The 129,996-nt window shown below is 41.1% G+C and overlaps 1 protein-coding gene across 1 annotated transcript; it reads right to left on the bottom strand.

Annotated features, from left to right (window-relative positions):
• Nucleotides 1–8,591: 8,591 nt before the first annotated feature.
• On the bottom strand, nucleotides 8,592–79,589 carry tmeff2a (transmembrane protein with EGF-like and two follistatin-like domains 2a). The gene is made up of 10 exons (XM_018755809.2): nucleotides 78,631–79,589; nucleotides 60,824–60,933; nucleotides 44,496–44,625; nucleotides 37,424–37,450; nucleotides 21,142–21,238; nucleotides 15,107–15,255; nucleotides 14,168–14,227; nucleotides 10,794–10,944; nucleotides 9,894–10,052; nucleotides 8,592–8,910 (listed from the first exon to the last, which is right to left on the bottom strand). The coding sequence occupies exons 1-10, from the start codon at nucleotides 78,806–78,808 to the stop codon at nucleotides 8,814–8,816; spliced, it is 1,158 nt and encodes a 385-aa protein (XP_018611325.1). The 5' UTR covers nucleotides 78,809–79,589; the 3' UTR covers nucleotides 8,592–8,813.
• Between the last annotated feature and the right edge of the window lie 50,407 nt (nucleotides 79,590–129,996).

Here is a 129,996-nt window from a genome sequence, read left to right as displayed (position 1 = left end):
AATACATATAAATACCAAAGAACACTCTGCAATTTTGTTTTCACTGGCAGTTGTCAGTCTATGTTAGAAAAATGGAGAAGATTGAAATAAACTTTGAAACAAAACTATAGGCAACATGAAATAAAACTGAAAGCAGAGTATAAACTCAAGGTGGGATGAGCTGTGATTTATGGTATTCTGGTACAAATAAGTGGGGCGCAGCGGCGCGGTGGCCGGGTCCTGCTCTCTGGCAGGTCTGTGGTTTGAGTCCTGCTTGGGGTGCCTTGTGACGGACTAGTGTCCCATCCTGGTTGTGTCCCCTCCCCATCCAGCCTTGCACCCTATATTGCTGGGTTAGGCTCCGGCTTGCCGCGACCCCGACTGGGACAAGCGGCCTCAGCCTGTGTGGTACAAATGACTATGCATCCATCCATTAATCTTCATTACCTGGTCAGGTGATCTGGAGCCTATCCTGGATCACCTGGATCACCTATAACGGGCATACGCAGAGGGGGGTGCATCCTGGATGAGAAGTGAGTCCATAGCAGGGTAGACACACATGTAGTCATTTACTCATTCACACACTTTTATGGGTGCCCAAACAGCTCAGGCACAGTGCCAACCAAAAAAATAACTACTGTGAAGAAAATTACAGGAAAATATATAACCTTCTCCTTGGAAAAAAAAAAATAAAAAATAAAAATCTAGAAAAAAACAAATTACTTGTAAATACCAGAAAACAGCACTTTGAAATGGTATGGATTCTGACTGCCAGCTCACCGTGTTTACAAGTCCTGACACACCTGAGCTTTAATGCTTATGTCTGTGCCCAGCTGCAAGTCATCAGCACTGATTACTCACATCTCTGCTGGACACCAATCAGCATAAGCCTCTGACATGGTGATCATTATAGGGGTGACTGAACCATGCTGGAATGACTGTACATCTACCCACACAATCTCAGCCATAGGCACTAAGCAACAGGCATCGGGGTTAAGATGTGATTTCAGCAAAACACATTGAAGGTATAAAGGCAGAAATATTGGACTTTCCTTGCATTCACTTTTTAACCTTTGAAAAGTATAGGAAATCTTGAGGAAGGACATATTCACTTCAGTACCAAGGTCTTAACATTGCCCAGGAGATCTTGTGTATAAAAAAAGAGAAACAGGAAGACCTCAGGCAGCATCCTGCCCAGACTGAAATGCTCTGCAGCTGGGTGCCAAAATCCAACCATACAAGCAAGTGTAAAACTGACACTTTTTGTTAAGAAACCATAGTAACAATGATCTGTACACTATTGCCCCAGCCTAGGCATTTCTGTGCCCCTAGCCATCTCATGACATTGACTAGTTGGCATCAACTTGTACCACATGCTATTTGACATGTGACAGATGATCATACATACAACCAAAGCTGTACCACCTGTTCGCAATAAGTACATTTATCCATTAAGCAGATGCTTTTCTCCAAAGCAATGTACAATGTTGTTGTAATGTAGCAGTTAGCTGACATCTTTATCCAAGGTGACTTACAATGTTCAATACACTGCACTAAACTCCCTACAGTCATTCTTCTGTTCTTACACACACACACATTGACTGAAACCGCTTGTTCCGAGCGAGGTCGCTGCAAGCTGGAGCCTAACCCGGCAACACAGGGCGGAGGGCTGGAGGGGGAGGGGACACACCCAGGACAGGACACCAGTCCATCGCAAAGCACCCCAAGGAGGATTCAAACCCCAGACCCACTAGAGAGCAGGCACAGGCCAAACCCGCTGCACCACCGCGCTCCCCTTGTCCTTACAGCAGATCAATGTAACACGCTATAGGCATTGTAGTCACAAGTTCACCTGAAACACATGTATTTGTACTGTGAGCAAAAGCCAGTGCACCTGGAGGAAACCAATGCCAACATGGGAAGAACATGCAAACTCTACACAGACTGAGCGAGGATCCAACCTACATCAGTGCTGTCTGCAAGGTTAGTGTAGTGTTTGACACACCACTTGGTTTACTAATACACTATTCCATCCTATGAGGTCGCAGGTACAACATACTGTAGCTCATTATCAGTTTACCTTACCTTGTTTACCTTAGTGCTTTTTGGAACAGGATTATGGGTGCGTGGCAAAGAGTATACAAAGTATGAGATATTTGTTATTTTATTACATAGTTTGGACTGATACAGCTGGGGTTAAAATAGATATGTCAGTGGTAATAAGCTTTGAAACCAGAATATTTATGGACAAGCTGTATGCACTGGCTGATACACTTCCTCCTCAGAACCTGGGGGAGCAAAACCCCAGGAGCACACAAGCCAAACCCTGAAGTAAATGTCAAGGTTACCCATCCCTGTTTCTTTGTTTGTTCATGGTCTGAACCAAGGTCACATTTCTGTTCAAATTATCCTGTACATTTGTTGGACGGTCCTGATTTAAACATGAACGAATAGTTTAATTAAGTATGAATAGTTTATTAATCAATTTATTCATTTTGCTATAATATGCATTAAACTGAAAAACCCTAACTCAAATCAATATTTAGTGTGATCACTCTTTGCCTTTAAAGCAAAATCAATTCTCTTAGGTACACTTGGATGCAGTTTAAGGTACTTTGCTGATAGGTTGTTCCAAACACCTTGGAGAACTTGCCACAGTTCTTCTGCAGACCCCAGCTGTCTCACTTGCTTTTGTCTCTACATGTAATCCCTAACTGACTTGAGGAACAGGGCTCTGTGGGGCCATACCAGCTGTTGCAGGATTCCTTGTTCTTCTTCTTGCTGAAGATAATTCTTTATGACTTTGGCCATATGTTTGGGGTCATTTTCATGCTGCAGAATAAATTTGGGGTCAATCAGATGCCTTCTGATGGTATTGCATGATGGATCAGAATCTGTCTGTACATCTCAGCAGTGGGGGTGTCATTAATCCTGACTAAATCACCAACTCAGTTTGCAGAAATGCAGCCTGTAGGGAACTCCATCTTCATTGCTGTCTGCAGACACTCATCTAGACACCATGACTTCTGTTAGAGCCAACAATATCAAAATTTAGCTCATCAGTCTAGAGCACCTGCTGCCATTTTTCTCCACCTCGGCCCTACGTTTTGAGATGCGTCACTTGACTTTGTTTCCAACTCGGGGACTCGCTATTTGCTCACAGCTGAAGACCACTGCTGACAAGACTTCTTCGGACTGTACAGGGTCGTACCAGAGTCCCAGTGTTTTCTGCCTGAGTTGATAGTGGTGCGGGACATCTTCAAGTTTCAAAGGGAATGAAACACGATGCACCTCTCACCTGCTGCACTCAGTTTCTGCGGCCAACCATTGAATTTCTGCTCCTCATACTTGCCTATTTGTTCGTGGTTCTGCAGAAGAGCTTGGGCAGCACATCTGGAAACACCTGCCCGCAACAAAATTTCTACTTGTGAGGGACCCTCCTGATGCAGGGTGACCACTTTTTGTCTTCTTGCTATGCTCAGTTTTCCCTTGGTGTACGATTTGAAGGTTAAACTGCCACATCTTCTGTAACTTCACTTTTTAGTAGGGTCATACCTCACCTGTCTTTACTACCTGTACACAGCTGTTTCTGTTTCAGCTAATCTGTTCGGTTTAATCTACACATTGTGTCATTGATCATAGCACCTGTTATTATATTTGTGTGAAACATGAGTTGGGCTATATGCCTTGAAGACATCAAGTTTTTTATCTGGAAAGTAGTCTATTACTATTTCACTTTCTTTCTTAAATAGTATATATTAATGGCATACAAAAATCTTACTGTAATATTTGCCTTTTTGTAAAAGGAATGTTTGGAAATCTTTCCTATTGACACACTAATTAATGCAGAAGATGTAAAGTGACCTTCGAAGACAAATACTTTTGTGAAACATCTAAAGTGCCTATAGACTTTTGCACAGTACTGTATACATTAATATATGCACATGATCAATGCATTCGGAAAGTTTTTGGACCCTTCATTTTTTATGTTACAGACTTATGCTAAAATCGTTTTAATTCTGGAACTGAAATATCACATTGACAAAAGTATTCAGACTCTTTGCTTTGACCGTTGAAATTTAGCTCAGGTACATCCCATTTCTAATGATCATCTTTGAGATGTTTGTACACCTTATTTGGAGTCCATCTGTGGTAAATTCAATCGATTGGGCATGATTTCAAAAGGCACACCCCTGTCTATAATAGGTCCCACAGTTGACAAAGTGTATCAGAGCCAAAGCCAAGCCGTGAGGTCAAAGGAATTGCCTGCAGAGCTTAGAGACAGGATTGTGTCTTCATTTATTTTTTAGTAATTTATACATTTTACATTCATAGATGTTTGGAACAAAGTCAGGTGGCAGATGACACATTCCGCCATTAAATTAACATCAGAATAGTAAATTCAAATGAAACAAAGTTCACACGCAACTTAAAATAACTAGAAACATTTCAATTAATTAGGTTACACACAATCTCCAGACACCATTAGCCAGTTTGAACCTATGCTTAAATGTGTTACCTGCTGCATCACAATGCCAGCCATGGAAAACACACTGAGTATTCAACTTACGAACACAACTGGGACTATAAGTCTATCCATAACTTTGCTTCTAACTCCAAAGTCAATTTTACTACCAAGCTGCAGTCAATAAAATCTGAATAATATGTATGTACCTACATGTATGAATGGGTAAGGTTCTGAAAAAAAACCAACACAAAAACAGAACAAAGCTATAATAAAAAATACTCAGTAACACTGACATATATCAGTTATCAATTATTGCTTATCCAGTGCTGGGCCACAGTGGTCTGTAGTATCCCAGAAACAGTGCGCATGACAAGGTACACTCTGTACATAACACCGCTGTATTTCAATGTAACAGTTTTGTTTTATTATTTTTTTACTAACTTCAAACCACATTATAATGAAAGTTTTAAAATTATCAAAAATAAAAATTACTCTGATTTCAAATTCGTATACCAATCATTGGTATATCGAAACCCAATTTTCCATTATTTCTTACGGAAAAATAAAAATATGTTCCTACACTTGTTCGCCCCACCATGAAATTTTTGCTTTTCATTTCTAAACACAACTAGACTGTTATAAGAGATAAATATAAAAGGCAAGGCATGAAATAAAAGTACTGTATCGTGAATGATATCTAATAAAACATAATGACAACAGCATTCATTAAAATCATAAATATGAAACTTCAGTGACAACAGTAGATTATGTAAAGGTTTTGAAGAGTTTCATCCTGGGAAGTCAAATTTTTGTCTTTGATGGCCTTTGTCAGTCACTAAACACATGCCAGAATTCTGAAAGAAAGGAGAAAAAAGACACATTACTGAAATTAATAAAAAAGACTTACAGTCCGTGATTGGTGTCACAGAATTAAAACTCTTGCTTCAAGCAGAAGATCGATACAAAAAGGTCAATCAGTTCATTACCAAAAAGCAGAGGATCAATAGAAAAAGGTCAATCAGTTCATAACCAAAAATAAAATGTCACACTACTAAACTGACATACCTCTATTATAAACAATAATAATGATAATAATAATACAATATTACAAATGACGTCATCTTATTTGTTTTTTTTGAGCATAAATTTAGATTCTGCCTGAGGCACATGTCATTGTGAGGTCTATAACACAAACGTGTACATTGAGAGAGGAGATTAATTTTCTTAGAACTTTCAAGATTTGTATACAGAAGAGTTGTATATTGAGGGATTCCTGTACTTTGTAAGACTTTTCATCTTCACATTTTTATTACAAATTTTATCTTTAAAAATGTGAATTATAATCCAAAAGAAAATTTTTTTACAGAAACAAATATTGGGAAAGAAATTAGAGATTCATAAAAGACTGGCAAAAATAAACAATTTTATGTTAAAGAAGTTGCTGAGAGTTGTGAAATCAAACTGAGTCGTCAAGATTTTCTTTTCGCTATGGTAAGATTTTGTATATAAATACCTACAGTAGCCTTAAGGCACTTCCTCATATAAGGCTTCTAAGATAAATAGTGTGAAAACAGCCAAATTCCTAAGGGGTTAAGGTTAAACCGTAAGTAGTAGGTGACTCATTGCTTTAAAGTTTTTCAGTAACGTTAATAAGATTATTAATAACAGTAGAGTTTCACAAACATTCTTTTTTTGAAAATGTTTGAAAAAAATCTGAAAACACTCTTAAAGGGTGGTGGGATTACTCTGGATATGTGTGTGTGTGTGTGTGTGTGTGTGTGTGTGTGTGTGTGTGTGTGTGTGTGTGCGTGTCTGTGAAACAAATTTGTCAAACTTGAGAAAAAAAAAGGCTTCAAACTTCCATGATTAAGTCAAAGAAAAAACTAAATTTACTCAAATGACTGTTCAAGAACTATTCTGACTGTTCTGGGTCAAACCCAGATGAATGTCTTTTCATTTATTTCCTTTACTGAGCTTCCAACCCTCTTTAAATGCACCCATCACATCCCTCAAAGCTTCTTTTTCGTTTTAAGATCCTTGTTCATTTTCATTTTTCATTTAAGGAAGTGCAGGTTTTCATCCACATTGGTAGCCTCAGCACTTTGCACAGGTTCTTTGCAGTTTCACTCATACAAGAATCCAGATTTAGAAGCAAGTAAATCTCTAACCCAAACCATAATCCTAACTGTAATTTCTATTTGAAATGTGCATAACAAACTATCAATTCTAACAGGAAACACCTTATGAGAACAGAAATTTCAATGCAAAATACATGCCTTGGTAAGGCTGAGCACCAGACAAGACAAGCTGTCCCCATCCTCCATGCACGGCATGGTTTTCTGTGCATCTCCATTGTCTCAGAGCTGTGTGTCTACACAAAAGCATTTCTCTGAAATGTTGCAATGGTTCTTTATAGTATAAAATCATACCATCATTTTTTATAATAATGAGACCTAAAGCAAAAAAGATTTAAAATGTCAAAAGAAATAACGAAAGCAATATCATTGCGAGTACTTTGCACGATTGGATTTTTAACAATTATTTAATAATTATAAAACCTTTTTTTACATAATTTTCCTTGACATACTTTCTATAACAGCTTTAGTAATCAGAAAATAATTCTTTAAAATATCAAGTAAACATTAAATTTCTATAATATAATTTGAAGGGGGCATAGTGGTGCAGGGAGTAAAACTAGGGAAGATGGGTTTAATCTGTAGTCTTCTATCCTGAAATAAAGTTGCAGTCAACGAAAATATGAGCCATGTCATCTTTTGCCAATGAACCAGTACAGTTTTCACATACATAAATAATAATAAAAAATACGTATTAAACCAGTACAGTTATCTCATATATGTACACAGATTATATGTATATCATTTGCTTTTATTTCTGCAGAACTGGAATTCTGACCTGAAACTGCAAGCACCGAAACTTCCTAAGACAACAACTATCCAGACAATAATAGCTTCATAAACGACACCCTTGTATTTACCTAAATACTGTTTTGTATATGTCCTATTTTGCATTATATAATGCAAGTATGGACCAAAAAAGGGTGTTTTAAAGCAACATAATGCATAGAAAGGATGTTTTGAATAGAAGGCCAGAAATCATGCAGACCTATTCAGCATTTTATCTTTTTGCTGGAGGCATATTATATTCTGTTCTGAGTCAAAGGCAGGAGTAGCAGGAGGAGAAGAGGTACCTTCTCATTGTTTTAGATACACATATTGTATTGTAAATGATATATGTTTGAAACTCTGTCCTCCGATTGATTGTAATCACTTTTTCATTTTGGGGGCTCCAAATATTGAAACTGAGTATTTTAAGGAGGCCACATGGTCTATCACTTACTTTGTTCAAATCACGTCAGCTAATTTGTGTGCTGGTACAATATTTTCTTCCAGAACACCCTCCATAATCATTAAACATCACAATATTCAGATAAACATACTTTTTTTTTTGCTTTTGGTAACTTTGAATTTGCAGTATAATTATTCCTCTGTGAATCTATGGACAAATCCAGAAGGACGAAATGTTTTCTAGCAAGACATTATCTTAAATAAGGTGCGAGGAATCCGCAAAACATCATATACCCGGGCATCATATAGTGAGGTCTATCTGTAGGCTGATCTTGTACAAAGTACAGTAGTGTGTATACTTGAGCTAAGATTATTATCATGTGCTTTCCACCATGTACTTTTAAATGCATTAATTTTTTTGTAAAAATCATGACCTTGTAAGTCACCTTGGACAAATGAATCAGCTGAAGAACAGCTACAATAATTAAATGATACAATTCAATTAATTAGTGCTGAACTCAAACAACTATTCAAAATTTTGCTATGAAATTAATGCCTGAGAACAATAATGTACAATTTGTTGTAATCACGCACTAACTGAAATCACAGAACACATACCGAATATACCGAAAGCGAAGTCTCCTTTCCTTTAGCTATTCGAAGACAACGGAGGTCCTGCTACTGCTCTTTCCTCTATCTTTTCCACTCTAAAGTTCAGGAACTAAATACTGCAAGTTGAAATAAAGAATTGATAACAGGCATGTTCGGGAAGAAAAAACACAACTACGTTATTTTGTGATATAAATTATTTATTTACATTACAGAAAAAACCATCGAGACAATGTATAACTAATTGAAATATACTGTACGTATCCATACATAACCAAACGTAGCTGGAGTATCATTGTGTCTTCATTGGTGTTGTAAACCACAAACACAAGGCATCGTGTGGAGTCCCTGCTCCTCCCTCTGAACCCCCTGCGTGAATGAGTCCACAGTGTCCGGGCTTGGGATGGGGGAGGGTGCGGGTGGGATGGGGGTCTTCTGTCAGCCCAAGTCCCTCAGATGAGCCTGGTGGACGCGCGCATCGTGTTCTCTGATCCGTAGTGTGTGGAATTTTGCTTCTGCCGGGTTATTCTGCTGCCCCTGGGGCACTTTCTGTGGGTCAACAAGGACATGTTCATCCCTTCCTTCTAGTACACTCAACTATTAATGTGGCGCTAGCAAGTGCCCATGAATCAATATGAATATTTAGCCGTGACTGTCAGCGTTCAGCTGCTCCCATAAACATTTCTGTATACTATTGTAATGGGAGCAGTAAGAGGTACTAATAACCTCTTAATACAGCAAAAAGAATACTAATACAAGTTAACGTTGCTGTAATTTGTGTAATAGAGCACACACACAAAGGTTTATTACCATTCTAATCCCCAGCTCTCCTCCTGCGATAGACCAAACAATCTCTAAATGCATGCTTGTGATAAAGTGTGAGAGTGATTATACTTTTTGGTTTTTTATATAAGGTAGTGCAAGAACTGTAAGCAATATGTATTAAGTAAGATGTTGATATTGACAATAAGTGGAATGAGACCTTTTCAGGACACAAAACCTTGACAAATATTCTGGTGTCGCGCTGTAGCTCTGAGATAGGTACACATTTGAGCGAACATGTGAGATGGTTGCTCAGATTTACGGTTGTCATGGAAACCCACTTAAAATTTAAGGAAAGGGGAGGGCATTCTATCCTTCAGACATTTGTTTTACAGCGTGACAAAAAAGGATTAGAAAAGACTTTTCCAGGCTGTTGTATATGTGTATGCATTTGCAAGTGTCCTCGGGTGCTTATATGTGAGTGTTTAAAATGTATGATTATGTAAGTGAGAGTGCTTATGTATTTGTCTGTGCTTCTATAACCATATGTGTTTATGCATGATGTATTCAGGTATATGTCTTGGTGTATCTGTATAATTCTTCTGTGATTATGGACGATTGCGAATGTGTTGGGTATGTGTGTAGCGGTGCATGTGTCAACGTGAAAATTTCTGAGTGCCCGTATTTATGCAAATACATGCACCTTTATCTAAATTCCTATTAGCATGAATGCATGTGCACATATCTGCATATGCCTGTTTGAAACTCACCGTGTGATACAGAGCACCACTACACAGATGACAGCCACCTGCACAGCACCGATGATGGAGGCGATGAGGACATAGCGCAGCTTGCCTGAGCCAGGAACCACGTAGAGCACGTTGTACTCCTTGTTGTCACACTGGGGGCCACTGAAGCCTGAGTGGCAGCTGCACATGGGACCGGACAATCAGTCTCACGTCTGCTTGCACACTGGACATATTATTACAGTTCCTGGTAGTGAAGTCCATTACATGTACAATCTGTTGTAGTGTATACTGAAATGGTCCAGCACAGCCTTGTGCTCCACTGGTAATAATAATAATAATAATAATAATAATAATAATAATAACAACTGAGGCAGTAGGTAGTGTAGTAGTAGCTTCTGCCTTTGGACTTGAAGGACTCAGGTTTCAATCCCATCTCCTGCTGTAGATCCCTTGGTCGACATACTTATCCTCAAATGATGGAGAAAAATTACCGAACTGTACAAATTGGAAAATAATTGTAGGCAGTCTATTACTGTAAGATGTGTTAAATTCTTCCTCTTCTTCTTCTTCTTCTTCTTCTTCTTATTATTATTGTCATCATCATTATTATTATTATTATTATTATTATTAATAATAATTTTTACAATATATATATTTTTCTTTATATATGTGTGGAGTTTGCATAACAACAACAACAATAACAACAACAACAATAATAATAATAATAATAATAATAATAATAATAATAATAATAATAGGTGACAGCACCTGAGTGTTGCAGTGAGTCTGTTTTACAGGTGTCAGCTGTGTAACAAATGTGCATTACAAATGACTATGATGGGGTTAGGGTTAATGTTAGTGTACTGCACCTCTGCTTGCTGCTGTAATGTCCAATGGAGGCATTCTTGCTGCTCTACATACCTACAGGAGGGGGGCAGCAGGCGGTTCGAGTGCTCGCAGTCACCATGGACGCAGTAGTTCTTGTAGTGCTCTGGGCATGAGATGTAGATGCCAGGGGCCACCTCACCCTGCTTGTCCAGCCTCTCGTCACCCTTCCTCTCCGGTCTCTCATCTGTGGATCAGACAAGGCAGCATGTCACTGCAGGGGATATCCAACATGACATCCCCACAAAGGAGTTGATGAAAACAAGATACAGCAACACCATATCCAATAAGCCACACAAATATTAAGTTTGCACAGCTGTACTCCCTGAAATTATTTTTCTCATGCATTCATCTGAAGCAACTTATGGACAGCTCTTTTTCGGAGATTTAGGCGACACAGCTAATTCCAGTTAAAAAATGGGAGCAACTCCTCCCTGTTAGTACTGCACTGGCTCCAAAGAAGTCAACGAATCAGCACATGGAAATCTTAATGATAAGCTTCGATCCTGCAGCGCTGCGTGTTGTTTGTGTACCGGTCCACCATGGGAAGCCAGATAAACCCATTTGCACACTCACCTGCTCACTCGTTCACACTGCATGCACCAGCTTCAAGAGGGACAGGACATGGGAAAGTCATGATTACCTATTCCTCTTAACTAGTCATTTGTTAATCAGACACTTTTCCACAAGACAGCTTACTGTTTTAGATTTGTACACTAGGCTGCTTATACTAATTGATACTGTAATTTTTACTGTATCAATCAAGGTAAAAACAAGGGTACTACAGCAGGATGAAGAATTTGCATCTGGGTCCTTCAGGTGCAATGCGATAGCTCTAACCACTACACCATTCACATGGTTAACAACATGTACATTTACATTTACATTTATTCATTTAGCAGATGCTTTTGTCCAAAGCGACGTACATCTCAGCAAAAGTACAATTTATGCATTGCATTAAGAGGAAGAGACATAGCTGCAGACATGAAAGTCTCAGCTAAACCTAGTTTGTTACCTACCACTTGCTGCACTGAGGTTCATGTAACATAATCAAACTATTCTCAGTTTATTAATTCATTACTAATTCAATTAATTTAACCAATTCAAAGATTTGCAGTAGTTTGCTTACATTTAACACACTGTTCATTTACTCATATGCTCCCTCCCTGGCTTTCCCCAGTTTAGTCAATAGTCTTGCCCTGACAGCAGCGGGCTTGGCCGGGTCCTGCTCTCTGGTGGGTTTGGGGTGCTAGGATTGCTTGGGATGTCTTGTGATGGACTGGTGTCCTGTCCTGGGTGTGTTCCCTCCCCCTCCAGCCTTACGCCTTGTGTTGCCAGGTTAGGTTCCGGCTCGCCGTGACCCTGCTTGGGACCAGGGTATTCAGCCAGTGTGTGTGTGTGTGTGTCTTGCCCCAACTTACAAAGGTAATGTGTTCCTTAGGAACCCTTCCTAATATGAACCCTCAATTTGCATTAGCTTCAAGGGTAAATGTTACATACATATGATATTCAGTGTTTGTATATTAATTCAATGTTTAAGGCAAAAAACCAACGAGAACATTAGAGACAAAAGAAATGCATGAAAATATGAAAGCGATGTCAGTTTGATCCATGTTCAGTGTGTGTGGAGTTTCCATGTTCTCCTCTGTGTTCATGTAGGTTTCCTCCCACAGACATGTATTTCAGTTGAACTGGTGACTCTAAACTGCTGGTAGTGCGTGTTTGTGTATGAGTGCAGGCGGAGGGCAGTGAAAATGTGCTGCTCTGATTGACATCCCCACCCATTCCACCCTCCTGCTGCCCAGTAGTGTCCCACTACACACCCTTCAGTGCTGGCACCTCAGGGGTTCATAGTTGGTGTGTGGGGCCAGTACCTGGGGATGGGTTTGACCCTGGTGGAGGGCACCCAATTTGCTCCACAGTTAGAAACAACCCCTGGTCACGCTGGACAAATGACACGGCTCAGATTCTGACCGCGATCTGAGAACCGCCGCTCAGCCTACGCACGGTAGAGTGCCTTAGCCGTCTGATTCACACAGAATTCCCTCAACAAGCGTTATCCTGAGGCTGTCACAAAACGAAAACAAAAACAGCCACAGAGAGAGGGAACATTACATGCAATTATGTTGTTATGTTGCACATTACTATGTTTTCCAACAATGGGTGGAGTCTGCACTGAATCGAGCGATAAGGATATAACCGAAGTGTGTATGAATGGCTCAGCTGGCAGTCACTGTACCAACAGTGAGTGCATTATACGTTAAATAAGCCATCACATGGCTGCAGTAGCATGGCTGGGGATGCCAGAGGACCCAGGAATCTGGCTGCTTGTATTTATTACCCTGGTGAAGAGAAAAACAGTGTTTCAACATGTTCTGGGGCACAGCAGGAGTGCTACACTGACCACCATGCTGACCGCCTCTGCTGCGCGTGACCACAGGGTCATTAGGGTATCTTGCTAAAGTACGCAGCCTTGTGAAAGCTTCAGCGCCGCTCAGTTGTTTATGGATAACAGAGTGTAGGAAGAACATAGGTTCAGACATCCGAGCCCGAAGCTGGCTGTCACCACAGCTTCAGTTTGAAGTTCTGAGCGGCAACCGATTAATCTCCCTGTAGTATTGGTAACGCCATTACTTGGTTATCCTCCCTGTGGTGATTGCTTGCTACTTGTTACGCCCTAACTACGCCCCACGTTATGCTCCTCTGCCTCCGGTGGTCTCACAGCCAAGGTCTGAGAACAAAAGCTCAAAGGTTCTCAATTCTGACCCCAATGTGGTGGAATGACATCCCTCAGTCCCTTAGCACCACTCAATCCCTCTCAACACTCATCAAAGGTCTCAAAACACATCACATTCAGATTCACCGTCTAGTGATCTCTGATATACTTTACACACTGTTACATCTGTTAAAATTAAGAACAAAAAACACGCCCTATCAATCCTATAAAAACTACTTGTGTATATTCGCAGGCAAAACTGTAGTACTGGAAAAACTAATTGCACTTCGACAATCATGTCTGCATTCGTATGTCTATATATGTTGCTGAAATGTGCTTTGTTTCCTCTCATTCGTATATCATTTTGGAGGAACGCATCTGTTAAATGTACATATAAATGCAAATGTAGTGGTCAGTAGCACCAGGCCCAAGTTAATCTACCTGTAGTGGTCAGTGACACCAGTCCCAGTCAGCATCCTTAGTAACTGGGGCTGTAACTGCACTTAAGGCCCAGACTCTGGTCAGAAGACAGTTCAATACAGACTCTGGCCAATGGTTGAAAACAGGCCAGTAATGACTTAGAAAGCCTCAAAGACCATCATTTTATTGTCACTAGACTGTCTGCCATCCTGCCAACTGAGAAGGAGGTTAGCGAGGAGGACTGGGGGAGTTCCAGCTGTCCGCAGCCCCCTACCTGAGTAATCTGTCCTGGCTGAGTGCCCATCCCCAGGCTTGGCCCCCTCTGTCATGTCACCTGAGGGGGCAAAAAGAAGAGAGAAATGGTCAGTGAGCTAGAGCCGGAGTGGAAAAAAAGGTTTTGCCACAGGGATGTGACCCAGCTCTTGTCTCACAAGTGACTCCAGGTGCCTGTGGCCACTGGTATGAGTCGACCACGCAGAAAGCAGGAGCAGAATGTAGCTGCGTGTCCTCTGACATTTCGTGGGGGGATGTCAGATGAACCATGCACCAAACACCTTCCTCTAGTGCCCAGAGAGCAAGAGGACAGCCATGTGACTGCTGCTGCAGGAGAGTGGAAACTCACTGCGCCTTTGGTCTGCTGAAAAGGCCTCTCTGCTCCGCAACATTGTGTTGAACAAAGACACACTACATTTGCATGATTTTTGCGTTTTCCTTTTTTCGATGTCAAGTCATATTTGAGGCTCCATCCGCTTGTTTCGGCAAGCTACATACTGACCGGGCGTTAGGAGAGACGCCATATGGTTCTTCAGACAGGGCTGACCCTGAGGAGAACCTCAGTCACTTCCAAACAAGTCAATGCCTGGAATACACTGCTACTGATTTTGACAAACACCTTTCTCTTCAATAAATGGACGGTGCCTTACGCTACACCCTTAACTCTGAATTCACTGTCTGTTGCCGACTGGTGGGACCACAATGATTTAAGAGACTGAAGGCAGGATGAAAGAAATGAAAATCTGAGATGTCTTTCTCATTATCTCATGGTATAGACAGGTTTACATATGATCTGTATATGGATTGCCACACCTTAAACCTATAACACACACAGCCATTAGAAGGGCATGACGGACAGACTCACAGGCACAAAGACAGCAGGAGATGGGGCTATCCAGGGCCCAGGAGATGCTGTGGAAAGCTACATTTTGACACTCACCTTGGCAGTGGCCCAGGTACTTGACCTCGATTCTCTCCTGCTTCTGGCAGGATGCCTCCTTCACCTGGCAGGGGTTGTCGTAGGACTTGCCGTCTGAGGCGCACACGGGATTGAAGCTGATGTGGGAACAGTCAATGTTGCAGACACACCTGGTGCACAGACGAAGGAGATACAGCAGGTGGCATAGTGGTTAGAGCTGCTGATTTTGGACTTTAAAGGCATGTCTAACTCCCACCTTGTTTTAGTACCCTTGATCAAAGTACTTTCTCTGAACTGATATGGCAAAAATTACTTGGCTCTAGAAATGGGTAAATCTTTGTAAGTAGCTCAACATTGTAAAAGCATCAACTAAATGAATTAATATTAATGTTAAAGTGTGGTCATTTACTATGTTCTCACTCCGAGGAGTGTATACAGCCAATGTGGCAAAGACACTGATTGCAGAAATGATTGATGGCTGTAAAACCGCATTAACAAGCACTTGAGTGAAACACAGCAGCAAAGCACCTCCGCCAGTACTGCCTGTGCAGTGAAAGTGCAGTTACGGTAAAGAACTGCGTCTTAGTTTGGGGATCTGTTCCACCACTGGGGGATACGGAAGAAAATTCTCCACCTCTGGAAGAGCAACTCTGCAACACAGGCTCAACATGACTTATTGTCCAAACGCTTGGCCAGACGGCCTCCTAAACAGTTCAGTCTGAATGCCTGATCCACATGGAAGTCCTCAAACGGGGAACAGGGCCTTTTCCTTGGATGAGTGATGTTCATGTATTGCATAAGCACCTCTCCAGGCTGCAGTGCTGCCCGTGTTTGCTGCTTTATTACCACTGAAAGGGTACACATTTCCTGGGTGATAGATGTTTATGAATTGCGAGTGCAAGCGCCTGCTCCCAGACGCTATTCATTAGCAACTGTGCTCTGCCTTTGCTCATGGTGCACCAGGACATCACAGCCTTTCTGGGTTTTATTTAACCTCGCTCTAAGGTCTGGGCCTTCAGAAAAAACAATATGTGACCATATGATAGAGATGACATACCCTAATGGAAGGGGAAAATGGATGCACTTAAGAGATGTGTTTGTATATCTCACTGTGTGTCTATGCATTGAACACCATGGTTGAGTTACCATGGATAATTAAGAGGTGATTAGCACTACTCTGTTAATCCATATTCTAAATCATTGTGAATGACTGCTCACTTTTAACAGCAAATGCATAGTCTTCCCCAATCTTGCAAAGGACATTTGTTCCTGAAAAACCCTGTGTAATGACAATTTTTGAGGTAAAGAGGTAATTACCATTAGTTTCAATTGCAAAAATTCTATTCACTCCTGGGCCCCAAAACCGACAACCATTTATGATAAAAAAATCACCAAATCCCATTACAATGGACACAACTAGATCAAAAGTCAACATTTAAAGATTTTGATGACAGTAAATGGATAATACAATGTAACAAGGTAGTTTGCCTTCATTTATTACTTTGTAATACTGTATGGCTGTTTACCTGCACTCATTTAGCTCTTTCATACCTATTATGTACTATATACTTAAACACACACACACACACATTTTCAGAACCGCTTGTCCCTTACGGGGTCACGGGGAACCGGAGCCTACCCGGCAACACAGGGCGTAAGGCCGGAGGGGGAAGGGGACACACCCAGGACGGGACGCCAGTCCGTCACAAGGCACCCCAAGCGGGACTCGAACCCCAGACCCACCAGAGAGTAGGACTGCGGTCCAACCCACTGCGCCACCGCACCCCGAATTATACTTAAACACTCACAGTAAAAACATACATACTATTGCGGGAAAAGGGTTGTGAAGAAAAGATCTGTTTTATTTAACAAGCAACACATACAACATGTTACATTGTCATATATTTACTGAACAAACAATTTAAACAATCAAGGCTACTGGAAAAGACTATGTGCACCTGTAGGTCACATGGTCACAGTCCAGGCTGAATATCATATGCTCACCATCCACTACCATATGAATACCACAAGGTCACATGGAAAAAAAAAAAAAAAAAAAAAAAACTACAGTATGTGCACCTGTAGGATAATAACATCTCGGGTCAGCCATTCCAGTCAATGAGTCAGGTTTTCTAATCAAATCAGGTGTAAGTTTGACCTGCACCGTGGTATTCAAAACCCCACAATTCTGGTTACCTTGTTTTCACAACAGAACTCTGTTGAAGTAGAATATCGTCCAAACAAAAGAAACTTCAGAAGAAGAGTTGCTGAAGCTCATAAGACTGGAAAGGGTTGTAAAAGGATTTCTAAAGACATGGGACTCCATCATCCCACAGTGAAAAAGAGAAGTGTTCATGGAAAGTTACCATGAAGGAAACCACTGTTCTCAAGAAAAAAAGGAAAAAAGAAACTTGCCCATCTCATCTCAAATTTGATGAAGAGCACCTGGATATTTCATTGCACTACCGGAACTATGTTATGTGGACAGATGAGTCTGGTAGACTCTCTGGTAAAGGTGCACAACATTACATGATCTGAAACAGGCCATTCAAGCAAGACAGCCCAAAAATATACATGAACTGAAAGATTTTTATATAGACAAACAGGTCAAAATACTTCCAAACTGCTGTTCAAGTGTGATCAGCAGCTACAGAAAGCATTTGGTTGGAGTTTTTGTGAATAAACTACGTTCCAGTAATTATTAAATGTAAGGGTTAACATGGTTTTTCCATCTATGACCTTAAGTGTTTAAACCGTTTGTCATAATGTTGAACAATGTAAAATGTGTTGTTTGATAAATAAGCCTTTAATTATTTTGTCATGACTTGAGATGAAGATCAAATCAAATTTTGGGGGCAATTTGTGTTTTAAAAAAAAGATAATTCCAAAGGGTTCATCACCTTGTTTTTACAACTGTCCATATCATACTAAATGTTTAAGCATTAATTCAACCAATAAAGCAAAAAAAAAACATGATTACAGAGATTATAACAGCTGAAAATTGCAAACAAGTAGTAATGAAGACTGAGTGATTTGACTGGACTGGAGAACTTTATGCAGCACAAACCAAACTATAACTGCAAAGAGGGCTGCATGGTGAAATTCAAAGAAATGCTTTGTAAATAAATGAAGGGATATTAAATGAAAGAACTGGTTCCTTGAGTTCCTGTAAACAGAATGCTTATATCTGAGGGGTCGACTGCACTGTACATCAGCATCACCACAGAATTTAGGTGGTACTCAGAAACCTGCATCCTGCCCTTGTATTGCCCTTCCTCTTTGTGGTTGGTGTGGTGTGGTGAGAGCTGGGAGCCCCAGCACGGATGGTGCGAAGGTAAGTGGCATTTAAAGACGCTCCAGGCCCATTGTTACTGGCTCTGACTCCCTCCGCTGCTTTTATTACCGAATTGGTGGCTAAATTGAACTCTGATTGCTTCTTCTGACCTTTTAAACTCCAGTTAGCTGGTCTGGATTGATGCACTTCGGATAAAGACCTTAAATGGGTTACCTACTGTATGCTAGCTCGAACAAATGAAGACAGAGTACGGAAAACCTAGGTTTGACCATTAGTGACTTGTTTGTGTGCATTTTAAAAGCTTTTAAGACATGGTAAAAAAAAACAGATTCAAAAAAATGCTTATTTTGGATCAGAAAACCGCTGACTTTGGTATCGCAGGCCAAAAGAGAAAGCCATAAGCAATTCACCAGAAAGACATCTCTCCATCTTGCAAACTCTCTCTCTCTCTCTCTGACACACACACACTCACGTACACACAGAAACCTATACAGAAAAAAAGTGGGGGAGGCAGGCTTGAGAGAAAAGTGCTAAGCAGCATTTGGAAGAATGTTCTACCAGGCGGCTGTTCATTGGTCCACATAAAGGATTATGTGACTCAGGACCATGCATTTTTAATGAAGGCTCATAGTACTGCCTGGAATGGTGGTGCAACACGACACTGAAGTCAAGTCCTGCACTGTACATCACTGTATGGCTACCCTGCAGCAGTACCCTGTGCAACCACCCCATCAAACTACACTATACACCATCTGCAATAGTACACTGCTGTTGCAAAATTGACATGGGATGTACATTTCACTCTAGGACTGCACTGCAACGTTCACTTGCAAGTTTGCTCCGTATAACAGATTATCTGACATTCTGTTTGCCTTGATGCTCCTTGTTGTTCAGTTCTCAACTGGTTGTACCATTATTTGTCTATGCAAACTTGCAGATGTCCAACAGCATCTTCTGAATTCTCCCTAATCCAGCCACAAAGAGCTACACTGAATCCTGCACAGGGACAACCTGAGCTAATGTAGGTCAGATTGTATCCACTGCATAGTCGTACTGAAAGTTTCGGTGGGGCTGGGAATCTGTAGGGATGGATCAAAAGGTGTGACAGTGTTGCTTTGCATAAAAAACAACTAAAAAAAATAGCACATGGCATTGATTGCTGCCGTAGACATTGCTGAGCATCTCAAAGCAATCGTGAAAGGGATATTGATTGAGCCCTTGGCTTTCCAGCACCATCTGGCCTTTACACTGGGCTGTCTGCAGGGTCCACGAAGAGACAGGCAATCACGGCCCTGGAAAACTTCAACCCCCACGTCGAGCATGCCAAAAGCTTGAAGGCGTGGCGGCAGCTCAAACTGCGGGATACGTGAGGTTAAAAAGCTTGAAGCCAAAGCCCAAGCCCAAGCAATGACAGTTAGGGCTTTGGCACTGATTCCCTGCTCCTTGCATTGCGTTTGCATTGCTGGCAGCCCCCATACCGGTCTTCCTCAAAAGAAAGAGGAGAGAAGCTGTCACTGTGTTTCACAGCATCTCCTTGACTTTACATTTATTCATTTGAATGTATTGCATTTATGCCTCATAGCATCTTCCCAGTAGGAAAAGCCATCTGTAGCAGATGGAGCCCAAAGCTGAAGCTGTGTGTTCCTGTGTCTTACCTGTCAATAGATGACATTTTCACACTGTCAAAACCAGACAAGATGGCCAGTTTTCCTACCAGTTTTAAGCACATCACTGAGAGTTATAGAGAAACTGGAATATCCTGCAACCTTTGCAGTCTGAAACTGCCTGGTCCCAGTTTAGCAGCTACCACATTGAGGTCACAGGCCCAGCAACCTGTGACCTTAAAGTTGTCATCCTGGGGAAGTTGGAGACCTGGGGGCAGGACAGGGCTTCAGGGACAATACTCTAACGTTCCACAATAGCTCCACAATTTTTTTAAAGGAGAGATACAGAATGCTCTGTTTTAGTTGTGCAGGGAAACTGTTCCATCTAACCCATTTAGGTACAAGTTTAGCAGCAAACTAGGCTCTTCACCTTTGGACAGTTCTCCTTTCTTACTCCTTTGTTTGGGGGTTCTAGAATAACTGTGAGATTATCTACTATGTGCGCAACTTGGTGGATAATATCGCCCTGTTTCCAATACTTAGGGCTTTCCCTTTGGCCACTTGTTTGCACCATACACAGACATGACACTGCTGGGCTGAAATCACAACCCTGTCCTTCAACGACTCATTTCTCAAGGTCATACTTTTTCTGCTAGTTTTCTGCTACCCTCCCAGTGAATTACTGCAACAAAGGAGGTTTGGGGCTAGTCACTGGGTGATACGCCTGCTGTATTAGGCTTTAGTTCGGCTCAGCAATTTGAGTAGTAATCATTCACCTGGGGTCATGAGGCGTCTCTCCATCTGCTGGGCCTCCGTTAAATAAAGATGAAACGGCTATACCTGTCCGCCCACCGAGCGCTAGCTTTCTAGCGCCATCCATCATATCTTCAGATGCACTCAATCTCAACTCGCCAGATCTGGGCTCAGTTTTATTAAGGTTGCTATCTGAAGCAGCCCAATGTTTTAGGGTAATCAGAATTTAATAATAAAAAAAAAAAAAAAAAAAAACTGGGAAAACAAAGCAGAGAGCAAATATTGATTTCAGATATAGTGTCTCAGGTACAGTTCTGTAGTGGGGCGAGGGGAGATGCACCGAAACACAACGTTGAAAGTGATGTCTACATGAATTCCCTCTCTTCCAGCCGCCTGCTACTCACCACACGTCCTCTGCGTCCTCGTCGCACTCGGCTCCAAACTGGCAGATGTCACAGGTGGAAGTCTCCTTCTGACTGGTCTCTGCTGAGCCTTCGCTCCCTGCGGAGATGCACACAGGACAGGCGTGTTACTACTCGGGAAATCCACAGTGATGGGTCTAAATCGGTGAGCAGAGTCACACAGCTACTCTGTCACAGATGAACCCAGAAGTACAACATTTTATTATGTCCTTCTTTCAGAAGTTTTTGCTGATGTCAGGAACTCAAGAGCTGCTGTGTATAATAAGGGGTGGTAAAGGCTTCCCTTGACAGTTTAACTGCTCTAGACAAAACCGGACTGTACCTCCCTCAAACACACACGGGAAATAAGTATTGCCTATAACAGAAAGGAAAGGAGCCCCTTGTGTCACACACCTTCGAGAAAATGCAACATTGACATGTGCCACATGGATAATGACCCATGCAATCTATGACCACAAAGTTAATCCAGGCTGAATACCATACGCTCACCATCCCCTACCAGATGAATACCACAATTCATCAAAATCCAGAAATGCAGCACAGACATACTAATATGACTTCATATTCAATCCTTTTGTGTAGCTGTGGTACTTTATCCATACTGCTTTTTATAAACCTAAATCTCTCCTCATATCACTTCACTCAAGGACTCCAGGAATTTTTATATGACTTTGAAGGGTGGTGCTCTATGTAGATATAGAGACTTGCTGGAAAGTTTTATAGTTTGTGCACTCTGGTTATATCTGGTTATTGAATGTACAGTATTTGTGTTTTTCAGTGGTCTAAGATAATCTTGTCTATTTATTCAACATGAAGACTTCTAGGGTATTATTATTCTATGATTGTTTTTTTACAGTAATATCTTTGTGATTTGAGTTTTAGTTGTTTAGAGTCTTCATTTTTATAATCTCTGTCTCTCTGACCAAATGGTGGGAGAGGAGTTCTCTACAGAGAAGACTAAATTCCTTCTCTCTAACCATTGGGTTGATAAGGCTTCAAAGTCTGCATCTTGGCAATGTGAACACAGCCCTCAGGACTGCATCATCACTGTCGGGTGCAAAGCATCTCTCCGTTCGCCTAGTGATGATAAACGACTGCAGCAGGATAATTGTTATTGTCAGTCGGCTTACTGTTCAGTGAAGATCCTCATGTTTCTGTGTCAGTGGGTTAGCTGCTAATGGTGGGGACTAAAGATGCCGTGCGTAGCGAACACGGCTGTTTCCCCTCAGGTCCTCTGAGGCTTGACAGCATTAACATGCAGCCTGAGTATGCTTCTACAGAGCCATTCTCATAAAATGAATCGTTTGACCCCCACTGCTTCAACTCCCTTCTGTGTCTCATATGATGTCGAGGAGCACATCTTCTTCAAGGACTGGGAACACAGACAGCTCTTCGCAACCATTAAGTATCCACATCCCACTGCTTTTCTGGTCTGCCCCGGCCTTTTAGAAATATACCCTAACTGCTAGCCTTGAGCTGATCAAGAAAGTGTACGGCTTGTGGTCGCTGTGTCCTGATGGACGTGTGTGATTGGGAGTTTAAAGTCTCCAGGTGTCACTCTTCTTCACTCTCCAAAGTGACTTTTACAATGGTAAGCTTCTTACAGTTATTTACTCATTTATATAGCTGGGTTAGGTAGGTGGTGCAGTGAGTTGGACCAGGTCCTGCTCTGTAGCGCGTCGGGGGTTCGAGTCCCGCTTAGGGTGCCTTGCGACGGACTGGTGTCCTGTCCTGGGTGTGTCCCCTCCGGCCTTACGCCCTGAGTTGCCAGGTTAGGCTCCGGTTCCCTGTGACCCGTATGGGACAAGCGGTTCAGAAAATGTGTGTGTGTATGTATAGCTGGGTTAGTTTTACTGGACCAATTCAAAAAAAGTACCTTGCTCAAGGGCATGCACTCCAGCAGGAGGTGGGATTGAAACCTTGGTCCAAATGCAGTGGCTCTAACCATGTGCTGCCTGCTGCATGGACTAACAATGTGAGGCTGCCTATTTGATTTACCCATTTATACGGCCGGGTAATTTTTGTTGGTGCCTTGCTCAAGGGTACTACAGCAGGAGGTGAGAACTAAAGCTGGGTCCAAAGGTAGCAGTTCTAACCACAACACTACTCTGCTTTCCCTTTCTCTCTCAATCACTGAGCCTTATTCAAAATCACCACCAAGAAATGCAGTACCAGTATGTTTTTTTATTATTATTATTTTTTTTCCAAATACGTCTTAGAAGAAGGCTTTCATGGCTTTTTTTGAAGATGGCCAATTTAGCAAAAAGGCCAGAGCACTGAAAGGAGAGATAAAGAGACCACAGGGACAGATGTGTGTCCAGCACTGTCAGCTCATAGCTAGTAAACACAGCATCAGTCTTGATTTTGGCCTTACTGTTACTCTTTTCGATGACAAGGAGGAGGGACTCCCATAAGACTAACTTACAAAAGCTACACCCGTAACGCAAAAAACAGACCCGCAGCGGTATTAGGCTCCATTGCTGAGGTTGGTTGGCTGGCTGCCTATAATGAGACTACACGTTTATGACAAAACACCACAGCCACTGGCATCACTTGGTTAACGATGCTCATGGGAAGGCGTCAATGCCACAGCGACATGCGATGCCCATATATAGATGGCGCTGCCACATTATGAATCATGTATGAAGTAAGTGCCGAAACTGACGCACTGTGGGCAGGGTGACAAGTTGTGCCACTGTTCTCTAAGAGCCAGCAGACAAAATCAGCGACAACAAATGTTCTTACTCTGGTACCCGAACATCTCCTGGTATCAGGCTTTCTGCTTGATTTGAAGGCAATCGTTTCAACAGAGAAACCTGTAAGATATAATTAATGTTGGGTGATCCTGTATGAAGATATTTCCCTCTTTTTAAAAGCATGATTGGACTGCACTCCCCAGTCCTGGGCTGATCTAAGAGGAGCCACAAGCAGAGGCTGTGGCCACGGGGACTCTCATTACAAACTTGCAGACACAGTACATCTCTGAAAAGTATGCCCTACATGTGGGAAAAGGGCTTAACATTCGGGTCTTTTTAAACATTTTACTGTTTCAGGACCATATTTCATTTTAAAAAAGTTTGAGCTTTACACACTGGATTAATGCAAGGGTGGAGGACCTCTCCCCATTATTGCCCAGTGTTTAAGCTGGGCATGTCCATGCTGTGGAGGGACTGGACAAACTGTGGGTCATGTTACCCAATGCAGCCTGTAAAGTGCAAAAAACAAGTGTTTCACTGGAAGCACATTGGAAGAGGTGCGTATAGCTACTGTATGTGTGGTGGCTGTTCAGGTCTTCATGCCAGTAAATTGCTCACTAGACTGGCAGAAAAAAGATGAAATTTATAATTGAAATCTAAGCACTCCAAGCTGTGAAAATTACAAATCTCAATGTATATGTAACAAAGTGGGCTTAAATTTACATTTAATTCAGTTGGCAGAGGATATCAACTAAATAAAAGCAAGAATATTGTTCACCTATGCATGACAGACCTCAGGGGACCGGATATTGAAATGACCGAGCAGCGCAGCGCATCACACATTTATTTATTAATATATTTTCCAGAATTAATAACGAATAAAAATCAGCAGAGTGGAACACAAATTGTTTAAAAAATTCACTTGCTTCAATATATGAAATGATTTACTTGCATAGAACTTGGTGTGGTAAATAAAAAATGCAGATATGATAAGGGGAGGGCATGGTCGTGTGGTGGGTTCAGCTGCGTGGTTGGTCTGGGGTTCATGCCCTGTGATGGAGTGGCATCCCGTCCTGGTTGGGTCCCCTCCCTGCTTGGTCCTGTGCTGTGTCGTCGGTAAGACTCCAGCTCGCCACGACCCCGTTCAGGAGAAGCAGTTGCTGACAATGGATGGGCTTGGTAAGAAGTGTTGTAAACACTGCAGCATCTCCTAACTCGCCATGTCAGCTTTATTGTCCAATGTTGTCATATTATGATGTGCTTTGTTAGAATAAATAATTTTATTTACACAGAACAAGACTAATATGTCAAAACCATTGGAAAAATCCCATATATGATGCATTGGAATGACAGACCCACAATTACTTATTTGGTTCAAATGTTATTTTGGTGTGTGTCTTTTTATGGACCTAAGATTATCTGTGTGTCTTATTGTAAGCTAACAATTTTGCTTCAGTTTAGGTTTTCAAATCAAACTCTACATATACCAGCAGTTTCAGGATTACTTCGTAAAAACATTTTAACTGCCTGCAGTTTCTATTTTATATAATGCATTGTTTTTCCTAAAACGCTTTTAGTTATTAATACCTCTAGCGAAGTGATTAGAATCCTCTGATGGCTTGAGGATTACAGTTCAGACAAGGTCACAGCCAAGCCCCCCCCAGTACAGGGATGTGTAGTCCTGTCACGTCTCCACATTAAGACAAACAATGGGGCGGCTGTAATAACCCATTCCTCTGTGTGATCCCAGGACACCGTTTGGACACACTTTCCTTTATTACCAGAAAGAAAAATACAACATCAGCAGCCTCAATTCTCCTGAGTTTCCAAGACAATGTGTCTCAGACTCAAGGATGTCATCTTCTCTCCACTGACCTCTGCGGTATACAGATAATTACCTCGAGGTCAACGGGTGGCCTCTAAGCTAAGCGCCTGTGATGGATGTTTGGGACTGTCAATATATGGACCTACAACTTGGCTTCGATGCAGCTACAGGCAAACAGAGTTTCACACTTCTGTTTGATGAATGGATAATGACAGGGCAAACTCTGAGATGAGAGAAATCAATGTTCACAGCTTAGGGTGGCTGGGGGAAGGGGTTTGAGTGGCATGATCAATGCCAGAGATCTTGGCAGATCTCAGAGCTATGCCCGGGTTGATGCCGACCTAAAAGATATCTTATGCTAAACTGTTGTACTTTCCAGTAAAATGATCACCATTGCAAGATTGCTGAGATCCTTGGTTTGTCCTTACACAGCTGTGACCATTTTAATAACATTACTAAACCAGTTTCTTTCCATCACTTTCCCAGCATAATGCAATATTAGCTGAAAGGAGTTATGTTCACTCAAGTATTCAGAAGGCCAAAATCCCACTCTGTTTCTCTTGTTATGCCACTCTAATTTACACCCTAAAATTCTTTCACCAACATCTGGTTTTTTTGGACCTTCTTAGACAGAGCTGTATGATCACCTTTCTTCAATAGCGCAGCCTTTCACAACAAATGGTAACCCTCTCCCTACAAACCTAACTTGCTAGGAACAGACAAAACCATAAAACCACCCACTATCATTTAGGCGAGTTGGCCTCATTGATTCACAATGTTCTAGCAAATATAAAACTCAGGAACCACTGGATAGAAAACTCTAGCTTGGGCTATGGTCTACCTTCACATTTCTCCTCCTTTATTTCTCTCAAAACCATTTCCGTAAATGACGTTTAGGGATTATGCCATTTATGACTGTTCATACTTCCCTGTAGGGCACCAGATGTTTTCTATTGATGCTTACAGAATGATGTTATACAGTGTATATTAAAGGTTTATACTGTGTATATACAGATGGTATCTTTACACTACAAGTGAAAACTGCACCACCTGCACTGAAATAAATATAATTTAAAAGACGCAGCTCTTTAAACATTCAGAAAAATAAACCAATTTCTTTATTTTGTTAAAGTACAACTTTCCCACAAGTAATCAGCTTGACAAATATAAGCCAGTTTGCTCAGCAGGATAACTAGCCCGCTAAAACACCGCAGTAAACATTAATCTTTCCTTAACTCCCAGGCAATCGTTACAAGCTTTCTGGTACTGATTCCGACTGCTGTCAGACTTAGATCAGACTGGAGTTGCATCGCTGGGCAGACAGACCAGTAGGACCTGGATTTTCAAGGCTGTAGCTTCGAACCCCTGTACCGAGACTCAGCTTAATGAGGGCTCAGTGTGGGAAGCTGACTGAGGCTGAAGGTATGCAGGTGTCAGGATTTCTGCGGAGATACGGCAGACAGGCAAGAAAAAAGACTCTAGTCTGTAATCATAAATTGCTTTAAATGCATGGATCTGAACCTCATAATCTCTGAACCTTCTTTCACTGATTGCTGTGTAGTAAAGTTTAAGTTTATTTTGCTTCATTCTTAGGCAAAGCACCTAATAAAAACCAGCATGCAATGTTGCTCCTAGGATTTTATTAAAAACTTAAAAACAAGTATCTTGTTCTTTGATGGCACAGTCCTTCTCCATCCACACTTCTTTGAGCTGTCATTTGGCCCCGTTTGGTATGTTCTAAACCATTGGTGGTCAAAGTATGGATCTCAGGCATTGAGTAAAATGGTCCTCAAGCATACCAGCAATCATAACTGCACAAAGCGGTATTTAAACTGTTCACATATTAGTAGACTTAAAGGATTTTATAATTCAAACATGCCAAAAGTTTACTCATCTAAAACCCTCAGATACCAATTTACGTCATAGCTTGAGCATCGTATCGTCAATTCATCTTATTCATCATGGCTTCAAAGGCATTACAGTTTCTGCTTGTCTGATTTCTGCACATGATGTTTATAACATCACTGCTTAGCTAGGGACAAAATTATTCCATTGTTTTAATTTTTCATAAAAATCAGTATCCATTTGCTAACTAGCCAATGTTTCGAGAATCTGCTTGGTAATTTTTGTTTAATCAATTCCAGTCTACCAACATACATTAAAATAAATAAAATAAATATAAAAAACAAATAAACAAATAAAAAGAGGAACCAGTTAAATGTGAAACCTATGATGAGACTGAAGCTCTCCAACAGTCATTCAGATGCTGTCCAGTATTTCTTGAGATATCATCAAATGCAACTTTTTCATTAATCAAGGAACTTCACAAAATATGCCATTTGTATGTAAAATTATTTGTATTTTTCACATAAATTCATTAGTACAACAAACATGATCATTTTAACACAGAATTTACGCCAAGAAGTGGCTGTAGGACATAGGCGGTCCAACATTTCTTTGACTTAAGTAAAGTGGTCTTCGGTCTGAAACACTGAACTATTGCTCTGAACAACTTAACTACTTCCTCCTCCCTCTAGTACAATGCTGGATATGAGGATCTGCTGTTGGTTATGCTGCTGTTTCTCTCATTTTCTCTGTTCACTTCCAATTTGCACCTTGAGTTCCCAGATGTCTCTTAAGAGACCAGGTACTTTATGGTCCACCAGTATCAAGTAACCTGCTCAGATGGACTTGGTCAACTGTAGAAATTTACAGATAAGGCTGTTTAACTCTTCTCAGTAACAACTGAGCTCCTCATGTCAGCCAGAATGGACCAAGATTTCACCCACCAGATGATTCCAACTAAAAATAAAGGTTGTGAGAAGACCTTTTATTTGATTCTACCATGTTCCTGTCTTTTAAAAGCTTTATCCCATTAGCAGTAAGTAACCTAGTTACTTATCAGTATAGAGTGCTTGTATTTAGTTATCAACCTAGAAAGCAACAAACAAGTTCTGAATCAAGTCTCCATTTGCCTTGTCCTCGAGTGAAGACGGAGGATTCAGTCCAACAAAAATAACGAAATCCAATCAGGTCTTTCCGAGTCGTCTGCTAAAATGGCGAAGTAACTAACCTTAGATCGTGAAAGATTAAAAATTACTCCTGAAAAGTGCTGTTATCTGTCAGCCTACGCGAAGAGCATGTGTGAATGTGGTGAACTGGCACTTGTGCTGAAATAGCCATGCTACCACTCGTTTCAAGCTCACTTCTCACAGGGATTGCCTGCCGACGTCAGCCTTCAGGGTGGACAGCAGCAGAGAAAACAAGTCTGTTTCCCAGCCCTTGTGCCCCCCTTTGACCTGCATGTTTCAAACAAACAAGCTCAACAATCCTGCAATCATGTCAGAAAATCACACATTTAATGATCCATAGCTCCTGCTCCCCGTTCGCCTCTAACCCTTGCACCCCCCCAAACATGGTCACCACTCTAGTGCTAAAACCCCAGTCCCTATCTAAGTCAACCATCAAATTTCATAGGACTCTTGCACCACTTCAATTCCACCATAATCCTGCAATTAGACTGTGGTACTGATCCTTTCAGCCGCACTAATGCCATCGCTGTGTACATTACTCCTCCCTTCGCCCCCCCCTTCCGCACAGCCATTCTTCTTCACACAATGGATACGACAGAAAAAGTGCTTCCTTCAGGATGACCAGGAGGGCCTTTTTTCCTCACCTCAGACACAGAGCTTATCCCCCCCGAGATCAGCTATACTTCCTGCTCTTTTTAATTCCTTTCCAATCCGTCAGTGCTGTGCAAGATTTGCATTTCATCAACGCGCGCTCTGCAATATTAATAATCCACAGGAAGTTGACGTACACGGGGAGGACACAACAAATCGATCAAATCAAAATCATCATCTCCATTTTTATATCCTCTCTTTTCTTTCTGTGCTGCCCAGGAGGCTGTTCTCCCATAATGCCACCAGACACAGAGCACATGTCAAGTGATCAATCTTTAGATCCTGTATTCCCACTTAGGGACTGTCAGAGTATTATGAAGAAAACCGAAGACAGAATAGAAATGAAAAACAGAAACTCGTCTAATAAATGAGTTTCTTCCTAAATAAAAGACCAGTGTGTTATTTTTATTTTGTGTTGAAGATGTTTATGTAGGATGCTTTTGTATGCATTTTATTGGGTTTACACCTTGGGTGTTCCTTTAATATTTTAAACCCACAACAGCATACCCCAGCATACACTTATTTCACAAGTTAAGGGTGCTGTCTTGGCTACATCCAAAGTCCTCATCAGTCAGCCTGTGTGACCAAGTGCTCGTCAGACCAAAACAACACAAATGTGACCTCCCAAGACTTTGGCAGGGACAAGAGGGCTGGGCAAGTGAGCATTGCTAGAGACTAAAGTTGAATATTGTTTTTGCATCTTGAGATGGGCTGCTTTCCTCCCTTAAATCTGCTAAACAATCAAGCTTTTTCCTTTACATTCATTTATTTACAGATTATTAATTTCTAGTTATTTATTTAGCTGATGTATTTCCCCCCAACAGGGGGTGCGGTGGCGCAGTGGGTTGGACCGCAGTCCTGCTCTTCGGTGGGTCTGGGGTTCAAGTCCCGCTTGGGGTGCCTTGCGGCGGACTGGCGTCCCGTCCTGGGTGTGTCCCCTTCCCCCTCCGGCCTTACGCCCTGTGTTGCCGGGTAGGCTCCGGTTCCCCGTGACCCCGTAAGGGACAAGCGGTTCTGAAAATGTGTGTGTGTGTATTTCCCCAAAGCACCTTAAAGTGTTAAGGTCCTCAAAATTAATTGCCCAGTTACACAGCAGGGTCATTTTTAATGGAGCTATTCAAATACCTTGGCCAACTACTGCTATAGCAAGAGGTGGGATTCAAACCTGAATCTTTCAGATCCAAGCACAGCACCTCTAATGACTACTGTACATGCTATCCCTGTGTGTCTTTTGACTTCCTTTAGTTTATAGTTTGTTAGCTGAAAGTCCATTTATTTTCTTTTTTTCAATCCGAACTTTCCACGGGCCTTCTTCAAAACCACTCCCTAGATCAAAAGACCTGGTGTGCATCACTGTCATTGGTAAAACAGCTGGTAGTGTGGTAGTTAGAGCTACTGTCTTTGGACCCAATGGTTGCAGAGTTGATCCCCACCTCTGGTACCCTCGAGCAAGATACTTACCCTAAATTACTCTAGTAAAATTACCAAGCTGTATTTATGGGTAAATGATTGTAAGCAGGGGGGTGCGGTGGCGCAGTGGGTTGGACCGCAGTCCTCCTCTTCGGTGGGTCTGGGGTTCGAGTCCCGCTTGGGGTGCCTTGCGACGGACTGGCGTCCCGTCCTGGGTGTGTCCCCTCCCCCTCCGGCCTTACGCCCTGTGTTACCGGGTAGGCTCCGGTTCCCCGTGACCCCGTATGGGGCAAGCGGTTCTGAAAATGTGTGTGTGTGTGATTGTAAGCATGTAATAATTGTGACCTTAAAATTGTAAGTCGCTTTGGAGAAAAACATCAGCTAAATGAATAATTGTGAAACACTGCTCTACAGCCTCTTGTTCATCCAAGCTTCGAACTCCTATTTCTGGTGCTTTAGCTGTTGCTTACATTACAAGATTTGGCTCCATAATTATAGCATAATCGAACTTAAATTATTCATATGAAGCATTATATTTCTTCATAACTACTGTATTTAATGTATTAATTAGATAAAGATATTAAGCATGCTGCGTATATATCTTTAGATAAAGAACTGCTCATTGCTGTGATGCACCCACCCACACACACACACACACACACACACACACACACACACACACACACACACACACACAGAGAGAGAGAGAGAGAGAGAGAGAGAGAGAGAGAGAGAGAGAGAGAGAGAGAGAGAGAGAGAGAGAAACAGTTTCATTTCTGAGGTAGCATGCAATCCTCAAACACTCACTTCCTCATCCACAGACATTACCTGCCAGCCTGGGGGTATTATTGTTGTTGACGGCTCAATATATCCACTTTTTTAGACAGCACATCACTTAATGGTCTGACTGAGGAGATATCTTTAAGTTGTTGTTTTTTTGCATTCTAGTTTTTCATTATTTGCTTATTAGTTTTCTACTACTGCTACTATTACAGCTGTGTATATTCCATGTACTCTCCTTGTCTTCTTTTCTTTAATGGTTTATGTGAACCATTTAGTTATTACGATATTCAGCAGGAATTGTGAGACAAAATTTCTAAACAATAAGGCTTATAACAAGCTGTATTATCCACATGGTGAGATGGAACCCTTTCAGCTTGGTTGAGGATTGCATACCCATCAGCGATACCCGTGCCATGGGCATTGTGAACACCTAGAAGAACACAGGTACAAAGGCCCATCCAACCAGTATTGTGATCAGGCTACTGTGACTCTCTGACAAAGAACACAATAAAAAAGCCAAAGCAATTAATCACTTTTAAGGACTCCTGTCTGTGATTCCTCTCTTACCTGCCTACTGAAATGAAACACAGGAGATATGAATTTGGCGGGATCACAAGATCTATGAATAAACGCAAAATCTACTGTAAATTCGCTTACCCTGCATGTCTGACATGTTGATAAAAGGGAAGATCAACATATTTGACAGCTTGGTATGTGCTGCGGAGGGGGGGGTTGGCCCACTGTGTCATGGGTCTGGGGTTCGAGCCCTGCTTGGGGTGCCCTGCAGCGGACTGGCGTCCCATCCTGGGTGTCTCCCCTCCCCTCCAGCTCAGTGTTGCCGGGTTACTCTCCCATTCGCCGCAACCCCATTCAAGGAAAAATGGTTGTAGATGTTGTGTGTGTGCCCGTTACTGCTTTCCTTGCAACACTAAAGCCCTGACAATGGTTCACACTATGTTTTCTGTTTATCTCCAGGTTTCAAACTTTTTTAATGGACTTTACTGTCTTTTATTGTGTTTTTACTTGGTTAGGGGCCTAGCAAGCAACTTCAGTTGAGAGGACAGGCAGAAGCTTGCATCTATATTTCTTGCTGCTCTTTTTGTTCAGCTGAAGACATTTTGATTGGACTTGTTGAAGGGCATCATGGTTTTGGGTCTGAGGTGCTGGGAATGGTTAGGGAATGCCAATAGTTCAGTTTTTTATTTTTAACAAATTTGCTAAAATTTTGAAAATCCTGCTTTCACTTTGCCATTATGGGGTATTTGTTGTAGACTGATGAGAGAAATAAATGAATTTAAATGATTATAGCATAAGGCTGCAACACAAAAAAAAAAGTGAAAGAAGTGAAGGAATCTGAATACTTTCTAAATGGACTCTGTGTGTGTGTGTGTGTGTGTGTGTGTGTGTGTGTGTATGTGTGTGTCTGTATGAGTATAGTGAGTAACACTGCTGCCTCACAGTGCTTGGGTGGTGCAAGAGAATGTGGGTTTCATCCCACCTCAGTCTGTGTGGGGCCTTCGTGTCCCCATGTGTCTGTATGGGTTTCCTCCGGGTACTCTGGTTTCCTCTTACAGTTGAAAGATGTGCTGGTCGAGTGGATTCTTGACACTAAATTGCCTGTAGTATGTGAAACAGTGTGTGTGTGTGAGTGGCTGGCCTGTGAAGGACTGGCATCCCGTCCAGGGTAGACTCCCCTCAGCTACAGTTCATTGCGACCCTGCTCAGTACGAGCGGTTACTGAAATTGGATGGGTTGTATAAGAACAGAGGTATGACACATATCACACATCAAGTGAAACAGGGAGTAATGCACTTTGTTTTGGTAATACTGCCATCACAGAATCTGCCGAGAACCCATTTTAACATGTGGAGAAAACTCACGCTGGCTGCAGTCCAATATCTGTCTCACTGAATGATGCATTGGTAGCAAAGCACATTGCTTACTTGTCTTTCTAGAGTGGTTGCATTGTCCAGCTTCAGTTGGACCGCAGCCTGACACTCAGGGGAAGAATCTTCAATCCAGCAAATTCACCAAAAAAAAAAAAGGAAAGCTTACAGTGGCTGTTCAGCAAGCAACTTCAGTTGAGAAGACAGGCAGAAGCTTGCATCTATATTTCTTGCTGCTCTTTTTGTTCAGCTGAAGACATTTTGATTGGACTTGTTGAAGGCCATCATAAGCTAACCTACCCCTCCATTTGCGAGACCTATGGACTTGGTCCTTTCTTGGACACTGTTCGGCAAAGCAGCTCCTCCACATATACCACATGTAAGCCCCCCAGGCCACTCACTACTCTTCCTATCCCCTGTCTACCTGTTCCTTCCTCAGTTTTTACCAGCTCCTTACCACTACCTGGAAAATTGTCAATCAGATTCCTCCTATCTCTTCTTAGCCTCTATAATTTTGCAGGCTTCCAATTGCTGGTGATGATTATCTCTTGCAAGCAGCTTCCTGATGCTGTCTCAAACTGCATCTCTTGTCTTAGCCCACGTACCCACTGGCACAAAGTGCCCAGGAAGAACTGGCGTCCCAGTGCTTGGGGACAGGTTTGTGTAACTCAGAGCAGAACGCCACAACGAAGACCCAATACTTCCCTTTTTCTCCACTCCAGCACAGTGTCCTTCACCCCTGACTGCGTCCTCACCTCCCCAATGGCCAATCCACATGGCCTGTAACACTGCATTCATCTCTCTTACTATTCTTTTTCTCTGTCATCAGTGCTTTCATTTCTCTTCCTTATAACTTTCTCCCTCACTATACCTATTCTCAGTTGCTCTAATTTTTTTTGTTCACCCAATCATCTAATTCCAAGATCCACCCGGAGCTGTATCTATTTTAATCCTCTGAGAAATATTTGCCCTCCCCCAACCCCCATTCACATATAAAACATTATTGTACCTCGACTCCGCATCCCGCTTTCATTGTCACAGCTTTTTCTCCCTTGCGTTTCCTGTTCCTTTCCTTTTTTCCTCCTGATTCGCCCACACAACGGCGTTCTGATCCTTCTCTGCCTGCTGTTTAATCTTCCATCAACCCCTTTCTCTCCAAAGACTTGGAAGATGTGAAGAATACAGAACAGACAGGCCTATATGATCTCCACAAACACGGTGGTAAAAGATGAAATCCCCATTTCAACACATTGTGAGATCTCCTGTTAGCCTTAAGAATATTCATCATCAAAGTCATGAGATCACAGAATTTATTTCACATACATTAAATTTTTTATCTACAACAAAGGGGAACATCTGTACTAATCTATCCGTTCAAAATCATTTGTGGTAAGCCTCATTGTAATTTAAGCCTTTAGATCACTATAAAAAAGTTTAGAGACACTTTTAATTGATTAAAAAATCTGTGTGCGTCATTTATAATTTTTTCAGTTGCATAATTTTGCAAAACGAATGGCTCTGCTGACAATTCAGAAATCAAATTGCCAAATCTTTTAAGCAAACTGTACACAGCAGAAGGCAGCTTGTCCCAAAGTGGTAAACTTCTTGTGTTCATGTGCAGATGCTCATTGCTTATATTTTAAGCTCACAATCAGGCTAGAAAAACGCATATAAAGATCAGTACTGAGTGGGTAGAGCTTAGAAATAGCAAAAAAGGAGCAGAAGAACAGAACTCGGGGCAGAGATTTGGTTGTTATGCATTGTGAATGAGCTTCTCAAAGGGGAAAAGGGGGAAGGGTTCAAATGAAATGTGTCCCATTGTACCAGACTATGTAATAAATTGTGTCCCTATAAAGGGAAAGTGCCTTCAACAGTGTTATTAAACTGTCACTGTTGGTTAAAGTAATTTATATTATTTAAACAATTAAATACACAATAAATAATTGTGTCACTAGTTACATGCTCATAGTTTATTTATATAAGGACTCAAAGAACCCATGATCAAATGCTATCTCCTGCTGTAGCACCCTTGAGCAAAGTACTTACCTTGAAATTCTCCAGTGAAAATTACCCAGCTGTATAAATGGTTTCATAATTCCAAGTAGCTTAACATTGTAAATTGCTTTGAAGAAAATTGTAATTTAAATGAATTAATAATCGTATTGAGTTTGCTGTTTCAGTTGTGTCTTGTATTTACCTAGAGTGATAGCTGTGATTGGTTGAGATTGCCCATGTGATAAAAAGTACAAACTCCTGCAGTAGCTGTATTTTTCATGGAAGTAGTCTCCAACCAGTGCCTGTATTAAGAAGGAGGACCCTACTTGGACATTAGCAGAAAGTAAATAGACCATTGGTTTATTAAAACAAATTTCTTGCATCAAAATACTGTTTTGGGGGGTTTTGTAATTGCTTGATTCCTGGGGTTTTTAGAAAAATAAATCAGAACGGTTTATCATTTATGTGGTTTCTTCATTTATTTACCTTTCTGAGTGGCACTGAGTTTTGGTGTATTTCTCAACTAAAACTCAATTTTTGGAAATCAGGCTTTATTTTTCACGTGCTGCATTAACCGATTTGATAACGTGAATACAGTTTCTAGAAATGAGCTCTAGGAACTTGGAAGGTTTGAAAGCATCTTCACATTTATTTACAGAAATACTGCATGGTTTTTGTGTGATCTTTTGTGTTTTAAATCAGATTCATACTGCTTAAAAACTGCACTATGTGCCTTCATGTAAACTAGTTGAAGATGGAGATGGTGAAGAACAATGTTTTACTTTGTTTAGCGTGTTGATATGCTTTGGCAAAGTACTATTTGAAAGCATGGGTGTATGCTGATGTGCACCCTCAACGAGTTAAGTTTAACTTAGAGTACTGGTTCCTAATAGCATTATAATATATGTTCTAAAATGCAATCTGCTCTGTTTATCTGGAATATGAGACACAGCAGTTGAAGTCACTTTCAAACGCAACATGTGCCACACTTATTATTAAAAGCTTATGACTAAGAATGCTCCAGTTATATCTACAATCACAAATGTTTTAAAAACACAACTAGTCAGTATACTGTATAAGACTGTGCTTGCCAAGAGAGTATTGGAGAATACCTCAGCATCTTGAGACCTACTCGCTATCATTTCGTTATCGAATAAACCACACAAAGTCTGAAACCGCGTGTCTCAAGTGGGGTCACAGCAAGCCAGAGCCTAACCCGGCAATATAGGGTGCAAGGCTGGAGGGGGAGGGGACACAGCCAGGACAGGACGCCAGGCTGCCACAAGGCACCCCAACCAGGACTTGAACCCCAGGCTCACCCCATGGCAGGCCCTTGCTGAAGAAACCAATGGCTGGCAAATTAAAAACTGTATAAGCTAAATCTCAAATTGTTGGTTAATTTCTTGCACCATCCTTTGCCACAGTTTCCCAGGCACTGTTTCTAAAACTGTAAATTATCTAAATACAATCATTTTCAAATTTATTAAATGCTGGAGACGTATAAATTACTATTGCAGGCTATCTCTAAATGTTAATTTGGGCCACGAGGTGGTTCCACATTGATTCCTTTCTCATTAAAGATATCTTTAAACTATTTAAAGAAATCTGCAAGTGCCTATGTAATTTTGACAGTATATTTGAAAAAGTAGGATCATTTAAGTAACTGCAAGTCATTTGAAAGCTGCTATCTGCTCATGAAATAATTAATATCTCAAAACTGCTTCTTGAAAGATTTCCAAGTTTCTGTTATATCGAAAAATAGTTTTAAGATATTAAGTAGAGAGAGAATTGTCCATTCAGACAAAGAGAGGGGAAACTGCATTAATAGCATGAATAAGCACAGTTACACAGAACAGTATATCAGAAAGATTACTACAAATAATAGCATGAAATGAAAATAAGAAGTGTGACAAAACAGAAAGCAAAACAACAGATAAAGTATGGAAAACACACAATACTACAGATAAGTGCATAAATAAAACTTACCATCATCTCCCGAACCTGATCCTGCATCTGTACAAAGGAGGGAAACAAAGTCATCAGTATGAACCACGTTCAATGGTGTGAAAAAGATAATGCGCCCCATGCAAAGTTCTGTCTTGTTAAATATATTAAGAAATGCAGATGCTATTTTACAGGTGGTCACTTTAATCCACAGTTAGCATTTAATCCATCTATCCATGTATCTAATTTCATCAACCTGAGCAGGTTGCAGGGATCCAGAACCTATCCCGAAAGCACTGAATGAAAAGCTGAGGGGGTGCATCCTGGATAGGATGCTAATTCATTGCAGGGTGACCATGCACTGAGAGCATTTTAGAGACATCAATTCACCTAAACTGCATGTTTTTGGACTGTGGGAGGAAACTGGAGCACCCAGAGGAAACTCACAGGGAGAACATGCAAACTCCACATGGTGATCAAACGCACATTTTCTTGCACCACGCAGGTACCACATGTTTTAATGTATTAAAAATGAGAAAACCTTCCAGGGCGATGAACGCTTTGAAATGTTTCTACATCAGCGGAGAGTACCTACAAAGCAACAGATTAAACCTACACAAGTGTGACAATTAGAAGTGCTGGAGGCATGGCTTGCAGTTTAGAAACAACCACAAACAGTGTCTCCCATCATCCCTTTGCTAAAGCAAGGGGCAGAGTAGGTTCTGTTGGCTGAGAAGGCCCTTAACTATCCTGATAACACTTCTGCGAAACCAACAGAGGGAAGGCCAACCAGTGAGAGAAACCCTACCAAGAGCGTTAGCCTAGAAGTTGGGTTGTTAGCTTTAACAGCATACCTTCAGTTATTAGTGTAACTCAGTGTGTGTGTTCTGTGTGGTAGCTTGGGCCTGCATGTATGAGCCAAATCCTGTGTAGCAGCCCAGCTAGGACTGTTAACCTTACATTTGCATTTATTCACTTAGCACACACTTTCCTCCAAAGCCACTTACAATTACTAGCGCTGATTTAGCTAACACCTTTATCCAAGGTGACTTATGGTGTTAGATATGCTGCAGTATATTCACTACAGTCACTTATCCATCTATATAGTAGACCAATGTAGAACACACATGCACAATAAAGGCAATTTTTATTCATTAGTTCACATGAAACACATCTTCGGACTGTGGGGGGAAACACACACGGACACAAAGAGAACACACAAATTCCAGACAGGCTAAGCCAGGTTGGAACCCAGCACCAACTGCACAGCCCGGGAGGCGTGAGGCATTAGCACTACCTGCTGAGCCACTGTACTACCCAGTTTTATGTGTTTGCCAAGTGCTGCGTACCGGCCTAGCTGCGGGTGTTAATGTATTTCTGTTAGCCTGGATCTGAGTTATTAGCCTCCCCACGGTCTGCCCAGACCCCTGTGGGAGAGATAGTGTGTGTTGAGAGCATGGCTGGCCACAGTCCAAAGAATTACTCACTCATTGGAAAAGGCAAAGTCCTCCTTATATGTTTCGGAGTATTATGTTTTTGGCTAAATGTACTGCCATAATTTCCCGCATGGGATGTAAAATAGTGACCCCGTGGAAACGAGACCTTGAAACTACAGCAGCTTTAAAAGGCTCATCATATCACAAGATTTCTGTGATTTGTTAGGATGAGGGATTTCGTTCTGCAGCTTGAATATCTCAGATTAATAAAAAAAATCAATTTCTTTCTGTCGGGGTCCTTGTTGAAAATTTAATTCAGAAATGTCCTGGGCTGATTGCCTTTGCCTGAATCAACTGTGTTTCTGCCCTCATTGTTACAGGCCATCGGTTTCAGGGATCAGCTGCCCTACATTTAAACGGCCTTCTGTTGTTTATGGAATATGGCACATTTTCCAAAGCACACTTTTGTCTTTAAAACAACTTTCATTTTAATTGTTTTTAAACACGCACTACTGTGATTGCAGCCCGGCTGCCAAAATAACTGCGGGTTCTGTTGGATTTCTTCTAAAATTCAATAACATTTTATCCACATTTAACAGAAAAGTTAATATTTCCAAACAAATTTTATGGGAAACTCCAAAAGGCTTTGAGGTTTTATGATATTTTCTGTCATTTGCTTTTCTGACAGGAAATTGCATAGAAATAATGGTGAACATTTGTGAAATACAGCAGAACTATTATTAGTTGCTTAGTTGCCTTAAAAATATTTGAAACAGTTAGACATCTGAGTATTTTTACTGGAACAGTTCTGGGTAAGCATCTTGCTTAAGGGTAGTGCAGAGGTAACAGCAAGAAGGGCTCAAACCAGCAACCTTGAGGTTACAAATACACCTGCTACCCAGTATATTAGATTTATTTATTTATCTGATGCTTTAGAGCCAAAGCAACTTAAAAATATTAAGCTATTTACAGTGATTTACTCATTTATCCAGAAATGTAATTTTTAATGTATCAATTCAGGGTTCTCACTCAAGACTACTACAGGAGGAGGTATGACTGATACCCCTGACCTTCAGGTGGAAGGAAGCAGCTCTCACCAGTATGTCACCCATTGCCCCTTTTACAAAACCCATGCTGATGCCTTGTTGGAACATCACAGACCGCACTGTATTTTCACACACCATCCCCCATCCATCTTGCATCATTTCAAGAACACCACCAGAAGATTCATTCTCGAACCATGACACACACACAACAGCTCACACTTACGCAGTTAAAAAAAAAAAAAAAAAACATAATAGTGGCAGAGAGTTATGCCAGTACATACTCTCAAATATGTATTCTAACTTACATTAACTGACTTTTATTAGCTAACCAAGTAATTTCTCTAGAAAAATGTACCAGTGACCTGACACTTACAAGTCTATCCTTATAGCATTAAAAATACACTTGCACCCATTTGCAGTTCTAAACTGAAGCTTGACCAATGAGCACCTTATGGAGAGGTGGCACTGACTCAGCTCCGTGCACTAACCGCGCCGCTCCCAGCACTGACACTTACACACACTTTGTGTGGCACTGCCCTCTGATGAGCCACTTTGGGGACAGAGTCACTTGAACTCTGTCACAAACACTGAAATGCAGCACTTTTCCCATAGCTGTCTCCTGCGGCAATGCTGAGTCCTTTCAAACTCACCAAGTCAAACCACCCGTAAAAAATACAAAATACAAAATACATACTTCCCAGCCGAACAACAAAAACAGCACACCTATCAGACATGGACTTTGGCTCTGTATTATTCATAATATACACCAGGACACATACCTACCCACCGAGAAGCACTTGATAAATTTAGCTTTAATACAGAATTGCTTCCTTACTGTTATCTGCTGCAACATTGTTTGTCCCAACTGTCCAATATTTAACAGTACAAATTACAGATCATGTTTGGCTACGTCATTATTACTCATCGTGCTGTTGAATATTCAGTATGAACTGTACAGTTGCTATTCTGGTATTTTTCACCTTTTGCACATCTTCCCTGTGTCGCTCAATTGCTGGTTGTGCAGATGTTTCCATATCTTTGCCGCGCATCTTGTGTGCGATCTGTGGGTCTGTTGCGTGCTTCCTCTGTCACGGCAAGGTGTTAATGACTCCTGGAAAACACACCACCTGTGCACGCTGCTGACTGCCAGGGATCCATCCGCATGTGTGCAGGTGGGTATTGTGTGTTTCATGTAAAGACTGGGAAAGTCTCACTGAGGGGTGGATGGAGGGGTTGACCATAAAGCTTTATTTGACATAAATTTAATGCTGAGGGGGCATGAGGGAACACCCAGGGTACCACCTGCATCACCAAAACTCTTAACAGTGAGCACTGCTGTTTCTGTGCAAAGCTGACTTTACTCAAGGTATTAATAACAATAAACCCTATATATAAAACAACCAGGGGGTGCATTGGTTAGGGTTAGAGTCACCCAAAGGACTCAGCTTTGAATCCCACCTCCTGCAGTAGTACCTCTCGATCAAGGTATTTACCCTGTATTAATACAGCAGAAATTGCCCAGGGTGTAAATGGGTAAAGCAGTGTAAGCAGCTTTGGAGAAAAGCGTGAGCTAAATGAATAAATGCAAACATGTGATAAGATAAATAGCTCTGGATTAGGGCTATAACAATGTAGGAGGAGACAAAACAACCTAGTGACTGAAATTTAAAAAGCAAAATCTGATAGTTTTGCTATTCAAATGACTGCAATCTAAATATTTATTTTACTCGGAATACTGAGCTTGACAATAAAGCACGTGCCGGAAGGGACGACCAGGTGAGACTCAAAGAAGGCATGCGGTGTGACAGTGGCTGTCACTTTTGCCAGAACGACGACTCGTTCTAAAGTCACCGCGGAAGGCCCTGGGGCCTCCTGGGGACCAATAACTCCTGAATGGACCCCCTAAGCTGCAGCGACAGGCGATGAACTCATCTCAGCCACAGGACCACTGAATTACCGTGTTTACGTGCAACTGCACCACAATTCCAGGGTGTCGTACGGGCGTCAAACCCACCTGCGAGAACTTGATGTGTGACAACACTGAAAGAAGATCTGTGACAGTTTATCCTGTACCCGCTGTGTTTAATCCAAAACAAATCCTCCTGAAATGGATTTTAAATAGGCAACTTAATGCAGACCTTTTGCAACCTGACTAAATATTATTAAATATCCTTGTTTAGTATGACAGCCCTTAGACGTAGCTGAATGATACAACTTATACTATTACATGTATTTGTACTATATTCATAATTGCATTTACATTGTCCGAACTGCATGTCCCGTATGGGGTCGCAGGAAGCCGGAGCCCGGCAACGCAGGGCGTAAGGTTGGAGGGGACACACCCAGGACAGGACGCCAGTCCATCGCAAGGCACCCCAAGCGGGACTTGAACCCCAGACCCGCTGGAGAGCAGGACCTAGTCCAACCCACTGTGCCACCCTGCCCCCCTAATTGTACTTATTTATACTGTATATTTGTATTATTTGTACACTTTCACTCAGTGATAAAGTCCTTTTTTGCTGCTGCTCTAGGGCAGGTGCATTGCTCGTGGTGTCTCGTGACTTCTAAACGAACATTTTTTTGTTGCACTGGAAAATTTTCCCATTTGTCTGTTTAAGGGCCATGGCTGCATCGGACTGTTCTCCTTCTCCGAGATGGCTGATGCGCCTTAAAAACATCGCCTGCTTGTTGCAACCCCATTTAATTACCTCTCATAAATTATTTCTCAGTGCATACTCTCTTTACAGGATGCTCTCATGAATAAATAACTTTGCCTCTTGTAGCAAAAACTCATCTCTGTACGTAAACATTAGCATAACATATATGACTGTGTAGGCATTGTTAATCCATTCAGTACACACAACTGAGCCACATTTATCGCGGTGTCGCCGGCAGATTAAAGATGATTAAATGATCAAACAAATGCGTGTGATGCGCGGTAGTGCCAGAAAAGAGCAAACGCCTGCCGGAGACCCATTAGAAAACAGTGAGTTATCCTGCCTTTCCCGGGGTCTTGGGTGAGGTGAACTCTTTACTCTCCCATTAATGAAAAATCATCATCTCTGCCGTTATCTGGGCTGACAGCGCTCGTAATTTCCATCCCCGCAGTGTCAGCCGCATGAGAAATGGAAGGAGCGCTTGTGAGCTCAGGCCAAAATTCACACCCATCTGCCCGCAGTCCTGTTGGCCTAATCTCTGCAGGAAGCCCTGCAGCTTCCGCCACATCCTAACACTGGGCTATTTTACCATGCTAATGTTACACTGTGCTGTACCTGGTGGTGTGTTGTATACTGAGTAGTTTGCAATAAGTCAGTTGTAACACATCACTGTCATATTTTTATTAACTGTATTGATATTTTATTTTAAACCTTTTTTATCTTGTCTGGAAGACGACTTCACGGTGACCATCTATAACTGAAATACAACACTGGTGATAAATACACTAATGAGTTTTTTGTTATGCCTAATGTAATAAGAGGTCCAAAATTGTCTGTACATTCTCAGTTTTAGCCTTGATGCGATGGAACAAACTGTCCCTGTCACTCTGAACTGCTGAATCCCTTCCAACATTGAACAAGGGACTCGAACCCACCTCATTTGGACCCACTTCTCTCCTGATCGCCTGACAGCTCCATAAATTTACATCACACCATCTGTCACAATCACCTTTGTATTTCCTATGAATTTGCCGAAGAGTGTATGCTGAATGAATAAATGTGTGAAAGCATACAAAGGTTAATGAAAAAAATTAAACGGAACTTTACTTAGGCTGCCGGAAAATAGTCTGCACACCAATTAGAAGCCCTTAGTTCAGCAAGAGCAGATGGTTCGAGAGCAGCGGTTCTGAAAACGCAGCTTGGTCACAGAATGGATACGGAGACTGCTACGCCATTTTACTTGGGGAAGAATTTGTACGCAGTGTGTCCTGGAGGTTATTTGTCATGTACCGCTGTGCCGGGAAACAATGCCTGCGGAGAGGTGCGAATGTGCTGCGAGCCCATAAGCGATGGCTGTGAATGCCGAATGTCTCAGTTTGAATGACTGCCAGGTGCAGTGCTCGCATCCCCCTGTGTGGTTGTGCGACAGGGCTCTGCCAGGGGAGCGTGTTCTGCGGGGGGGAGAGCGCATGGCATTCTGCATGTGTGAAAATCACCATCAGTCAGTAAGACCTCAGCCTGTACTCCTCTCTGGCACCTGTCCAGACCACCGGGCCCGGCACCACATCTCCACCAGTTATATAAGCCTTCCCATAATGTTCATTTATAATTTCTTTGTATAGTAATTTATCATTTATAACATTAGTCAGTAAGGTTTTGTGTGACCACCGTTGTACCCAGGGTCCTGCACCACACATTCTACAACAAATGAAGTCTCAATTTCACTCCTCCCTCAGCTTTTACCTATAGAGGCGTTTGCTTACGGCATGTTTTCACCCTCAGAACGGGTCTAGAACCATGTGTGGTGTTCACACTAACATAATAATTTCCCTTGTGGGATCAATAAAGTATCTATCTATCTATCTATCTATATAACAAAGAGGCAGCTGTGTTTTTCAAGATTTTCCAGCTAAATGTACAGCCTACTAGTATGACGCCCTTGGTTGAAGATAGAGAACGGAAGAGTGAGACATACCGACGGGACAGGAGCCTTCCGACACCACGAGCACCTCCGTCTGCTGCTTGCAGGCGTCCTTACGCAGGTAGCACTCGTTCTGGTAGTTCTCATTGTTGGAGCCACATACGGGGACATAGTCATTGTTGCACTGCAGAGAGGAGAGAGACAAGGGGTCAGCCAGGGGGCTCTGAGAGCCTCTGTTGCAGTGGAGTAATGTGGACAGAGAAGCAACGGCATCTCTGGCACAGCAGCACCACAGTACGACACCACGGTCCTCGCAGCCTCAGGATCAGGACTCAGAAGGGCAGAGAGAAAGATGGTGTGACAGACATGAATCGAACCCGCACAGAACATAGCATGGACTGTCCCTTGGATTAACATACTAACTGTTATGCCTTGACTCCTCGAGTTATGAATATTTGAGTTACAAATTTTCAAACATACGAACATTCTTCAGTTTATTTATGGAACAAACTCACCCATTCAGACTAATTTCTCTCCTGATCTCGTAAGTGCTTGATAAATCTGTATGTGTATGTTACATGAATATTAATTAAAAAAACCCACATATTCAGCAACTCCTGTAAACTATACACATTCACATGCTGGAATGTGACAAGTTGACAGTACTCAATAATCATGTGCCTCCATCCAAATCTCTCCTTCTGTTGATGCAATGCAGACGAAAAGTGTGGATGCAGTTGCAGATGAAAGCTCTTTTGTGAAATTAAGTTTGCTGTTCCACTGTTTCTTTTATATTTTTAATAAAAGCCCAATAAGCCCACCCTGTAGGGCCTCACACGTGGTTTATTTTGCCTGCATTTACATTTATTCATTTATCTGCTAATTTTCTCCAAAGCAACTAACAATGTTTTACCCATTTATACAGCTGGGTAATTTTTGCTGTATCAGTTCAAGATACACAAATTGATAAAGGGAACTAGAATAGGAGGGGGGATTCAGACTTGCAACCTTCCAATCTGAAGGCAACAGCTTTAACTACTATGCCATCTGCATTTTCTCTATTTGTCTTTTCAAAAATTACAGGATGTTGCAGGACCAGGGTGCACCACACATCTATGTTAATTGGCTGTGCAACGCAGTAAAGCAACAGGAGTGCAAGAACAAATCAATCTATGAACAGAGTTGGGGTCCAATCACATTTTTAAATTGAGGACCCCGTGTAATGTGTGCATCCAGTGGTTCTGCTGTGCCACCAAAGGGTTTCCCAGTGTCAGTGCCACCGCACCAAGAGCCAAATGATCTATAAAGGTCCAAACGGCTACCCTCAACATCTTAAAGGAACAGTCAAAAAGAGCTACCTGCAGTCCCTTAAGATTCCTAGAGTTCCCTTTCTAAATACAGTTCCACAACCTCTAATCCGCAGTTCGGAAATCCAAAACGCTCTGAAAACCGAAAGTCTGGCCTCAAACCTGCAAAAACAAAACTTAATGACGGCAACGATGGCAGCACTGATGTTCTCTCATCCCAAAGCTCCTTAAGCAAACAGATGTCATCCGCTTTTATTGCAGGTATATGCACAGGGATTTAGCTCAGTGTGAACCTGTATGTTTGGTGTTTTACGTGAATGTTTTCTTTACAAATAAGAAGTACTGATTTACTTACTATTTTTACCCCACTATTACATTTATCAGTTTATTACCATATAAATAAGATGTAATGCTATTTATAGTCTTTATTTATCCAACTCAGTGTGAACATTCATACATTTCTTTGCAGAACTATTAATGTGTTTGATTACGGGGTGCTGCTCCAGACACTGCTAGGGATGTTATGTAATATCCAGTATATGCACCATATTAGCTTTCTAAAATCTGAAAAGCTGAATTCCAAAACACATTTGGCCCCCAGGGTTTTGGATGAGGGATTGAGGACCTGTATAGCAGCTCAAAGCAAACAGGTCAGCTCAGACTGACATGGCGAAAAGTACCTTTAGAGCATTTTTAATTTCTTATAATCTGGGAACACGAAGCAAGAAGTCAACATTGCTGCTCAGAAGCACATTTCTCAGTGCTGCCCCGAAGTCCATAACTGCTCTGAAGCTCATCCGCTACTGCTGTCTTGGGATCCTTTATTCTTTACCAGTTAGAAACTGGTCCACTCTGGGTGAACAAAGAAATAAAACGGCTCTTTTGCAGCCCTTGAGCTGTTGTTCATTACCATCTGAAAATGAAGTTCAGACCACGTTTGCATGAATTACAATAGGCTTTGCACACGACGCATCCCCAGCTCACCGGCTACTGGTACATCAAATGTCGCCCTCTTCATTTGGCTCTAACCCGAGACACAGTGCTGAGCTACTTGCGGAAAAAAATATATTCAGTGTCATCACACAAATATGAATGCAACTGTGTGCAGATATAAGTGCGTGTGTACTCTTCCCCCTGTCATCGAAGTCCTTCTTCACTGTCGTGTTGAAATGGAGCTCTGGTGCTGAAGCAATTCCCCCCTTAAAGCTGAAATACACTGCACTGTCACACCAAACTGTCTGTAGCCTGGACACTGATGGCAATTGTGCTGCAATACTGAGGGTTTGGAAACTGTGCGAAGAACGTTACATATACAATTAATACTTTGGATTTTTTTCTTGTATATTCCACAGACGAAACCATAAAGGAAAAAAGACCACGGGCCCTTCTACAAGCTGGAGTATATTTCTCTTTATTTTTCTGCACTGTTAAAAAGTGTCAACTCAGTTGCAAATTTTGTTTAATTTTAGAAAACATGTAAAAATGTAATTTTAAGAAACGTATTTTATCATTTTTATATTTCTGAACAAGCAATATGAGAGGGTGGCCTCACCTCGGTCAAGATGGATTATAGTATAACATTACAAACTAATCTAGTTAGAGCACCTAAGGCAAAATGAAATTATACGGTCATTCATTGTACGAGTTTTTTAAAAAAACCTACATTCCATTCTTCATTTAATATATATTTATTTATTTACCTGGGCCTCATCTTTGCTCTTAGATGGCCTGCTTCCAGAAACCAAGGTGATGAGTCCAGTTTTGCTGCAGCATCTTTAAATGCTTTATTAGAACAGTAGATGGATGGATGGATAGATAGATAGATAGATAGATAGATAGATAGATAGATAGATAGATAGATAGATAGGATGCTTTCACACTTGATGGTCCTCTCTTGAGTCTTTGTGTGCCTCCCCTTGTTCACTCAGGTAAAGGTGAGGGACAAGTGATGCAACACGGAGAAAGATTTCCTTTGCATCTCTAAGACACCTCCTACAGAAGGTGGGCTCCTTCTGTCCGGGAGAATTTAAATCTCCAGGGGTTGATTTCATGAGCTTTTCTGCTTGGTTTTTAAACCGCCTGAGTGCTGAAACGGAGTGTTGATGATACAGTCAGCTCTGCTACTGTGTGTGATAACTGGGTTTCTATGCCAATTCACGCAATAAAAATATAACAGTTTTGACATGGGGTTAGGGCAGAGCACATAAACTACAGTAACCACTAGCTACAGAACACTCACAGCACACACAAAATTAACTTAAAACACACTACCAAACCTGCCAAAAACATAAGGTATTGCAGGTAAATGATGGAGCACATGAAAATGATGAAAAAAATATGCAGTTTGTAACACGTTGTTTCTTTCACAGCACTTTAACTACTGTTCTAGTGCTAAAACTTTTCCTTTATGATCTCCAAGAGGCCTTTGGCCAGTACAACGCACCATCACAATTTCATCGCTTTGGCAAAGCAAACTTTAACACAATAGATTAGACATTACACACAAAATGCAAAAAAAGTAGGATGCCAAATAAGTACTGAAGCATGTGACTTAACATCCCGTCATGCCTCAGGCGCAGATGTGGAACATGTTGGTCATGTCAATCATAAATCACGCTTGCAAAAATCTGCGTTATGTAAACAGACTCAATTTATTCTTTTATTTTTTTTTTCCACTCTACTTATTCATACACACAAATTGCATAATTAAAATGGATGTTACAACAGAACTGACTGTCAACCCCCTCCATGTTTTTTTTTTTTTTAAACTTGTAATCGTTTTTGGCTAAGAGGCAAAACCTACATCCTGTGTGCTGTGGCTCCAATTACGGAGTGACACACAGATTAAACCCGTGCATCAAGCCCAAAAGAAGATTTGTGTTTTGTCTTCATTGTAGAGCGACAGTTGTGCAAACAACACATTTAGGTTATATGTTTATTTGAGTGAACTGCTGCTGTTTCCAAGGACGCAACATCATGCAGTTAGAAAATAAAACAAAACTCTGGTTCAGAAGTTTATGAGGAATTTGCTCATTTAACTGGCACTCTGAAGTATTTTACGATGATTCACCCATTTGTACAGTTGGGTAATTTTTTCCACTGGAGCAATTAAGGGTAAGCATCTTGGTGCAAAGCGCCATGGCAAGGGGTGCAATTCAAACCTGAAGCCTGACAGTGCGAAAGCAGCGGCCGTAAGCACTATACTACCCATTGCCCATAACACTGTGGGACTACATAACTTCTGTTCCCTTTTCGCTGGACCTTCACAGCCTTTTCTCATCACATCCAGTTGACTAGTTGTTCTTTTCTTAAGTTGCCCTTAAATTTGGCCGTTGCGCTAAATGTGGTACTGTATTACTGTATTATTTTTAAATCTAATATTGCTATCATGTGACTGCTTTGTTGTCAGGCAGCAAGGTGCCTTGGATAAACACAGCAGCCAGATAAAGAATAATCATAATAATAACAGGCCCCGTGTTCAAGTAGCTTGTTTCATTTTAGACAAGGCTGCAGTTCCCGCTCTGGCCTGCAGGGGTTACTCTAGATCTGAGATGAGCTGCCAGAACAGGACCGTTTGCAGCATGGAGGGCCTCCGCACAATGCAACAAAGGGAAGAAGAAAGGAATGTCATTAAACTGCTGGAGAGGAGGCCACCCACCATGCTCACTGAAGACCTCCAGAGGACGGACACCCGTGTGCGTGAAGGACACACTTGAAACTGCTAAAAAACAGACCAAGTGTTTCTTGAATCTTACATTTACATTTATTCATTTAGCAGATGCTTTTCTCCAAAGCAACTTCCAGTGAACTCTATGTAGTGTTACTAGCCCACACACCTTATTCACCGCAGTGACTTACACTGCTAGATACACTACTTACAATGGGTCACTCATCTATACATCAGTGGAACACACACACTCTCTGTCACTCACACACTAGGGGTGAACCTGAACAGCATGTCTTCTGTAGGAGGAAACCCACACAGACACAGGGAGAACATGCAAAGTCCACAAAGACTGAGCAGGGATCAAACCCCTGTCCTCTCACACTACCCAGATGCTGCAAGAGAGCAGTGCTACTCACTGTGTCATCCAATCTTACAATTAATACCGTATTATTCTCCACCACGTCAAACTCCAAGCCTAACCCATAACCCTAACCACATTCATTCTACAGAAACACACACTCTTTTCTTCGTATTCGCCCTTACAAGAATAGACTTGTCCAGCTGGAGCCTGCTGATGGACCTGAAGGTGTCCATGTCCTTGGAGAGGCCTTTGGAAGCCTGTCTGTTCACTTGGTGCCATACTCATCCTGGGGGAATAGAGCTGTAACCTGACAAAGCAGGTGTATGTGTGGCTGGGGGAGGGTGAAGCAAAGGCTACGGAGTGTGTTCTTGTTACTTGCTTAATTATAGGATCAAAAATAGCAGCACCCCCAACCCCCATCCCCGTCAACACGAATTCAGCAACAGACAGACAGACACAAATGCACATGGAAACCCACATGTACAAGTGCATGCATGAGGGCACGCACACACGCACTGAGGGTAAATCATTCTGATGTCTCCACTGACAGCTTACAATACACACAGTACAAAAAAAACAGCAGTGGGTTTGTTAGAACCAAGACACTAAATCATACAACTCAATTAAATGAAACTGTAATTAAAAAAAAAAAAAAACAAAACAATTTCTTGTTAACATCACTGGCAAAAACACACATACATTGTCTGAAACCAGTTGTCTCGAGTGGGGTTGCGGCGAACTGGAGCCTAACCCGGCAGGACAGGGTGGAGGCCTGGAGGGGAAGGGGAGACACCCAGGACAGGACGCCAGTCTGTCACAAGGCACCCCAAGCAGGACTCGAACCCCAGACCTGCCAGAGAGCGGGACCCGGCCAAGTCTGCGGCACCACCGTGCCCCCCTGGCAAGAACGGTGCCTGCAGATTATAACATTTAATTGCTTATCAGATGCCTTTGAACAACTTGTTAGATTTTTTTCCACCCATTGAAAGTCTGCTTATTTATTTAGTCACTGTTGCCTGTTCAGGGTAAGTGATTAAATGCGGAACTGCACAGTAACCTGAACCACCCATGTTTAAATTTTATACATCTGCATTTATTTATCTAACACTTTCCTGGATTGTGACTCATACTGTGTTAAACTGCTTACACTAATTTACAGCTGTATCATTTATACTGTTTCAGTTCAGGGTAAATACCTACAGCAGCAGTGGAATTTAAATTCACATCCTTAAAGTTGAAGGTAGTACCTCTAATCACGATGCCACCAACTGACCAGTACTTGACGCACGCCAGAAAGGCACAGCACCCCCTAGCTGTTCATTATGTACACGTCATATTCTAGAACAGCGTAAAAACACCGTGCTGCACCATTGCCATGAAAACAACTCCAAGACACTGATGTGTCATAAGCAGAGCCTACAATTTATTTGTGGCGCATCTGCGGAGGGTGTGTGTGGGTGTGGGGGAGGGTTTGCAGGACACTGAACGTAGCTTCACAGGCACCTTCACACCCTCACCAAGAAACATCACACACTGGCACCCACATGGGGTAGAACACACTCCTGCATTCTGACCCTTCACTGGGCAGCATGCAGAAAATGCACTGTTGTAAGCAAGTATCATAGTGATAAGGGCTACTGCCTTTAGCTGGGAAGGTTACAAGTTTGAATCCCACCTACAGTGGTTGTGCCCTTCTTATCCTACTTTGCTCCAGCAAAAATCACCCTGCTGCTTAAACAGGTATCGTTTTTAATAGCTGCACATTCTGAGTTACTTGGGAAAAATGCATCAGCTGAATAAATAAAGTAGGACAGTCCAAACCCAACACTTTTGAATTATGTTCCATAGCCAGAGACATAATTTCCTGCGGGGGAGGGGGGTGGTGTTTCAAATGTTAAGGCTTGTTCTTATGGGGACACGAGACAAATGAAGTTTTTATGTGTATGCAATATCTGTAGTCCCTGGATAAATGCGACTCAATGGCTGTCATATGACAGATTCCAGAGTGTGTGTGTGTGTGTGTGTGTGTGTGTGTGTGTTGGCGCTTTCCAACAGCAGTGCCTAGAAATGAAGAAAAGCGCATTATTGCTGGAGGCACAAACGGAGGATTATATCGTCCCATCCGACTCCACCCTTATCCGACGGCTTGCACACAGCCTCAATCGCCTCTATCCATCTCTTTATGGTGCCAGTCTCCTTCGCCAAGCTCCACCAGACAGCCCATCTCCACACTCCCCCTCCATACACCCACCCTGGCTTCCTGCACGTCCCATCCAGCGCGCCCAGACCCCGGGCAGCGTTCAGACTCACCGGGAACATTAAAGAGAGTGAAGGGGGAAGCAATAGATCTGCAGAGATTATCCCAGGCCTGTTTGATGATGCTGGGGCTGCAATAAAAAGCTTTTAATGGAGCTGCTCTCTGCAACTGTCTGTGATCTCTGGGTGTAACACCCCTTCCCCCATCGGTCACACTGAGGGCTCACCGACGCACTCACTCTCAGCATATACATGCAAACGTATTTACACGCAGAAAAAACACAAACTCAAATTCATGTGGATGATGAGACACACAGAAGTAAAGTCACACATACTTACACATGCTCACATACCCCTAGAGGTACTGAAACCAGGTGTGTGTGTTAGGGAAGCACGTCAACTGGCAGGTATGGCAACCATAAACTAGATTACAGGTATTGGTGTGTATGTTGGTGTGCCCCACCGAGCAAGCCACAAACTGACAAAATTCTAAATTATACAAATACTTAAGCGACACATAGTTCATATATAAATATATATATACTGTATATATAGAGGAGGAGTGCGGTGGTGCAGCGGGTTTGGCCGGGTCCTGTTCTCTGTATGTATGAGGTTCGAGTCCTGCTTGGGGTGCCTTGTGACAGTCTGGCATCCTGTCCTGGGTGTGTCCCCTCCCCTCCCCCCACCCCAGCCTTGCGCCCTCTGTTACCGGGTTATGCTCCGGTCCGCTGCTACCACATTCGGGACAAGCAATTTCAGACTCTGTGTGTGTGTGTGTGTGTGTGTGTGTGTGTGTGCATAACTCTATATTTCTGGACTTTAGCTCTGCATTTAACACTGTCATTCCTCGCAAACTGGTCAGCAAAGTGGACAATCCGGACCTAGGTTCTTCTGTGTTCATGGGTCATGGACTTCCTCACAAACCAACAACAGAAAGTCAGCTCTTCACACGCTTCACCCACAACTGCACCCCCCTCAACACGTCCAACTCCATAGTTCAATTCACAGATGACACGGCGATAGTGATAATTTCAGACAATGAGGAGGCGGCCTATAGGGTTGAAGTGGAACAGCTGGCTGAGTGGTGTAAGGACAAGAACCTGGTCCTTAACACCTTTAAGACAAAGTTCTGGACTTCAGGAGAACAAAGGAGATAGATCACCTCCCCCTCCACATACATGAAGAAGCAGTGGAAAGCGTGGAAAGTCGAAAATTCCTTGGAGTCTATGTGTCAAAGCAGCTGCGATGGACCTGCAACACCTCACACCTGGTCAAAAAGGCCCAACAAAGACTCTTCTTCCTCAGGAAACTGAAACAAGCCCAGCTCCCACAGAAACTCCTGCTAAATTTTTACAGGGCCGCCACTGAGAGCATCCTGACTAACTGCGCCGTTGTGTGGTATGACAGCTGTACAGCCGCCAAGTGAAAGGATCTGCATCGTGTGGTGAAGGCGGTCCAGCACATCATCGGGATGGAGCTCCCCAACTTGGACACCACCTACGCTAGCCAACTGAGGAAGAAGGCTGGCAGCATCATCAAGGACACCACACACCCCGGTCACTCCCTGTTTGAACCGCTGCCGTCTGGCAAACGGTTCAGGACAATAAAATCCCACACCAATAGACTGAGGAACAGCTTCTTTCCCAGAGTTGTGGCCTCCATAACACCCTCCCTGCCCAACCTGAGAACTGATTACAAAAGCCAACTGCCGCCTCCATTACTCCCCCACATCCATCCACGCCTCCCCCAAGGCCGCAAGGGACTGAGGACTTCAAAGTTTTAATCTAATTCTTATTTATTTATTTTAAGTGTTCTTTCTGCTGCTGTTGTTCTGAAGGGTGCAACACAAAATTCCATTCTATTGCAGACAATGACAATAAAGTATCTTATAATAACTCGAATTAAAATTTCCGTATAACGCCTTTTGCGTTTTTCAAGTTCTAAAATAAAAAAATCTGTATAATGAAAATTTTCTAAAGCATTTAAAAAAAAAAAGGGAAAGTTGGGCATTGCCTAAATGAGGTGGAAGAGCAGTAATGTACTGTAGTTAGCACTACAACTACCATGGTGTACCATCAGCTGTTTCCTGTTGGTTTCCTGTCTCGTGTTCACTTTGCTTACACATGTTTTGTGCAGTGGCAGTGCAAAAACGACTACCAAGACTCCTCCCTTTTCCATGCACCACAATTCGTAAGCAACCGTTCTTCTTTTCACTTGTGCGTACAGTGGCAGTTCATTACAGCAAACTGCCTTATTTTAAATGTCTTTTTAACATAAATTTCGTTACTGAATGTTTTTTTGCTGTATACTAGATATCAGGAAGCCACTGCTTCTGAAACGTACTACCTAGAATCATACCCATTAATGACCTTATCAAGTGTTTGACAATAATAAAATGTTCTATATCTTTCTGAAATTGGGTTGATAGCACAACGCAACAAAATTTTTCGAAGTTTTTAGTTACGTTGATTTTTGTATTGATTATGATTAAAGTTTACTGATTGCAAATACACCACTAGTTCTTTTAGCATCAGTTTTAGCCACAGAATCTTGCTTTAACTATTTTTGTTGAATTTTTCAAGAATTTACGACAATTTTTGCTGACATATCTAACGAACACTATACTGAAAGATTTTAAACATCATTTATAAAAAAAAAAAAAAAACATTCTGTATGTGTCAGAACACTCTACAACATTCTAGAAAGTAGTGGGAGGTTCTAGAAGGAACCAGAAAAATCTAGAAAGTACCAAAACACTCTAGAAAGCATCAGATCCTAAAAGATATTTGAATATTTGGTGCTTGGAACCCATTGTCAAAATTCATGTAAATTTGCAGATTTTGAGAATGTGGAATGTTTTCTTTAAAAACTGACATATACTGCATGACTCCAAAAGTATGCTTGATGTAACAAAACTGAATGGAAAGTGCAAAAAAAAAAAAAAAAAAAAAATTAATAATAAAATATCACATTACATTGTGTAGTTATATAAGTATTTTACAGTGTTTTAGTGATATCTGGGAAAATTAGGATTTTGAATAAGCTGGGAGCACATTATTATTCTTCCCAATCTAAACAGTAATGGATGAATGTAGTAAATTGAGGGACTGTTGGATATGCCCCAGTCAGGGAAGTATGTGCTCCAGGTTCATATTCCACTTTCCTGCAGTACTCTTGAGCAAGGTACCCACCCTGAACTGAAACAGTCAAAATTACTCAGTTACATGAATGGGTGAATCATTATAAATACCTTAATAATTGGGATTAGTAAAAAGTCAAGCTTACTCTGGCATGCTATATTCTCTCAAATACCCAGTACTTTTTTCCATGACAACTGAAAGCTTCTGCTGAACACATCCTTACTGCATAAGGGTTACTCATTCTTGATTCACCAAGGGATCAAAGATTTAATTGGAAAGCTGGTCTCCGTGGTGTTTATTGCCTTCTCGTTTTCCTAACGGGAATGCCAGCCACAACTCCCTCAAATTGCCTTTTCTATATTTGTTGTAAATGTGGCCTTATTTCATAATGTGCGCTTTGAGTTTTAATTGAAGTGACTCATTGGCGTGCAAAGCACTGGTTTGCAATGTCAGGCAGGAGCTGACAGCTGCCGTCAGAGATGGTATGGTGGCTGTGCCATCCTTCTTGGCTCTTGCATCAGTGTGAGGTTCAGGGAGATAAGGAGAGGCTTCGCAGTGGCTCAGCTCATTAAGTTTTCGCTCGAGGGACACGACGACTGCAAAGGAGCATCCTTTAGAAGGATGTATTTAATAGCGGCTTGGATGGAGTCTGCTGCCCCTCCAGATGGGCTCCTAGTCCTTCATCTTCCCTCCGCCAGGCACCCAGATGTCCAGAACAAGGATCAAGGGGGCAAAAGGATCAGTTTTAATGTGCCACCCCCAGCCAAACACACCTGTTCCAACTACCCTTCTTGCATCTGTACTACAGAAATCTCAGTGTGCTGAACTGCAGGTCCACCAATGACAGCTTCCTTACATCTAATGGAGAATAAAACAATAAAGAACCAGGTTCATGCATCTTGTTACAAAAACTCAATCACTGCTGCTGCAAAAACAAAATCATCAGTGTTGTTTCCATGATGATGTTGGCTGTTTTGTTAGTATCACTGAGTGATGATCTATAAAACTTGAGTTGTCAGTGGATTCTGTTATTAACTTAGAACCATGTGCTTTTCTGGGTCTTGCGTAATTTTTTAAATATGTACATGCATTTATACATAGTCATGCCTTACGTGGTCTCAAGGTGCCACATATTGTTAATGGGTCCAAAATTTTTTTTATCTAGCTGCAGAATTTTGTCCTGTGAGATAAACACAGTCTACATTTCAGAATTGTGGGAAGTGGTTGTACGAGAGAGACTGTGAGACGCACTGCATTGTGGGAACTGTGTACCCTCACTCTCAGTTTGTGTCTGAATCCTGTTTTGCACCACTGTGTTTACATTTTCTAATTATTATTATTATTTTTTTTTTTTAAAATGTGACACATAACCTTCAACTTTTTCAAGCCAGTCCATGTACACTATCACAGTAAGTTTTGTATTATGAAATCTTTTTTTTATTGTATATATAATGTTACTAACTGTTCATTCTTTACAATGCTAGGCATCATTTCAGCTAATTTTGGGGTGAACCTGGAATCAGCTTGGAACAAACCAGGAATTTCTTCCACTAAGAAATAATGAGACAACTAGATTTGTTATCTGGTTTTTCAGTATTGGGTCTGTTTTCAAGAACAAATTAGAACCACATAATGGAAAAAAGTGTTATATGTACACAACAGCCAATCTTACAACTAATCAAGTGTAGCACGTGTGAGTGTCTATTATACAAACACAACCCCCTCCCCCCCCCCACACACACACACACACACACACACACACACACACACACACACACACACAGGCTTAAACACACACAATGGAGAAAAACAAAAGGTTATTAAAATTCTGATTTCTCCACCACACTTCCATTTTACTTGTGCCTTTTTGTTGTTTCTGTCTACTCCCTGTCCTCTTTCTGTCATCTTTACAGCCCTTCTTCTACCTCTGCCATTAATGTGAATCTAGAGAGGAGCGGTAGCAGTGCCTCGTTAAACACCTTCAGCATTTTTGTGAAATCAATAGGATATGTCAAGCACAAAGACTGGCTGCTGCCTACGAGAGCTCTCGCAGCCTGGGGGCCCAGGACAACGCTCTGTGACACATATCACTCAAGTCAGCTACTGGACGCAGAAAAATCCTGCTTAAGCTCTGCTTGTTATGAACTATTGGCTGCATCTCTGAGAAGGTCCTAGGTCCTCGTGTTCCAAAAAAGCTGTGTTACAATATATTTTCTATACAGTATAATTTCTTTGCGTGAAAGAAAGAAAATTCTTTTGGGACAGTGGGCAGTGTCATGGTTAGAGCTGTAACCTTGCAGTCAGGTGAACCGGGTTTGATTCCCACCTCCTGCTGTAGTAGTCTTCATCAAAATGTAGTTACCCTCAATCAATACTGAAAAAATAACCTTCCCTGTGAAATGATAGATCATTTTGAAGTTTACTGTACAAACATCACACTGTATGCTGGTCTGAAGAAACGCTTCAGGTAAATGTTGTAAAGTGAGAACTCTGTTTTGACAATGTGATTACCTTCACTGCTGCACAGAATGGATATTAATGATCCTTTTTATGACAAAAGTACAGTTAGTACAGTGTTAACACAGTAGTATATGGATACAACTGGCACCAGTGAAAGTGTGAATTATCAAATATCCTGCACAGTGCTCACAACACATGGTACAAGAAAAAAAATCTGTATCGCTACACATGATGACCCGTTCTGCAGGAGCACAATGGTGTCTCACATGACTGCAGACTGGTACTGTGCTCTGAAAAATGCATCGTGCCCTTTCAAAAAATATTTTTGTTCAATACCTTTTAAATTTTCATAGAGTTTGCAAATAGCTCACTGGAGCCACACCCAACTGACCAAATTACAAGTTTAAAATAATATACAGCGAGCTGTGGCATAGTTAGTGGTTCAGTTGTTTCAGAAACACCCAAAAAAATAAGTAATACGACAATTACTGATTCAAAAAGCTGATGCTTTTCTCTAACACAACATACAATGTGAGGTTTATGATGTTAAGCTACTTAGTAATGTACCCATTTATACAGCATCAATTCAGGGTAAGGACCTTTACCAAGGCTACTACAGCAGGAATGGCGATTCAAACCTGGGTCCTTTGAATGAAAGACAGCAGCTGTACTACATGCCAGCTCAGTAAATACTTAATTCAAAAAGCATTTGTTAATAGCTGCTTACATGTGGAAAATGGATTATCAACATTGCTCTTTCTGTGTTCATGTACAAGACTACTACCTTGTGTCCTCCTCTATTACACACCCCATGACCACTTCCTCTGCTTATCTTCTCACACTTTGCACACCCGTCATCTTCGACACATCCCATTACCACATTTTTGGGCACTTCCACAAAAACAGTTCCTGCCATTAACCTCTTCCACATGACGAAGAGCCACGTCTCTGAGCTCATCTCCTGCCTTATTCATTTAAACTTAACGATCAAATTTCTATTCCTGTTTCTGAAATGTACAAATTCCTGCCTGAATTCGCAGAAGGCCCACGGAGCGTGACAGAGCAAGTCACGCTGCTGGATACGATTCTAACGGCTCCCTCCGAGAGCCCGTGACCAGGAAGTTCGATCAATAATGCCCTGGTGGATAAATAAGCCGCATAGGCTGAATGGTATCCATTCATAGCCGGGGATCAAACCCATTTCCTCTCCAAAGAGCTTCTGTGCATTATGTAGAAGGAGGATGCCAAAACGAAATAACTGGGTGCTGGCCGTAACTGGATCATACTTGATGAATTACTGCACTTAATGCGATAAAGGCAGTCTCTATCAGGCCCCAGGATGGGCTGCCTCGACATCAGACAAAATATTTCACACAAAATGCAAACTGTTGTAGCGCCTCCCATCAGTTTGAACGCCGTGAAAAATATTTATGGAGTCTAACAACCATAGCCTTCTCATTTGAATTTTCCGCTAGCTAATTGATGTAAAGACTGTTAAGATCTACTGATCTACCCATGTGGCACTAAAAAGCAACCTGTCCGGTACTTCGATTTACCTTAACTCAGAGGTGTCCGACATGTCGCCTGGGGTCTGAGTGCGGCCCGCAAGGACATTTATAACATTATTCATATTCACTATACATACCATACATTCTAGTGAATCGCATAATAACAGTTATAGAGAGAGACACCACAACTAAATAAAAGACAGCATAGTAAAAAACCTCAATGCAGACATTTAAGATTCAATATGCCACTTACTGTGATTTTAACATGTGCATCCCTTGATCCAGTTCACAAATGTGGCCTTTGAACAAGAAAAGTCACACACCCTTAACTGCCTTAACTGGAGACGCTGTTCTATTTGCAACAGGGCACTCACAATCATTTCAGTGTTCTGCTGTAATGAAAATATTAATGATATCAGAGTACATTTCATTTGGTATCCAAAAAAATCAACAGAAATGAACAAGTGTCCACTTATAAACTTTGTTTACCCGTAAGCGACTCCAAAGATTCAGTCTTAGCAACTGAGCAAACAACACCCGACTCAGATGGCTAGCCCAAAGGTACAGCCCTTAATGAGTCCCAGGTACAGTACATCTGCTCACTGCGAGCTTATGTTCTTTCCTTGGGCAACACTGAAAACAAACAGCCCTCTGTCCTTATGCGTGAACAACTTATAATTGTTGGAGCAATAAACCGGCCTATCGTTTTAGCGGCTAGTCTTGTTAATATGCTATTTAAAAAACACAACAATACATTGCTTTGTTAATGTCACATTTTTATAATGACGCTGTGTCCGGTAAGCAGCACATCTTAACAACCTTTAATCGCTGTTACTTTTTACAACACATTGCAACTACAATCCTTTGCTGTTGATAAAGGTGCTCATTTTCAATGGAATACGATTATAAACCGGGAGAAATTATATCCGTTTATATTTCAGTAAAGAGGTAAGTTTTGAACTGGCAGTACGCTGTTTTTAAAATCACTTTTAGCAATGAAATTTAAGCTGCTATTAGTATATTTAGCTGTTTTGATGAGAGGAGGCATTAAAAAAAAAAATTGGTTATCCTTGACCAAGGAAACGTAAAGGAACATGGTGTACAACGTCCAGGTGAGTGTCTGCTGAGACAGGAACAGCTAATCAGAGGTTAGTGTTAACAGAGGACAGCGAATCTGGACATCATAAACTTGTCACTTGTGCCCTTTAGGTAAATGGGTAATACACAAGAGGAGATTTGTATCAAAACCAATACTGAATTATTATAGGAAGCATGTTTGTAGGCTTCAATGAGTTAAATGAAGACGCATGAAAGATGCCCATTACTAACAATGTATTGGAATGTAAGACAACAGCAAGGCCAAATACACAATTAAATATTGCTCTTCATTTCAGAACCTGCACCTCCACCTAGTCTTACACATTAACCAACAGTTGCTTAATCCCTTCCAGTCTTTCACAGACCCTCTGTGGTTGCACAACTATTTAAATTTCCCATCATTTTTATATTAAAGATATTTGCAAATCCAGACCCCATTCCTGCACTGAGGGGGCGCCCGTCAGTAACCCTTCATAGGTTTTTGTAGCTATGAGTGTCAATTATGATATGTTGGCTAAGGTGACATAAAAAAAAAATCCCCTATCTTTCCAGCACTGAACTAAATTCTTGCACATTCCATCTTACCTTAAAATCGCAGATGCACGTCACTGTGTCTCCGATCCTCAGACACTCCCCATCGAACTTGCAAGTGTTTGTGTCGCACAGAAAGAGATCTGTATCCCGGTCATCAAAGCCTGTGACCCAAAACAAAACAAAGCCATTAGACATGGAAGGAATTTAAAATTCCAAATGAGGGCACAGCACACTACGAAGTACTTATTTACTGATAATGATACAGCATGATGGGCTGCAGGGATAATGTAGTGATTAATTAACTGCATTTGTGGACAGACTGCTGTTCTTTTGATTCAACTGAAAGTGAGGGACTGCTGAGGTGCTTCATCCGAATAGCTACCATAAAGCAAAACTAGCGAATAGCAAAACTTCCACAAGTCACTCTGTGAGAAAACATCTTCCAAACAGCTGAATTATGTAAAAAAAAAAAAATACATTGGTTCAAAATATATCCAAATATTAAGACAAGCAATCTCGCCAACAGCAACACAGTCATAACCAGAGATGTGACCATTCCAGTTGCAAGAATTCGACTTTATGAGGAGTTTCATTTAATACTTCATCTTATGCGGTATTTCACCACATTTAAAAAGACATTTCGCCCAACAGCTGAGCAGCATTAGACATTTACGTTTATTTTTGTAACAGATTCTTCGAAGTGGTCTGCAGTGATTATTAACTATTATACAGCTGACACCTTTATCCAAGGTGATTTACAGTGTTAGATTCATTTCAGTAAATTCCCCAGATTCATTCCCTCACGTATGCAGCGGAGCAACGCAACACAAAAATACACACTACATGGAACATGCCTTTGAACTGTGGGAGGAAACCCATTCAAACACGGGGCAAACATGCAAACTCCACAAACTGACCAGGAATCGAACCCAAGTCAAACTGCGCAGTCCAGCTGCTGTGACATACCCTATAAACATGTTCACTGCGTGCAAATTCAACTGCACTGTGTCCAGTCATTTCTTTTGCGTTTTCTGTTCTGTTTAATCTTCTGCATTAGAAATTAAACTAATACATAAACACCTAGTATCACATGTATGTACAATATGTTCTGTTTGCTTATTTGTTGTATCTTATAATACTTAAAAAAAAAAAAAAATGTTGGGAGGGTATCAGGATTTGGGGGGCGCGGTGGCGCAGTGGGTTGGACCGGGTCCTGCTCTCCGGTGGGTCTAGGGTTCGAGTCCCGCTCGGGGTGCCTTGCGACGGACTGGCGTCCCGTCCTCAGTGTGTCCCCTCCCCCTCCGGCCTTACGCCCTGTGTTGCCGGGTAGGCTCCGGTTCCCCGCGACCCCGTATGGGACGAGCGGTTCAGAAACTGTGCGTGTGTGTGTATCGGGATTTGTCTATCCTGTATTTTATACACCTACTTGAACGATGAACCTCGGTGCAGCAAGTGGTAGGTAACAAACGAGGCTTGCTTGAGACTTTCATATCTGCAGCTATGTCTCCTTCTCTTAATGTAATGCATAAATTGTACTTTTGCTAGATGTCACATTGGACAAAAGTGTCTGCTAAATGAATAAATGTAAATGTAAATGTGACCATTTGTAAAGTGTACAGTATGCAATATCTACTGAAGAGCTGAAAGAGCCCAGGTACACAGCAATTGCACATTGTGGAGTATTTAATGAAGAGAAACTGCCTTTTTATGTTGTGTTACCGTAAGTAATATTAACCGTTGAAATAACTGTGTCTATTATAACCGATTATAATGGGATTTTGCAACATTTTATCATAAATGGTTGTCTGTTTTGGGGCTCACAAATCCACCATTGAAAACCATTGAAACTAATGGCAATAAAATCTTCATAAGAATTCTCCTTGTGAAGGGCTTTTCAGCAACGTATTACCTTCATACAGAGATGTGCCACTCTGTCATTGTCACAGCAGGGATCATGAGTTAATATTTTCTATGTGAAAAGGTTTCCCATCCATAAAGTACAGAAGTTTGGTTCAGGTCCAAGTTACTGCTGGCTCTTTCAAAAAGTGTACCGATAAAGTACAGGAAAATCTTTGAGCTGTAGGCAGCCAACCCTGCCCTGCAGGGCCAATGTGCTCCCAGGGTTCGATCCGCCTGAGATCGCAGTGCTCGGCCTGGGCTGGTTTGCTGACAGAAGCTTCTGCACAAAGAAGCAAAGCTACCAGACTTATGAAGTCAGCAAGGCCGCAGTCCTGGTGGGCAAGAACCCGAGCCGTGGCAGCGGCCCTTCCTCCAGCAGCTGCTATGGTCTTGGACAGCTGCACTCTCTTCTGTGCCAAGTGTGTTGTTTTCAACCAAGCAAAACCTCCTCAACAAACCTAATTATTTAGAGGAAAATTACAGATATAGCCATGCAAACCAGACCTGGGATGAAATGCAATGACAATTATGAAATTTAAATAATTTTTGATTAACTGTAGTTAGTCATTATAAATGAAAAAGCATACTGACATCCTTAGTCACAACTGTAAATGACCCATGTAATTTACATGCAGCTCAAAATGTACAAATTTATTGCATAACATCCAGCAACTACTGAAGGGATTTTTATGTCTCGCAGTGTCCGAGAAGCATTCATAATAAACAGCAGCAGCATCAGATGAAATAATAAGGTTTCATATCTTGAAAATGGATGGATTTAATCAAAAATTTATTTTGATGGGGGAGGAAAGTGTAGAAAGACAAAAGAGGTTAATAGAAGTCCAATTCTTTTAAATATCCCTTTTGCGTTCTGTGTTCTATGTTTTACTCCAATTAAAGGCACAATATATGTCAATATTCTTGATTTAGCTGATGTATTTCTCCAATGAAATTTAGTGTTATGTTTCTGCATTAAGCAATATATTTTTTACTACCCATTTGATACTTCAACTAAACATAGATGAACAATTCAGAGAACTACATTAACATTAAAACTGTATTTTGGATTAAAATACATCTCATATACTTCATAACATACCATATTTTTAACAAGTATTTTTAAACACAGGATCACCTTGATCTGCAGGACATACCACTGGCATCCAGGGTTTCTTCCTGAGCTTCACATATGGTCCATAAACACTATAAGCGACCATTTAACCTTCAAAAATAGCAATTAAAAATGATCAAAACAACTTCTAAAAAAGCTTGATTCTTAATATTATAAAACTGATATTTCATATAATAAAATGTATCATAGCTACTGCCTTTCCTAACTCTGAAAAATTTTGAGACTATTAAACAAGGTTTCTCATTTTAAAAACTAGTCTGGAACTGTGACTTGATTTGAGTTGCTGGCTATTAATCCCCGAAAGTCTTTCGGAAACACTGGTGGGAAACCGTAGACAACTGACAGCACTAGAAGAACCAGCACTCGGTGTCGAAAGTACTTGGCTAATGGCTGTTTCAGTGCACTCCAAAGGACCGAAAAACTGCCAGGAGGACCTGTTGGAGACACTTAGAGTCTGACACCAGTGCTTCTCTGTGCAAGATTTAACAGTCTAAAGTCAACAGAAGCATTAATCTATTCCAGTGACAATTCTTTAATGATTTACATAACCATTTATTACTATCAGATGTATCATATTTATAAAAGTAACTATTATAATTGGTGAATTTGTTTATTTACTTCTCTATTCCCAGGACTCAAACGCAACACAACTGGAGGACTATTAAGACACTATTAAGACACAGTACACAATGTGAGCAGACTGCTGAGATTATTTGCTATTGCTCTACACTGAGGAAAGTGCTGTGACACAGAATAGCTATTGTCACAGACAGGGTTGTTGGGCATAAAGCACAGTCCTAATACAAAGAATAACTAACTACTGACACATACTAGGCTCTACAAAAGGCACAGTCCTACAATGGAGAATAACTTCTGGCGTGGTTATTCTAAACATATCGCACTGTCTCGGAATATACCTTTACGTTTGCATTTATTAATTTAGCAGACACTTATCCAAAGCAACTTACAATGAACACTATGTAGTGTTTAGTGTGACACTTTCTCATTCAAGGTGACTTGAAAGGGTAAACGCACTATCTGCAGTCAATTACTCACCGATTCATGCCTGTAGGAGGAAACCCACAGAAACACATTGACTCCACATATTCCAAGCAGGGACTGAACCCATGTCCTCTCACACAGTCTGGACACTGTGACGCAACAGCACTATTCATTGCACCATGGTACCACCCACTCTATATTACTCTAGTAAGTGCCTCTGAGTTGAATATGACTCTCAGTAACCACTCTGATGGTTTAGGGCCACCAAGGTGGTCTACCATTGCTTTTAACAATTTCAATCATGCAAATTATTCAAACATATATTTCACTTTCCAGTCCACTTTAAATCTAATCTTACTTCATGAAACAAGCCCCTGGGCAGAAGAGATGAAAGTGAAGACTTTGCTTACTCGTTTAACCTTTTCTCCATGAACAAATGATTTGTGTAATATTATGATTCTTAACAGAAATGCACTGCCTTTGGTCAGTTCTTCAAAAATATTAAATATCTGACTTTGTTGTAACACTTTTTTATTTTTCATTTTTGCCAGAGAAGAGAGAGATGGACTCTATGACAATGATTAATTCAGGAAGTTTGCTAATGAAATGCCAGCCTTTTCACTTCAGTCATCCGCTGATGTATTGGTGTAATTTGCTGTATGTTACTATTATTGTACAATGATGAAACAAAATGAGGGCGATTATTGTGATGATTTGTTGTTCCGACTTCATTTATTGAATGCACCCCATGAAAAATATACAACTTGGCCTCATCATGCAAAAACTGAATTCAAATCATGCTCCACAGAAAAGTTTCACACATCTGCAATTCCTTTTCAGAGAAACTGAATTTTCGGAAATGATAACAATCAAACTTTTTTTGTATCTGCATTCTTCAGAAAAAGGAAACAAACAACAACCAATGTGAAGTCATGGAGTCATGTCAGATGCCTTGAGCATCCTTCTGAAGTGCAATACCTTTGCTGAAAGACTGCATATCAACCTTTGGATAATTAAAAAATTACATGCATGCATTTAGACATAGGGGTCTAATTTGACAACGTTAAAATGTGTTTTCTTATCAGAAATAGTGCAGAACATTTTGGGCATGTCAGTGTCAAATATGCCACTTTCACAAGACAATGGAATTAACACTGCTGCCTTTCAGACGTCGCATCTGCGGTTACCATGGCAATTTGCCAAAAAGTAAGGTGACAACAGGGCTGTATTTGACTGTGTCTGCCAAGTGTGCTTCACAGAGAGTGATGTCCTGCTCTGCAAATTGAAGGACACACACACTGCTATTTATGGATAGAATTTTCACATTTATTTTTAATGCGTGACAGTCAAACGTCTGGATCTTTGACACAGTTTGTGAAGCTAACCCACCACTTGATTTATGAATCCCTGATTACTTAATGGCTTTCTGCAATGGTTTGTAACTTTTGTTTCAACTGATAAATGGAATAGAATTAATGAACCTTCAGGACTATTTTAAATTGAGCCAAATTTTGCTTCCCAAAATTAAAAAAAAAAAAAAAAAAAACTTTTCCAAAAAAATTAATAATGTAGATTAATGCTAATACATAAATAAACTATCCTTAGGAAAAGAACATTCAACAAAGAGCAGTTAAATCATAAAATCTTTTCTTTTCTGTTGAGGATAAAGGCTGAAAATAAAAAAATTAAACCCTATATGCATTATGCAGGCTGATTCTGTACCGTTTTATATTATCAGACGAGAGCCTATGCTTTATTCTTGGCACAGACACTGTTGGAGAAAACAAGACAGTTATTCATTATGGGTCTAAATTAAGATTTTCATTATTTTAGTTTAGCTAAATGTCAGAATTTTCTAGCAAACAATACACAGATGTCCCACTATCTTACCTTGACTTCATGTAGTCACAAGCTATTTGGGAAAAAAAAAATCTTCCGTAATTTCTGCTGAAAATTCTGTTAAGGAAATTAGTTTTACATAGATCACTGTGACCCACAAAATAGACTCCTCAAATAAGTTTAAGCACAGGCACAAAAAACTGATTCATATTTTTATTTTTTATGCCAGCACCTTTTTCATTTGTGCTGCACATGGTGTAAAGTGTTGTAATGAAATAAACTGACACCCCAAAACCCCCATGAGGTATTCTGGTTTCTTACACTGGCCGGTGAATCACAGTTTCCCATTATGTTTCTAGTACCAGGACACACAGTGCTGCCTCCACTGTAATAATATACATTTACACACCAGCCTCCACAGAGGCAACCAAATACCTGCTGCTTTCCTCCTACGGTTACTCTCCAATGAGTTCAGAGACCATTCACTTTGTAAAAAGATGCAAGCCTTTCGGCATCTACCACACCATGGTACAAAACGGCAACGGAGGGGTATATACTGTGCATATATTGTACCTGGATCACCAGTTGGAATCCAGCCCTAGAGCCTTGTAAATTTCAGGTGATCTACCGCCTGGCGTTCCATCCCTGCTGTCTTCAATTCCCTCTCCCGTAGGGTGGTGGCCTCGACTTGGGAGGTTGGGGATGCCTGGGTAGTCCCCCCGGACAGTTTCTCTTATCATCACCATATATGGAACATCACGTAAACACAAACACCTAACAACGATGTTTCCGTACCATGCTGGTAACCATAAAACCTTTACAAATACACTCAGTCACCATGACTCCCCTTCAGAATGATAGTGAGGACTGAATACACCCCAGGGGTTTTTCCTGCGAGATGTATGTCGCTTTGGAGAAAAGTGTCTGCTAAATGAATACAAGTATGCAAAGGTAAATGTCAAGATACGAACCTAAAATGACACAGTTCTTTCACAAAGGCCTGAGAGATGCATTAAGACCAGCAGTGTGTGATATGTTGGTTGAGGTATACACAGTGAAACGCACACCATCAACACAAAGACAACACAAATACACTAGCATAACATGAACGAAGAAAATACACACTCAGTTGTAACACAAACAAGGACATCACACCAGGGCAATGGAGCCCAACACACACAGACACACACACCAGAAGCAGGACAAACACTGACATGGGACCATACACAGAGCTGTGAGAAGGAGAAAGTGCAAAGGGGAGCGGCTGCTCTTTGAAGACATAATTGGAGGATTTCCACAGAGAAAACTGGAGGCAGACTATTGCTTTGACAGTTATTAATCACGTTGTGCATCAGTGTGACAGCACGCAATGAACATGCATCTGCCCACTGTGCGCAACCTGCCTCTAACATTGTCCGCTCTCATCCTTAAGAGACCCACAATGTGCTTTGAACACATGACTGATCTCGCAGCAATTTCCAGTTATGGTATTAGTGTTAGTTCTGTGCTGTTAGGAATGTTCAAGACTTTTTTTGTGGGGTGAATTGTAAGCTCGGCTATTAAACAGTGCATTTACTGTGATTTTGGAATACATTTATATCGTGAGACATGATGCATGTATGCTGAGGTGTACACTGTGGGATGTGTAGCAGGTGTGTTGGGCCACACTCTACGGAGAGCAACACAACACAGAAAGCCTGCTTCAGTCTCTTTGTAGTCTTGATGGCGCAGACAACGTACAAGAGAACACATGCAGTTTTTTTTTTCTTTTTTTTTACTACTACTACTACATCCTACAGTTGAAAAGCCAAGCACTCTGATTCTACCCAGGAACCTAAGAGAGTTTTATTTTGTTCCTTTACCCAAAATAACTGAAGAGTAGAATAACTGCCCATTTATAGAGCTTCATATACAGGTGTGCCCTGCTATCTTCCATTAATGCATTCTTGAAAATGGGGCGGATAACAAAAAGGCAGATTGCTAAGATCCCTGTTTCCATTATGCCTCATGGGGAAAACTACAGTCAGTTCCCAGCCCATCCCAAAAACACAACTAACTTTGACAAATGTGTCTAAAAAACAAAAAACACTTTAAATAATAATAAAGTACAACAGTAAACTATTAAACAATATTTATTTAAGATGCCCAGAAATACTATAACAACATGCCGGGACCGTGCTGTTGGTGGCGTTACAGAAAGACGGCTCGGGAGTGTCGAAACACGAACACTGAGAAAATGTGTTCGTAAAACAAATTTTTACGTTTATTCAGAGACACACTGACAAAAAAGGCATTATAGAGAGAAGAAACGGGTGCTATACTGAAGGATAGCAAAGAAGGGTATTAATTTTCAAGAGGCGTTATAGCAAAAGTGCTGAAACCGGGAAGGTGGATAGCGGGACAATCCTGTATTTCAGAAAGTCAGATTAAATATTCATTCAGAGGTACAGCAACAATAGAATCAAGAATAAATGCAGAATCCTACAAGTTATGAGGTCACTGCAATATTGGCTACCCATGGTGCTCCAAGGACTGACCGTCATGCTAGAAATTATCTAACAGCTGCAAGATGCAGTGCTTTGTCCATCTGAACGATGAACAGACAAAAAAGTATTTTATTTGGGTAAAAACAGACGAAACTGCAGAATACAACGAGACTGACAGTAGAGAACCGACTTTATGATCACGGGGAAATAAAGCAGCCTATAAATTTGACAAAAAAAAATAGCATGCAGGAAGCACAGTGGTTAAGATGTCCAGGATGAAAAATAACCTGGTATGTTTTTCTTCCACAAGTTATTTTTCACATCTCTTAGGTTTTGTTATTTTATGATGATGACTTTGTTTTTCCTTTAGCATTTGTCCAAGTAAACAATGGAATATTACAACTTTGTAAGCCAGTTACACAGCTGGGGCAGAAATGTGGATCTGTGGTTTCCTTTAATTATAACACAAATACTAAGATTCCTTTGGCATCCTCTTTTCAGACACCTGACAGTTTGCACCGTTATGGCTGGGACATGGCTTCAGCTCTCCTTTACATGCAGGTCGATTCCAGCATCTTCTAAAGCCCTTTTTCCAAAATATTTTAAACATCTGTTGTGGATTAAATGGTTGTAAAATACAGTCTTTGTATGCCTTTCATATGCAGCCATATTTCACCCAATTTTGCAGAATGTCCACATGATCAGATGTTAAGAAACACTGCATATTTTGGTCACAAAGGAGAAGAGTAAAAAGAATTTTCAAAGATATAACTACGTAATTCAAGAGAAACTAAATGAATAGCTGATATATTCATTTTCTTACTGTGAAACAAAAAAATTTCCATCTTCATAAAACAGAAATTATGCTACGACTTTCAAATAAATACGGTAAGTCTTTGCAGCTGTTTTACAAATTAAAAAATGATCAATCCATGAAACTATTTTTTCATCAACTCCATATCACCGCAGGATTCTAACAACGAAAGACACTCAGAAAATGTTTTCTTGAGGAATGCGGTAGGCTGCTCACAATGTTTTGGAGTCGAGAGATTAACAACATTGGACTTGAAATCCAGTGGAGTTTCCCTACGCAGATTGGCGTACTATTTGTGAAGGGTAACATAATGGTTACACCTATTGCCTTCAGTGTTGAAGGTTTCAGGTTCAAGTTCTCCTTCCTGCTATAGTACTTTCAATTAAAGTACTTACCATCAATTACTTCAGTAAAAACTACACAGCTGGGTGAGTTGGTAAAGCACAGCATGACCCTTTGGAGGAAATAGTTAACCAATACAAATTTATACCCAATGCAGTGGGTAGTTTGGCAGTCTGAAGGTGTATGGTTTAAAGTCCTTCTCCCACTGGAGAACCACTGAGCAAGACACTTCTCCAGAACAGCACCATTAAACTCAACTAACTGTACAAATAGGTAAATTACTAAGAGGATTGTTGCTGCAGAACTCTAACAGTTTAAGATTACCATAGACAACAGCAGCAGCTTCATAAAGGTTAATAATCACAGCCTAAATGTTGTGCAACTTCAGTCACAATGGCTTTCTAAATCTTTTGCCATATGTGATGTGCAATGGTTTTCATCTGAAGGTATATGAGATCTTGTGCTCATTAACTCTGCATGAATTTCAATGACAAGTTGACAAAGGATAAAGGCACAATAACCAAGATAAAATTTGATTATGAACTATACACACGTCCACAGATGAAAGATAACGGGAGCATGGTAGTGTTCCTTCCAGCATTACAAACAAACATGAATGGAAGTGCTGCCTGATATCTTGTCAAAAAAAAAAAAAAAAAGGCCGATTTGGGAAAATATTTTGAAGTCTGTTTTTCAGTTTTCTGTGAATATATAATATTAAATCATGACATTTCATTCACTTGTTATTGAAAACTGCCAGTCCAATACATAGTCAAATCTTTCTAGCTTAGAGAAAGGAAAGCCTACCTGTGACCTTACCAACCTTACTAAAGAACTTAAAATCCTATAAATATCAAAATAATTTGTGTTATTTGAAGACAGTTAAAAGAAAAATGGAAGCATATCTGGCTGCACAGCTGGGATTTTGCTTAAAAAAACTGCCTAAAATATTAAATATACATTATACATTTATATACACATTATGTATTTCTAAACACATTACATTTAAGTTTTCTGTATTTTTGTGAAATGGTAGTAGTAAACCTCTAAGCAATGTGGTTAAAACCACACGTTTGGGCTCCGGCTATTAGGCGAGTGAACGAGGAAGGAGAACCACACGACCTCCTCCGGTTTGTATATTTCTCAAGGTATTTTACTGTAAACAAGTAAAGACAGTGCAAGTGGACAAAATGCTTATTTTATAAGCAGAACTGAGGCTGTAATGTATTTGTATCCAATGCAGTCTGGAACAAGCACTTCCTACCTTAAATTATACAGTAACTGTCACATTACATTCATGCATGACAATATAATTTTTAAGAAGGTTTGATTACTGCTTAAACACCTGACTTGGAACACTTATGTGAAGTTGAACTGGAGCACACAGGTTTAAACACCTGTTTGGAGACCATACACGTGCACAGCTTATACCCCTTGTTAGTTCTCTGGTCTGTCAGAGTAGCTAATGGGATGATCAACCAATGGAACATTTACATACTGGACAGTGTAAAGTACCAGGAGGGGCAGTGTTAGCAGCGCCAGCTTTTGGATTTTCGGTTTGGTTCACATACCCAGGAGCCAATCGCCAAATGCCCCAAATCCAAGAACCCACAAATGCTCACAGCATACAGGGCAGTCAACTCTAGTGGAGCCAGGGCCACTGGTTAGGGAGGCTATGTGGCATTCTGGCACACTAGAAGACAGATGGTCCTATAAATTTGCAGGCTATTCTTAGCACCATGCATCTTCCTGTGAACGCAAGATAAAAAAAATGAACCAAAATCCACTTTATGTAGAAGGAAAAAAAAAAAAAAAACAACCTGTGTGGCATTAATTGGAGGACAGGCTGCCAACTTCCTGGTGACACTGTGGAGACAGCATGGGGGTTAGCAGAAGATGGAAGACCTCGCCGCTCGTTGGAGAGCGCGCAAGGTTAATGATGGCTGACCCTCCAGCCGTCGGCAACACCTACGAGGACGGCCGCATTGTCAGTCCCTCGGCCTGAGGGAAATGAGCCCAATTTGTAACGCGTATGCGGGGACGCTGATACGGGGACGAAAGCCGTCGAAAAAGATGCTGCCATTGAGTTTTCTGTCTTGTTCTGAAGCTAAGTGCTGAGATGCGATTTTGCAAGCGGGCCTGCCCTTTGTCCCATCTCCATGGATACATCTGCTTTTGATTATTCTATCCCAACGTCTTCAATTTCAGAATGAGCCAGATGCAAGCAATTAAAGTAATTTAAATTCAGTTGTTGGAAAACAATATATCCCATTTTAACCAGGCCAACACACACATCATTTGTTTGATGCCACCATCACTTCCATTCTTCATAGTGTAGCTATAACAATCCAAACAGAAAAAAAACCCTCATCAGTGCATTCATAAACTGAAAGTCAACAACAAAAATAGAACCATAGCTCAACTGGTGAGTGTTTGCATGGAATTTCAGCACAGGGAGTCATTTACTGTTCTGACGGGGCTCTTTCATGGTTACGGCATTTTTAAAGCTATAAATGCCCTATCTTTGCCGCACTCTTTGATCAGTCTAAGTGGAGTAGCCTTACTGGTTATGGAACATCCACGTGGACTCAAACAAAGAGCACTCAGTTCCAGTGATGGAGCACAGAAGTACAAAAGGATTGAAATGGGGTCAAGTATCTAAAGTACCAGGTTTGAATCAAAATTTCCAACTGGACAACAATTCTGAATGTAGACTTAAGAATCAGAACCACACTGCAGTAACCCAGTGCTGTTGCTCTCCTTGCAGATAGATCAGCGCTGTTATGAGTAGTAACCATACACATCTGTCCCCCTGGTCTCATCCTAGCTGGTAGGAGGAAACCTCAGTGCAGAGACTGTTTACAAAAAAATGTTTCTCATAATATAATTTGCATAATAATGTAAACAGCTAGCTGGCCTTGGACTCCTGTATGGTTTGTTTTTTTATACCAGCCTGGCATTTTTGGTTTTTTCATCTCACCAAGGGGAGTGAGTGCTTTTTCACTGCACCCTTGATGCCCACCAGTGACATCAGTTCTGTGTACATCCCAACAACTTCACCCAAACCAACATTTACTAGATGCTACAATTAAACCAATCTAGTTTAGGTAGGCTGCACTGTTTTGTCTTCCATCTTTATAATTCTTCTTCTTTAACTCACACACACACAAATGTCTACAACCGCTTGTCCTGAGTGGGGCTGCGGCAAACCGGAGCCTAACCCAGCAACACCGCGTGCAGGGCCAAAGGGGGAGGGGACACACCCCGGATGAGATGCCAACCTGCTGCAAGGCATCCCAAGCAGGACTTGAACCCCAGACCCGCCACACAGCCGGCCCCGGCCAAGCCCCCGACCCCACCAATTAGTACATGTTTTTTCCAACATCCCTACCAGATATTAGAAATGTTGCGGTTTGGAAACCTTGTCTTGCACTGAGCAATGTAATGCTACTGGCCCACCTTGGATCTATGTTTTTGCCAAGATTCTCTTGAATATCTAAGAATCATCTACAATATGGGATATAGGCCACGTACAAAATATATAGATTATATTAATATATATTCTGCCTGAACTTTTACCATCTTCTATACCAAGTGTTTTACTTCCTCTTCTCTCTTGCCTTCTGACTTTTTTGTTTGTTCTAATTTTGTTTTTAACTCTATTACTCCTTCTGCTACTTGTTGCATGCCACTATGCTTTCTGCATTATTAAACACTCTGAGGCAACCTGTTGGAAAGAGCACTATAGAAAAATAAATTAAATTGAACTGAATTAATTATTAAAGAAAAGGAACAGGCAAACAAGTCATATTTAAGGAATATTATGCTAGTGAACAGATTATTCAAGTAAAGCCTCAAACTTTCCTCGGGCTAGCGGCGGGAGTCTGAAATTGCTTGCATCGATCCAGCAAAGCCTCGCAATTTAGTGAAAATAGCAATCATTAAATTAAAAAAGAAATCCAACGGATCTGCTCACCCTCATGCATATTTTAAGGTTTTAATATTCCTCAACACTACGTTTTAATTGCCTCGCCTGCACAAGAGAGCCTCGGATTACACACTTCCAATTATCGGCCTGAAACAGAAGAAAGGGGCAACTTGTCCTGGGTCACTAACGCTTGACTTGAAAAGGGCCCATCGCTCTGCCTTCAGCTAAAGACAGGAACCAGGAGCAGAACTGTCGTTAGGTTCACCTGCCCGGGCAGCAGCCATGCTGCGCTGCAATGAGCCCCTTCTTCTGCGTCCGCCCACTCAGTGGTGCTTTCACGCCTGTGGCTTTTTAAATGCGTGGGGGGGAGGGGGGGCAAACAGCCAGCGTGGTCCTCCTGGACCATTTTACACCGCCACAGGAGATGAGCTGCAGGAGTTACACAAATGCGGCAGCCTGTGAAAATGTCAGCTGCAGGAAACCCAACAATTACGGAAAAAGCACGATTTACTGTAAAATAACGATTATGGCATCACAAACAATTTGATAATGCGAACCAAGTCTTCTGACTATTCAAGATACTGACTGCAAGGACTGGAGTCACACAACGCAGTATTTAATGTACAGATAAGTACACCGATCAGCCAAAACATTAAAACCATCTGCCTAATATTGTGTAGGTCCCCCTGGTGTCGCCAAAACAGCTCTGACCCATCGAGGCATGGACTCCACAAGACCTCTGAAGGTGTCCTGTGGTATCTGACACCAAGACGTTAGCAGCAGATCCTTTAAGTCCTGTAAGTAAGTTGTGAGGTGGGGCCTCCATGGATCGGACTTGTTTTTCCAGCATATCCCACAGATGCTCGATCGGATTGAGACCTGGGGAATTTGGATACCAAATCAACACCTTGAACTTTTTAACAATTTGTGCAGTGTGGCAGGGCACATTATCCTGCTGAAAGAGGCCACTGCCATCAGGGAAAGCTGTTGGCATGAAGGGGTGTACGGGATCTGGAACAATCTTTAGGTAGCTGGTACATGTCAAAGTAACATTCACATGAATGTCAGGACCCAAGGTTTCCCAGCACAACATTGCCCAGAGCATCACACTGTCTCTGCTGGCTTGTCTTCAACCCATAGTGCATCCTGTTGCCATCGCTTTCCCAGGTAAACAATGCACATGCAATCGGCCGTCCACATGATCTAAAAGAAAACGTGATTCATCAGAACAGGCCATCTTCTATTGCTCCATGGTCCAGTTCTGATGCTCACGTGCCCATTGTAGGCACTTTCGGCGGTAGATAGAGCATTGGATGCCAACCTGGACAAGGGCAGTCTTGATCGGTCTGCAGCTACATAGCCCCATACACAACAAGCTGTGATGCACTGTGTGTTCCGACACCTTTCTATTGTGGCCAGCATTAGGGTTTGCAGCAATTTGCTCCCCACGTGCATCAATGAGCCTTGGGTGCTCATGACCCCGTCACCACTTCACCAGTTGTCCTTCCTTGGACAACTTTTGGTAGGTACTAACTACTGTATACTGGGAACACCCCACAAAACCTGCTGTTTTGGAGATGCTCTGACCCAGTTGTCTAGCCATCACAATTTGGCCCTTGTCAAAGTCACTCAGACCCTTACTCTTGCCCATTTTTCTTGCTTCCAACACATCAAATTCAAGAACTGACTGTTCACTTGCTGCATAATATATCCCATCCCTTGACAGGTACAACTGTAACGAGATAATCAGTGTTATTCACTTCACCTGTCAGTGGTTTTAATGTTGTGGGTGATCGGTGTATAGTTAAGAAATTGGGAATTTAGTCTTGAAAAGTGCCTTTTACTTTAAAATTGTTGGTTTTTTTTCTTGCTATTCTTTTTGCAAGATTAATGTAAATGTGTTGAAGAAACCCTGCTGTTCAGCTTATCAACAGTCATAAACTTACTGAGTCAGTAGAGACATGCACAAAGCTATATCGATTCTACAGACACTACACACAATTTGCTGTTCTATTTACACCATAGACTGGTTGCTGTATGGACACCACACACTGCTAGCCTTTTGTATACAGGTACCACACACTGCTAGTCGGTTGGTCTAATGATACTGTTTCAGTAACATGTACTCAATCTAATGCAACCAACAACTGCTTCCTGGGCAGCTGGTCCGCATGCTTTCCCATTAGTGGTTATAACTGCTGTTTTGGAATCCAAAGGTTGCAGGGTCAAATCCCACCTCTAGCTGTAGTTTGCTAAGCCATGTGCTTATCTTAAATAGCTCCAGTAAAATTATCCAGCTATATAAATGGGTAAATAATTGTAGGTAGATTAACACTGTAAGTCACTTTGGAGAAAAGCATTAGCTAAATGAGTAAATGTAATTAAATGCAGGCAACCTGTGTAATAGTTCTATGAGATGAAGTGGACTGAAGAGCGAAAACAAAGTACATGTCAGACATTTAAAAACTTCCAGCAGGTGTACTCAAACTTTAGACTGGTACTGTACGACAGTATATAAGAGATCTATTAATTAGGAGTTAAATCTGTGTAGCAATTTTCATTATTAATTCTTGGGTTTACAACACTGTAAAATCAACACTAAACATTTCGAAAAGAACTAAAATAATGTGACAACTGTTTATAGCCAGGGGTGACACTGGCCTGTAGTAAAAGTGGGTGAATTCTCACAGCATACAGAACAGATAATCACAGATGTTCCACTCATTTCAAACAGTTCTGTATACTGGACTGTGCTGTAATAATAAATAAAAAAATGTATTAAAAAACTGCCTGCTGTTACATGCTGGGGGACCTGTGTTAGATATAAACATACATTTGTAAACTCAAGATTCCTGGTTCAAGTCTCTTAGCATGGTGCTTAAATAAACTGCTGCCATAAAATATCCAGCTGTGCAACTTTTTATGTTGCTTTGGATAAAACTGTCCATTAAGCAAAGAAACCATGATAATAGCAGTACACTGGAACACCTAAACAAAACGGCAGTGCATTTTTGTGGGATATGCTCACTATTAAAATACAGATGGGGAGCTATACGTATCACATCCTCAGTCCAGCTAACAGCACACTGTAACTGAATTCCCAAAGCAGTTCAGTGACACAGGAGAAATCATCCATTGGGTTCTGGAGTTTCTTCATTTCTTTGATCACAGAACCACGTACCAGTTTTAGACAATACCTGAAGAAAAATATATGGGTTACAGTATTAAACACTCTGCTTGCCAGATGTGTTTTCATTCTAACACAAAAAACTGTATCACATTTTGTAACTGGTAGTATTTGCATATTTTTCCATAACTGCTATTCCAATATATAATGTGATATGTGCTGTTTTATACATGTTCACAATAATCAAATGTTGTAGTCAGCATGTATTTGAACACACTTCCGTCGAAGAACATTTCAACAGCAGATGCAACAAATAGTTAATTTTTATTAAATATATACAATGTTGAGAGTGTTCATGGGGTGCAGTAATGTGACCTACAGTCACTATTTTCAGCTGTAATTTGACTGCTTTAATGTCCATATAGTCAATGGATGTAAAAACATTTAATTTTTGTTTTATAGGATCAACTAAAGGTGGATCCCACTTCCATGTGGTCATTAAACCTGCCAATGGCCAAGGCTGAGATGGTGAGGACTCTTAACGACGGCAAAAACCAGCCATTTCTTATTATAATTTACCACGACGGACCACGTTGCGCTTTTGTCCAGGGCAGCATACGATGCTTCACGCTAAGGCCACCGCTATAGCCACTACGCCACCCCCTGGACACATGATGAAAAATAGTGTAAAGTATGTAATTCCGACAATTCAACAACGGAAGGTTCATCAGTAGATGAACAGAGGAGAGAGGCCAAACAGGGATGATAATCTAAACATCGCACTGCGCGCAGAATAAATAAAAACGCGGCTGCGATTCATTTCCGTTTATTAATCAATCCCTGCGACGCTCTAAAGTTAAAACCCCCAAGTTTAATAAGTACGCGTCGCGGGGGGGGGGTCTGTGCGTGGCTGCGGCTTTTCGGCACGAGCGGCGCTCCCGCGCGGCTCGGACTGCGGCCGCGACGGGAAACTGCGCACATTCCCCCCGCGTCGCAAAACACACTGCTATTTCTCCATGGAGACACGGTGCAAGCGTTATGCTTTATTGCTATCATTGCCCGCGCGCTTTCCCAACCAACCAATGCATGCATCAAAATGACATGCAAAAAGTACTGCGTCGCCAGGTATGTTTATTGTGTCCGGGGTTTCCTGTCCCCCGTGACTTCAACACACGAGAGTGCGGCGGGCAACACGCACGTTGGTGCACCTTCTCGGCCACATAAGCAAAGCGCAAAAAAACATCCGTGTGTTTCTGTGACCGGGATGAGCGCGCTACCGCGCAGCTTACCGGAGCAGTTCCAGCCCGTAGGCGTCTGGCAGTCGCTCAGGGACGACGGGAACGCGTGCAGGTGCCGCACAGGTAACGCGGCGAAGACGGAGAGCGCGAGTAGCAGCCAGTCCCCCGCTGTCAGGCTCCGCTGCTGCGCGTGTCTGGGCTCCAGGAGTGTCGCCGCCGACAGACCCATCTCAGTTCCACGGCGCCCCCCGACCAGACGACCGACGCGGGCAGGAATGGCAGGCGCGTAGCGGCGACTCCAGTGCACGAGCGAACGATGCGAGCGGCGCGCTCAGCAGCGGGGGGAAGCGCATGTTCCGAGCGAGGCGACGCGCCCCATGGAGAACGGCGGCGTAGCGACGGATCCGCCCGGGCGATCGCGGTGGGCGGCGGTCCTGCGGGGAGATGAGGGCTCGTGAACTCGGCTGCGGGAGCGAAGCACACAGGTGGCGCCTTTTAACGGCACGGAGGCATAATAAAGGCGGAGAGACGAAGCGTCAACACATCCACGTTCAGCCTGGGCGAGGATCCCTCGCCTCGTACGCTACGGTCCTTTTCGGTACGAAGCTGCTCCCGCCCGGTCTCGCTGCCAGCCGCTGTGTCGCGCGTCGTGTCCGTGGGGTTCGGCCGATTGCGCTCCGCTGGATGCGACTCGCGGCTTTCCAGGCTGCCCGAGGTCACGTGGTGACGGCGCCCGTGGAGGGTGGGGGCGGTTGGACGCCGTTAGCCGGGCAGTACCTCTCGGTGATCGGCGATGCTGGGCGCGCAGCGCAGGCAGGTCCCCGCCAGGGTCCGACTCACCGACTGGGGCGTCTCGGCGCTTTCGGTGGGAGAGTGGAACGCTGCAGGGGAGCCGCGGGGGGCGCGACTCGTCACTGTCTCTGTCGCTTTCACTGTCGCTGCACCCACCCAGTGCTTCTTATTCGCACTCACATCATTGCAGGACTTAGTCTCACTGCGCATCCCCCGATGAACGCGTCCCGACTCGCACCTGTGCACGTGGGATATTCGAGCGATCGGCATTAAGCCACATTCCTGGGACGGGGGGGGGCTGTTCGATTTAGTGGTTAAAAAAGGTGGTCGGTCCGTAACTCCCAAATGTACCGTCAGACGACGCTCAGCGCTTTCGCATGCAGGTGGAGATGCTCCCCGGCGCGCCTGTAGATCCCTTTAATGACATTGACATTAGTCGTTTAGGAGAAGATTTTCTCGAAGCGACCTACAACTCAAAGGAAAAGTTAATTTTGAATTATGAAATCACAGCCACGCTTTCATTATATTTCCACGCTACGTGCTATTCCTGATTGGGGGGGACAACCTTTTGTGTCGCTAAATCCAGAGGTTCACGTGCGCACTATAATATTGTCAATCCAATACGTGAAGCCATAGTGTTTTAGCTCTCCCTCTCAACGCAATACCGATTATTCGTTTATCCAAAAGCGACTTATAACTTTAGGCTATTTACAATTACTTACCACCTTGGCTTGGCAATGGGGGGGGGTTCGAACCTTGGACCTCGGAGTTCGAAGCAACAAGTGTAACCAATACCAAACACGGTTTGGGCTATTTTGACAATTTATCTATTCATTGACGCACTTTCGTTGACCGCCGGTTCAAGTCAGGTATTCCGCGGGGCGGAGGCTATCCCGAAAGCGAGGGCCGCAAGTGTGTTTATTTATTTACACTTATTCAGTGGTGTTTCCATGGTTATGAAAGCATACTTTAAATTTTAAACATACAAGGCGTGATTTTTCATTCCAAGAGAATGTCTCTTAAGGACAACAGACTGTTTTTTTTTTTTTTTTTTAAACGAGCAGAGAGACATACAGTGGATGTCCAGGTTTTAAAACTCAGGTTTGTCCAGATACTTCACAAGATGTAGGGCAAAGCAGGAGATGAATGTCACCCCAGTGTCAAATTTGTAGAAGCGGTTCTCCTATGACAAACAGTGCTCGGTATAGGAGCTGACCGCTAGGCGGCGCTGCTGACAGCAATCAGTACAGGGATGGATGGTATTTTTTTATGAATGGCTAAGGTATCAATATGATTTTCATATCACTGTAAATACTGCAAAATACTCATCACTGTAGTGTTTCATTAAATAAAGTTCTTACACTTTTCATTTCTGGTTTTTGAGATAATGAAGAGTTTTAGTGAAATAGTAAAAAAAATATAGTTACTGAAATAAATTATTTGAATTTATTATCTTATGTGATGCGTTTAAAATGTAAATAAATATTCATGAACGCGACAAGCAACCTACCTTCAACAGGTTACCGTATTATTGGCAAACTCAAAGCGTGCTTAATGGACATGAGTTGTTCAGTGAAAGTTGTCCGCTAACTGAATCTCTATTAAGTTGAAACTCTATTTCCATTAATTTAAATGGATAAAATTACACTGTGTTCCCAGACTGCATCATACCCATTTACACCCTGTCCACTGGAGCATTGAGGGTAAAGTACTTTAATCAAGGGTGTCACAGCAGGACAGTGATTTGAACTGGGGCACCTTTGGACAACAGCACTAACACAACACTAGTTGTTGTGTAATGATGATGATGATAATCACCAGTGCCATTACTATTATAAAATACAGTAAATGTTTCTGAATTCTCTACATAAAAAGTGATGAATAACTGGAAAAAATATAGGATTTGAGGTGTGATGGAAAAGGCAACACACTGTTGCCATGACTGATTTGGGTTCAGTCATCCTTAACTTCTTTGGATGAGTCCCAGACAACTGCCACTGGACTCTGATTCACACCTTAAGTGTTCATCTGCCCTGCGCATTCAATTGTTTTGTAGTGTTTGTCCTTGTTAGTTGCTACCAGTCCCTTGACTATGTAGCATATCATTTGTTTATTAAATCGGACGTTTACCATGTTACACCACTGGAAAGAGATGCACACCTTTGATAATGCCCAGTGTACCCTCTGTATGAGATTGGGTAATGCCCATTTTGCATGCTGCATGCCAGGGGGTAATAATAAATGCATGTGAGATAGAGTTCGAAGGCAATTCTGATAACTGAGCCCAGGTGTTTCAGGTAAAATCCATTTTCTCATCTTTATTGTCTTTTACTCACCCTCCCCTCTCCAGGCTTTGCTTCCTCCAGACTGTCTGCTCTGCTTTCTCCTCTCCAGCCTCCTTTATTCTCTGAAACTCCCTCCCCCTACTGTACCTTCTCTCAGCTCCACCACTGCTACTTTTCACCTTCTGTCACATTCCACTCCTAGCTGTTCACGATTCTTCACATTTCCGTCTTTCCACCCCAACCCCCAACCCCATCCATTGGTGTCCAGTCTAGTTTGAGACGCGTTGATGGCAGTGAGCAAGAAGATGATGAAATTCATGGTCAGAAGGGACTGTGCTTAAAAATCACAGGCACCTCTCTGAGGATGCGGAGAGTGCATCAGTAGAACCCAACAGGTCTAAATGATGACGATGCTCTCACTTCCACTCTTTGGGTGATATCAGATCAACTAAGTTCAGAAATGAGGATAAAATGGCAAAAGGCGGCGATGACAGGAGCTGCTGGGGTAATCCCTAGTCAGAACATGAAAGAGAAGAGTCCAGGGCTTTTTTCTGTGTGTGTGTGTGTGTGTGTGTGTGTGTTGGGGGGGGGATCAGCTTGTCCTCTTGTATATAGTGTTGCCTGCATGTGTACATGACTGTACATCTGACAGTGAGAAGAGTGAGTGGATCTGTGATATTTCTATCCCTGGTTCAGGGTTGTGTTTTCTGCTTGTGTTGTGTGATTCAGACAGGTGGCCTGGTGTGTCTGTGCGTTTGTGTCTGTTTGTGGTATCCATGGGGCTGTATGCATGTCTGTGAATGGTGTAGGATTCTGCATGTTGTGTGTGTATGTCTGTTTTCAAGGGGCATTCTGCATTTGCTGAGTTTATCTTTTGAGGAAACCTGGTAAATATGCGCGTGTGTGTGTGTGTGTGTGTGTGTGTGTGTGTGTGTGTGTGAGAGAGATGGCGCAAGAAGGAGTATCTGTGTGCACATCTGTGATTGTGAGACGGAGAGAGGCGATGGAGGGAAAGATGGTGCCTCTGCATCGGAGTGTGTGTGTTCTCTCCAGGCACCAGAGATATGGGGAGGCAGCGTCTGTTATGTGCCCGCTGCTGTCAGCTCCTGGGAGAAGGTCTCTTTCTAGAGCAGCACTCCCCCTACAAGCCAATTAGCAGACAGGAGCAGGGGGTCCCAGGGCTGCCTTTATTCCACGACTGAAGCAGAGAAATATTCTCTTGCATAAAAACACCTTCGACTAATGGAATTTACTCAGGTTGGCCCTTCACATCCTCTGCGGATCTCCATGTGTTAGCGATCGTTGTCACTTTCTTGCCTTTCGCTCAGTATGAAAAGGCGACATGTGGTACATCTCACACCGATGACTGAATTCTCTCTTATTGCATCAGTAGGCTCCCTTGAATAATACTCAGTGGTTCATCAGTTATTCGTAACATGGTAGAATATATGTCTAATGAAAAAGTCTATTAAGGAGCATTAAAAAGAAAACAATGCCCATTTGCCTTTTATGAGTTATCTCTTAGTTGTAAAGCTAAAATAAAATGTAAACAAGCAAATAAAAATTCACAAATAAAATGTAAATGTAACAAACATTTTCCTCAGCGTGTGGAAAAATTAATAGAACAGACAAATAGCATAGTCGTGATTTACAAAATTAATTAGTTCCTGAAAAATGGTGCACATATCAAATTTTTCGGCTAATGAAAGCTTATTTCTCATTTTTTAAATGGGAAAAATAATAATCCATTCCCAGCCCTTCCTAAAACTCCAAACAGATTTTCCCACAATTTTAGTGCAAAAAGCCTACATTGGCATTTACATACGTTTATTTAACGGAAGCTTATCTCCAAAGTGACGTATATCTCCGAAAACTACACAATAGAACATTACAACTGTTACCCTTGCTGTCCTGCTTCCAGACCGTACTTGGAAAAGTCAGGGCAGTTTTCTATCTCTGCTGAAACCTTTAGCACAAGGGTTACTGCGCAATACTAAAATGTGTATAAACACCTGAAAAACCATCTGCGAAACTTTTCCTGCTAATTGCTCTGCTGTCCCTGCAATCAGTTGTATGGACAAATAACCGGTGAGTAAATTATCATTTTGTTCTGAATCGTAGCGCCCTACTAATATAACAATTTGAACAATGTCATACAAGGATGTGGACAAGCCCACTGTATTTATTTATTTATCTGGTATATTAATGCTAGGGTGGTGTAGTGGGTTTGACTGCATCCTGCTTTCTGGTGGGTCCCAGTCCCACTTGGGGTGCCTTTTTATAGACTGGCGTCCTGTCCTGGGTGCGTCCCCTCCCTCTCCAGTGTTACGCCCTGTGTTGCAGGGTTAGCTTCGGTTTGTCGTGACCCTTGCTTCGGTCAAATGGTTTCAGACACTGTGTGTGTGTATGTGTGTGTGTGTGTGTGTGTGTGTATATATATATATATATATATATAAATTCTCCCACATGCTGAGCAAGGTTTATGGCTGAAACGCATTTAAGTTATATTGTCACCTTTGTGTCCATAATATCTAAACAAATATGGTCACTACTGTGAGTGCTGGCCTTGTTTATATTTTGTTTTTTTTTTTTTTGAAGGCTTTGAGGCAAGCGCAAAATTATCTTTCTATTCATTGTAAAGCTACAAAGGTTACAAACATATAAATGACATAGTAGCTTTTGAGCCTTTATTACACGTCTGCTTTTTTTTCTTTAAGCAGCACATTTAAAAAAGTTGTTTGTACAGTATGTCACAACGAAACACACACGACTAACAGCCAGTAGTGTGCTCAGTACGTCCCGTGGAGTTCAAATTGTGACAGAAAGGCTGCTCTGTTAGTTATGTAAGTTGCCTTAGATGTAATTATTTAAATAAACATTTACATGAACATTTTTCTTCCATTGTGTGCTTAATCTACGTGTTAAAATTTTAAAATGCTTTCTTGTCGGAAATAAATCACAGGCGGCTGTGTAAATTCCACCAACATGCTGATGGATGTTGGCAGCATCATTACTTTTTAAGCTTATGGACAATGTTTTTGCATCTGTACTGCAAGAATACGTAAATTCCCAATGTCCACAGAGGAAACGACTATAACGATATATTTTTTTTCGAAGGCATGCTTGTCCAATTTGTCTTCTGGTTTCTGTTCTTAATGGTTATGATGGAAAACCAGTATAACCAGTGCTTGCGTTCCGCGCTATAGGAAGTCGTTCCACTGACCTGAAATTTCCAACATGTAAATAACAGAGAACAAAGTCTTCTACAGATACTGCCTCTATTTGGGATTTTTCCTTTAATTTGCTTCCACTGTGGCAATCCTTCTAGCGCAGTTACTTCATTTTATTTACTGTCATTTGAAAAAAAAACTGTTTACCTATGGCAAACTTCCTGACCCTTTGTTTTCATACCAGTTTGCCATATTTTTGCCCTCAAAGGAAGTGCGCAAACTTTTAAATAAACCAGATATAAGTCCATTAAAAGATTGCATCATTGTTTTCTTGAGCAAGGACCCTTTGTTATATATTTATTTTCTCTGTTTTGACTTGCTGTCTATACATACAGCCTGCACTTTTTTTCTGCCAAGCAAGCACAATTCCTCAAAGTTTATTTTGATTGTGGAATTATGTAACTTTTTGACATGTTCCAATGGTGTGCCTTTGCTCTGTGGGTTCTCACACAATATTAATGAAGCGGCAACGTCTGCGGCACCACTTTCTTTTCTCCTTACCTCGTGCTGGGCAGAGCTGCTTCATGTTGCTCCATATAGTGGCTATAGTAATGTTGTTGCTATTTGAAAAGAACAAAATGAGAGTTTTTGCTGTACAGACTTTGGAAGCTTCAATAAAGGTATAGTTCAGCTATGTACTGATGTCCTATATTAGCTAGAAAATACACATATTACCCACTGTTTGACCTTTTTAGCATATGAAACATGGCGAAGTGTGACAATACGTATCATGATTGGCATACAAAATGTTATGATTCACTGTTCCTATAGTAACAAAATTTGTTTGCTCACTTGGTAAAAGGAATTTATTTAGACTTCTATTACACACTTGCCTTTTGATGAAAAGAGTTTCATCCCTAGACGGCTAAATGATATAAATTACTTTAGACGTGAATCACTTATGCATGTGATAGAGAGAGTGTGTGTGCTTTATTAGAAGTGTGAATTGTCATTCTTGTGCGTTTTCTTCCAGACAATTGTAATAACACGTCAGGGATTAAGCTCCAGAGCCAATTTAAACAGGAGTCAGCTTTGAGCCAAAACGAACTCTGGATTAAAATCAGTCTGTTAAAAACAGCTCCCCAGTAGGTAGTACAGATACATTACATTTATTTATTGAGCGGACCCTTTTCTCCAAAGCAACTTCCAATGAACTCTATGTAGTGTTATAAGCTCACACACCTTATTCACTAAGGTGACTTACACTGCTAGATACACTACTTACAATGGGTCATTCATCCATACATCAGTGGAACACACACATACAGTCTCTCTGTCACTCACACACTGGGAGTGAACCTGAACAGCATATCTCTGGACTGTGGGAGGAAACCAGAGCACCCAGGGGAAACCCGCACCGACACAGGGAGAACATGCAAACTCTACACAGACTCAGCGGGGATCAACCCCATGTGCTCTCACACCACCCAGGTGTCGTAAGATAGCAGTGCTACTAGCCATGTTAACCTGTGCTATGATCATTCATTGATTCAGTTACAAAGTATACTAGATAGTAATAGGTCAATAATATTACCTTTTCCTGAAGAAATGTGTAATATGGAAAATATCACAATTGTAATAATGTAAAAATTTTTTAAGGATCATAAGATACTGGGACATTTTTTAAAACAATCCTAGCAGTGAAAAACCAATAACAATTCATATTATTCCTTAGTCCACTACTTTGAGCTCCATTTAGCATTCACCTTTGGACTGCTCCTGGAGAAAAGTTATCTCATACCTAGACCACTCATCAGTAAGTGTAGCATTAACTTTGTTTAGCTGATTACCAGATGTTTCCCTTCATAGCAACCTGTGTCATTCACAATTTTACACGTTTCTTAAGCTCTATACTTACGATGCTGAATCTCTCTCAACATTGAAGAAAGTTCTTCAAAGACATCTCTTTAGCATTCGTTTCTCCCCTGATCTCCCATGTGCTTGTTAAATGCTATGTTATCGTTTTTATTAATAACAATTAGAAAACTCATGTTATGTATACTGGTTTATACAGTGATTCAAAGACACTACAGCAAGGCCTGCCCTGGGAGTTGAACCAGCAGCCCCAGGGTCCTTAACACTTTCTGAACCTGCACAATCCCTGAGTAAGGATGTGCAAGAACAGATCAGCTTTTCAGGGGTTTTCTGCGGCAATCCCCGGAGAATCAAAGTCTCATTTCCTTTCAGCAAGTCTGGTTTCACTCATTGGCCCTGTTTTTATCGTGATGTTTATTCTCACTACAATGAAACACTTCAAAGTATGTTTACAAGAAAACAATATATTGTTCTCAAGTGTGCAGATTAGAGTAGCTGAATTTCTAGGAAGTGTTACCAAGGTGAGAGAGGTGGACTGGCTGGTGCAGCACTACTGCCAAGGAGTAGGAACATCATTACTGATGTGTGGAGGTTCGAGGGTATGGTAGTTATCCCCAGTGCATTTTAAATGTGATACCGGGCATTGCTAATGACTGGAACTGCAGGCAAGTGCAGTAAAAGGAAGAAGGTGGGGGTAAATTGATGCATGGTTTCTCTCAGTTTGCTTTTTAATGACCCTCTTCAATTGCGCCCCCTACTCTACCCTTCTCAGGCTTTGATCAGTTGAAGGCTAGTTCTAATGAGGTTGAAACTGTGGAAAACCCACATACAACATGACTGTTATTCCATACATCTCTACACTCTCACACCTCAACCACACTTGCAGGGTTGGGTACAACAATTTACTGCAAGGCTTCTCCAGCATAGGGGCATAACACACTGGATTTTTATGTCTTGGCACAACAAAAAATAAGCAGAAGTCTTTCATTTTTAATAAGGGTCAAAAATATGAGTTTTAATAGACAATGAAATTTGTCACAGTCCAAATAAATACATTATAAAAATTACTGTCATACTGCACTGTAACACTGATCATTAAAGAGTTTAATGATATAATATTAAGAGACTTTGTATGATCAGTATTTCTAAAATGCTGTTTTGCACATTGTATGCAGTTGTAAATTGTCAGCGACATCATTGTTCTCTAAAATGTATTTAATGTTTTTGTCAATATATTGGCCTCCTTTTTAACACTGTACCTCTCCCTCTGCAAAACATTTGTACCAGTAAATTATTAAATCCAATAAATTATGTAAATTACAAGTTAACATGTAAATTACAAAAAATTCTGCTAAATTCAAGTCTGTATTAAATTGTTAGTATTTGACAAGTACAGGTTTCCCTATTATATGGGCCTAATTTGCAATAAAAGTATATAATTTGTTCTTTTTTTTTCAGCACAACCTGCCTCCTTTACCTCCGGTGGTACCTTCCAATAGAAACACTGTGGCCATCTCATGAAAACTGGAGCTCCTACAAACAATTGCTTGCTCTATTCAATCCTCACTTATTTCCTGAGCTGCCTTGATTAGTAGGAGTTTATTTTCCACAATTGTTTCCAGAGCAAAAACAAACAATGGGAAGCTCAAAAGATTTAATTTGGTCAGCTGAGTTGGAGGTATGCACTGTTCATTTATTTATTGTTAGGGAAGCTGTTGCAGCTCTTTTGTTTTAAAACAACAATTTCAAAGTGAGATATGCTCACATGCCAGGACAAAGGATTTGCCAAAAGACTATTACACCAAACTTGGCCTACTTTGAGAAATGCGTTGGCCAAAAAATAATAAAAAAAAAAAAAAGCCAGAGAATCTCTTTATTATTATTATTTTATTTATTTATCGCTGTGGGTCCTTGATATCGATAATGAAGGAGCAATTGACTCAGAAGTAGGTATGTGCATGAAACTCCACAGTGACAGCTCCTGATGAGGACTGATGAGTTTTCCTGGGCCACTGCTGGGACTTACTGTAGTAGCTAATCACTTCTAAGCTCTGCTGGTGACAGCGGGTGACAGCAAGGTCACTGAAATAGACCGGTCTACTTGTGACAGCTAAGGTGCGGAAACAGCCTGTTCCACCGGCGAAACAGAGGTGTGTGAATAAGCTCAGCGACTGTCAGAGGAAATACACTTCCCTTTCTTCTTTCTTTATCATGTTGACTGTGGTTCAGCCCCATTTCTGCTTAAGTTATCTTAAGACTATTTCTTTTATTTATTCCCTTGTCCTCTCTTGTTCTTCTGTGGGGAACATCACTTTATTTCACTCCTGAAAATGGTACTTTGCCCCCTTTTCTCCCAGAGAGTGAATCAGCTGTGTATGTGGAAGGAACGAGAAGATGTGAACATGTGTGTGTGGGAAATTCTGGTACGAGAGGACGCGGGTTTGATCCTCGCTCAGTCTCTGTGGTAAGATGTTTAGACTTGAATTTCTTGTCAGGGAGACTTGCTTCCAGCAAGGCTATTCAAATTTTTCTATGATACTGTGTGTGAGGTGGGGAGGTGGTAAGGTGGCTGTGGGGTGTATTCTATATTGCAATGGGTAGGATTTTGTAGACAGTAGGGGAAAATACAGTTATTGGTTTTCTTACATAAGTCATATGGTTTATATTTTATTCTTTCAACACTTCTTTGTGCTGACAAACAGCTCTCCGACAAAACATCCACAAAAGCCGCATATCATAGTGAAAAACAGCTGTCATTGGGTGGATGTCTTGAACTAAAACCCTGATTCTGTCTGTCTTGCGGTTATTACACTTCAGTTGTTTGCCAGATGCTTTTATCCAAACTGATGCTGTTTTACTCACCTGCATACTTATATTTTTTGCACAGATTTTTTTGTTTCTGAAACCAAAAAATTAATTGCAATCTTGGATAAACTATTAATAAAAACCCTGCTTAATAGTAAACAATTGATTTTATTGGGAAATTAAAAAGGAGTCTGAAATCTGCAAATTCAAATTTTCCATTCTTCATAATCCATATTACAGCTAAAATAATTTGTCATATATATGTGTACCTTCATTAATTTAGAGATAGAAATCTAAGGGGTGATGGATTAAATTTTGCCTGAGGGTACTGAAGACCCTAGCACCGGTCCTGTCTGCAGGACACACAGAAAACAAGCTTGTAGAGTAGGACGAGGTACAGACTGTGGGGTGGCAGTGGAGGCCATGTAATCCCTTAGTTTGGTAGTGGCAGTAGGATGCCCTGGGATGTCTCAGGGCTTCTCCACACACACTGCTGAGGCTCAAGATCACTGCACTAATGTATACCAGACATCCTAATGTTACTTACCTCAAAATTAAAGAGAGTGTCAATTATATTGACCACAAGCATGGTTGGGGCCATTAACAAATATAGTAGCACTGATTGCTCCTTGATGATGTTAGGGATCCCATGTTTATTGTCAATAAAACTATTTGATTCGAGTATGAGCCCAGAGGCTGAGAGAAAGTACAGCATCCAAACTATTCAACTGAAACTGTAGCAGAAACAGGACTAACAGCTCTATTTCTTTTAAGTCAACTCAAGAAAACTGAAATTGTGCCTTAATGGCTAATTTGTTTGAGGAAATAGTTACAGAGAGGATATATTTTACAGTGAAAATATTTATGTTTTTCCGATCCACAAAAAATAAAAGTTACTTTAAAAAGCAGTCATAGGAAAAATTCCTTCAATTACAAAGTCTATGCTTGCTACAGCTGCACAAAATCTCTTTTTTTCTGGAATTAATACAGAGCCAGATTTGAGTTTAAGTAAGAAATTTTCATTACACCATTGGCTGTAGTTCAACTGAAGCTTTCCCGCTTTCAGTGTAGAAACACAAAGACCGTAATTATTTCCCTCACTAAATCCAGTGTTACACCATATCTTACATTTACACACTTGCTTGTAATTAAACACCTCAATGAACAGATTAAGTGCTCCCCCTTTGGAAGTTGTCTTACTGTTGAAATAACTGAATGCCAAATTTAATTACCCTCTTGACTAAACAGTGGTTGTTTCTAGTATATTTGGGGAGCCCAAGGTCATCGAATTAGGGTGTACTAACTTCTGAGCCTTAAGAGGGCAATAATGATTATGATCTCTACCATCGCTGCTTTCTAGTTTTTCTTTCTATTGCCTTGTAATGTTGAAGGAATCCACTGAAATTGAGGTTAGGGTGATTGTATGCCCTCTTTCACCATTTTCCATGAAATGCAAATTAACAGCTTTGTAAGCTTCAGGACATTTAGTTGTAGAAATTAAGGCAGGGTTTTTTATTATATAAGGTCATTTGTGATTTGTCACTCACAATTAGTTTTCTCTAGTATGTTAAAACTAAACATAATATAGTAAATGAAGATGGAGTACTGTGTTGAGCAGAGAACACAGTTAGTCATATTAAAAAAAGCTTTGATTTTCAGTTTTATACATGTGATGTATGTGAATGTATATTTTTGAAATAACATTTGCATCTTACTTAAGTGTTAAATATCACCCGACATTAACTTGCAGTCTTTTCAGTCAAAACTCAAGTTCCAAGATAGTGAGTTTATTTAATTGTAGTTACCCTATAGCTCTTCCGTCATTGTTATTAGTGACTGGTGAGAGTTTTGTTTTTATGAAAAATAAGTCTTTTAACTTCCATTATGCTAAAAAGTTCTGCTAGAACTTCCTTGTTCTCCCCATACTCTCATTATCTATAATTACTATCTCAGTGTTATCTCTGTGGGTGCTGTCTGTCTGCAGCCTCTATCTTTTATTATCTTCAGCAAAATGAGATATCTGTTTTGCATGGGTGCCATTAGTGACTGCGTCTGTCACCATGCCACTGTACATTCTCTGCAGCAGCCTCCTGGTATCTGCTGGCTTGAACCTCACCATGTGCAATCAGACTGGCTGTCCACTGTCATTACAAAGTGTGTGTTTGCTCTTGCAAAGTGCCCCAAGCTCAGGATTACTAGTATGATTTGCTAATGGGCCATTGCTCCGCCCTAATTGCAGTCCTCCAAAGCAGTAGCTGTAAGGCAACAAAATCTTAGTTTTTTTAAATATGGGAAAACAACAAAGTCCCCTTTCTCTGATTCACTAGCTCAGTTCAAATCAATGTGAAAGATCTTCATTAGCACCTTAAAATGCATCTTAAAAATTCATCCTTACATTATCATCCTAGCACAGTATGAGCTAATCATTTTTCTTTTAAAAATATTACCTGCTTATTTCATTTTTATATCCTATAAATAATATACATGAAGGTGTATTGATTCAAATCATACTTTCTCTTGCATGCTAAAGGTTATGGAAAGAAGCAGGTAAAATTACAATTACAGCAACTGGTAGTTATCACTAGCCTCCAGAGACCCAGCCATTCATTTCTGTCCACTGTAGAGGACATGTTTTTTAAAGTATAGCTCCTAAACAGTATGTGCTGTGATGCTGAGTCCCAGCGTATATTACAGGGTGAATTATTTTGCTTTTAAAGGATACTTAATGTTGACGGTGGGAATTTCTTAGAAATATATCCAAAATACTTTTTCTAGCCTGGTCTCAGGAGGCTATAGAATTTTACTATGAGAATGATTAGGGGGAATCCTGACTGCTAAACGAATATACCAAATTTTATTTACGTTTTTCTGACGCTATTTTACAACTATTTGCCCATTTATCCAGCTGGCTAATTTTACAGGAGCAATTTCAGAGTAAGTACCTTGCTCAAGGGTACCACAGCCAGACATAGGAACTGAACCTGCAGCTTCTGGATCTAAAGGTCTCAGCTCTAACTGCAGCTCTGTGCTACCAGCAGCCCCAGTATTTAAGCCATTTTTAAAATTACTTAAACTTACCAATGCCAAAAACCTTCATCTTGTGGCAACCATTTCTAACATCCCAGCTCAATCCTGTCCATGAATACGTCAGTTGTTTTTGATGTATTATGTTTACGTTTATTCACTTAGCAGACACTTTTCTCCAAAGCGACTTACAATCATGGATACTATGTAGTGTTACTAGCTTACACACCTTATTCACCAAGGTGACTTACGCTGCTAGAGACACTACTTACAATGGGTCACTCATCCATACATCAGTGAAACACACTCTCTCAGCATCACTCACACACTATATGCATTCATGGTAAAATTGAGATCCTGAACTTCAGGACAGTTCTTTAATAGTAGACTCCAGTCAAAAAATAGCAATGAAATGTTAGGCCCAAGCATCCAATCAGAGCATCAGCATGTGAAAGCTCCTCTGCAAACACTAGCGGTTACAATAATGTCTACAAAGGCACTGAAGCACCGATATAATTGTAACATGTATGACGTTAAAGTATGATTCTGTGTGTTTTCCAGAGTGTCTGTGTGTTTTCTGAGCATTCTGTGTCAGTATATTAGTTTACATAATACAGGATGTTTGATGGAAGTAAAGTCTTTCTGCTAAAAACACACTGCTGAACATCTGGGATGCTTACATCTGTGAGGGGTTGAGTATTGACTATCAGGGTACAACCAACAAAGAGAGGCTCAAGAAGACGATGTAGGTGGAAAAATAATGAGAAATCCAATGATCAAGGGAAAAACATGATCAAAGATGTAAAACACCTTGGAGAGCTGAGGTCATGGCACAAACCCCAGCTCAACCGGGTGAGACTGTAAACAGCAGGCCTTCCCAAGAGCCTCACTGTTTAGATGCAGGGTTATAGCTCAACTGCATGCAGACGCCTGTCAGTATTTCTGGTAAATATTTAGCAACACTCTGCCAAAATGTGACAGAAACGCTCCCAAATATGATAATATGTGAATTTCAGCTTGAGCCCTTTTCAGCAATTACTGTAGCATAATGTCTGTGTGTGACTGATGCTACATAACACAGGCAAACAAGTTCCTTTTATGGATAATCTCTGTGGATGACTGTATACTGCCCTGGAGATCTTCCTCCTGTTACTGAGTCAAGTTTGTGATAGAGGGCACATAACACATGGAGGCAGTCTCCCGCTAATGCGTCATTTCTGTGACTGATTGTACATCATCTAGGCAAACACTCCTATTACTGCGTCATTTGCTTTCATGCTCATGTATGGTGTATAACTTCATGATCATACCCAGATCAGCATTTACATAGCTGCTACTCCTGTATTGTATGTAAATGTTTGTTTACCTTTAAAAAAAAAAAAAAAAACTCTAGGAAGGTGATCATGATTAGTCTATCCTGAGTTTTGTGCACCTACTCATGCGATGAACATAGGTGCATAAAGTAGAAAGAAACAAATTAGGTTTACTTAAGAAACACATGTCTGAAACTACGTCTCTCTCCTAATGTGATGTACAAATTGTATTTTCTCTGAGATGTACGTCGCTTTAGAGGAAAGTGTCTGCTAAATAAATAAATGTAAATAAGTTGCCAGAATGGAAGAGGAGTATAAAATGAAGGCAGTTAGACAATAGCAACAAGACTGCTGGACACCTTGGGTCTTTGTGATCAGTAGAGTCATAAGCTAATCTGACATGTGGAAGGTACCGTCACAAGGGCAACATACAATACTCTTAGGTCACAACAACATGTGCTAGGAGTGCAGTTCTGAAGTGAAGTTCCACCTCTGTGATGCCCCAAACACAAGCCTCCAGCACATCCTATATAGCTGCCAGATTTCACAGTTAGCAGCATTATCAGAAGCTGGTGGAGATCCTAGAGACAAGCAGACAGGAAGCAAACGAAGGTCATCCTCAAAGTCATTCCGACTTTGTCAAGCAAGGAGTGATAGCACAGGGCATCACACAGAAGAAGACTGGAAAAGCATTCGCTCCTGGAAACAACTGGTCCATGACAGTAGACCTCAATAACCATCTCTGGTTTCCCACCAAAATTCTGACAACCCCAAAGGCCAGACTTAATGGTATGATCTTCAGCAGCCAGAACAGTCATGATGATGAAACTGACCATCCATAGGAGGAAGGCCTGGAGGTGGCTCATGATAGGAAGAGGCAGAAATGTTCAGAGCTTGTGTCCTAATGCAGGCAAAGAGGGTAACAAGCAATCATCTGTCTGCTGGAGGCAAGATGCCAAAGCTTTGTGGGGATATCTATTCAGCATCTACTGAGGGATAAGCTGAGGAAGGTACTGAAGGAGCTGGCTGAGGAAGCAGAAGAGGAAACTTCTGGCTGAGGCAAAGAAAGAAGGATAAAACTGGGGAGCACACTGTAAATGAAAACAGCTGGAGGACTCAGTGGAGAAAGGGAGAGAATTGCTATGGTCATAGAGTAAGGACAGCACCTAAAAGGGATTGATCCTGAGGCCAGGTACAAAGGGACACATGAAGAAGGAAAGTGCTAGTGCTGGCCAGAGCATGCCAGCTCTTTATTTTACACAGAGAAGAGCAGTGTGAGTTTCATTATGTGAGTAGTGTGGTCTATTACCGCATATTAAAAGCTGAACTAATCAGCAGTTGAGAGCAGGAACACAGACCTCTCCCCTTATGAGTGCCGCTCTGTGCACCATGAATAGTGGTTAAATTACTCACGTTGGGTAATTGGCCATCAGTGCTGAAAACGTCGTTCAGGTGCCCTACCTGGGAGCTAGAAGCCAGGGCTCACTCTGAGCCTCTGCCCTGTTTGTCTGAGAAGTGCCTCCACCTTGCCCACCTTTTGGCAAACAGCCAGCAGTGGAGCTCATAAAGATACACCAATCATGGCAACGGTCAGTCAGGGTGATCTGTCATTAAGAAATGCCTTCTTCTCATCTGTTCGTAATCTCCAGTCCGTCACACGCATGTAATCATTCGCACACATCCTCCACATGGCATATTTATACATTTAAATGCATTATCCACTTATAATGCTTGCCCGTTATACACATGATCAGAGAGTCAATCTGCTATGAATAACCCCATCTGTCTGTCTACACCCACCATCGGAAGAAGAGGGTAACACTGGGGAGGGGGAGGTATCCGTTAGAAAAAAAGCTGCCCTGTTATGAGGACTAGAAACCAAATGAATAACAGCTCACTGGGGACTTGTGATGGTAGACATAAGAAAAGAAAAATTATCAAGAGACATTATTTGCATTTGATGACATAATATCACCACGCTGTCATTGTAAGGGATGCTTTTACATTAAAAATATGAATAGTAATTATCTCATATTGTGAAAAATGTCAGTGTTAATGCTAATTATGCTTTATGCAGCTACTCGTGTAATGTAAATGTTTATGTTTAATAATTTTGTAATTAGAAATTGTTGAATAATGGATAAACCTTTATGCAGCTACTTGTGTGATGTATACTGGTTCATACTGTATGGTGGAATGTGACAAATGAGCTGTACTTCACAATCTTGTGTCTGCATCCAAGTCTCTCCTTATGTTGATGTAATGCAGTCAATATATTTTCCTCAGTGGTGTACGTCACTCTGGAGAAAAAAACGTCGGCTAAATTAATAAATGTAAATAATAAATGCAATTACATATTTTCTTCCTCAAAATTTGGCCTCAGAGATTTCCACTGGGAAAGCAAGAATGTGGTGCCATGGAAATCTGTTAGAAAAAGGTATACTGACAATATTTAGACAAGAGGCCAGGGACCAGGGATTATACATAGGAGACATGTGCTGCCCCCAGAAGCTAGACACTTCACAGTAGAAATCATGTGACATATACGCCAAAGAACCAGGATTCAGTCTACTGCCATTTGCAGTCTGCCCTCTTTAGAACCTCCCAACGTGACTGTGAGCCTTAGCTATCAGAAGGACCACTGAAATAGCACTGCTCTTTGAGACACAGAAACAAGTTGAAGTTCAGAATACAATTCAGGGTAAATACTTTTTTACTGGAAATAATTCAATATGTCAATGTGTTAAATACTGAAAATACTTTACTAATGACAATGAAACTTCACATAACCAAGCATAAAACTCACTAACCCTAACAAATGTCTTTTTTTCGTTTTTTTTTTTTTTTTTAACCACAAAGGCTACAAGCAAGCTATAAATCTACAACATACCAGATTTGTTAAACCCTGTGCATTGTCTCACCTATTCAGACCTTAAGAAAAATGAATGCATCATTATACAATTACAATGGATTGCGTCACTGGGCCCCAGTTGGTAAATGAGTCTGAACTGTGTTGCTGGAGACACCTGGTGTCCTTTAAATGACCGAGCTGCAGTGAATGGAGTGTGTGTTTGCAGGACCGCCGGAGACAGGCTCAGACACAGCACAGTTTGTTCATAAGAGTACTTTTGTAAATCTAATAGCGCATTTTCAACTTTAAGAAGAAACATACAGATGTACACAATGCCCTCCTCCTGAAAAATATAGGGATAAGGGATGGAAGGGTGGTCTCAGTGACGGTAAATACACCAACGCCTTTCCTGGCTTTGACGTTGTCCTCATAATTTTACTTAGTCCCACATCTGGCAATGGTGTGGATCACTTGTCACAGGCAATACTACAGAGACAGGATCATATGCATAAATCTTCCATCCATGCTTTCCAAGGGGTCTGCAAGGGCTCCCACCTCCCACTGCTCAGAATGGAATGATAAGGATCCACTTAGGCTCAGCTGGAGGAGACAAGACCCTCAGGGAGAGACAAGCTAAAAATACACATAAAGCGAGAGGGAGAGAGCAGGATGGAGAGAGAAATGAAAAAAAAGGACCCATTAAAGGAGACATGTTACACCAAAACACACCCACACACACACAGGGGTTTCCTCTAGAATGCTTCAAATGATCAGAAAAATCTGAAAAACTGGCCCCCCAAGTCAGCTGAGCTGGACAGAAGAATTGTACATACGTCTGTACTGTATTTATTATTTGAAGAAAAAATAAGGATCGTGGATTGTGGATCACCTCATTGCTACATTTCCCAGTAACACAGTATGGTTTTAAGTTACATCTTGCTCCACTTTAATGACAATGGCAGAACTTTTTAAATTGGGAAACACAATACTCAAATCCATTAAATATTTGTACAGAATGATAGTAATGAACAGACTTGTTTTATATGTTTCAGTCTTGAGTTAATTAGAATGTTGATGGGTCTGTAAAGTTTTGAGGAATTTTTTTGATTTCTGAACTAAAGCCCACATGAGTGCTCATTCTTCTATATTAGCAGCTCAGCCACAGATGTGTATCAACTGTGATTTGGTTCTGTAGGTCCCCAGGGAGTTCTTGAGGCTTTGGCAAATCCTAAAGCCAGCAGGAGTCAAGGATGATTAGGTCTCTCTAGGGACCCACTCTTGTTCATCTTTGACTTCCTGGATTCATCTCAAGCACAGGCATCAACTCACCAGACACAAAAAGTAATTATGTGATGAGTGTCCATTGCTTGGCTTATTGAAAACCTTGTACCTGCTGTATATTAAATTTGATTAAAGCATTATCCGGCTAACCGTTTTCTCAGACAGGAGAAAGGCTCCAGAGAGAAATTCTCAGGGACAAGCCAGTTTGCTGCAGCAATTCACTCCAAATGCTCCAAATGCCCGACTGTGACAAAAGGCCCCGGATGTCAGTTCTGGGACCGCCATAGGAGACGTGTGCCAAACGGGCCATTTCTCCAGAATCAATATGCCTCAAATGCATTACGCTGTGACTTGTTGTCTGCTCTGGGAGAAGCTGATGTGAGTTGTCTTGTAGGGGAAGAGTTCAACAAGGAAACGAGTGTTATGTTTCACACACAGTGTAAAGAGGGTAACATAAAACAATGGCAATACAGATCAACCATATGAGGTATGTCTGGAGTGGGGGAGATGGGGGTGGTGCTGAAATGTGTTTTTTGCATTAAAAAAAAAATTGTTTTCTTTTACATTTTCAAAAAGTAAATTTTGCTGTTTATTGCATATATCTTATAGCAACATCTAACAATTATATTTATGTAAAATCTTGGATAAAATGCAAGGATATAATACAGATTTGCAAACATAACTTTAGCTGTAATGTAATAATCTAAACACCCCTGCATAATGTGAAGGTTTACTTGAAGGTCAATTTAGAACTGTTTCATTGCGTTTATACAAATATCAGCATTATTCAACTATTTGTATTTGGTTTCTGCCTTACCATCATGTGATACCAATGTGATGTTCACATGGTCAATGAGTCAGCACTAGCTCTCGCCAACCCACAGCCTGAAACAATTTGAAAAATTAAAAAAAAAAAAAAATCCAAAATTTCATGGCATTTGATGGAATTCTTCAGAAATTTTCCTCATAAAAAGAAACATTACTGTTACTCAGTTTTCAGTGTTCAGTATTATTTGTCGGGGGCGCAGGGGCATGGGGGTGTGGGGACGCAGCGAGCTCAGCCGAGTCCTACACTCTGGTGGGTCTGGCGTCCAGTCTTGGATGTATCCCCCCATCTCCAGCCTTGCGCCCTGTGTTGCCGGGTTAGGCTTCAGCTCGCCGCGTCCTTGCTCAGGATAAGCTGGTTCAGACTGTGTGTGTATTCTTTGTTCCAACAAAATGGTGTGCAGGCTTTTTTCTTCAGACTGACAGGTTTTTGTCAATGCTACTGAAATGTTTTGCACAGTAATGTTACTTTTGTAAATGGACTGAATACAGTACATAATTACCTTTTAATGCAAACTAGCTCTGAATTCACTGGATTTTTAATGCTTGAAAGAAGCTAAAGATATTAAAGAGCTCATTTAGTCAGTAAACAATACTTGTATTTCATGCTTGTATAGCATATTTAATATGTATTATGTAGTATTTATCACTACGAAAATGAGGGTGATTTTTACTTTTAATGTGCGTATTATTTAAAAGATTTGATTTCTTTGTGTCATATTTATTTGAATGTAGGACAGGTGGTTTCTAGTGGAAGAGATGTTTGTTTTCATTTTCCATTTGAAACAATATTGAAAAGACTCAGTGGGAGAACATGGTATATAATGGGAGTATCTGAAAGTGTTTCTCTCCACCAGAAAAAAGCTGATAGTGAAAGTCCAGGTAAGATGCTCCCATTTCTGAGAGGATACTGTTTGGCTTTATACTTCCAGATCTGGCAGCTTCGTAAAGTCAGAAAGTCTTTCCTTTTGATTTTGACAAAACCAAAAACCCCAAAACCCAAATATAATATTACATTTTGATGACTTCAGTAAAGGTTTTAAAAAGCAATTTTGTCCGTGATAAAACTGAATTCTGCATGCAGCAAAGCCAATTCTCGCTGTGGCCATATAGTGACTCAGAATATTGAAACACGTCAATGAGTTTAAATACAAAATATCCTCTTGAAACTCATTACTTTCACACATAATTACAGATTTCTGACTCAACAGATGGTTCTCTGCCATGATTCTGGCTGTGAGGTGTGATCGTCCTGCTGAAGAGAGCAAAAATGTCATCAATAAACCTTTCATGCCCAGCAACTGCAAATTAGGCATGCATGCACATTTTTAGCCATGTTGCTCTTATTTCCTGAAGAAGGCTTGGTGTTTCTGTATCCCCTGAACTTCTCTCTAATAGTGTTTTAGATTTTTAAATATTAACATCAGTGTTTAATTGACAATCTGTGACATTCACTTTTCTATGACATTAGCAGTGTCACTGCCCATCAATTCCACCAGCCAGCATAAACTGATTTCATTACATTAAGCAGAAATATTCAGCAGATAATCTCAGATATGATACAAAATAATGTTCTTCTTTAAACATGATTAAGAATGATGGATTCTTTCTCAAAGCACAAATGTAGGTTGTCTGAACGAAGGTTTGCCACATTTAGTGAGCCAAAAGCACCCCCCCCAAACTCCACTCCTGTAGCTCAGAAAGTACAAGGATGTAATCCTCCCTTCAGTTCTCAGTGTGGGCACTGAATGAAGAAACATCACCTTCCACTCCTTCTCCCTGTGGGTGGCTCCTGAAAAAGGCACTAACTCCACCTGAACATGGTTCCAAGAAGAAGGAAAATGGGATTCATACTGCACCTAATCCAAATCACGCAATCTGAATGTAATGTGCAAGAAACTATTAAAAATGTGTGTGTATATAGCTATATATTCATAAGCATTTTTCTTACTACTACACATCTTATGTAAAGACAAGCATAGATAAAATTTCTTCATAAGCAAAAAAAAATAAATAAATAAATAAAAATCTTGTCGGTACACCAAACTACACCAAATAGCCCAGTGTGAAATACATTTGGTCCTCTAGTTATAGCGTGCAACTTACAACCACCTAGATGTTCCATGGTGTTCCATTGACCCTTTTATATTATTTTGCATGCTGATATTTGGTTGTAATGTCTGCTGACGACCGCTCCATTGGCTCTGCAATAATGCTGTGTGGCTGTGCTGCTGGAAAAAACCCTCATTTCTTATTGTTATTTTGGACTCTGATCACTGTTTGTGTGTCTAGCAGCATCTATGTTTTACTTACAAAAGTTGTTGTTTGTGATTCCCCTTCTAGTTACAATGGCTTGCAAGTAAAGAACTGAGTGTTCTTCTGGTGCAGAAAAGAAACAGTAGAAAACAATACATTTAAAAATTAAAGTGATAATAGAAGTAATATAACAATTAATAGTGTAGCATGAAAATATAATTATAATACTGAGTAGTATTAATATTATTCTAGCCTAACCTGGCAACACAGGGAAGAAGGCTGGAGGGGGAGGGGACACATCCAGGATTGGACACCAGTCCGTTGCAAGGCACCCCAAGCAGGACTCGAACCCCAGATCTGCTGCCGTGACCCCGCTTGGGACAAGCACACACACACACACACACATTTTCAGAACCGCTTGTCCCAGACGGGGTTGCGGGGAACCGGAGCCTACCCGGCAACACAGGGCGTAGGGCCGGAGGGGGAGGGGACACACCCAGGACGGGACGCCAGTCCGCCGCAAGGCACCCCAAGCGGGACTCGAACCCCAGACCCACCAGAGAGCAGGACCCGGTCCAACCCACTGCGCCACCGCACCCCCCCATCTTGGGACAAGCAGTTTCAGACAATGTGTGCGTGTGTGTATATTAACATTATTTTAGCATGAATAATATGTGCAATTAGACGGAAAATACAACAAAGCCCTACTATACAGGAATATTTAAAATGAAGATTAGACACAAAGGGCCAATCTAGTTCCAGCTTGAGCAGAGATTCACTCTGGAGCAATCAGAAAAAGGGCAGTCAGACAACAAAAACCCATCCTTAGCTCTGCTGCTGTCAGCTCAGTTATTGTGTTTGTCTAACGAGGCATCGTCATCAGACACTGGATGATTTGAGTGCTCAAAATTTCCACTGCAACACATCTGGTCATTTTCAGATCACATAATCTGTAACAAAAAATTTCCCTTTTTCAGACCTCACTCTGAGGACGTCTGGCTTTAAAAAAAAAATCAATGCTACTTTTCTGGAAATACAGCCAGTATTGCTATGAAGTTTGGTTTTGTGAAGAGGGCAACAGAGTCTAATGGTAGATGACACAGTGATGGCACTTACTCTATTACAGCTGGGTTTGGTTGCTTCAGCAGGATATGAGCACACTGAGTTAGGGTTACACACAAAGGCACAGAAGTTTTTGAAGGACACAGAACTTCAAGACGCATGTCTGAAGTGCAGCCGCACACAGTTGACAAACTGCCTGCCCTAGTATATGCAGCACTTTTCCTTGTTCACTATCAGCAATAATACCAGTATTGGTCATTATCAGTGTGGGCAGAAGTGGCTGTTTTACATTCCTGCTTCCACTGCTGTTACAATACATATGTTTTGGCTGCAAACAGATACCCTTTATTCCTCTTGATATAAAAAGTTAATAGTTTTTTTGCATATAAATTACACTTGGTTACACACCATCATATATGTAATACCTGATGTGCATCAGTGTGATGCACTACTCTCTATTCTAGCCCATTCCAGGGAGTTCAATGCACTGTGATGATATAGGATGGTAGTTAAGCCTCTGTCTGACACAAGGGGGTTTAGTGTAAGCCATTCCCTAGCTCCTGGGCCTGCTCCAGGAAGGATAGCACACTGTCATGAGATCCAGCCAGCATTGATGTGTTCCAGGGAAAGGATGGGGGTCTTGGCACTTGCTGGTCTGAGTTGTATGGAAGGTGCTGGCAAACGAAGAAGCCTCGTAGGTTGGGCCATTGGGGCTCAAATGCTGTGAGAGGGATCAGTTCAAAAACACCAGCAGAAGAAGCACCACAACAGAATAGGGTAAAACAGACATGACAGAATAGCTAAAGACATAATGTCAACATACTCACATGATCAGCCCACAGACAGGCTGTACTGAAAGACCTCTGACCTTTAAAATCTGGGGTGATTGGTAGTATAGTGGTTAGCACTACTGTCTTTGGATCCAAAAGTTGCAGGTTTGACCCCCAACTCTGGTTCTAATATGCTTGACCAAGGTACTTATTGTAAATTGCTCCAGTAAAAATTATCCACCTTAATAAATCAGCAAATTGTAACCTTAACAGTGTAAGTTGCTTTGGAGAAATGTGTCAGCTAAATGAATATATGTAAGTGTAAAACTGGACTCGGAAAATATTCCGCAGTGATGACATTCTGTTGCAAAGACATTTCATGGTAAAGCCGTCCCCCGGTGATGGCATACATCTCACTCACTCGCTATATTTGGACTCTGAGAAGAAACCCGAACTTTGGAGGGAGACCATGCCAGCTCCAAACACACTAAACAGGGATCAAACATATGCCTGATCACATAGTCAACACGCTGTGATGCACATGCGCTACCCACTGTGACACATCGGCTAGTGTCTTCCAGTTCTGAGTCTCATGATATCTCCCACTGATGACACATGCCATTAATGACTTCCAGTGAAAACATGCTACTGTGAAGATATCCCTTCGTAAACCTATCCCACCAAGATGATATCTCAAGAAAAGACAACTCTCATTGTTGAAATCTTCTTCTGAAAACATGCAGCCTCATGAAATTCAGAAAGCTCATAAGATTAGTGCAGAAAAGAATCTCTACAATTGATCATAGAAACCAAGGTCATGTGTTTCTATGTGTGTCCAGGATCCATTTTTTTTTAAGAAATTTCCATTGGTTTCTTATCCCATCTTTGAAATATATCAAATTTCTCAATGCTGGGTGGCATAGGGATCAAAACTTCATCAGGCATTAACTACTCCACACAAAACAGTGAAATATTCATGCTTTATTGTGTGTATAATTTATAAAGCAAGACTATCAAGAACAAAACAAATTTAAAGAAAGCAGAGGCACAATCCAGATTTTCTTTCCGTAGGGGTGGTCTCTTATATATCATATAATTCAAGGAGAGTCACAGTTTTGGAGAAGAATGTGATATAAGAGATTATAATACAGACATACTGTTCTAAAATACTATTGATACTTTAGAATGAAAACTTCCCTGCTGACCATTATCGAACTTGAACAAATATTAAACTAAGTATCGAACTTGAACAAATTACTGTGGAGAAGGGTATTAATGTTGACACATCAGCATTCACAGACAATGGCCTATTTTCTCACACATCATGTCAGATTCCCTTGGGTATAGAACCCTGAACCAATTCAGATAAATATGCTGCTCCTTGTGCCAGGTCTGAGATATAAACTTCATCTCTAAATGGAAGAGCTCTGTAAAACCTCAGCTGCACCATTCACAACAGATGTCCCAGCTTTTTGAACATTTTTGCAACCCTGTGGCTTTTTTTGTGAGGGGGGGCAATCAGCCGATGCTAAAATCGCATGAATGTTGCCGTGGCAACCTGAACCTCTACAACAAAGCATGAACCCTTTGCGTGCTGAAGGTCTAGCTACTCTTGCTTTATCCAGAATTCTTCAAGTGAGTATCATTTAACCTTCCAAGGGGAACCTAATAAAAAAAAAAATGTAGGGAATGATATAGTACTGCAGTATAGTGCGGTGGTATGGTGGGATTGACCTGTACCTGCTCTCTGGCAGGTCTGGGGTTTGAGTCCTGCCTGGGTTGCCTTGTGACAGACTGGTGTCCCATCCTGGGTGTGTCTCTTCCTTCTGCAACCCTGCGCCCTGTGTTCCAGGGTTAGGCTCTGGCTCATTACGACCCCACTCAGGACAATTCGGCCCCTGACAGTGTGTGTGCAGTACAGTAGTTTTTACCAAATCAAATGTAACTCAGCAGGTGATCGATATTAAGAATCATAGTCTGCTTGGTTTGTTTCTTAAAGCTGTTGGTGAACACTCAAGAAAGCAGTTGCCCTGTAAGTCACCGGGGAGTCTCTAAGATGAATAGCAAAAGCACTATATTTGCCTTTCCTTTTACCCTAAATGGAGATTTACAGTAAAAGTTGCTCATATAAGCATAACCCTACTATATGCATCTATATGTATATGCTGAATGATATTTTTGGCCAATGCCTAGATCTGTCATCAGTCAATTCTTTACGCTCCATGAACCTGGAGATGATGGATAGCCTGCTGTTGAGTTTGGGGTCAAAAAGCATTGCTGGGGTGCAGAGGGCAGGTTTTGTCCTTCTGATACCATACGAGAGAGAAAGTTATAACTATGGCTGCTGTCTGCTATCTATCATTGTGTAATAGAAAGATTTGAATTTAACGTCTCCTGCATATATTTACCCCATCAAACTGAGTTTTTATGCCTTTAAATACATATTTTTATGTTTGCATTGTGCTGTGTGCATCACTTTACCACAGTACCACAGGCATGGCTCAATGAGCGGTTATAGAAAATAAATAAATACATGTAATTACTTTTGATATTAGCTTTGGGCTTCTCAGTAAAAACTAACAGAAGAGAAGTGAAGAAACAAATGTATATTGAACCAGTGCTTCTAAATTAATTACCCTCCAGGTGAGAAAAGATTGTCCTCCACCTCAGTGTTACCTTCACCTATGCTTGATGAAAAGAAATTTAAACTTAAGAAGAATAGGAGATGAAGAGAAGTAGAAGTCCAAGCTCAGAGAAAGTTGGAAAACTTAACACTGAACTGAAAATAAAGTGAAACTGAAATGTAAATGGAGAAGAGTACAGAAAGCAACACATATAGAAATTGCCAGTGAGTCCCACTGAAATACCCCAGCTGCTGTTGGAGTGAAATGTGGGAGTGAGATTGGATCAGAGGAGCTGTCTATCTGAGATCAAAGCCCCTGCATGAGAGCGAGCTTATGTTTGAGGGGTTAGGGTTAGGGTAAAAATGATGAAGGTGGGAATTTCTTTGGGGATATGGGTTCATAATGACAACATTAATTATGTTATAATGATACAAAGTTATTGTATCAAAACCTTGCCACCACACTGTTCTCTTCATATAGTAAAACTGGAAGTAAAAACAAAATAACCTTGATCATTTGTACGTAGGTGCTTAGTGATCTCTGAGACTGTCCATACCTTTGTGCTTTCTAACTTTGTTGCAGCTGAACTAAGATTGTTTGCATTGGTTGGATTCCTCTGGTTTTTTGAGCAAGGTCAAGGTGTAGGATTTTGATAAAGACAGCAGGACGGAATGCATAGTATCAAAGAAAGGAAGAATGCACAGTAACACTCCACCACATACCGTTTGCCTTTAAGGTATTATGCGTTATAAATGCACACATTTTGTTAAGAAAAGTGAATTAAGCATTCATCTAAAAGTCCCTGGGAATTTTTCTAGATGATTTGTAGAGCAAAGTTTCATTATTTCTGGATTAGAAGTCAATCTAAGAGCAGATTTCTTACTAGTTCTCCTTGTTGTGTGATGCCCTTTTCCTGTGTTTTCACATGTTACCATTATCTGCAAAACACAGTTTTGAATAATGAAAAGAAAACCATATCAGTAAATTATAGTTATTTTTATATGTCATGTGAATTTTAGTAAAATTTTATCAGAAAAATGCTGATGAATTATTTAAAGATGTCAGGTACATAAACATCTTCTGTTATATTCTGTATAGACTTCACTCAGTAAAACAAAGGTGTTTTTGATTTGTTGATTTTTTTAACTTATTCTCGCTGCTGTGGGTGATAGATAATTAAATCGCTTTCCAAATCACTACTTTCACTGGTGTATTAAAGTAACAAGATGGAGTCTATCTCTGTCATGGTTGGTTCCGGACGGAAGCGGCGGACCCAAGTGCAGAGAGGAATTCGTGGTTTATTCAGGAAAATCCAAGAGCGGAGGTCAGGGCACAGGCAATTGGTCTTCGAGGCGTGAATGTCGTTACAAGGAGAATCCAAAAGGCAAGGTCAGTACACAGGCAAAAGGTCGATGATTGTAGGAAGGTACAGAAACGTAGGAGCAAGGGACGGGATCAGGGATGGCATCAGGGAACAGGAGGGAGTGGAGCAAGAGGCTAGAAGATCGTTAACAACAAGGCTGAAGACGGTTCCACATCAGCTGGTGGTTTGACGCAGCCTTTTATGTCCCAGTCTGCGCCGCGTCCCAGGTGTTCCCCATCGGCTCGAGGGTGTGGGCATGACAATCTCATTTACTCTTACTACCGTGCCACAGAAAGGACGCTCAGCCTGTTACTCACAGGTTTACTTTCCCTACTGTGATAAAAACAGAAATTCTAGTCTGTTCCTTCCATATTCAATAACTGCTGCATTACAGAAGATTACATGGGGTCTGTTGTTCACACCACAGCTGGGCTTAACGATTCTGTGGTACAATTGGACCATTTTGATGTGGCCTTCTGGATTGAACATTATTTCAAATTAGGTGACAGAAATATATCATATTTTGTAATTCTGAAAACAAAACTATCTATATTTATTAATTATGTAAGATTTGTTAACATAATAAAGATATCTTTATTTCTTTCTGTTGAAAAACTCACATTTTGTTTTGTTTTATATGTTTTTTTGCTTCATTACAATATATGGATCACCTTGAAAGGCTGTTGAGTCTACCCTGGAGCATTTTTGACTTTTGATAAGATTTTATCCGTTATAATTTGGAAGAGCTCCTTTCCTCTGACCACACTGTGACTGTTGTCATTAAATTATTACTCGTCATAAATTCTTTGTGCAGCTACTGACAGATCGTGGACAGCAAGGAGAAGACTATAATTGAAGTAATAAATAATGTTATAAAATGTTCTAATCTCTTATTTACAGTTAATGGTAAAATAACTTTGGAATACACATCTTCCTAATTTTGGCACATCAAGCAGCACTGCCGCCTCTCAACACCCGGGTGGTGCAAGAGAACATGTGTTTGATCTTCCCTTAGTCTGTGTAGTTTGCATGTTCTCTGTTTCTGTATGGGTTTCCTCCGGGTGCTTCTGTTTCCTTCTGCAGTCCAAAGACATGCAGTTGATGTGAATTGGTGACTCTAAATTGCCCTTATTGCATGAATGGCTAAGCGACTGTATGTAGTTACCCTGCAATGGACTGGTGTCCCATCCAGGGTGTATCCCCCTCAGCTTTGCACCCAGTGATTCCAGAATTGACTTCAGCTTACCACTACCCTGACCAGGACAAGCGATTATTGAAGTTGGAAATAATAAACTTACTCAGAACTACTCTAGTACAAATTATCCAACTGAATAAATGGATAAGTAGGTAGCTGAGTACACAAAACCGACACTGCAAGTTGTCTTGAACAAAGGTGTCAGATTAATAATGGTTAATACTGGTCCTTGTGTGCTCCTGCCTAAGCTCTTAATTACTTTTTCTTGAATGGGTTTTTAGTCAAATCATGATAAATAAATGGGATAGATTAGATCTCTTAATTTCTTTTTACTTGTGTTCAAAGGAATTTGAGTTTGTGGAGGAATTGCTAGTCAAATGATGAAAATACATTTTGTAAAAATATTAAATTTTTACTCTAAAAATGCCAGATGATAAATATTTCACTGAATCAGTGTACGATTACCTTTGTTATCTTTTGACTGTTCGAGAACATTAATAACAAAAACGAACTAAAGCAAATACAAATTTATTATGTTGTGTTTTAGTTAAACAAAAGAGCAAAAATAAGGGACAGGTTTTGTTAATTTATGATAAAATGTGGTCATAAGACTTACTCTCTGTATCAGCTCATTATTTGACCTCCACTCGTCTCTTCAAATAATAGGCCAACAAACCTTTTTTTCCCAGAATATTTAAAGTACTAGCCATTAGTGGTTCAGAGATATTGTAGCCTGGTATACTGCTGCAGTTGCAAAGGACATTATAAATGTTCTCATGTGACTGTAGCTGAGTGGTGTATGTACAATCTCATTCAATGAAGAGACTGTACAAGCACATATTAATGTACTGATGCTGATGAAGATAATGACAATGTTATCAGGATCCCTGCATATTAGCGCACAGCTGTTTTACTGCAAGACTGCATTTTCTGAATGGACAAAGCGATATATGACAGCTTTTTGACACGCTGTTTAAAAAAGTCCTGAGGCTGGTTCCTATAGTTTTGTTTTCCTACAGCACATATGCATTTCAAACACATATATACACACACTTGAAAATACAAACTGTCATGCAAGAAAGGAGTTGTGATGATTGTTTAAAAACAAGCTGTACAGAAAGGCAGAGAAATATCAGTATCATAGGAATTCGGTTAAGCTTTTGGCTTTTGTTCTGACTCTCAAAGGTGTAGAAATGGACCCAATGAAGGTCTCTGGAGCTATTTCCTAGCTTCAAGTCTATAAACCAATTTTTAATCTTTGCAGACTTTTACTGTTGGTTCTTTTGGGGTTTCAGTTATGTTGTCACCTCTTTGACCACATTTCACAACAACAAATGACATTTCACTACAGCCCCTATTCTGAAACACCCTGATCCCTAGCAGCCATTTGTGGTGGAGACTGATGCTTCTGAGGCTGGGATAGGGACTATACTCACAGAGGCAGGATGACCCCCTCCCCCCCCAAAGTTACATGACTGCATTCTTTTTTTTTTCACACAAGCTTCTGGCCACCAAAAGGAACTATGATGTAGGAAACAGAGAGCTTTTAGCTATAAGGGTAGACTAAGAAGAATGGAAGAACTAATTAAAGCACTTCTCTCATCCTTTCCTGGCACTGATAGATCATAGAAACCTGAAATACCTACGAAAGGCCAGGAGGCTCAGTTCCCCCCAGATGCAGTGGACTCTATTTACATTTATTCATTTAGCTGACAAGTTTCTCCAAAGCAAGAGGTACTTAGAGTTACTTATCCATTTATATAGCTGGAGCAATTCACATAAGTACCTTGTGCAAGAGTACAACAGCTAGAAGTGAACCTGCAATCTTTGGGTCTAAAGGCAATGGCTCTAACCACTACACAACCACCTGTTTTTCAACTCATTCAATGTCACTATCACTTATCATCCATGATCGAAGAATGTTAAGAAGCAAACCAATTCTTTCAGACTGCAGTAGGGTCTCCTTTATTGACCACTGATAATCCATAAGCCATCTCTTCAGGGATAAGACACGCAACACAACAAATAAAAGTGAACTCTACCTTTAGTGACACTGTCTACCCTGAGTAAAGAAAAACAGAATAAAACTGTATAAAAGAAAATGGCACTCACCTCTTTCAGGAAGTTGCTTGTTTATATTTATTCACAATGAACTATTTGCACAAAATGTATATTACAGACAATACACATTTCAAGTTTTTAAACACTACATATTTACAAAGCTATAAAACTTCCAATCCACATATGGGTTAACAAACTGTCATGCAAAAATATACACTTCACCTACAGCTCATTGATAGCACCAGTGGGAACACCAAAAATCTTTCAATTAGAGTCAGTCTCTTTCTGGTCAGGTGGCCATGTGTCTTATCAGTCTTCTTCAATTTCTGCTGGCCAAGAGCAGCTGGATGTCAATTAATCTCCCCACCTGTGGATAGAAAGAGAAAGAGACAGATGCCCAGAAACACAAAACATTACAAGCCTTTGTACCAAAGCTGTAATAGTCATTTGTTGCACTCTTATGTGACACTCATAGTGTCTCATAAGACTGCAAGAGTGCAACAAATGACTCATGTCACAGGTGAACATGAAAATGCAACAGCCATCATTATCTACTCCTTGTTTGTTTTATAGCAAGACTGAAAGGGTGAATCAGTAAAGCCCAATGCATCAACCTCTGGTGGTGTGGTGGCGAAGTGGATTTGGCCAGTGCCTCCTGTGTGGCAGGTTTGGGGTTTTAGCCCTGTTTGGGGTGCTTTGTGGTAGACTGGTGTCCCATCCAGTGTGTGTGCCCTCACCTTTGGTGTTGCACCCTGTGTTGTGGGGTTAGGCTCTGGTTTGCTGTGACCCTGCTTGGGATGAACTGATGTAGACATTGCACCAACCACTGATTCTTATTACACATTTGTGAAAAACATAGTTATGATCAGTTTATACAATAAATGAGATGATTGATTATGTAGAGGGGGATGTGGGGGCGCAGTGGGCTTGGCTGGATTCCATCTTGTGGTGGGTCTGGGGCTCGAGTGCTGCTTGGGGTGCCTTGTGGCAGATTGGCATCCTGTCCAGGGTGTATCCCTTGCGCCCTTTGTTGCCGGGTTAGGCTCTGATTTGCGGGGACAAACGGCTTCAGACTGTTCATGTGTGATTATGTAGATAGACTTCGAAATGTTGTACTGCTAACCATTGTACTGTGGCTAGAGAGATATGTGCCCACAAAGACAAAATATTACAGGCTTTTGGACCATGAACATAATGGTGGCCCACAATCAAGGAAGCTGTATCAGACTGCGTCATGGCCTGTACAAGCTGTTCCCAAGCCAAGATTCTATTTCAGCTCCTTGCTGGACTCCTAGAACCGTTGCCCATTCATAGTCGGTCATGATCTCACATCACAGTCAGTTTTATTAATGACCTGCTGAAATCAAAGGTGAACACCACTATTATGGTGGTGGTTGATCGTTTCTTTTAGGCCTGCAGGTTAGTTCTCCCCAAGGAACTGCCCATGACAATGGAAAAGAAAAATTTGCTGTTCCAGCAGGTTTTTAGACTGTATGACCATCTACTAGAGGTTCTTTCATATAAGGACCCACAGTTCACCTCCAGAGTATGGAATGCTTTCTTCTGTAGGTTGGGAGATTCGGCTAGTCTAACATCTTGGCGTCATTGCCAGTGTAATGGCCAGGTTGTGCAGGTGAATCAGGAGATTGGACACTGTGTTGTTACTGCATGCAGAACCAGGCAGACTAGAATCGGTTCGTTTGATGGGCTGAGTATGCCAAGAGCTCCCTCATCCGTTCCTCCACAAACCTAAGGCCTTTTCAACATGTTTTAGGCTACTACCACCCCCCCCCCCCCCCCACACACACAAACACACACACACACATTTCCATGGACAATAGAGTCCAGCAATATCCCAGCAGCTTATGAGTGATCTAAGATGAGTGTGACTGTGTGGGAATCAGAACACATTTTGCTTGAAGACTCAGTGGCATCCCAGAAAAGGAAAGCAGAAAGACACTGATCAACAGTACTATTTCAACCTGGACAACTAGTGTGGAGTCAACTTGAAATATCAAACTGCACCTTTCTTCCAGAAAGTTAGCCCCCATTATACCAGGACTTTCAAAATCATGGGAACAATTTACCCAGTTATCTTCTGTTTACAGCCCCTGCCACATTTTTTCCCACATGAATCTCCAAAGCATTTCCTCACTGCAGTGTCAGTCTCTTTCCTCACCACCTCCACCCATGGAGGTGGTTGGCTCTCCGGCCAATGTGATATGGTCCCTGCTGGACTCGAAATGCTGTGGTGGCACTCTCCATTATCTAGTTGATTGGGAGGTTTATAGCCTGGAGGAGCAATCTTGGGTCACATCCTGCAACATCCTGGACTCAACAGTGATTGGAGAGTTCCACAGCCAATTCCTTGTCTGAGTGGTGTCCCTCTTCCTGTTAGCAAAGGGTGGCAAGAGCCTCCCCTAAAGGGGGGATACTGTCACAATCCCGGGGGTGAAATCCTTGATGTCCACTAGAGGCGCCACTATAAATCCATGTAACTGTATCAACACAGGGGGGCGTGCGGTGGCGCAGTGGGTTGGACCGGGTCCTCCTCTCGGGTGGGCCTGGGGTTCGAGTTCCGCTTGGGGTGCCTTGCGGCGGACTGGCGTCCCGTCCTGGGTGTGTCCCCTTCCCCTCCGGCCTTGAGCCCTGAGTTGCCGGGTGGGCTCCGTGACCCCGTATGGGACAAGCGGTTCAGAAGGTGTGTGTGTGTGTGTGTGTGTGTGTGTGTGTGTGTGTGTATCAACACACCTGGTATCAGTTGACCATACGACCAGTTCCCAGCTTTTTAAAAAGTTCAAAGACACATCACTAGTTCACAGATTCTTGATCAGCTCTTTATTGTTTTCTTGCAGTTACCACATGGTTCTTATTCCCTGCTCACTGTTCCAGTCTTGAGCTCCTGTCCTGTCTGCGCAAGTCCTTTTTTGATCCTGTCCAGGTCCTGGGTTTCCAATCCTGTCTATGTCATGCCTCTGTGTATTTGCTCCATCTAAGCAAACCTGTCTCACTTACTGTAAGAACAAACAGGACATCTCTTTGTTCCATGTTCATTGTGTGACCCCTGCACTTCATTTCATTTGATCTGCACTGTGCACTTGTATATACAGTCTGCTTCTGAGATCACACATACATGTATGTATACATATATACAGTATATATAGTATATATACTGTATATGTAAAACTTTCACAAATAAAATTAAAAATCCACAACACAAATTAAACAGTTTTGAAAAATGAAAGGCAGAGGCTATAATGCATGAAGTGGTTGCTTAGGTTGTGCTCTGAAAAGTCACAAATAAGAAGTCTTTACCTGCCTGGGCTTTGATTAGCAAACAATTACCACTATTTTCACTTGAGGTGCATCTTTTTGTTTGCTTTTATTTCCGCAATTTGCTGATGGTCGTTTAAAAATTACCCTCTGGGTCGCCTCTCCAGGACAGCTGTCTGTCACTGTCTGCTGGAGTGCTTTTATAGATTTCTTTAAGCATACTCAGATGAGAAATCAGATGACATAAATGAGAAAAAAGCAGCAATTTATCATCATGGTCTGTCGTAAATTAGCCGTGAATCATTTTTCATTCTATCTCAGGAGATAGATATTTATTGATCGATGTTGAGATGAAATAAAAGAAACCGAAGGTCTGTAAAAGAGAGCAGTGATTCCTGTTCTCTGAGCAGGGTCTGGTAATTTGATTTCAAATGGCCTCCGCTCAATCTGGTTACTGTGGCCTGAGTTGTCCTCGATGATTCATTGTGCTCAGGAGATGTGCTTTGAAGGATAACGATGTTTGGCCTGAAACTTGACAGTACATGTACACCATAGATTTGAAGACTCTTGAAAAGTTCTTGCTTCATTTTTTGGGACTGTAAGATTTTGAACTTGACTTGAAAAGAAATTAGCAAAATTAAAAGGCATGGATCTCCCAACCAGGATTTGAAAGCAGGGCCTTGTTTGTCACTGAAGTATGATACAGAAACAGCAGGTCAAATAATCGCTGTTGCCATAGTAAATCAGGAAATGGAAAAGGCACACAAACTGAGGAAGCAGATGACTGTTAGATTTCCATTTGGCAGAGGATGGAGAACTTTGGAAAAAATGCACTGGGATAAATATTATCACTGAGTGAAAAGTTATATATCCATTTATATGTTATAGGCAGCAGATCTTTTTAGAATGACAAGCAATTTTCTAATACAATGGTGTTAGGATTTCTGCAAGTCCATCAATCCAAATAAAAAATCACAATATGGAAATACTATATCATTTCAATTTGAGCTGAGAAAATAACAGGATATATTTTTTCATTCATATTGTACAGTTAATGGTTCCATTGTAAAGATGACAATTTCCAGTTTAGCATCAGTATAGGCCAAAGCTATTAGATTTGAAATAGGAATAACCAATATCTTTGTAGACCAGCACAACCACGGATCAGTTTTGTCACCGATCAGCATGAGCACAAACTAACATCAATTAAAATCTCTACAGGTCATTTCCATCATGAAGTATGAGCATGAGCACAGTCTTAACAAATAAGCATCAGTTACATCCAGCATCATTCCAGACCAGAATTAGCTCACAGCAGTACATTTTACCCAAAGGGAGCAGCTGGATGCTGATTTCAAGGAACTTCAGAGGTGCAGCTGCTAGGTCCAGCTTGTTTTTCCTCTTTCCAATGTTATCTTCTGGAGAGGAAGCCTACCACTGCTTTGGATTCATGGCAAGTCTCTCATCATGGTGCATCACACTGTATTTAAACCCTACCCTAATTCCAGCCAACACTGCACATGATCAGATAGACTACTGTCTTCAAATTATATTAAATTAAATAATATTAATTCATAAAATTAAGAAGGAGGGTTTACTTGATTGTTTAGCAGATTTCCTTCTTAATTAGATTCTTCAGAAATGCCTCAATTTGTTTGGCTAGAAGCAAACCCACTTCCTCCGCTTCATAAAGCTTTCGCTGTTAATGGATGGAGTGTACACACCAGAAAGAACAAGGATATAACAAGAACTCATTATTCCCAGAGCCGAAACTGCATTTTTGCTGTCACAGAATGTTTGTGTAAACTCAAATGCGTTTAAATGTTATGTGGACAGCAGGAAGTCAGTGCACCCGTGGTTAAGAAACAACGATTGGGTGCCCAAGATTGTAAATCTCTGGACAGAAAGTACTGTAATACCCTTGAGTGAAGTAAAAATGATATTTGCTTTCCAGTATCACAAAGGCTAAAGCCAGTTCCTCTGTTACTGGGCTGCTTGGTAGATATGGGTTTAAGTCCAGTTCAGGCCATGTGAAGCTTGCATGTTTCCACCATGTTTGCACCCTTCAGACACAGGGAGAAGAAGGTGATAGCAAACCACTTTCATTCCTTCCGTATCTGGAAAAACCACCTGACTTGATGTGAACGGTTTGATGCGTCTGGCTGGCACTTCCACACAAGTACAGCAGTTTCTATGTTTCTTCAACTTCTATACTTTTCCTTCATGGTGTCCCCCGAGAAGCGTGAAGAAGCCACGGAAGATGACCAATAAACGCACTGTCAACAGGTGACACGGAGAAGGTGCAAGTTATTATGTTGGGAAAAGGCCACATGATAAGTTATTCAGGAGATCATTCTTGGGGTAGTGATGATAGAGGGGGTCCATCACAGAGTCCTTCAGCATTGCTTTCAGTCTGAGTTTAATTTCAAGTAATAATTTCAAATAATAATTTCATCATCCCCGTTAATCTCTAGAGCAATAACTAAGATAAAGTAGTGTGTGTGATTGCCAGAAATAGTCAATCTTAGTTTGGTAGTGTGTGCAGCTTCTATTTTATCCAGGTGAGACTGTTTCTTGTTCCTCTGAGAGTGTAATTTACTCACTGTGCTCACTATCGAGTCCATAGGTGTGTTTGTATGGAGTGATTCACTCTCCATCTCCTCCAGTCTCTGCTTTTCTTGGCTCTAAAGGACACTTGAATGTTTCTCTCTTTATCTCAGTGTCTCACAGCCTCAGCTCCAGCTGGTGTCAGAGGCGTTTGCTGGCTGAAAAGAGTCCCTGTGGGATTCTGATGAGGAGACTGTCAGAACCTTAAGCACACAGTGAAAAGTCGTGATGCTTCATACTTCACCAGCTTTCAGACCTGCTGCTTCAAATATTTTGAAATGCAGCATTCTTTTTTTAAACTGATGAGTTATACAACAGCTTTCCTAGGTTGCCAAAATGGACAATGGTTTTGCACTTATAAAAACAGAATAACTGGAACATCAACAACACCAAAGTTTTGCATGAAAAACTTCATGGTGGCTGTATATGCTGTCAGCAGGGTAATATTATATAGGACAGTCTATTGCTTTCCATTTTCAAAGTTCCTAAATTTATACTTCTTAAATCTGTAGCTGGCATTGTACATAATTATCACTTCTGGGATTCTGTTAGACTGAAGGTCTGATGAACATAGACTGGTGAACATAAAACAACAAAGGGGCAGGAGGTGAATAATGAGAACATTATAACAGTGATCTACTTTGGAAAACTTGTGCTTTTGTTCAGCTCTTCACCCTTGCTTTATACATCTCTGTTTGGGCTGCGGGGAAAGACACAAGAAAATTCATGGTATCCTAGACAAGCTGTACCCTGGTGAATATTCATACATTTTTTAACATCATGAATTATAATGTACATGACATAAAAGGTAATGAGACTGCGCTAGAACACAGCTCCTGCTCAAAATATATATGGAGTTTAAGCAACAGTCTCATGAAAGTCCCCAAACAATTTAACAGACAGCACCATCTTCATTCCCTTGTGGCAACTTGTACTAACTCCAGATTGTCAGATAGAAGGCAAGTGGAAGAAAGCAGTTTAGTTGTGAATTTGAGAAGAGCACCACTAGGCAGAACATGATCTTGCAGAAAAACACAAACAATAAAGGAGTTATATTTTTGAACTAATGCACCTTCTGTGCTTGACCAGTAAAGAAAAAGAAAACACTAATGCCCTTTCACACATTGATTTTATTTATTTAGTGGTGCAACAAATCATTCTATGTAATATATAATAATTTATCCATTTCTAGAGCTCAATGCCATACCAGATATTATTTTTGATTTGAATATTAATACAGTAACAGTAACCTGAAGTGGCTGATTTTGTAAAGCAAGATTCTAAAGAATGCTTATTGTTGAGGTGTACAAAGAATACAGGTTTTCTAAATTCATTTCAACTTGTGATATGTACATTAAACTGAGGATATTTGTATTAATATTTTCATTTAAAGGTTTAATTTTTACATTCTGTTTTGTGAATCCTGTACTGATGCTTCACTGGAACTTTAAAAAGTCTCACATACTAGTATTCATTCAGTATTATCCAATTTAGGAGCACAAATATATATATATATATATATATATATATATATATATATATTTTGTGGGGGGTGCAGTGGCGCAGTGGGTTGGACCGGGTCCTGCTCTCCGGTGGGTCTGGGGTTCGAGTCCCACTGGGGGTGCCTTGTGACGGCCTGGCGTCCCGTCCTGGGTGTGTCCCCTCCCCCTCCGACCTTACGCCCTGGGTTGCCGGGTTGGGCTCCGGTTCCCCGTGACCCTGTATTGGACAAGCGGTTCTGAAAATGTGTGTGTGTGTGTGTGTGTGTGTGTGTGTGTGTGTGTGTGTGTATATATTTTCTTTTTCCGAAAGAAAAGGAAATGCGAAATACATGAAGTTCCTTGGTAAGAAACAACTTTTGTTGAAATACATGGGTGAAGTTGGGTTATTAAGCTTTGCTATTTTTCTTATGGTCACAGGATGATTTCATTAAAACTAGTACATAAATGCTCTCTGCTTTAATTAGTTTTGAGACTCCTATACACTCAGATAATATGCCCAAGATATCCTTGTGTAGCTAAGGCTATCCATATTCTTGAGTGCCAGCCTCAGGCATACAGCTTTTTGTTAAAGAGGAAGTAACAAAATTCAAATGCATGGCAAACTGGAAATAAATTTTATGGGTCATAATATAACCACAGTTAAACAGCATTGAGAAGAACAAGGCAACTCAATAAGTGAAATAGATTATGCATTACCCTTAAAACTGTATGATGAGAAAAAATGTCTTATACCACTCTATGAAGATCTCACACTTTCTCCAAACCTAAGGTTATAAAATAGTGAACACTGTGAAATAGAAGGAACAAGAGTTTATTATATTGTTTCCCTTCCTGACAGTAAACAACCTTAGGTATTAAACATGCCAGCTGCACACTAGATCATATGACCAAGAATATGTTTTATTTGATTCTTATGATCACTTTTTGGTCTTCTCCATAGAGAAAGGTATTTGGGATTAAATATGTTTTTATAATGGTTTTGCTAGTGATTGCATTCTTAATTTTAACATTTTTACAAACGCTGAACAATTCTGGTAAACTCTTCTCAAAGTTGCAAAATTATCGTTCCTCTTAGGCTTCAATAAATGAATGAATGAATGAAACTAAACATGATTAATAACAATGAAATACCAATGGTTTGGTTGCAGAAGCATACAATGTGCAACATGCTATGTACACACACATATACTGTGCATTCAGATAACAACAAAGCAAAAACCGGATTTTAGAGCTTTTTGCAATTTATCAAGAATAAAGAACTGAAATATCACATTGACACAGGTATTCAGACCCTTTGTTATAACACTTGTAATTTAGTTCAGGTACACACACACACACACACACACACACACACACACACACACACACACACACACACACACACACACACACACTTACTTTCTGAACCGTTTATCCCATATGGAGTCGCGGGGAACCGGAGCCTAAGCCGGCAACTCAGGGCGTAAGGCTGGAGGGGGAGGGGACACACCCAGGACAGGACGCCAGTCTGTCGCAAGGCACCCCAAGTGGGACTCAAACCCCAGACCCACCAGAGAGCAGGACCCAGTCCAACCCACTGCATCACCATGCCCCCCTTAGTTCAGGTACATTCCATTTCTATTGATCATTTTTGAGATGTTTCTATACCTTGTTTGGAGTCCACCTGTGATGAATTCAATTGATTGGACATGATTTGGAAAGGCACACAACTGTCTATATAAGGTCCCACAGTTGACAATGCATATCAGAGCAAAGGCCACGCCATGAGGTTGAAGGAATTGCCTGCAGACCTTTGAGACATGATTGTGTCTTGGCACATGTCTGAGAAAGCCTACAAAAAATTCTGCAGCATTGAAGGTTCACAAGAGCACAGTGGCCTTGATAATTCCTAAATGGAAGAAGTTTGGAACAACGACAACTCTTCCTAGAGCTGGTTGCCCTGCCAAACTGAGCAATTGGGGAAGAAGGGTGTTGGTAAAAGAAGGGACCAAAAACGCAATGCTCACTCTTGCTGAACTCCAGAGATTCTGTGTGGAGATGGGAGAAATTTTGACCATCATCACCTCCAAAAAACACACGAAAGCCCACTTGGAGTTTGCAAAAAGGAACCTAAAGGACTCTCAGACTTTAAGAAACAAGATTTTGTGGTCTGATGAAAACAATCCTGAGGATCATGTCTGGAGGAAACCAGGCACCGCACATCACCTGCACAATACCATTCATTTGGTGAAGCATGGTAGAGGGATCATCATGCTGTGGGGTTGTTTTTCAGTGGCAGAGACTGGGAGATTACTCAGGGTAAAGGGAAATCTGAATGGAGCAAAGTAGAGAGATATCCTTAATTAAAACTTGCTCCAGAGTGCTTTGGACCTCAGACTAAGCTGAAGGTCCACCTTCCAACAGGATAAAAGCAGAAAGCAAAGACCACACAGAAGCAGATGAGGGACAGCTCTGTGAATATCCTTGAGTGGCCCAGCCAGAGCTTGGATTGAACCCAATCCAACATCTCTGCGGAGACCTGAAAATAGTTGTCCACCAACAGTCCTCATTCAACCTGACAGAGTTTGAGAGGATCTGCAGAGACGAATGGCAGAAAATCCCCAAATCCAGGTGTGCAAACTTGTCATGTCATACCCAAGAAGACTTCAGACTTTAATTGCTGCCAAAGGTGCTTCAACTAAGTACTAAGTCAAGGGTCTGAATACATATGTCAATGTAATATTTCAGTTTCATATTTTTAATAAACTTTGAAAAATTTCTAATATCCTGTTTTCACATTGTCATTATGGGGCATTAAGTGTAGATTGATGAATGAAAACATGAATTTAAACAATTTTAGCAAAAGGCTGCAACATAAAAAGAAAAGGATAACATCCGAATACTTTATGAATGCTCTGCACATGCAACCATATATTGAAGAAACAGACAAGTTATGTAAACCAGTAAGCTTGATACATAAATAAGCAAGTGTGTTTACATGAGAGAGGGCAGAGTGAAGTGAGGTGGTATGAGTTGTACTGAGATGGCACAGAGCAGCCCTGTACTACTTAAACATTGAGAGGTCACCCCACTGGCAGCAACAACATTCTGCTCAGAATAAGTTTGTGTCCTTAACTGTTTGCCCTTTACCTTGAAACAAAAAAGAGTGTAGCTCAGATTTTCTCAAACTGGTATCGCAATGGTGCTTCCAGATCACTTTCATTTACCTGCTCTTGGGTCCACAGAAGTGATTGAATGTCATGGAAACAACAAGCTTACATTGGTCAAGGTTCATCACACCCCAGGGATGTCTGAGTTTCCTGTGCAGGCTTGATTCTCAAATGGAAGGTCATTTATGAATTGGATGTTTGCCGGTTTTATTTTGGGGCTCTAATTTTAGCTCAGAACTGAAATCAAGTGACCCTCAACACTTGCTAATGAGCACTGTGCTGGAGCCCTGCTGGCACACTATGGCTTTTCAGACGGCATCACTCTGCAGTGGAATATGCTCAGCATTAGCTCCTAAGTGAAAAATACCATCATTTCATGGATGTGCTCTCCTATAAAAAAGTGTTCCTTCCAAAACTGTGCCAGGAGCTGTGGGCCATGAACTTAGTGCTGTGACTTACTCAGTCAGGCAGAGGGTATTGCCAGGCAGCCTAGTGGAAACAGATCAGTATGGGGAGAAATAGCTGCCACTGGAGACAAGCTCCTACAGAGAGCTCAGAAGGTTGGAGCCTGGAGCTACACCTGGAGAGTTGGATCTGACAGCGAAGGATGCTGTACTGCTGCTTGTTTATATCTGCTGACAAAGCAACTGAAATGATTTACAGCTGGGGAAATTTAGATGCTCCAATGTCAAACACTTTCTGGAACTAGAAAAAAAAAGCCACACAAAATGCAAGAGACCAAATAAACAAAACCACTTCTCTGCAGCGCCCCTCATTGTGCCATATCCACAAACCTTCCTACTGGCATTAAACAAATCCTAAAACCGAGTTTCCACCCTCCAGGAGGGGACGACAGTACGTTTGACACTAGGATATCAACTCCTCAGGGAAAATGTTTAGGACCTGGATCATTACAGATGATTCACTAATATAGGTTTGGGTGATCCAGATATAACATACAAAATAAATCTCGGTTACAAGATAAATACTTTTGTCCCTTCAATGCTAAAATTACCTTACGCGACATAAAAAAAACCTGCTGTTTATTGAAATGCCACAAAATTTTGAAAATGACATATCATGTATTCTATATTTTAAAAATTTGTGACATGTAGACACAAATCATACTGTTTTCTCAGTTATGTACTTTTCCAGAGAAAATGGTGAAATAAGATCAGTGTAGTATGAGGGTGTCTTTTTTGTCATTATGGTAGAAAAGTTGGATATCTTTTCAGCCTCTAGCAGAAGGCTCATCAGAATTTACAGTGCAATAAGATGCTAGAAAAGCAGTATGGTGGCACAGCGAGTAGTGCTGCTGTCTCGCAATGCCTGGGTGGTGTGGCAGGATGTGGATTTGATCCCCACTCAGTCTGTGTGGAGTTTGCATGGGTTTCCTCCAGCTGCTCTGGTTTCCTCCCATAGTCCAAAGACATATTGTTCAGGTTCACCCATAGTGAGTGAGTGACACAGAGAGTGTTCCACTGATGTATGGATGAGTGACCCAGTGTAAGTAATGTATATAGCAGTGTAAGTCACCTTGGTGAATGAGGTGTGGGATCATAACACTAGGTAGAATTCATTGAAAGTCGCTTTGGAGAAAAGTGTCTGCTAAATAAATGAATGTAAAAAGAATGGAGAATAAAACAGTGAAGCATGTTTAGGTTTGCCGGGTTAGAGGAGTGTTGATGGCTACATGCACACAAAGTTTTATCTTTCTTTCCAATACTCTAAATTATAGCAAACAAATCTCAAGCGGCTTTTCTTTATTGAACAAACTACTGAGATAACAACAACAATTAATTACACAGGGCATAAATAAATACAAATTAAATCAAACCTTTAATGCTTCAAAGTATTTAGATTTTCTTTGACCTAAACTCAGTTCATGAGCACCAAAAGTTCTGCCAGGCCTCCCCCTCAAAAAAAACCTCCCCCGTCTAGTTTTTATTTAAAAGTGCCAGTTCTATTACATTGGCTGTACCTAGTGCTTTTTTTACTCCTAGCGAGCTTGCAACAAGTGAGGCTTTGAGTCTACTTAGGCAGAGTGTGATGTTCAAGGTTACAAAACAATGACATTATATCTGTAGTGATGATAATGTGCTGTATTCTTCCATTGTCTTTATGACATCACTAAACCAACCAACGAACCAACCACCCAATGCCACCAGCGCCTATCCCGGAAACATAGGGCGCAAGGCTGAAGGGGGAGGGGAAACACCCTGGACGGGATGCCAGTGCATCCATTTTCAGTATGGGAAATCTGTTGAATGTCTATAAACACAATATTATGACCTATCTTGTCTGTTAACTCTCCATAGCCCAAAACAAATTCAACATCCACTATTGGAAATACTCTTTGTAGTTCTGTATATACAAGAAGTGTGACTGTGTAGTTCTTTAAAAGTGCTGGAATAGTCTTTATAGGACACCATAAACCCATGTTGTTTGTAATGTTGTAATAAGTACTTCAGGAAGAGGTGCTTCTGAACCAGCACAACCCATGACAATCCATCACAGCACAATAATACTCACTTGTTCATTCATTCACACACACTCGTGACATACACAATTTAGAAATGTATATTTTTACACTACGGGAGGAAGAGAGCTTGCCTGTCTGTTTATTTATTTGATGTCTTTGTCCAAGTATGATCTACAGATTTAGAAGACCAAACTTAGACATCAACATTTCTGGTAAATACACAACATTTGTCATTTATCTATAAAGGTATTAAATTTCTCAGTATTTTATAATTAACCAGGACTTTGCAGCATTATAATAAGATGGGTAGCTGTTACCATATCACCTTTGCTTTTTCCGGTGTGACAGCACACCTCCTGCTGCGCTGCTGTAAAAGCAACCAAACACCCAAAGCCAGGAGCTGTGGACCTGGAGACATGGATTTTGAGACATCTCAAGAGAACACTACATGGGGGACACCTTTGGTGTTAGCACTTTGACAGATTGAGTTTTGAGCTGTCCTGTTCGACTGCAGGGTCTGCAGAGAATGGTCACACACTCAAGGTTTTGACTTCCCGGGTTTTTTCACTTACATTCATGTAACAGGACATCAGGGGTCAGTAAACCCAGGGCAAAACAGAGGATTGTTGTGGAAGGAGAGTAGATTAAAGAAGAAACATGGTACCCTGATTGATGGAGAGGAACCAGTTGAAGCTTGTCCAGTCAGGGCTCTGTCTACCACCAGACTCTGCTAGCATCAGTAAACTCTGTGCTCCTGCTCCAGTGAAGAAGAGAAGTTGAGGAAAAGTGGTGATAAGCTTCAAAGCATACTACCACCAGAGAGCTTCTGTTCCACACACATCAGTGCACATATCTAACAGAACATTGTTTAGTTGTTTTGCCTATTGTGCTGTGAGTAGGCTCCAAATAGGATGCAACAGTGACTGGAACGTTGAAAAGCATGAATGCCATTGACAGTGCCTAAATAATGGATTATATGTCTGTTTTGATTTGCACGCACTATTGACATAAGACCTGTCTGACAGTCTGGGGATTAGGAACAACGTCTCTGCCACCTTAACAAGCAATGTGAGGATTAACATGTATTCTGATGGGATTCCACTGTCAGGGTTAAGAAAAACCTTCTGCAAATGCTGCACTCCACCCCCAAACCTCTTTGTTCCCCCATCAAGCCCCCAACAGCCTCTGGTCTGGAGAAACTCCCTTTTTTGGGGGTCACATGCCACTGATCACATGCTACTTAACATTTCAGTCACACTACATTAACCATAGCATCCTTTTATTTTTTTCCCAACACAGTTTTCACTGTCTTTCAGATTTTGAACTCAACAACAAACCAGCTGCTGTAACAGTTTGTGTAAGCTCTTCATTCATAATTATTCATAATTTAAATGATTCATAATTTAAACGTTAAACTCATGTAATGTTTTCAGATTTTTTACACATTTTCAGCTCGGGTCCAGTTGGATAAAATCCCTCATCTGTTGAACCAGAGTTGGAGAATGCACAATTAAGTTACATGGGCAAGAAATCATGTTAGGCTGCTTCCTCACATTAATTACATTAGAAGGCCAAAATTCCCCACATTTCATGAATGCTCAGCATCTTTAATTTGTTTTACTGCTGCCAGACGTTCAATTAGGTTGCTCTCAAAGCTCTGTGTCCTGTTAAAGTAAATGCTGGCATTGTGTGCCCTGAATGCTTTGAGCTGCAATGGCCTGAATCTGTGCTGCAATCTGTGGACCTGAGAAAATTTCATGGCTTTCCCTGTTGACTTTCCTCGGTAATTCATTGTAATAACTCAAATGCACGCCTTTCATGGATAATTCTCTTTCATGCTTTTGTCTTATCCTAGCCCTTCTTGTTTCCTCTGACCTTGGCTTGATGCCCTTTCCTCGTTGCTCTTTCTGCTCACTAAACGTAATGCCTCTTGTTGGCTCTTCTCCTTCATATCCCTTCCCTTGTGCCTTTGTCTCATTACTCTTTCTGTTGTTTTTCTGTCATGCTTCTTCTTAGATGAGTCCACAAATGATCTGGAGCATGGTAAAATGAAGCAAGCTTTAAGGGAAAACCAATCAAACCAAAGGCTCCCAATTGCCATATTTTTTTATTCACGCCTAAATGGCCACTCGGCTTTTTCTCCATCAGAGGAAGATGCTGTATATAAGTCTCAGTAATGCTTCGTCTATCTGTAGCATACCAGTGGATACTGATGTAAAACTGTGTTGCCTGGTTGCATCTGTGTGTTCCCATTTGTCTAATTCTGGACAGCTTGTGTGTACTATGTCTGAATACCAGTGTTTCTATCGCACCATATTCCAGTGTCTGTTTGAACACAGCAACAGAAGCTGCAGTTGACACACGGTCATAGCTATTGTCAATATTTAAAGATGTCTCCCATTAGTTCTAATGCAAGAAATCCCAAAAAAGTTTACATCCCATGCTTGATGTCAGTGTAGGAAAATTACTCAAATTACTGTGAATCAGTCTGATACTTATATTACAAAGGATTACATTTGTCCAAAGTTTTCTACTTGGGCAGAAGGAAATTCATTTTGAAACCAAACTGAGACAAGTGAAACACTAGAATGAATTTACTTTAAACTGACTGAGTGACAATTCTAAAGGCAAATAGGGAGCAATACAAAACTGAATACGTTTCTAGTGTATGTTTGTCGCAAAACAGGAAAAACTGTAATAGACAAAAGATGCTTTTCTCCAAAGCAACGTACATCTCACAGTAAAATGTGAGTGCATGTTGTGACACGCCCACTCCGTGGGAAGGGGTTAGGTGGGGAAGATGGACACATTTGTGGCAAATGATTTGCCCTATTTCACTCATCTGCCTGACAGCAACAAGATCCCTTTTCCCTGAAGAATCTGACAGTACGCAAATGAACCACTATTGCACCTAGTGGACATTTCTTGAGAGTTTGTGCTACAATTGTATAATGTGGTAACAGGCTATTTTTTACTTTTATCTTTTTAAAATCATGTCTTTATGTGTCAGAAGAAGTTGCTGAAAGTTAAAGTTCAGAGAAAGTGTTCAACACAGACTCAGCAATATAGTGGCTAAAAATAACAAAACAATAGCTTTTAATTGAATCATACCTCACATGTTGTGACAATTTTTTCGCAATAGAACACATTAGTATATACAAGAAACAGTGAATATTTAATGAACTTGTTCAATAAACAGTTTTTTTTTGGTCCTGTTAATGTACAAGCTATAATAATAACACTTTCTAACTAGGTTAACTTAAATTGAAATACACACACACACACACTTTCTGAACCGCTTGTCCCATACAGGGTCATGGGGAACCGGAGCCTAACCCGGAAACACAGGGCGTAAGGCCGGAGGGGGAGGGGACACACCCAGGACGGGACGCCAGTCCGCTGCAAGGCACCCCAAGCGGGACTCGAACCCCAGACCCACCGGAGAGCAGGACCCGGTCCAACCCACTGCGCCACCGCGCCCCCCTAAATTGAAATATATAACTTTAAATCACGCCTAATTCCATTCAAATCCTATTAACTGTTTAATAGCAGCCAAGTATCTCTTTACTAAACACACACGCATTTTCAGAACCGCTTGTCCCATAAGGGGTCGCGGGGAACCGGAGCCTACCCGGTAACACAGGGCGTAAGGTCGGACACACCCAGGACGGGACCCCAGTCCGTTACAAGGCACCGCAAGCGGGACTCAAACCCCAGACCCACCGGAAAGCAGGACCGTGGTCCAACCCACTGTGCCACCACACCCCCTTACTTCACTAAACAGTAAATAATAAATATGCAATCTCCGCAATTTAGACACACACTTGGGAATTGGAAAACTGTTCAAAAATAGTTTTTTTTTTTTTTGTCCAACTCCAAAGTTATTTCACCCTTAAGTCCAAATCAATACAAGCTTATATTACTGATTTATTTGTAGGTTAGAATCTGTAAAAAACTTCAATATTGTTATAAAAAAATCAGTAAAAATATTTTTTGCTATTGTTCATTAGCTTCAAGCTACATTCAAATAAAAACAAATTAAAATGACTGAGAAAAAACATACTCCTCTTTTTTGATACTGGAGATTAATTTATCCAATAATCATGTGCAATGTTGGTAATCGTTTTGCCAGTTTTATTATTTCTATGTTTATTTTTTTTTTTACAGTATGAGTCTTGTAACTGGTCCTATTGGGTTCACAAACAATCCTGAACATAAAATATGCTCTGCAAGTAATTAATCAGTTATGAATACTGAAATAAGGTATTCTCACATTTTATACTCTCTGTCCCATATTTTACTATTTGGGTGGACTTTGTCATCTATCAACTTACGTGGTAAACACAAGTTATGGTTTTTCTGCAATAAATGCAATATAGTAAAAAGAATCTAATAAACTGGGAAGTTCCATTATAAAATGCAGAGCTTGACTGTTTGTAACTTTGGGAACCAGTGTACTTTGTAATTATTACTTAGACTCTGGGCTACAGCTATACCTGAGAATTGTTGAAAAGTGTGAGAAGCACTGATGGAGTAAAAAAGATTTTTACACTTTTACACACACCGAAGAGACAAGAACTACAATGGGCAGCATAGCAAAATGCAAATGTGGTTGCACTCAAGCCCCATATTTCATGCATCCCCTCGCAGTCTTTCTTAATAGCCTCCCATGGACTGTATTTCTCTAATCCTATTTTAGAGAAATTCCGTTAAATAAAGTGACTGCAATGCTGGTGACACTGAAGTTACTTTCAAACACGCACCAACTCACATGCTCATCAGTTTCTATGAGAGGAGGACTATTTCCTGTTGACAGGATGTTGTACGTTGATAAAAGAAACATTCTCTGGCAGACCAGACAGCTCCCAGAAGGGAGCATAGTTTCTGATAAAGCCTAAAATATCACACTCTCCAGCCTGTCATGCAGTAGTCACCTGTAAGTTTTGTCACTTCTGTTTTCAGATGGGATAAGTCCAAAGGTTGCAAGGGTCTTCCTGGAGGGGTTGAGAAATTATCACTATTCATCTTTTCTGAGCGGGTGATCAGTTCTTAGGTAACTGAAAAAATTTCACCTGACATCTGAGGTCAAGCTGAGCATAGAGTTCAGTTGCCACCTGCAAATATTATAGTCCATAAGTTCTGTTGGGAATCTCAACAGCAACAGGGACTTTGAAATGGATCCTATACATATGCCTAAGCCAAGGGCAATTTTCTGGTTATTACCAAGCCATGCAGAACAACCCACATGGACGTGGTGGAAATTATCTAGAGTCTTAATTGTGGAAACAGTACCAACAGGGCTGGCCTCGAAATCCTGTGGAGAACAAGGTCTAAAGGTGTTCAAGGCCATAAGCTCCACAGAAGTTTAAGGCCAGTGTAGAGTAAATTGACTCTGTTCAGTGACTGTTTAATGGTCCTACAAATGATAGTCAGTGTTTTTGCATTAACTGGTTCTGCCAGTGAGTTTCAATGTGTTGCTGAAGAGCAATGGATTTACCAAAATGTTACTGGTTTCAATCTCTGGAGGGGGCTTCTATCTTTAAACAAGAGACCTGTACAGGTTTTTCTTTTTATGATAAGCATAATTAATTCTTGAAGGTCAGCTTGCAAAGTAAATTACTATGAAATAACTCATTACATTAATCAAAACTGGAAAAAAATACATAATACGACACTCAGACACAGAACAATCATACATTTTTACACCAAGCATGCAAAATTTCTACCTTCTGTTTAAAACAGTGAAAATTTCACTCAAAACCAATTTAAGAATATCAAAACTGCTTTTATACCTTTAAAGTAAGACTTAAAACTCCCATGGAAATTATTGCTTATACCTCAGCGAGTTCCTTTTTTTACTGTCTTCTTTCCACCTCTTGCTCTCATAATTTGTCACTGTTGTTTTCTTTTTTAATTTTGTTTTATTATTCTGTTTTTAGGGGGTGCGGTGGGTTGGACCGGGTCCTGCTCTCTGGTGGGTCTGGGGTTCAAGTCCCGCTTGGGGTGCCTTGTGGCGGACTGGCGTCCCGTCCTGGGTGTGTCCCCTCCCCCTCCGGCCTTACGCCCTGTGTTTCCGGGTAGGCTCCGGTTCCCCGCGACCCCGTATGGGACAAGCAGTTTGGAAAATGTGTGTGTGTGTGTGTGTGTGTGTGTATTCTGTTTTTCAGTAACAAAGTGGTGCAACAAATGCCTCACAGCTCAGAGGTTCTGGATTTGAATCTGGTTCAGTCTGTGTGGAATTTGCATGTTCTTTCCCTGCTTATGCAAGTTTTTTCAAAGTCATTTGTACTGACATTGCCTTTCAAGAGAATTTTACATTTTATCTGTCTTCCAAAAAAAAAAGAAAAAAGCTTTTTATTAACACTTTCTTTAAAATGTTTTGTTTAAAGGTACAGAATTAAGAGTGATGACATTTCTAAGATATGCTTACAAGCTAGCAGAGGCATGTGACAGCTGACATGCAGGAGAAGCCATACCCCTGGTGGGGTAAGTTCTATTTACATGACATAATGATTGATGCCACCAAGGTGCATAATGTGAACTGAAATGTCTGTTCTTGTAATGCAGTTATTGTGAGAGCTGACAGCTTGTTATATGAATTTCAAAGTAAAATTTACATTCTAATAAATGATTTTTTTAATGCAAGGGAAGTCTGTAATATTTACTTTACTACAATAAACAATAAAGTGTAAAGTTTAAAAATGAATATAGTATAGCTTTGAGCTTCAATGCTAGTCATTTTGAATAAACACATCTGCCAACACGCTGTACAACACAGGAACTGCCGCAGGACTAGCAGTGTGAGAATCCATTACATGAATTAGTACTGAGCTAAAATCAAGAAAACTTGTT

Source organism: Scleropages formosus, chromosome 24, assembly GCF_900964775.1.
Source record: "Scleropages formosus chromosome 24, fSclFor1.1, whole genome shotgun sequence".
NCBI lineage: Eukaryota > Metazoa > Chordata > Actinopteri > Osteoglossiformes > Osteoglossidae > Scleropages > Scleropages formosus.
The sequence above is the reverse complement of the archived record's forward strand: the minus strand, read 5'-3'. Positions and strand labels throughout refer to the sequence as shown.

Coding starts and splice junctions, on each gene's coding strand:
- tmeff2a (XM_018755809.2), bottom strand. CDS start 78,808: ATGGGTCTGTCGGCGGCGACACTCCTGGAGCCCAGACACGCGCAGCAG. Junction 37,451..44,495: donor GGAAGGCTCCTGTCCCGTCG/GTATGTCTCACT, acceptor TCCTTTGTACAG/ATGCAGGATCAGGTTCGGGA. Junction 21,239..37,423: donor ATCAGGTTCGGGAGATGATG/GTAAGTTTTATT, acceptor GCATCTCCGCAG/GGAGCGAAGGCTCAGCAGAG.